At 37.9% G+C, this 121896-nt stretch overlaps 4 protein-coding genes across 5 annotated transcripts; 2 read left to right on the plus strand and 2 right to left on the minus strand.

The window, feature by feature from the left end:
* Positions 1 to 34911: 34911 nt before the first annotated feature.
* On the plus strand, positions 34912 to 112902 carry LOC128862584 (adenosine deaminase 2-A-like). 2 transcript variants are annotated; one of them, XM_054101306.1, is made up of 4 exons: positions 34912 to 35340; positions 101128 to 102107; positions 104464 to 104646; positions 104879 to 112902. In XM_054101306.1, exons 2-4 carry the CDS (start codon positions 101280 to 101282, stop codon positions 105512 to 105514), a joined length of 1647 nt encoding a protein of 548 aa, XP_053957281.1. In that variant the 5' UTR covers positions 34912 to 35340; positions 101128 to 101279; the 3' UTR covers positions 105515 to 112902. The 2 variants fall into 2 exon arrangements, with proteins under 2 accessions (XP_053957281.1, XP_053957282.1); XM_054101307.1 differs by having other exon boundaries at positions 34912 to 35041.
* LOC128862586 (uncharacterized) lies at positions 62721 to 64607 on the minus strand. Its single transcript, XM_054101309.1, has 8 exons — positions 64519 to 64607; positions 64381 to 64452; positions 64220 to 64324; positions 64045 to 64149; positions 63716 to 63950; positions 63301 to 63601; positions 63130 to 63232; positions 62721 to 62943 (listed from the first exon to the last, which is right to left on the minus strand). The coding sequence occupies exons 1-8, from the start codon at positions 64525 to 64527 to the stop codon at positions 62839 to 62841; spliced, it is 1035 nt and encodes a 344-aa protein (XP_053957284.1). The 5' UTR covers positions 64528 to 64607; the 3' UTR covers positions 62721 to 62838.
* Positions 73952 to 91875, minus strand: LOC128861849 (uncharacterized). Its single transcript, XM_054100224.1, has 17 exons — positions 91507 to 91875; positions 91349 to 91453; positions 91195 to 91278; positions 90895 to 91113; positions 89232 to 89285; positions 88641 to 88679; positions 88481 to 88573; positions 85895 to 85957; positions 85731 to 85784; positions 82123 to 82218; positions 79280 to 79375; positions 78222 to 78260; positions 78047 to 78154; positions 77933 to 77975; positions 77559 to 77868; positions 77367 to 77478; positions 73952 to 74066 (listed from the first exon to the last, which is right to left on the minus strand). The coding sequence occupies exons 1-17, from the start codon at positions 91690 to 91692 to the stop codon at positions 73962 to 73964; spliced, it is 1806 nt and encodes a 601-aa protein (XP_053956199.1). The 5' UTR covers positions 91693 to 91875; the 3' UTR covers positions 73952 to 73961.
* Positions 95336 to 97535, plus strand: LOC128862585 (adenosine deaminase 2-like). Its single transcript, XM_054101308.1, has 3 exons — positions 95336 to 96485; positions 96544 to 96726; positions 96837 to 97535. The coding sequence occupies exons 1-3, from the start codon at positions 95697 to 95699 to the stop codon at positions 97425 to 97427; spliced, it is 1563 nt and encodes a 520-aa protein (XP_053957283.1). The 5' UTR covers positions 95336 to 95696; the 3' UTR covers positions 97428 to 97535.
* Positions 112903 to 121896: the final 8994 nt, after the last annotated feature.

Below are 121896 nucleotides of genomic sequence, written 5' to 3' on the forward strand. Positions count from 1 at the left end.
CGAATCCCTCTGATACCATCGGATCTACCATTCCAATTTAAACGCTTACAATTTCCGGTAAAGACATCTTTTGCAATGACCATTAATAAATCTCAGGGTCAAACCTTCAACGTTGCAGGCTTAGATTTGAGTGTTGACTGTTTTTCACATGGCCAACTGTATGTCGCTCTTTCAAGAGTAACCTCTAGAGAAAACATGTTTGTATTGTCTAATGACAAGAAGGCTATGAACGTTGTATATAAAGACATTCTGTAATATAGTAATTGTTGTAAAAATAAAATAAACACATATGTAAAAATGCAAAAAGTTAATATGCAAAAATGTAGGGTATGAATTTAGATATCCCAAAGATAGCAGGAAATCTTCATGCTATAAAAAAAGGGGAATTGTTTTACTCCAAATTTAACGCGTGCGGGCCACGGGCAGTAATGAATAAGCCACAACTACTGGATCGATTTTAATAATTTTTTCAGTGAGTGACATAGGGTATATATTTTATACCCGTGCGAAGCTGGGCGGGTTGTTAGTATTGAATAGATAAATGAATAAAATTTAGGTGACTCATTTTTGAGGCCATAGAAAATATTTAGGAGAATTTCTTTTTCACCAAACTAATATTACTTATTATATATATATTTAATTTTATTATTTATATATAAAATTAATTTTCCGCCACCTTGTTTAAGTGATTTGGAAGGCCCTCCATATAAAAGAGGCATATTTCAACCTACTTTAAGTTTTAATTAAAAGTTTGCTCACTAAGTAAGACCTACCAGTATTAGGTTTTCCCGTATGAACCACATTTATATCCTCCTAATTAGCCTACACCGGATTACAGGCGCAGTTAATTCTGATTAAATTTGCAGTGTGACAGATGGTTGGTACGCGGACGCTGTTCACTAGCTTTTTTGTTTATTTGATACTTTTGTCAGGGAAAGATGGATGGATGCAGGCGAGCAATATGCATATTAGTTGCACTGATACTAAAAAATAACTATTTAATTAAATAAAATCTTAAATTGCAATTTTCCAAACTGCTCCAAAATATCACCACAATTAGTGTAATTTCGAACGTGTTAGTACAAATTAGCGTTGCATTTAGCCTTTGTCGTTATTCTCTTTAAATGTTCCATTATTTTTATTCGCAATAGATAATAACTGTCGTTTGTCGCCAATGTTGCCACCAAAAGCTCCCCTAATCCGCTTAAATTGTGAGAATCATGTCTATTTGTCAATCCGCAATTCCTGAAATAATTTCAAATTAAGTTGTTGTTGTTGCTGTTAACAGCATAGGTAGCCCTGTCAGTGTAGGCATATCATCGTTCGTCTTCATCTAGCTCATCTAAGGGTAGGCCCAGGAAACATGCTGTTTCGACAGGTTGGGTCCAAAGGGAGAGGGGGGTTAGATGAGTCGGTTTGAGGGGGCATGTGAAGAGGTGGTTAGTGTCGTGCGGGGTACCTTCGCATGCCGGACATGTGTTTGGTATGTCGGGGTCGATTCTGGATATGTAGGAGTTTAACCTGCTACAGTATCCAGAACGTAGTTGTGCCAGTGTTACACGGGTCTCACGGGGAAGCTGGAGCTCTTCATCTGCGATAGGTGGTGGTTGGACTCCGATTACGGCATTCACAAGACGGGAGTTCAAGAAGGTGGTAACGGTCTCCCGGTGAATGTCGTTTATAGACTGTCTAAATACTGTCCGGTCCAGTAGGTTACGGTCAGTCTTGCCCTGGATTTCGCCAGCGTAGTCAAGGAGGTGTCTCCTGACGTGCCTGGGAGGCGGCTCGGGCTCAAGCAGGTGTCTGCAGGGATGAGACCTACGGTAACATCCGAGCAGGAACTGCTTGCTGAGCAATTTGTTGTGCTCCGCAACTGGGAGCATTTGTGCCTCGTTATGAAGGTGTTGGATGGGTGACATCAGGAGGCACCCGGTCGCTGTCCGAATGGCGGTATTTTGACAGGTCTGTAGCTTTGCCCACTGCGAATCACTAGTTCCAGTCGACCAGACAGGCGCAGCATAGTTAAGAACCGGCCGGCCAATTGCCTTAAATGTCGAAAGCAACAGTTCTTTGTCTTTTCCCCAGGTGCTCCCGGCCAGCGATTTGAGGACCTTGTTGCGATTTTGGACTTTTGTGGCAATTGCGGTTGTATGCGCAGAGAAGGAGAGCTGTCAAAGGTTACACCCAAAATTTTTGGGGTTATTTACCGTCGAAATTGGTGTATCATCGACTTTTACCTTAATGGACAGCTTGACCTCCTTTGTCCAGGTGGTGAAGAGGGTCGCCGTGGACTTGGTGGAGGAAAGTTGGAGATTTCTCGCAGTGAAAAAGCGAGAAAGGTCGGTGAGGTAGTTGTTCACTTTGGAACACAGGCCATCGATGTCATTGCCCGACGCCATGATCGTGCAGTCGTCAGCGTATGAGATCAGGGGAACTCCCGCTGGTGGTTGGGGGAGCTTCGAGATGTAGAAATTGAACAGCAAGGGAGAAAGGACACCACTCTGCGGTACGCCTTGCTTAATCTTTCTCTGCTTTGAAGTTTGATCTCGAAATATCACTGACGAGTGCCGACCGCTCAGATAGTTCGCGGACCACCTCTTCAGCCCTGGCGGGAGTGTCGACTGATAAATGTCATCTAGTAGCGTGGAATGGCTGACTGTATCGAAAGCCTTTTTCAAGTCCAACGCTACTAGGACAGTCCTCTCGCAGGGGCGGTTTTGGTTAAGCCCGCGATTTATCTGGGCGTTTATGGCGGTGAGTGCAGTGGTGGTGCTGTGCACTCGTCGGAAACCGTGCTGATGTGGGGCTGGGGCCAGGTGTTTCGTGTAGAGTAGGAGTAGGAGGGATTCAAGTGTCTTCACTACTGGGGAAAGGAGAGTTATCGGCCGATAAGACTCCCCTTAGCTGGCGGGTTTCCCAGGTTTCAGTAGTGGGACCACTCTCCCTGCTTTCCACTTGTCAGGGATGATGAGAGTGGCCATGGACAGATTGAAAACCCTTGTGAGAAATCCTACTCCCAGGGGTCCCAGATGCTTCAGCATCAGCGCGTTTAAGCCGTCAGGGCCAATGGCTTTCGATGATTTCGACTTGTTGATTGCCCCCTGAACCTCTGGTAGCACGACGCTTGGTTCTGTCGCCCGGAGGATGCAATATAAAAAGTCGTTCAAATTAAGTCGTTAAATCCGATTAACGCCACCGTCGTCTAGGCTAAAAGACTTTTACTCCAACTGCATTTCCAAAGAGCTTAGTTGGTATACTTTAATTTTTTGCTATATTTGTGGTTGTGTAACCAGGTAAGGTACTCTCAAAAAAGTTGAATTCTACTATGAATATGCGTATACGGCTTTAAATCATATTCAGTAAATTCAAAGGCTTTTTAAGATTTATAAAAAGGTTGTAAATGTTAAGAAGAGTTGAGAGAAATGATCCGATATTCTTGCATAAACTCAAAAGTAGCAAAAAACTAGATTCACACCTTCAAAATATCAATTTTTTTAAGAATCAAACAAGTTTGAATAGCCTTGAAATCACCTCAGCATAAGCCTTAAACGAGAGAGTGATCTTTTTCAGCCTTCTTGTTTGAATTAAAAATTTTTTTTAACTTACAATTTCAGTAGCTTTAAATTAGAATAAAAAAGAAACAAACGCCAAACTAAACCACTAAAACACTGCATAACTACACTATTGTGACGTCACGCACTCCCTGATGGACGCAATCTTGTTTCTATCATTCCTAGATTTTCATTTTATAAGATTCGAGTCAACTGATACTTTCAGATAATTTACTTCGCTAATGTATTTTGTTGGTAATCTGTAACTGGATATCTACTGCTTTTTGTCCACAGAGGCCCAAGGCTAGCAACTAGCCTCGACTCTCAACTAAGTACTTTCTTATCTGTATGGCTATTGAATATCTGTTAATTTTGCTAAATCGAATTTTTATTAACAAAATATTCACAGCGGCTCGGTCTATCGAATTATTTGGTACTTGTTAAATATTTGCTCACATAAAGCTCTGAATAGTCAAAATAGGTATAAATAATATTTAATAAATATAAAAAGTAACTGCACTTACTAATAGTATATTTGCGGATGCTGCTTTGCTGCTTTGTATGCAGAAAATCAACAAACTGTTCGACATACATACATACGTACTTATATATTTAACACTTTCCAAAAATAATGCTGAAACAAGCAAGCATATTTGTTTTTTTTATTTGTACCAGTATACATGCATGGATTTAGTTTGTTTAGGTGCATGCGCACACAAAATGTTCTAAATAAACAAGTTTAAAAAGTTTATAAATATATCTGAACTGCTTTTTGAAAGCCACCGGAATGGGAAGTACTGCAGTTATGGGTATGCAGCAAAAGTTAACTTACGGTAATTCGTCTATAATAGAGGCTATTAATGATTTAGGCAGGAATAGTGAATATTCACAGAGTGATCAATGTGAGAGTAATCTTAAAATAAAGCGTTGTTAGCCAATGTGGCTAGAGCTTTTACGACTCTATGTATATATGTACAAGCCAATTCATTGTCCCAGGTACGAAATTATCAAAGGGCGAACTTTCTACTTCAGTTGATTCCAGCCCGTAATTATTTGAATATTTGAGACTAAAATTAAAAGTCTAACTCTGTTAGATCGGACATAAAGATATGCCAAGGGAACGGATAGATTTCGCTAAATTTAATTTACTCACTAATTTGGATTTTTTTGACTATAAAACACCCTGAAAATATCTTAAAAAGAAATCCTAACTACGCATGAGAAAGCTTGTGAATATTTAGTAGAATTACTTCAAATCATTAGTGAATGAGAGAAGCGTTCCAATAACGTAGTCAAAAAGCATTCGATTTAAATTTTAATGCCAGTGGTTTTATTCTCGTGCTAACCGCCACCAGTTGCACATACCAAGTGAAGACGAGTCCACCTCTACCTGACCCTTTTATCTTTTTCTTCGCAAAGGAGACCTTCCTCTTTCTCTGCTACTCCCAGAATATCGAATACTTTCAGAATCGGAGCATTTGCATCCACGCATACGACATTACCGCAGAGTTATCGCTTCATGTCTATACTTCGCCGTAAAGCTCATACATTTCATTGTTTCATCACTTGCGTTACTCACCGTCACCAATGTGGAAAGGCCCAAAAATCCTGAGCGGCTGAGAGACCCGATGAGCTTCCAAGCATCGTGTCATATGTGTGTAAAGCATTCGTGGCCTTCTTCACCCTTTCCCCAATATGGGATTTCCACGTCAATTTATTGTATACCGCCGTACTCGAATGGATTGGTGCGTGACTACTATTTGGAATTAAAAGAAAACGTAGGCTCGAATATCGGTGAAACACCAAAATGAAAAAGTATTTTCTAATAGCGGTCGCCCCTTGGCAGGCAATGGCAAACCTCCGAGTGTATTTTTGCCACGAAGAAGCACATAAAAAATATGTACCGCTCGGAGTCGGCTTGAAACTGTTGGTCCCTTTATTTATGGAACAACATCAAGAGGCACACCACAAATAGGAGGAGGAGGTGTATATTATTTTTAGGTATTTGGTGCAGAATTTCAGCGAAGAGAGACGCCGTTGAGCGAGGATAATGTCCATGCTGAAACTTTGAACTTCTTGGTTAAGAGTAGCAATTCCGTTTTTCAGTATTGACAATCAGACCAGCATTGCTAGTTCTGCTGTGCATTGTTTTAAGGGCGTCGCTCATTAGAGCGCTTAGCGTGGATAGGAAGGTAATAACTGCAGCATAGGCAATCAGTTTTGGAGCACTTCCTTGAAATCGAGTGAGTATTTGATTTGGTCGCTAGCCAGAGAAATGACGGTTGATAGCCCCTTGAGGAGTCCCTCTGCGCGCTTCGCCCGTTAAAATAGTCTCATCCCATTCTACCACAATTCTTCTGCAATCCAGGAGACTTGGAATCTAGATATACAAATGATCTACGAAAATATTTCTCGTGAAATTTTGCTAGTCCTTTCAAACGATTTCGCATAAACTTATTTTTTAACTATCTTTTCCACAACTGAGGCTGGAACATAAAATCTAAGCTTTTCAAATTCAATGAGTACTTTTTTACATAATAGGTATACTTTTAGAAAATATAATATTAACAAAGTTCGGACTGGTTTCAGTTATTGCACAGGGTAAACATCGCTAAAAACATACATACATATGTATGTAGATATCATATTTCACATATCGCGTACTTAGTACTCGCAACGAATCAACGAGGCGTATGAGTGATATTTCTGACTGTGAATATACCTACATTTTTCGATTTTTGTCAGCATTTGTTTCTGCTACGCACTTCTGCTCTCTATTGTTTAGACTACCGTGCACTAGTAGTGCAATTCAAATACAAACATATACATTTCTGTAGCAGAGCTCGTAAATATTGTTTTTGCCACCTATCACTACTCTATTCGACTACTGGCATCTGTTGTGCGAAACCATCGAAATGAGTTCGACTGCTGTTGTTTTGTGCAACTCGATTGGTTTAGCGTTGCGCCCGAACTGTTGTTTTTAGTATTAACAAGCGATTGTAAACAACCGATGCGTTTGAAAATGATGCGCTTCATGTTTATAATTTCATTAGTTGGTCTTTGCTTGCTGGACGTAACCTAATGAGTGTATAAACATTTGTATTTATGTAGAGATATATACACATACATACACCATTTTGGGGATACGTATTATCAGCGTTATATCCAGCAATCAGGAAAACAATAGGGCTAATTTGAAATGCTATTGAAATAACTGTACAAGTGTATTAATGTTTCATCAATTACTATCTGACTGATTGCACTGAAAAGTGAGTTCCAGACAGTTGATAGGCACATCATGCATAGCCATGTAAATCGCTAAGGATTTTCATATACTAATACTAAAATACTATCCTAATAGTGATCGCCTGCATCGTCTATTGCCGATTGTAATCTCCTCGCATTGATTAAATTAGTTTTAACATTTTTTGTTTTGTTTTTTTTATCCCCCCTGCTCACTCAGGGCATAAAGCATCTGCTACAAAAGACATTAAATTAAGGCAACTCAATAAAAAAATAACAATTTTTTTAAATAAAAAAATTTAAAAATCTACTTGAAAAAAAATGAAATAAAGGCGACTCAAGAAAAAAAATTTTAAAAATCTGTCTGAAAACACATGAAATAAAGGCAACCCAATAAAAAAATTTTTTTTTAATAAAATTAAAGAAATTAAAAACAAAAAAAAAATTAAAGCATTGGTTTCAAAAGACATGTAATAAAGGCGACTCAAACAAAATTTAAAAAATCTGCTTGAAAAGACATAAAATAAAGGCAACTCAAACAAAATTTAAAACATCTGTTTCAAAGGACTTGAAATAAAAGCGACTCAAACAAAATTAAAAAAATGAGAGATGTTCATCTCTCGTCAAAATATTAAAGTTGACTTTACTAATGTTGATAGCATAGGGCACGGTTCTGTGCTGTTGTTTTTGAACCATCCCATGAGATGTCGGCATCTGCTAGTTCGCGCAGCATCGACCTTCTCCAAGTGTGTTTTGGTCGATCGCTACCTCTGCTCCCTTGCGTGTTCCAGTTCAGTGCCATTCTCGTGATGTTATCTGGTGGTTTTCTCAATGTGTGACCTATCCATCGCCACTTTCTGCGTTTGATTTGCCCTCCAGTCCTACAGTGCGTGCCAGCGCGACTAGTTTGTCCGCCTTCACTTGCATGTCAGAGAGTTTGTGGAGAGGAGTTAGATGTTATCGGCGAAGTCCAGGTCCTCAGCCTTTTTTGTGCAGGGTCATGAGGCGTCTTCAAGGAGAATGGCGAAGAAAAGGGGCGACAGAGGACAACCTTGCCTTACGCCTGCGTTGGTAGTGAATGGATTGCTGATATCGCCTTTGTGAAGCACTGCCAGTTCAGAGTTCTCGTAGAGGACTTTGATGAGGCGGATTATCTTGTTGGGAACTCCGTTTTTACTCAGTGCCAGCCATATTGCGCCTCGTTTGATAGTGCAGTCACGCAGGCCGTCTTTCTTGGACAGCTTGACTATGATACCTTTTGTCCTCCAGACGGCGGTGATGGGGATGAAGAATTTCCGCTGTTAGTTGCAGGTTGGCAGTCATTAGTTCAGGCCGTATGCCATCTTCGCCCGCCGGCAGGATGTTGTTATTTTATTGCTGGTTGTTGTTGTGCTACTCACTTTAAAGCTAGATGTACTGCTAAGAGCAATGTTGCTAGTTGCTTCGAAGTGTTCCTTCCATCTGCGGATCTGGTCATCATTGGAAGTTAGCAAAGCACCATTCAGATCTCTGATCGGCTGGTTGCTGTTACTCCGCTGGTTGGTTAAGCGGCCAACTATGCGGTACAGCTGTCTCATGTTGCTTACTTCTGCTGCCGCTTCTGGCCAATTTCTTTACTTGCCACTTTTCTGTAGGTTGACCGAAGGGAGCCATCGCTGATAAATTGCCTTTTAAGTTCGCTTCTGCGCTGAATGAAGCCCCAAATAGTGTCAGAGATCCACGGTTTGCCGTTGGTGGTCTTTATTGTGCCAAGTTTTTCCTGAGGGATCTGCCAGAGCGTGACGTTTGTAACTTCCCAATCAGTGTTGCTGTGGTTGGTGAGCAGGTTCTCGCGAAAGGCGCTAGTTGTTTCTTTTTTGGTCCACGGATCGCGCAGCAGCTGCGCGTTGATCGCTTATGCCTGCGTGGTGTGTATTTTGTCTTACTGCATTTCAGCTTGATCTTGACATCACCGGTAATTAGGTAGTGGCCGCTGTCTATGTCGGCTCCTCGTCTGTTCCTGACATCAAGTAACAAGCCTTACGACTCACGCAAATATGGTCTATCTGGTTACGAGTCGTCCCACTGTTTGAGGTCAAAGTGTATTTATGGATTTCCTTGTGGGAGAACATTGAGCCACCAATGACAAGTTGAAACGTCTGGCACACATCAATTAGTCTGCTGCCGTTGTTGTTACGTAATCCGCAGCCATGCGCGCCCATGATTTGATTTAAGCCAGTGTTGTTGTTGCCTATTTTCGCATTGAAGTCAGTCATGAGGAAAGTTATATCGCTTCGGCGGATGAAGCTAAGTGTGGCCGTTAACTGTGAGATGAGCGTTACTGCGGAAGCGTGCCAGGATTATGGGGTCTGAGGTTGGCTTCCAAGAATGCAAGGTGTTACGCATTTTTCTGGAAATTATAAGGCCAACGCCGCTTTCACTTCTGTCATCTTTTCCGCTGTGCAGTATTGTGTTGCCATACACTGACGTGCTTTCACTTCTGCCGTTCTATCTAATTTCGTTTACGCTGAATAGCACAATGGAATGGTAGGACTGTCAGTTTTAACATAGTTTCTATTTAAGTTATATTTTTGTGGAAACTTTTCTCATTCCTCTTTGATGCACCGTTTGAAGTTGTGTTTGTTTGTAGGACATCTTTGTGCCACTTTATTTTATATTTAATTGGGTTGGTATCTAGGCTTTGAGGTAGAACTATTTAGCACTTTTGAGCAATTATACATATATTGCGTATATGCTATACATATATAATTGGCGCTTACACCCTTTTTGCGTGTTGCGCAAGCCCTCCTCCTTTTTGCAGCGTGTGTCCTGCTGGCAGAAATACACTCGTACGTTTGCCATTACCTGCCGAGGGGCGATAGCTATTAGATAAAACTTTTTCTCTAATTTTAGTGTATCATGTACGGAGTTTCGAACCTACGCACTGGCGAATGGTAATGACACACCAAGCCCTTCGCCTTCGGCCGCCATTCCAATCTACCATTACCATAGCTTCCCAAATTTCAATGTGGGAACAATGTTCTTGATTTTTAGTGCTGTTAGCGGCTTTCTCTAAACTCTGTTGGATCCATAGAGATTATATAGCATTATTTTTAACTCATCACAAAAACAAAAAAAAAAAAAACAATATCCTAGTATTCCACTGAGTGCGAAACGTGAGTTAGAGCAAACGAAAGTATAGGGTTTTCCAGTAACAGGTGTTATTGGTGAATGGATTGCGCTATCGAGAGATGTTTAACAATTTTTTTATGGCCAGAGTTGGATGGTATTGATCTTGATCTGGTCAATGTTTATTTTCAACAAGATGGCGCTACGAGCCACACAAACAACGAAACCGTTGATCTTTTACGGGAAAAGTTTCCGGACCGTGTTATCTCTTGAAGAGAGATCATATGACTTAACACCTTGGGATCTTCTTTGGGGCCACGGGAAAGAGAAGTTTTATGGCAACATTCCAGGGCCGATTCAAGACCTCAAAGACCACTTTGCAGTTCGGTTATGGAAAATTTCATAAAAGGGATATTGCCCTCTAAGCGTGGTCGTGGTGGTCATTTGCCTGATGTTATTTTCCACTATTAACGGCATACCTTCCTCTTTATAATGAAATAAACATCCGATCATATATATTAAAAAATAGCATTTTTCTTTGAATATCAAAATAACACCTCTTATTGGAAAACCCTTTAGCTTCTCTGTTAAATCTTAACAAGCTTTTTGATCGACCACTGTTCCATTTCGTCCAAGTCTGTCTACTTAGTTCGCATGTTGAGAGGTTTTGCCAACTTGTTTGATAGTTTCCCTATCTATAAGTAGTTTCTTTATATATAATTAGTTTATCTCTTAAATAAAATCATGCTTTTTGGGCATCACTCCCAATAAAACATATCGAAATATATCATTTAAAACAGATAATAATTGTGATTTAATTAGCACCATCAAATTTTACAAACTTTGCTTACATATCCACATAACTCTCATGCCATTTGAGAATTTCGCATTTACAGGCAAACTCTCATACGTACTACACAAAAATTATTTCATTGGCAGCTCATTATGGCCAGGTGGCTCATATTGCAGAAGGACACTAATTTACATATATTTTCATAAATTATAATAGCATAAATAGTAGGTGATTCACAAATAAGCAAAAGCTCTGAGCGAACAAAAGTCAAGTGAAATAACAGGAATTTGAAAATTTGATAATTGCGAGTTGTTCAAAATCCTCATGGGATAAACCCAAATAGCTTTGCTAATTTATCTAAAGTACATGATGAAATTGTGAGGTATTATATTTTCATTTCCACGAACTCATCCATATGTCATAGCTCATCCACATATAGGCCCATTTGCATATTTGCGCATATGTATGCATGTATGCACATACATATAATATATAATTTTATATACATAGTTTGTGAAGCTATTCATGTATTCATCTCCATCTCCGATTTCCACAGGCTATTAGAATATTTCTCATTTAATGTGTCTACAGAATATTGCATTTGGCTTATTAAATTTACAAATAAATAAATATACATTTAATAAATCAATTATTTTGATGCAAGGAAGTAAATCGTTGTTTTTTTATTTATATTTATGGCAAGAAAATCAAAACAACTTTTTGTAATATACAATAATTAAATTGAAAAATATTCAAACTGATGCTACAGAATAACTAAACAAATTGAGAAGGCATAAAAGCAGGCGTAAATCTAACATAATAAAAGGGAGTAAATTCAATGCTGCTACGGCCGTACAGTACTTCTGAATACATCAAATTGGTTTTACAATATATGTTATTCATTATGGAGTGAGGTTGGAGAAGTCATGTGTCTAAAAGCTCGACACACATTGATTTTAACAGTGTTTCGCAGTTCGATTAAGGGGGCAGGTACCTGCAAACAACCATATTTTCCCTGATTTTCATCAAAATTATTTAAAATGAGAAAGTCAATATATTTTTTTCAAAATTGGCATACAGTTTATCTATACATTAAAATAATATAAACAATTTTTTTTTATTTTAATCATTTAAAACGGCGGATGTACACTCAATTCTTCCAGGAAGGTCGCAGCAGGGCTTCTCAATTGGTGGGCATTGTAGCATCGGCGTCAGTGACCTGAATACAAAAAAACCAAAATTTTTTTTGTTTATTAATGTCATAATTTCCATATTAATTAAAAAACAAATGGAAAAAAAATTTGCGGAATAAAATGCTTAAAAAATGAATTTTGGGGCGAATTTTCCTACTATTTTTGCTTCGAAAGTTTGAATACATAACTATACCTCTCCCAGCGCTCGAACGCAAAAAATAGAGTCGTCACGGTTGGCGATCTATAATATAAGATTTACGTTCTAAAAATTTTTTGAGATACTATTTAAGGATTTAATTAACATTTTATGAAAAAAAAATAATTTTTCTTTTCAAAATTTTTCAGGTATCAATCAATATTTCGCTAAGTATGAACTAAGTACAGTAGATTCTGTTTTTATGCGGTATATACGTCCCGCAAGAAACACCATAAAAAAAGCTGCCAGTTCTATAGTAAAACTATAGATACGTTTTAAAAGTGCTAAGAACCGCATAAATCTGAAATAATGTAAGAAAATCGCATAAAAAAGGGCACTAGTCCCATATTATAACTATAGACACGTTCCATAGACCGCGTTAGTCTGAAATAATTAAATAAAATCGCATAAACAAAAAATTGTATTTTTGAAAATTATATCTTTATTTAAGAAACGTCAGAATCGAAAAATAAATTTACATCGTCAGAAATAGAATCAGACAATAACCGCATGCTGCGCATTCATTTAGGATTTGGCGTAAAATCACTTCCGTCACTTGAGGAAATGCACACGTCTGATCTGGATGGTGATGCAGCCGGTTCCATATTTGTAGCATTATTGATGTAATCTGTGATGAGTTTTTGCTTAGCTGGGTTAGAATCTTGTTTATACCTATGTACAATTCCCGATAGGTCGACATGCATTTTTTTATTTTTTTTTAAACCGCACTATTTCAAAACCGCATAAAAACAGAATCTACTGTATTCCGCATTAGATTAAATAATACAAAGTTAATGCTCCTCTGCACATATCTTCTTTTGTTTTCACTAACTTGCAAAAATATTCTTCCTTCAACTTTTTTCATATAGGTAAACCCTGTGTATGCGTTACTAGAATTCAGTAGTAGTAAAGTTCCATTTTTGGTTTCTCCACCAACGCGCCTGATGTGAACTTCTTTTTTTTAATATAGAAACGAGGAAAGTAGGTAAGTTTGGAGAAGTGCGAGGACTGTGCACGTATGCTGGACTACCGAGGCCGCTGATTATCACACCTACTCCCATATAAAAGAAAAAAGAGGTATGTCTGTTATAAATCAAGCAAAATGTAATTCAAATAATGAAACCGCGCAAATAAATACGACGAAAGCAAACTTTTGGAAAATGGACGTTGCCACACCCATTTTTGGATAAATTCATGTATCTCAATAACGACTTTTTATATTTTGCTAAAATGTTCGTAGGTATGTAAAGTTCGGTACGGACTAGAATTATCACTTTTTTACTTACTTAAATTTCGTATTAGTATTAAGTTACGCAAAAATTATAATGAAATTGAAAAATATGATTTGTCGGTATTCATTTTTCCCAGACAAATTTAAAAACTTCGACATATGCCATCTCATGAATAAATGAATGAAAATACGGTATGTAATTCCACTCCACTCATCACAGCACCTCATCCAAACCCAACTCCCTCAATTAACCTAAATTGTAGCTGAGTTGGGCTGAGGGGGGCTCTAGAATCTGCGGTAGCCTGTGAGAATGCCAGCGAGCATTCTTAGTTTGTCTTAGCCTTTTGTTTCTCAACTTCTCTTTAATAGTGTGTTGTGCAGCGGCAGGGAAGGGCTCGGATCCAATTAATAACAGGGCAGCATCTTCTCTAATCAATGCATCCGCTACTTTATCCCTTGGTACACCCTTATATACTGGGTTTCATAAGAGTCGCATGCGATTGTGTATTCTTAATGAATTCAAGGACTAACGAGGATTTAACCTCAAAATATGGCAATACTTTGAGTGCCGCCTGACTGCCGCTCAAAATCGCAATTCTCATTCCGGAGGTAAGTTGATCTCTGCACATAGATAGATGGCATACACTGCCGCCTGGAAAATTCTGGGAAAATTACCCATCTGTACAGGCTGCTTTATTTTGGGGTCATATAATACAGCGCCTATGCCTTCAGGTATCCTCGATATCTGCATACCAGAGTTCGGTACACATTTGAAGTTTCTTTTCGAGAGCAGGTGAGCTCTAGCTTACTATACTTTATCGTTCAGTTTGATCCTGAACTTCTTCTCAAATTTAATAACCTTAGTGATATCATCCGTGGTGAGCTGAGTAAGTGGGAACTCATGGCTCAACGAATTCATATTCGTGGATGAGATCACTTTACCGTTACCAAAACCTTCCTTAGTCATATTAAACAGGGTGCACTTAGCTGAATAACTATGCGAAACGGTATCAGCTCGAGCATCGCCTCCAATGGCAACTGTAATGCTAAGCTCTAACCTTAGTTAGTGCTGCCCGTACCGTCGACCAGCGGACCTTGATGCCCACGCACCACTCCTTATGTTATAATTGGCCTTATCGCAATCTACATCCATCTCAGAATTCTTTTGGCGCAACGCAAGGATTTTCCCGCCAATACACTTAACTTCGTCGACCTTTCCAAAAGCGATCCCATCCATACTGACTTCCCACATTAATGGTAGAACTCTTCTCCTAGTTAAGGGTTTGTGTTCGAACACACTCCAGCACACCATCTTTTCTTCAGGCTCTTTACATTATGTCTCAAAGGATATTCTCGAACTTGCCACTAGCCTTGATTAACACGTCATGCGCATATCCATGATAGCGGATGTCATTATTTGTCGACAATTGCAGCAAGTCATCAACGACTTGTCTCCACCTGAGGGGGGATAGGTGCCCCACAGGCACCCTTTACATGTTGGAAGTCGAATAGTAGTGTTCCCTGCTTTGGCTTCAGTTATCTTTGTCTGTAGCAGGGACTCTATCCATTTGCAGATAGAGTGAGAAGCAATGTCGAAAGCTCCCCCGGTGTTAAGCAAGGCGCAGCCAAAATCACTCTGGATTTCCGTAGACAGCTAACACAGGGATTTGGATGGGGAGGTACAGAGAGTTCGATCTGATTTTTGTTTTTTAGAACGTAAAAAAATTGCTTGTTCCTATTATTTTTTTCCAAAATACGGTTCTCTGCAAAAAAAATCAATTAAGCTTTGCTCTAATGCGTAACTCTCAGTATATGCAATAACAAACACCAAAATGCCATAGTTATGTAATAGATTGATTTCAATAAATTTTCATACGTATGAATGTGCTGAATTGGATCGACTATGATCTCTATGACATGCATCAGTGTACATATGTACCTATGTATGTATAATAACTACTTGTGGGCCAAATGCAGATGTGGTTGATTGATATGTACTCGCACCAGATTATTGCGATTTGGCTATTTGCATATTTGTTCTTGCCTAATTAGGTGTGTTTATGCAGAAGCGGAGTTGTTATTGTTGTTAGCAATGATATTATTAACATTGTTACGCGTAATGAGGATGCAATTTTGTTCTTGTTATTCAATATTGAAATGTAATTTGGAATGTTGTTGTCGCTGAAAATATGCAGCATCGGCTTGAATTTGATTATGAAAGCAATTAATGTGAAAATCCTTCAATTGTCAACAAATCGGAATTACCACCAAACCACGTGCTGGCACATTTAACCGTAAACCATACATACAGGGTTGTGTGGTTATTGGTAATTTTGTGGCTTGTCAAGGATATATACATACATTTCAGATGAAATTGGCAGCTATCGATAACACATACGCGTAGGCAGCAGAATGGCACGTTTGAGAAAATGTGGTCAATCGCTAATGCAGCTTATTAAGCGTGAATGAGAAAAATTGGCTAAATATATTGTAATTATTTGTTATTCCTGTAATATCTTTATAATTTTTAACTATTTTTTAAAATTTGATTAAAACGTTTTAGTTTTTAATAAATGAAGCAGTTAACCTGAAAATTTGATAGCATTATTTTGAAAAATGACTCTACAGCAATCAGAAATGCATAAATGTGGCAAACATGTAGCCAGATCCACTAGCCACTGTACATACATATTGTTACGAATTTTCTTACGTTAGAATTCAAATAAATCTCTTGCAATAACCCTCTGAGTTCGATCACTAGACTGTGAAATAAATGTCACAAATTGATGACAACACACTTGCTATGCTTTATTTCAAACACTTTACTTTAAATGTACTCGTTCATCTTAAGACTGAATCACTCTACTTTCTTTTTATTGCTTGTGCACTCCTCTCGGGAGCATAGGACTTCGACAAGACTCTTCCATCGTACACGGTTCTGTGCTGTTGTTTTTGTACCGTCCATGAGATTCAACGTCAAAATCATATTCGATAACTATGGTTTGACAGCTGAGAATGGCAAACTGTGCTGACGTTTCTCTTCACTAAGGTTTTGCAAGTCTTCATGAATCGTCTAACGCCAGAACAAAGCTTGCAAATCGTGGAAATTTACATTGAAAAAAAAAATCTATTCGGGAAGTTTATAGTGCACTGGGGACGTCATCGGCAGAATCTTCCTTACGGCGAATAATGAGCGCTATCGAGCCATGCTGACTAAAGTTTTGTTGCAAAAAATTAATCCGTTAAACATCAAGGACATTTGGTTCCAAGAAGGAGGAGCAACTTGCCGTACAGCGCGCTTGACAGTCGATTTATTGAAATATTCAAGGCACCATTGACGCCATACGGCCAGATATATTGGAAAATATAGTCGAAAATTGGACTGATTGAATGGACCATGTAACTCGTAGCCGCGGTGGACATATGTGCTGTTGTTTTTGCACCGTCCCATGAGATTTCGGCACCTACTAGTTCGCGCAGCATCGACCTTCTCCAAGTGTTTTTTGGTCACCGCGACCTCTATTACTTTAGTGTATTCGCTTACAAGTTCAACTTCCAACAGAAAACCCTATGCGAATGCACGTCCCTTTAAATGTTGTCAACAAATATGAATCAGTACAAAAAAGAAGTCAAAGAGTGCTATTTTTTCTATCTAAAACGAAAAACTTAATTTATTTTCAATGTCAAAACTCATTCTTGACATACTGGATATGGACATTTCTATCAGAAGAGCCCCGAGGAAAAATATTAAAAGTTAACAAAATTGCATAGTTTATTTATTTATTTATTCAATTAATAGTCTTTAAAATACAGTATTTCTTACAGACTACGAAAACTGATTAATGTTAAATAAATTAATCAAAGTAAAATTAAACTTATACAAGAGGTGCCTTTTATATTTCGGGATTTGGCAACTCTGGTGTTGCAATCTGGCAACTGACAGCTGTATCGCAAAGTTTGACATTTTTTGGCTTTTACGTACTCAGAACGTTCTGAAATATCAGTGCTATTTGTGTTGTTTACAGTAACTTAAAAGATTCATCTCGGTCCAAAATGGAATTAAATCGTGAACATTTTCGTGCGATTATTTTTTACAACTTTCGACGTGGATTAACTCAGCAACATTGCATGGATGAACTTAATTCATTTTTTGGCGATGAAGCTCCATCAAGGAGCAGTGTTTATCGATGGTATGGTGAATTCAATCATGGTCGTAGTTCACTCCAAGACGAATTCGGGAAGGTCGTCCAAAATCAGTTGTTGTTCCGAAAACTATTCATGCTGTGCGCGAACTGATATTGCAAGATCGTCATGTGACCTATCGTGAGATTGAGACAATCTTAGGCATTAGTGGGACCAGCATACATTCAATATTGCATAAACATTTGACTGTCAAAAAAATTTGTTCGCGTTGGATCCCACACAATTTGTCAATCACTCAAAAAAAGGCTCGTGTCGATTGGTCGAAGGAAATGCTCAAAAAATACGATCGCGGGGCTTCGAAACACGTCTATGGCATCGTGACAGGTGGTGAATCATGGATTTACGCGTATGAACCCGAAAGTAAACAGCAGTCGACTGTATGGGTGTTTCATGATGAGCCAACTCCAACAAAAGTTGTTCGCGCACGAAGCACTTCCAAGCAAATAGTCGCTTGTTTTTTCGGAAAAATGGGCCATGTCGCAACCGTACCACTAGAACAACGCAGAACAGTAAATTCTGAGTGGTAAACAACCATTTGTTTGTCAGTTGTCTTCTAAGAAATTAGGAAAACCAATCGCCAAAGACGGATCACTCTTCACCAGGACAATGCGAGCTCTCACACATCGGCTCAAACAACTGCACTTTTGAGCACCCAAAACATCGAATTAATGGGTCATCCACCGTATAGTCCTGACTTGGCACAGAATGACTTCTTTTTATTCCCGTACGTAAAAAACAAACTGAGAGGTCAACGTTTTTCGGCACCTGAAGAAGCGGTTGCGGCATTCAGAATGCATGTTTTGGAGGTACCTCATTCAGAGTGGTTAAAGTGCTTCGACAATTGGTTCAAACGCATGCAAAAGTGTATAGATCTTCATGGAGAATATTTTGAAAAACAATAAAGTGATTTTCGATGATTAAAATTTGTTTTTGTTCTCTAATCCCGACATATAAAAGGCACCCCTCGTAATTACCTAGATTCAATTGTAAGAGTGAAAGAAAAAGATACCATTTCTTATAATTTACAGAGGAAGATTATTAGACAATAAGAGTGATGTTTTTAAAGTAAGTACCGTTTTGACAGAAAAAACAACAAGTAAATGTTTTCCAAAAATAATTTATTCACTTGAAAGGCCATACTTTACTCTACTTTTTTACATAATTCCCATGACTATTGAGGTATTTATCGTATCTTGGGACCAGCTTTTGTATGCCACACAGTCGTTTTCACTTTGTCATCATTGGAAGGCGCTGCCCCGCCAGATGTTTCTTCAAGTGCATAAACAAATGGTAGTCGCTCGGCGCTAGATCGGCACTGTATGGAGGGTGATCCAATTGTTCCCAGCCAAAAGAAGTGATAAGGTCTTGTGTTCGATTTGCTGTATTGGGACGGGCATTATCGTGGAGCAAAACGACACCTGCGCTCATCTTGCCACGCCTTTTCATCTAAGTACGAAATCGAGAATCGTCTATTTTCTTTAACTTTACAGTCCACTTTTTAAATCAGTTCATCGGTAATGACTGAAGGTCTCCCACTTCGTTCCTCATCATGAATGTTTGTGCGGCCGTCTTTAAAGGTCCTAACCCATTTCCGCACCATTCCATCACTCATAATGTTTTCACCATACACTTCACTGATTTGCTGATGAATGTCAACTGATTTGAAGCCCTGAGCGCAGAAAAACCGTATTACAGCATGCACTTCACAGACGGCGGGATTCTCAATAGGTGGATACATTTTAAAATCACGCAAACAGATGTAGACTCGATCGGATAGGCCCGTAATGGCGTCTGTGGCTTCCCAACAGATGTAGCTGCACGACGCGCATTCGCTAAGCGGCGACCGCAGCGCTGCAGCGGCGTAATTTAAAAACGGTACTTACTTTAAAAACACGCTTCGTACTAGGAATTTAGTTCAGCAATTCATTTAGTACCAATTTGAAGTGGATTTTTGTGGAAAATCTCCCACATTTCTAGAAATCGCAGCATTGGAAACATAATTAGTTCTTACCATCCCAAAGCAGAAAAAATCATGATTCCGTAAACTTCGCTGAGGAATATTGAAATTGACTTTGTCGAGTAGTAATGGAGTGTCAATAACCCCATTTCTTAAATCGAAAAGGAAAGTAATGGAGAGAATAGTCCTTCTAATATCTAGTGATTTTAGATTTATGAGCAAGCACCGACTTTCATTGGATGGAATTGGATCAGTGAAATTTAGAGAAAGCAAAGCATAACGAATAAAAGCTTTCTGGACACGTTCAAGTCTACACTATGACAAGCATAATATGGTCTCCAAATAAACACGGCGTATTCCAACTTCGAACGCACCAGAGACGTATATACCATAACAACTTTAGGGTATATGGATCAACAAAGTCCGAACTAAAACGTCGAATAAACGCAAGTACGGAATAACACTTTGATGGTGTAATTTAAATGTAAAAAGATGTGAAAAGAGAATTTTGAATTAAATACCACACCAAGGTCAATAATTTCACTTGGATTGGATAAACTAGATCCACTCCCTACCAGGGTATAAGAGAACAATATTTAGAATAAGAAATATAAAAAAACACTTGCTTATATTTAAATCTAACTTATTTTTTTTTACACCAAGCAACAACGGTATCTAAATCAGATTGAAGGTTTAAAGAGTCCACTGTACTTGCTATCCCCGAGTATATCTTTAAATCATCGGAATACAAGAGAAAATTTGCGTTATTAAAAAAACTAGAAATGTCATTAAAAAAAGGATAAAATTATAAAAAGTAGTGGACCCTGTGTACTTCCCTAGGGTACACCAGAGGACGCAATAAAAGAAATAGATGAGGCTCCATCAACATTAACGACACATGTCCGAGAGGAGAGATAGGATTTAATCCATTTTAAAAGAGTGGAATGGAATCCTATAGCACTCAAACCAAGTTCTAAAATTTTTCAAATTGAGCAAATTGTAAACTCCCAAAACGACAGTGTTTATGTGACCGACCATTCGTACGAGAATTTTAGTCATCGATTAGCCACCAGGAGGCAGCACCCGCCACAGGGAATGGTTTGGACCGCTGTAACCACAGATGGGCGCACTCCAAACGTTTTCATCGAGCCTGGCGTCAAAGTAAATGCGAAATATGTACTATTGGGAAAGTATTCTGAAGGTTGCTTTGAAGCCGTGGGCAGACAAACATTTCAATGGCAGACCCTTTCAACAGGACTCGGCACCGTCCCACAAAGTTTGAGTGATCGAAGAATAGCAAAAAAATACAACGTTCCGAACTTCATAACGTCCACACAATGGCTCTCAAATTCATCAGAAGCGAGTCCGATGGAATATTCTCTTTGGGCCCTTTTCGAGAGCAAGGTCCGAACTAAACGATTTACCAGTCTCGAAGCGCTGAAACGAGTGGATCAAAATACCTGCAAGTCACATTTGGGCAGCTGATGTCAAGGCCATAGTCAAGGCAAAATGTGCTCATATCGAGCAAAAGTAAATTGCTTCTTAATTTCGCATTATTTTCACACATTTTTTACTTTGAATAGAATAAAAGTGATTTTCCAAACTAAATTTATGGTCTTTCTAATTGGTTACGCTTCGAGGGCCAGACCGTGTATAAAAATTTCGCTTACTTTATTTTCAAAAATGGTAAAGCAAACGGTAACTTTAGCTTCAGAAAATAGTGATTGCCAGTTTGTGGAAAAGACTTCAGATTGATAACAGGTCTGTGCATGATGAAAATAGTTTGTAACAACTGCTACAAATTATCACGTTTTGGTGTTCAAGTAGCCACAAAACCTGCAAAGTAGGGGAAAGTGAAGTTGCAAGTTTTCACTGGATACATTTTTACTTGTAAGAATTTGCAAGTGAGAAAACTAGCTGATCGCAAAATAAACATACAATAATTTAAATTTGCGAATTGGGTAAAAGTTGTAAGTTTAAATAAAATCGGTGATTAAAATGGATAATGTAAGTAAATACAAGCCAGATAAGGTTTAAAAAATTTAGTTGAATTCATATATCAAATAGGAATCGGCCAATGATACAGAGGCATGTACTTCTGGACCACAGCCCCCATCTCCGTTGCTGCAGCTTCCGAAATTTGCCATTTTGTAAGGACTTGCTATGTTTGCAAAAGAAGACAATTTAGAGTTTATTTCCGAGATGCCTTTAAACACATCTGTTGAACTTACAATCCATTTCGAAGTTTGCAGAGGATATGAAGTGAGAGATCCTATATGCCGTGAAATACAAACACATCACCAAAATTTATGAATGATAAAATCAGAAATTACAAAAATGAACACGAAAAATTTGTTTAAAAAAATCACTTTTGATCGTGAGTAACATACATACACATATAACTAAAAATTTTCTGAATTCAAATACAAAAACAATATTCATAAAAAAAGGAATTTAAAAAACATAGTTGCTATAATTAATAACAAAAATATATAATGAAATTCAGGATTCTCTTGATTAAAATTATAGGGCAGTGTAGTAATTAATTCTCAGTCGCTTCATTTTCATATCACTTTAAATACACATATGTACAGATACATATTTACTTTTTGAGAAAATCGATCAGCGACTTCAAAATATCGACTTCCTTCCTTTATATATGGGCTTTCCCTTCTGCTCTTTCTTAATTTTTCCTTCCAGCATTTTAAACAATAGAGCATCGGGCGTCTTTTTCTAATTCTTCTACTGCTTCCTCTCTTTCGGTGGTGAGCTCATAAAGAACTTCTGTCTCTTATGAAGTTTCACCAGCTATTTGGTGTATGACTTGCTCTCGGAAATTTGGATCTGCAAATATATTGCATGCTTACATGTCCATATGTAAAATTTATTCCCACTTTCTTACCTGATTCACACTTACGAAATGCTCCTGGGAAACAAGTGATGCCAAGCTTTTATTTGTCTCTTTTTTTTTAATTTAAATTTTCAACGAAAAAAAAATGTATTTATTGATTTTTCCGGCCAACAATTTTATCAGCAGTCCGTAAAACATGCAAATTGTTACTGGTCTTGCGTTCATGTATCTACTTTTTTTTGATATGTTTCTCTCTGAGTGAATTCTAGGAAATTAAGTTAGTGGTAAGCCTCTGGATATTCTTAAATTAACAGACCTAATATCAAAATTTTAACGTATAAAAATTTTTCGAGCAACGACTTTGAAACAAAAAACTATAAAATTGAATGCCAATAATAAGAGGGATATGGTTTATACCGCCACACAAATGCGGGCCAAGCCGTTCACTTAAATTACAATTTCTAATAATTAATAAAAACAAGATCCGGAGTTCTGGTAACTTGTAGTGAAAATAAATATCTGGAATAGATTCATATTTAAACCTTTTAACGATTTAGACAAACTGTTAACATATTTGAGAAGTAAAGTGAGATTATTGCCTATGCATACATATGAGTGCATATAATGTCTTTACTATTGTACGCGTATTCGTATTAACATGGTATTGGGGTTCAAAGTCAAAATCATATGCGAGCTTTTCGATAACTATGGTTTGACAGCTGAGAATGGCAAACTGTGCTGACGTTACTCTTCACTAAGGTTTTGCAAGTCATCATGAATCGTCTAACGCCAGAACAAAGCTTGCAAATCGTGGAAATTTATATTGAAAAAAAAAAAATCTATTCGGGAAGTTTAAAGTGCACTGTGGACATCATCGGCAGAATCTGCCTTACGGCGAATAATGAGCGCTGTCGAGCCATGCTGACTAAAGTTTTGTTGCAAAAAATGAATCCGTTAAACATCAACGACATTTGGTTCCAAAAAGGTGGCACAACTGGCCATACAGCGCGCTTGACAATCGATTTATTGAAATATTCAAGGCACCATTGACGCCATACGGCCAGATATATTGGAAAATATAGTCGAAAATTGGACTGATTGAATGGACCATGTAACTCGTAGCCGCGGAGGACATACATATGTATGCCGGATATCTTACTAAAGAAATAAATGCCAAAACATTGGCCCCTATTATGAGTTGCATTCGATCTTCGATATTCGTTCGTTGTCGAAGATCGAAAATCGAATGTCAATTTGGTATTATGAGCGGTGCATGCCTATCGAAATTTTCGTTGTTTACCGAATTTAGAGTCGAATGCAATTTTGCTTTCGATTGTGGAGCGTATTGTGGGAAAACTTGTTAAAATGTAAGTTGTTTGCGATTATTTATTGTTTTATAGTAACCAAATAATAAATATATACTAATTTTGTTAATATTATGCAGGAATATGTTAATATATGTTAATATTTTGGGAGGAATTTACAACGGAGCTGAATTGCTTGGGACCACCATTTAGAACGGCGGCAATATGGATTAAGGTTAATAATGTTTTTTTTTGTGATGTTTATAGAAATACATTTTTATTTTCCCTTGGCAGGTATGGGCTGAAATACGTAGAGGAACTGAAATACATATTTTTTTCGAATGACGAATAATTGAATAAAGAAAATTTATAACAAAAATAAAACAGAAACTGTGGCGTAAAGGTTTCTATTTAATACTTTTTAGATTTTTCTATAATATTCTAAGAATTTCATTTCTTATGTTTTCTGCTTCTCCGTTATTTGTCTCCACTTCAATATCTTCAGCATCATCGTTGAGGGTCTCATCGGATAACTCTTCATCCGGAAGTTGAACATTATAAAACAAGCAAATGTTGTGCAAAGCTGCACACACATTAATAATTTGTTTTGCTTTTTTTGGAGAATAGTGAAGAGCTCTCGGCTCGGGTGCACTGCTGCAACTGGTTTTTTGTACTGGACAGTAGGTTCATAAACGGCTCTTTAGATAATCTAAAGTTCTATAAAAAACTGTAAGGAAATTTCTGTAATATTATGTACGTCAACACAGTTTGAAAATACTAAACTTACTCAGTGGAAGCCATTTCAAGGGGGTTGGATGCGCCCCTCAGCTGTTTTCTACATCTAGCTAGTTCCACTAATCATTCATCGAGCGTTGAATCGTCGAACCACAACTCCGTTGTACTCCATTTTCACAAAAAATACTTTTTTTTAACTTTTAAAATTGTTGTTAGCAAAGAATTTCAACACAATCGGTTTTTCTTTTATTTTGATTTGCTGTATCAGCTGAGAAAAATTATCTATTGTAAATGCATCTAGCGATCGAAATTCACAATAGTCCTATTCTTCAACGAATGAGCACCATAATACCAAATGAAAATTCGTTCGATCAGCACTTTCGACTATAGTCGAAGATCGAATGTTGCTCATAATAAGGGCCATTATCTACAGCTAATAATAATAAAAAAACTTCATTCCAACAATATTTTTGTTTTGTATTATCATTTTGAAAAACCAAAATTAACATAATAACGACTCATCCGTAACAAAAATGACCGACGCCTGAGGGTTCATCAAATATATGTATGTATGTATGTACTAGACGCGTAATTAGTGTAGTCCCAGGCTGCGTTTTCTCTCGATAACAATGCATGCACGCACATATGACCACTGTATTGAAACTTATTTTAACAAGTGCATTCTAAGCGAATGCAACTCAACTCGCAATTGCTTGTTGAAATATTAAACACACAAAAGCTTTTTCCATTAACAACAATCTACGTACATACAGTGGCTCACAGTATTTCATGCAAGCGAACTACTAAAACTTCGAATGCTGTATTTTGAAAGCTAAAACTTTTTTTGATATCAATAATTTTTAAATATCAAATAATTTATACGCAATTGCAGTATAAAAAAAGTACTTCATATATTTTTTAAGCTTTAAATAAAAAATATAAAAAACAAAAACGCAGAACAGTTCATAATTTTATGTCACAGCTTATTTCATGCAGTATTCATTTTTTCTTAAAGTTAAGTTAAACTAATGATTTAAAAATGATTCAGTACTTTGTGTGGTATCCTTTGGCTTTATTAACAGCTTTTAACCTCTCTGGTATTGACTCCACTAGCTTTTACGATACTTCCGGCTCGATTTTGTTCCACTCCTCCAAAATTACGGTTTTTATCGGATCTCTACTGCTGATATGATGTGTGCGGAATTTTGTTTCCAGTAATGACCATAAATTCTCGATTACCTTCATGTCAGGTGATCGAGCCGGTGGTTGCATTAAATGTAGGTTTGGCCATTGTCCTGGTAGAAACGGAAATCCTGAGGTATTCCAAATTTCGCAACATTTTAGATTATCTCTTAGAATATTGAGGTACATTGTTTTGTGCATAATACCCTCAACAAACACTAAATTTCCTACTCCGACTGCCGACATACATGCCCATACCATTATACTGCCACCACCATGTTTCACAGTCGGTTTTATGTTGCTTTTGTGGGGCTCTATATTAGGTTTCCACCAGACGTAGGACATTCCATCTGAGCCGAATAGGTTGAATTTGGACTCGTCAGAAAAAATTACGGTTTTACAGAAATCAAAATCTTTACTTTCGAGCTCTCTGGCGAAGGAAACTCGGCTCAATTGATTTTTTTTTTTTGTATTTATGAATGGCTTCTTTCGTGCTACTCGACCATTAAAGTCCTTTTTACGTAGCTCCCGTCGCAGTGTTTCGACGCAACATGATTTGCTCACTTCCTGCCGAATTTCGTTTAGCAGTTTTGGAGCCGATAGCATTCGGGTTTCTTTTATTTTTTGAAATCATCACTTTTGGCCTTATTTTGCATCCGATTTTCATGAACGAAGCGTTCAATGATATTTTGTTCTGTAGCACTACTCAAACAAATTTGTTCCGCAATTTGTCGCTCCGATTTTCCGCTTTGAAAAGGCTTGATGACCAGTTCTCACTGTTCAATCGTAGTACGTCGGCCCATTTTTTATATATTTTTATATTGTCCACTTGGCGATCACAAACATACTAAAAATTGCATAGAACAATAACTGTGCGCTAGTTACATAAACTAGAAATTCAAAATACCGTTAACCAAGCGACTAACCGCCCCCACAACATAAACAAGTGCTAGTATAAAATAAGCTGTGAGCAAAGGTACGGCATTGTGGTTGCATTTCATCTCGTAGTGTGAGTGCTACTCATTATGATAGCAAATCATTTAATTGAATATTTACATTGAAATTTTTTTTTTTTAAATTGCGACAATTTTCCATTTTGCAATAATTTAAATTCATAAACTGAAACTGCATGAAATTAGCTGTGAGCCACTGTATGTATGCACATACGTATGCCTTGCTTGGGTGGGCAAGAGCGCCGCTCAAAGTCTCTTCATTGTTGTATCGCGCTCACTATGTGAGATCAATCACTATTCTCCGATTCATAACAGCGCTCGACATCTGACGCTCTATTGAGCACACTCTTGCCGTTGATATATGTATATACATAAATACATTTATGCAGCTACAAATGTTTGTATGCATATGTATATGGTTATGTGTACATATGTATATACATAAATATGTATGTAGATAAGCGATCAGTACTTAGAGTATCAGTGTGACGGCAGAGTGATCGAGGCGCGTGCCATCATTAGTTTGATAGCAGAATACATAAATAGGAAGCCATGATGCAAAGAATAATGAGATGGCGCCCATCGTGGTCCCGTTACTTTGCGCTCAGCGAATTTGACAACTAGTTACGTGATTTTAGCTCCAGTATGGCCAGATTACCATTTTCGTAACTCGATTTATCATTTTTTTTTTGTTATTTTTATTATTTTGTGTCTCGGAGTTTTAGTTCTTTCTTCATGACATTTTTCTAGTTGTTCTATATTAATTAAAATGTCATGTTTATAATTTTGTAAAATATACATTTTTTAATAATTATTTAAACAATTCACACAGTTTTATTTAGCTTTACTTTTTTTTAACATCTGGTGGCATTGCCCGCGAGTGCAGGTGTTGTTGGTGTTCTTCTGCTTTCGGCAGTCAAATCTCTCTCTCGCTACTGCAGAGTTGCCTAGCTTTGGATATAAAAACGCACTAAATGCCCATTTAAAGAAAATAAAACACGAAATTTTTATTGTGTTACTTAAAGAACTTTGAATGCGAGACAAATTGTCTTTAAAATGTGCGTTTTTTTAAATAAATGTGTCAAGCTTATGTACAATTTAATTTATGAGGTTTTTTTAAGCGAGTCTCTATTGTTAAGGGAACGACTTTTTTGCTATATTTGAAGTTATGTAACTAGATAAAGTACTCTCTTTGTAAAAATGTCAGTATGGTTTCTTTAGTATTTTCTGGTATTTTGTTGTTTATTTTTACAATGAATATAACTCTTAATGCCCTATGTCTCACTAAGGATTGATGACCGGAAGAAACGATTACACCTCTATGGTTTTAATTCACATTCAATAAATATTCAAAGGCTTTTTAAAATGTGTAAAAAGGCTTTCAATCTTAAGAAGAGTTGAGAGAGGGGCATTTAATATTTTTGCATAACCTTAAATGGAGCCAAAAATTAAATTTGCACTTTCAAATTATCAAATTTTATAAGAGTAAAAAAATTTTCATTAGCACTAAAGTCTTCTCAGAGATCTGGTCACATTGCCCATGATTGCGGTTATTGTTGATGTTTATGAATATTCGTTTCTTCTTTGAAATGTGCGTTAATAAGAAGAAACGGTAACAAACGTTTTAGTGAATATTTACGCAAAAATAAGATAATTCGTGAAAGTGTACTCGTATAAGTGAAAAATAAGAAAACATGAAATGTGCAGTGAAAAATTGTGCTAGTAAGAACCTCAATAAAGCATACATACATATGTTTATAATATTTCATTAAATTAAAGTTAAATGTTTTAAAATATCTATAGGAATAGTAACTGAGCACAGATCCACGGACTGAGTACACTGCCTCCGCCATCCATCCAGTGGCACCATCCGTTCAAGGCACTTCTCCTGGCGCAACTCCATCAGCACTATTAAAATCCACATTCACACATTGTTCAATCTTATCAGCGGCTGTGCAACAATATTAGACACTATAAAATGTGCAGATCCACGACTTGGTTGAACAATTTAATATGATTTGCAAAATATTTAAGATTTTCCCCACCATTTTTTCAAAATACTAAATTTTATAAGAATCAACTAATTTTCATTAGCACTAAAACCTTCTCAGAGTGACCTTTTATAACATTCTTTCTTTAATAATACAGTTTTTTTTAACTTACAGTTTCGGTAGCTTTAAATTAAACGCAAAAAGAAACAAACACGAAACTTCAAAATTTTCGCATTTTCGGTATAAAAAAGCACTAAATTTATTGCGAAGAGCAAATGGTTGGCAATACTGCACAACTCAGCAAACGTGACGTCACGTACGCTCTGATGGGCGCAATCTTGTTTCTATCATTCTTGATAGGAAGCCAGTTCTACACACCTACAAAATTTAGCGTCAGACGGAAGATGCTTACTGAAAAGAGGGAGATATCTTGCTCTCTATTATAATGCTTAACATATACATATGTACGCACACATGTACATATGTATGTATATATATTTATGTATACTATAAAATTTTATTTGATTAGCAACAATCAATTAATTTGAGAACTTTGTAGAGTGACGTAAATTTATTGTTTCTGTTTTGGTATCGTATGGTATAGCTGATAGATATACTGATATATAAATGTGTACATATGTACATACATATGTATGTTCATTAAGGTGCCCCACTCTCCATACAAATAAGAAAAGGTTCTGCCCTATGCTTTTACACTTAATAACTTTCTCAAAAATGATTGGTGCCATATAGGGTTTTCTTGAGATAGACATTGTTGAAAATAAATCAAAATTTCTCCTTACTTTTTTCAAACGGTTTGTGTTGGAAAATACGTTTTTCTTCGTCCAAATTTTATACTGCAGGATATATTTTTGTAAATGTTCGCAGATGATAGCCGAATTTAAACTTAAAGCATCTTCATATACGAGTAAGTTAAAAAACATTTATCACCAAATATAACGAATTACTTGTATTTTCAACATAATCCAGCCCACGGTCTTCAACGTATTGAATCAAAGAAATCGATTTTTTCATAAACAACCCCATGCCGCGACATTTTGGTTGAAGTATATTCGATTGGTAACAAGAAGGGAAGTACTAAATTTGGCCCGGACTAAAGTTTTTATTGGTTTTTTAGCTGCATACGGAAGCTAACCATGGCTTGACAGATGATAATGGAAAACAGGGTTGACATTTCTGTTCCGCAAGGTTTGGCAAGTTATCATTTATCGTTTAACGTCAGAGCAACGCCTTCACATTTACTTTGTTAAAAATAAGTTTATTCGCGAAGTTCTTAGAGCACTGGGGACATCATCGGCGGTCCTTATTTCTTTCGAATTGAGGAAGGAGCTGCCCTAATGGTGAGCGCTATCAGGCCATGTTAATTGAAGTTTTGTTTCCAAAAATTAATCTGCTAAACATGTATGGCAACATTGCCGCAAAACTCAAGCCACCATTGACGCTATATAGCCAGATTTATTGAAGAGTGTATTCAAAATGTGGACTGTTTGAATGGACCATATAACTCGTAGCCGTGGCGGACATATGTCGGATATCATAATCAAAAAATATATGCCTAGAATATCTATCAGTTTAGCAAAAAAAAAAAAAAACAAATTTATAGCAACAATAGTTCTATAGTTTCCTTAAAGGTCTCATGCTCTTAAAAACACCCTATATGTCTATATCCATCTCGTTTCCTCTATGCTGCTACATACAGCTGATATTTGAACAACATTATAATTCCGATGTGTACACGCGAGAATCAAAATCAACTCTGTGAGGCCTCCCTAATGCACATACATACATACATACGTGTATGAACATATATCTATTATATATGAAGGCATTCATGAATAAGTGTGTACCTACTTGGGTTTTGTTTTGATCGAGAACTGACTGGTTCGTAAGATAATTACACGGAGAAAAATTTAGCAAAATATTTATTCATTAACTACAATATAAAACTTTAACCAGGCATTAAAGTTGAAACTCTAATTTTACAAACGCCGATAAGAGTGACCAGAATGAGAGTAAACTCTTGAAATAGCCGATTTTCTTAGACGGGACTGCCGTGAAAACGGCAACTTTTTGCCTCTTCATAAGGTCTGGTCACCTTCGAGAGCAGCAGTTTCTCTCAAAATGTACAGGAGATATACAGTCGCTTTGATCACGTACCGTTATTCTGCTCCCAGGGGTGTGTGACGTCAAACTTGGGCAATTTATTTGTGTAATTTTCTCTGCTTCCTGCATTTTTCTTCGCATGCCCACAATTCTTTTACGCAACTGAGCCTGTGCGAAGCTATCTAACAATTACCTATAAATTAAATCCTTTTGTATTGAAAGTTTTAACAAATTTGGAATGTCATATTCCTGCCCTTGCCGTTGATGGATCATTATATCGCTCTTAAACTGCAAGAATGTAATTATTAAAAAAACATATGTATTATAAATATTTGGCTGGAGGCTCAAAATGACATTGACGCCCTGGAACTATGGTGTGCCAATTCTCGGCTTTTTTAACCCTTAAAACGGGCTTTAAAGTCACGTATTCGAAATCACACAATATCCAATAGTCGATGTCTTACAACATTTCTCATTCTTTGTTAGAAATTAAAGAGCTTGGCATTATTTCTTCGAGTAACTTTTCACTAATAGACATATATGTCACATTGTTTCAAAAGTTTATTCGGTATTAGGGTTTCTGAGGTAAAATATGATAATTAGAATAGTTCACTGACCTTTACACACACAAACTTTATACTAGTCTTTCGCTCGAGCCGATTCGGAATATATTACTTTCTCTCCAACTGAAAGTCACAAGTCGCAAAATCTACATAAGCAACATTCAACGGAATAACATTTTCTTCTTAAATAAGTTCTACGTTCATTGAGATTTGTTGACCCAAGTCCTACTTATCAAACCGGTTTACTTTTGATTAACCAAAAGTCTTTGTAAGTAAGAAGATCAGTCCTCTTACTTTCATTTGATTATAAGATCCCCAATGGCAGTTTTTGAGTGCTCATTTCCTTTGGAAATAATTAATTTCGAAATAATAATAATATTCCAAGTTCTTTACCTTTCCTTGGTGCTAAATGTAAAACCGAGTATTCGAGCCTTAAGTCAATTTAATTCAATTTCGGGTTCTATCCAATAAGATATTTCGTCTCCGAAAAGTGTATTTTCAATTAATTTATATTCCATTTTTTAGGTCTTTATATCATCCTCGACAGTTATTCTACTTCTCGTGTAATTAGTCTATAGGAAACTTGCGCTCATAGACTAAATAATAATAAATAAATAAATAAATCATATATAAAAAAATTGCCACCTGCTCTTCTTTTACGCAGTGTAGGAAATTCAGCAGCAGCATCTCATAAGATGAAAATGCGTCTCTACTTGTTTCTATGTACTTATGCCTCCCAGTAAACTGAAAGCTTTCAAGTCGTTTCTCTAGTATTTTTTTTTTCTAAAAAAAAGGAAAGTTTCCATATTTGAGTGACTTTTTAAGCGAATTTATTTAACTACTTTGTTCATCTTTTGCTTTTCTTGTCGCTTTTTGCTGAGTCCCCTTGACTGGTGGAAAGATTTCTTGTGCACAAAGGCACGGTTTATATGTATAAAAACATAAAGGAATTGAGACGGATATGAATATACACACATATATATTTATACTAAGAGGTTCAGAAAGAAGAGAGAAATTGATTTAGACATAACGCAAAAATGAAAATATTTCAAGACTAAGACAAGTCTAAGGTAGTTTCCTATTGAAAATGGGAGATTCCGCCCATTTACAATGCCACGTCACATATAATGATAATTTTCAAAATAAGTGATATCTTTATTTTACGAGATGTCTTTAAAAATAAGTGAGGAAATTTTACTCAAATCAGGTGCAAATGATGATATAAAAAATAATAGTACAACGAGAGTAAAAAAAATAGGTAAACGCGTGTATTTAGTGATTTAGTAAAACTTGTTGCGCGTATGAGGTGGGAGCACTCAATTAGATCAGACATAATTACTCTTGAGATCGGATAAAATTAACACTCCTATAGCCTCATAGCTTATTCCCATTGGCTACACCATATAGTGTTTTGTGAGTTTACGTCACAATCAATTACTAGGCCTTAACCATTGACTCGGCGTACAGAGGGGTGTATACATATGTAGGTATGTCGATGCCGGCAGATAGGCCGATACTACAATGACCTCAACGTGTTACCAGCCCATTAAAAAACTTCTATTGCATCGATAACTGGTGAATGCAACTCACTTGTTCACCTCTTAATTGAAGAGAACGTTGACCAAGGGAATACTCCTAAGTTCACAAATACGCTAGTTGCATAATCATGGTTCCAGAATTAGGAACATAAAAAATTTCCGAGAAAAAAAATTTTAGTTCTACTGACAAGAGATAAAACCATCAATTACAATCACATTTATCTACTTCCTTATGTTGGAGTCGGGAATGTGTCCCTGTGAAGGACTTGAAATGATACTGCGTCGAGTTGGCTTCGATAAGAATGCGCCCTCTATCTTATGCAAGAGTTATCTATATCTATATACATATACAATAGTATATCTATACATCTTTCGTGTGCCTAGTTTAGTTTTAAAAATGTCTCGTTTCAGTTTTTTGCGATAGAACTATTAAGATATTCCTATTAAATTGTTACTTTTTTTCATACTTAATTCCTAATCTTAACTGACAGTGAAGAAATGTAAAAAATACCCTTTTGTTTATTTATTTATATATATGTACATATACATACACATATACATATTTAGTATATTACAAAAAGGAGGAAACAAATACAAATAATAGAAAATACTTAACAGTTGATTAAAAATCAGTGCTCAGTACATTGAGAGACGTTTCTTCAGATAGTGAGAAATCAAGAAAAACAGAAATATCTGTTGTATATATTCAAGTCTCTCGCTTATTGATTTTAGCGTAATTTGTTATGACATGCGCCATTGCTTGGATATATCATCTACCATATGTGTGCCTTCAATAAACTCGAAAAGTAGATATTTGACTGAATGGGCGGCCGTCGTTGCCGAATGGGTTTTTATGTGCACTAATCGGTATTGGCTGGCTCTGAAACCCACTGTGTGCATGAAACACCACAATGACGAAAAAAGGGTTTTCTAATAGTGGTCTCCTTTCAGTAGGTAATGAGAAACTTCTGAGTTATATCTGCCATGAAGAAGAATTATATCTGGCAAAAAAAAAAAAAAACTGCCCGGCATCTATTCGGCAGCGGTATAAAACTGTAAGACCCTGCATTTATAGAGCAACATCGAGACTCACGTCACAACACAACACCATAAAGTATGTACTATGTACTTATACCAGTATATATAAAGGATGATGAGATGGGAGGTACTTTTTGCAATAGCGTTTATTTGACAAATCACAGGTGACTACTGTCAAACCCAAAAAACATTTCGTTTTCAGTATTCATTGACATTCCATCATGGAAAAAATTACGCCTCAACAACGTTTACAAATCGTACAATTTCAATATGAAAAGCGACACTCTTTGAAAAGTATTCATCACGCGCCCAACTTATGCTCTTCAGCGATGAGGCCTTTTTTGGTTTAATGGCTGCGTCAATAAGCAAAATTGTCGTATTTGGGCTGGTAAGCAACCCGATGCCATTACATCCATTGAAAATAACTGTTTGGTGTGGTCTATGGGCTGGATAAATCATATTTCTGCAAAGGCGAATTTGGTGTCAATGTAATAGTGAATGGCGAACCTTATCGCGCCATGATAAACGACTTTTCGATATCGGAAATTTGAGTCCGTGATCACCCCAAGATTCTATGGTCCCAACAAGATGGGGATAGCTGATATACAAACCATGAAACAATGGATTTACTGCGTCGTCTTTTCGATGAGCAACTTATCTCTCTCCTCAGGCCAATGGATTGGCCCCCAAGTGCGTGTAATATCACACCTTTGGACTTTTATGTGTGGGTTTATGTAAAGTCTAATGGCTTTGTGGATAAAGCATTGGAAGCCAACATTACCAAAGTTATTCGCGAGATACCGACCGAAGCTTTCCAGGGAGTCATTCAACATTGGTTTTTACGGGTGCCCAAATTGCGGCGCAGTTTACGGTAATCAATTGAAAGGAATTGTCTTTAAAATGTCATGAATGGCTCTACACAAAAATAATAGAGATGATCCAATCAATTTGAATTTTTGTTTTTTATTTCAATTTAAAATCCGATACCTCTAAATTGATCACCCTTTACTTATATAAATTTTTTAAACTGGAGCCATGTTAAATGCCCATTAGTAGCACTCATTTTCGCTGTATGTTCTTTGTAAAAATTCTCAGCGCTCAATTTTTCGCAGTGTATCTGCAGACCTCTGCGCCTGCAGCCAACGCTAGCTGGTCTTGTTGTGTAGTGATGCCGCTTTTCAGTCAGTCACTTTCAGTTTTACTGCTAACTTCTGAGTATGAGAGAGTGATTTTTTCAATCGCATCGCCGCTAGACTGTTCTTTTTCAAGGAAGGAAATATTATTATTGTACGTACATACCTACGATTTTGTGTTATATCGAACTAAGGCGATAAAAAAATAACAATTAAACCGTTCGGTAGTGCGCGCCACGCCAATGAAAGCACACAAATTAATGTTTAGAAAATCGTAAAAAATCTAAACTAAATTAAATACCATTAATCAACTATTTTAAGTGAATTTGTTGTGGTAAAAAATAATATGAATTATTAAAAAGCGTCAGTGTGAAATTCTACAGAAAGGCAAACACTTTGCCGCGCTGATAAATTAATGAAAATTTACTTAACACTAAATAAATGGAATTGATGGTAATTGTATTAAAATATGCATCAAAAATTTATATACTATGTACCTATACTTGAATTTAAATAATTTAAGCAAACCCATCAAATATGCTTCATAAAAATGTGAAAAAATAAACGGGCAGTGAAAGAAAATAATGCGGAAAAATATTTTAAGTATAATTTGTTTGAAAAATGTACAATATAAAATTTTATGCAAATAACTTGACCTGATTTTCCAGCAATAAATGTGCTTGTATCAATTTATGTTAATAAAAATACATTTTTTTTTGCAATTATTTGCTTCTGCGAGCAACTTTGCGCGCTTCAACGCTTGAGCGCCCAGCGCCTGTGCGATAGTGTGAGATCTGCTATCACGCGTATATGTATGTACATATATTTGTATGTGCTAGGTCTACTTCAAATTTATTTTTATTTTTTAATCGGGTTTCTATAGCAATTACAGCAAAAGGCTTGAAATCTACCAATTTTTTAAGCAAGAAATTTTATTATTTCTGTCAGACAGAAATTCGCTCAATTCAGGGGTGAACGTTTTTTCCTTTGTTTCGTTGCCAGTTATTTTAGCTTTACTAAACGCCAGGCCATGTTTTTAAATAATGAATGGTCATCACTCATTTTTATAAAATAAAAATATAAGGAAATTTCATGCTACAGAATATTGAGTTCAGTGTTTACACTTTTACCTCACATAGGGCGACTGTCGTTGGTTTTGCCTTTTCGAAACTGTGTAAAGAAGCTTTAGATCTGATGTCAGCACCTCTCAACTTGCATTTGACCCCTTTGTAATATTATATGAATGCAAAGCGCTTACTCTTCATTAAATCAATTCGTAAAGTCAATGAACTTGAGTACCGTATTATCAACCCTGGAAGAATTGCGTTCTACATACTGCAGGAAGTTAAACTCTTACCAACCCAGAATTGACCTCAACATACGCAATATGCGAGCGACCCCTACTGCAACTAGCCTCCTCCTCATGTACCCACTAATCTAACACCTCTTTGCTACATAGTTCTAAGTAGCCCAACAAAAGATGTCTGAAAACCTCTGACTCCTCTTTGCTTTAGCAGCTTCTGTGAAAGTCACAGTTATTCTGAATGCCAGACGTTAAAAATGAGGTCAGTAAACAACTCATGGTTATAGATACTCAGGGAGAGGAACCCTTCCACTGGGTTAAGAAGTGTGTCGGATACTGATGTCTTTCCTTCTCCTACCTGCTTTTTTAAGGAAGAGTACCTTAATACTGAGCTTGTGGAAAATAAGTCGAGCCGACTTAACCGTTTGCAGGTTAGAGAGAACTCTTTCTTGTGAGCTCGTCAGCCCTCTCAGCTAACTGGTATGTTATATCTACACCGATATGTGCCCACACTCATAAGCAACCGGCTTAAAAGCAACCTCTAAGGAATCTATATCATTGCGCTACTGTTTCCTACTGTTTTCTCTTCATGATGGAGTTAAATACCTTGAGGACTGTTTGGCAGCTTGTGTCAATGCCAATATCATTTGTTGTGAAAATAAAAGTCCGTGTAGCGCAGTACACATTACAGAAGTGAAACTTCTGAAAGGAAGAGGGAGATACCCGAGAGAGAATGAGAGAGAGAAAGAGAGAGAAAAAGAAAGAGAGAGAGAAGAGAGAGAGAGAGAGAGAGAGAAAGAGAGAGAGAGAGAAAGAGAAAGAGAGAGAGAACGAGAGAGAGAGAAAGAATATTTATCTAAATAAATTCACAACATTTGCAGAAAATATAAAAAAACAAAATTTACAAAAAACTGGGAAGGGTCCACCGGTGTAGGTAAACGCCGGACACAAACTGTGGCAACAACGCGCACTACTCCAAACGTTTATCACCCACAGAAACGCAGCGATTCCGAAACCGCAGCAACGGCACAAATTACCGCAAGGCAATACCAATAAATCCGACGCCGGAATGGATAGCCCTTTATAGTGCGCACAAGTTTAGCCAGGGAACGGAAATAAAAACCAAAAAGTAGGCACCAAAAAAAAGGCCAAAAAAATAGGGACCAAAAAACGCCCCAAACAGTAAGCACCAAGGAAATATAACGCCCAAAAGTAGGCACCAAAAATATATTTCCTACAAAATTAAAAATCAATTTACTTTTCCACGATATGAACACCTTATGGCCTTGATACGGTCCAGAAATGAATCGCAAGCTGCCCGAATGTGACTTGCAGATATTTTGGATCACTCGCGGACAATGGTTTTTTCAGCGCCCCGAGACTGGTGAATCTTTTAGTTCGGACCTTGCTTTCCAAAATGGCTCAAAGAGAATAATCTATCTGATTCACGTCTGGTGTTATTTTTTTTGCCATTCTTGGATCACTCGAACTTTGTGAGACAGTGCCGAGTCCTGTTGAAACGTCCATTGGTCTGCCACCAAAAGATTTGTCTGCCCACGGCTTCAAAGCAACCTCCAGAATACTTTCCCGATAGTACATAGGTATTTTGCATTTACTTTGACGCCAGGCTCGATGAAAACGTTTGGAGTGCGCCCATCTGTGATTACAGCTGCCCAAACTATTACCTGTGGCGGGTGCTGCCTCCTGGTGGTCAATCGACGACTCAAATTCTCGTATGAATGGTCGGCCAAATAATCCCTATCGTTTTGAAAGTTTACGAATTGCTCCATGTGAACAATTTTCTCGTCAGAAAACACAATGTTCGGAAATTGACCGCTTTCGGCCAAGCGAAGCAACTTCTTTGCTCTCTCAAGTCTGACTTGTTGCTGTTTTGGTGTGAGATCATGCGCCTTTTGGGTCTTACAAGGCTAGACTTTGCACTCATTTTTCAGTATGCGGCGGATGCTAGGATCAGATATTTTCAGCTCTTTAGCCATTTGATTGGCGTTTCATCGAAGATTTCGCTCAAGTTGTTTCTTCACTTTTTGAACCATTTCACGTGACGTTGCAGTCTTTTGATGACTACCTCCATGACGTTTCATTGTAACGAGTAATGTTACGATAGACAGAAGCTTTATTTACTTTAAGGTGCTCGAACTCACGTACATTCGCTGGTTGTGATTTCCGCTGGTTGTGATTTTTTTGTGTTTCCTCCAGGCAAAATACTTCCGCGCGCTTGTAATCAATACTCTGGACTGTCATTTAGCCAACTAACAGACAACTGATGCCCGTTCGTTTGATTTCATATTTTTTAGACCTGGATCACACCGATTTTCAGGGTTTACTACTAGTTTGTTTAATTTTTAATACTGGTATAGAACTGTCGGAGAAGGAATACAGCGCTGAACGATTTATAGTTCTTATGACACTCAGAAGGATAGCGGTAGTTTTGTATCAGTTGGATACCAGTGAATTTCCTGCAGGGTACTTAAAGGTGTTTTAATTTTAAATATTCATTATTAGATTACATTCATACATATAATGGAGGAGATTTTCTTTTAGGTAGAATGGCTCCCGTGTGGATATTACAATATATTTTTAAAATTTTTTGTTTGTGTCATTTGAAACTTGTTGTACATACATACATATGTAGAATGATAATGCCATACGCATATTAACCCTATATGGGTCCAGGTACCCTTCAGGTCACAAGCCAATATATATCCACTTTTTACCAAATAGTTTTAGTGTTTTTCACAAGATGATGTATGCGTCTTAATTATATAATGCTTCTGAAATAGCCAAGACCGATACTGATGACATTTGGTAGCACCACCAACCTAAAATGTGATAAGAAATGTCTTGCAAGTTGTCTGCAAATAGCAACCAAAGGGCCATTCCCAAGGCAGCCGTTTCGACGTCACCGGAATGACTCGGGTTTTCCCGACCAAGGGCTGCTGCCCCAGTAAACTAGCTCTGTCTAGTGTGCCGTACGCCACTATCTTGTGCAATTGAAATTATTTGAACTTTAGCCAGTGCTTACTAATTAAAAAAGTGTGCAGAACAGCTCTGGGTTCGTATGTCAATAACAATTTATTTATTTGAATTTCAGTAATCATTCTGTCACTATTTCGATATGATACAGTTTTGTAAGTTTCGGGTTACATTGGGATATTGCGGTAGATTTGGTCGAATCATTGGTAGCGTTGTACCGCATAAAAATTCGACAAAGGAAATGGTACCACCGTGGTTCACGGTGGTGAAAGCGTAGCTTTTATTTAAGAAAGATTGTTCAACGCATTGTATGAGCTCCCAGCGTCAATGTTCTTTATCAGAATTTAAAACTGACTTTACTTTTTCTTTACGTCACGAGCACAAAGGACGTCCTGCTTCAAGGACACAAAGGATGTTCCCACGACAGCCGGTTCTACGTAACCAGAACGACCCGGATTTATTTCCAGTACAAACCGTTAAGTAGCACATTCACCGATTTTTTCAGACAACAGAGCGCGATGCGTAAAGTGGAGGTGTTAAAGAGTTCCAAAAGTAAAATCTTTCAAATGCAACTTATGTCTATGTTTTACGCCAAATTCAAACTGTTTTAATGAATTTTGCGCTTAAGAGTTTTCTATACAAAAGTCGAAACAGTGTAAGCCGTTATTGCTTCAAGGTTACAAATTTAACTAATTCTTATGGAGTTGTCTAAACTGTTAAATATTTTTTTAATTAGCATATATAGATTTATAGTAATAGATTTTCCGTTCCATGATTTTTTATATAATTTTAAGAAAAAAATTTAGCCCATAAAGGGTTAATATTGTATATACACATACATATGTATGCGTGCATGAGTGTTCATATCTGTTGATTGGGGTTTTCTTGCGATTTTGTATTTTGAACGGTAAAGTGACCTGCGCCTTTGTTGTTGTTCTGGTTGCTTATTTACATTCTGATTGAAATTTGAACATTAAAAATACGAAACTGCAAAAAAAAAAACATGTAAAAATTGTTGCTCCAGTGCCACCACCTTGTACTAACTCGCCTTTATGGTATTGCTCCTCGCACACATAACCTCATACTTCCCTTTGCTATTGTCGTCGACTCTCTTTGTCTGGTTTCTCAGACTTTTTTAATTAAGCCTTCAGTAATAAGGTGCCCAACAATGAACTTCTTACTGCATTGTGTGTTGCTTGTGATTGTCATGTACGTACTTATGGTTTTTGTTATCAGCCACAGCTGTTGGCTCAACTGATAAAGAAGAAACAAAGCGTTCGTGAAGATGTTTATTATAGGCAACTACTATTGATGAAATCATACCGATGACCCTACTGATTATTATATTGGAATGGCTGAATAATACCCATAGTGTGGATGTGGATTGGAGATGAGTGGGGATTAAAATACTTGGCGCCCTCTGTCTTTGGAGGCAAACCCACCTATCGCGGTGCTTTGTTATTATATCAAATGCCTACTTTCTTCAGATTGCCCTGATTCATACGTGGAGAAGCTGAAATTACTTTCAAGATAATACAAGGGAGTACTGATGATTGAAATTTATGCAAATGCGTTGAAGTACTACTCAAAGGGAAGTATTTAGGTGCAGTGTTTAGGTAAACCATTTAATCAATAATGAAATTTAAATATTGGGATTCATGACAGCAGTATATCTTATTCATTATAGTTTCCATTTCTCTTACAACAATAACCCCTGAAACCACAATAGGTATTATACAGGGTGGGCCACATAAGACCTACTAATGACTAAAGACTACTGCCTAGCAGTATGCGCAGTTACTCCATCTTGTTGGAACCACAAATTAGGATATTGCTCCGCCATTGGCCGCAAAAAGTTTTCAATCAATGTTCTGTAAGAAGCACCTGAAATCGATTCTGGTGTTTCATCCTCATTTTCGAAGAAATATGGACCGATAACTCTAGTGGCCATAACACCGCACCAAAAAGTACATTTAGAAGGGTGCAACTGATGTTGGTGCGTTGCTCTTGGATTTTCAGAGCTCCACAATCTACAGTTTTGTTTGTTGAGATAACCATTTAAATGCAAATGCGCTTCATACGACATCAAAACATTATTTAAAAAATCAATTTGTGTGGCTAATTGTGTAAACCGAATAGCGTATTGTTGTTGGCCGGATATAAATCCGGGTCGTTTCGGTAACGGAGAACCGACTGTCGTGGAAACAGTTGTTGTTGTAGCAGCATAATACTGCATCGATTACTTTCAAAGCCGGAGCGTCCATTCGGACGACATGAGCCAGCCAACGTAGCCGCTGGATCTTTATTCGCTGCGCTATGTCTATGTCGTCGTAAAGCTCATACAGCTCACCGTTCCATCGCCTGCGGTATTCGCCGTTGCCAACGTGCAAAGGTCCAAAAATCTTACGCAGAATCTTTCTCTCGAACACTCCAAGCGTCGCTTCATCGGATGTTGTCATCTGCGCCATATGTTAGGACGGCTATTATGAGAGTCTTGTAGAGTGTTAGTTTTGTTCATCGAGAGAGGACTTTACTGCTCAATTGTCTACTTAATCCAAAGTAGCACTTGTTGGCAAGAGAGATTCTACGTTGGATTTCAAGGCTGACATTGTTATCGGTGTTAGTGCTGGTTCCTAAGTATACGAAGTCCTTTACAACCCCGAAATCGTAACTGTCAACAGTGACGCGAGTGCGCCGACTGTTTGTTTGATGACAGGAGGTACTTCGTTTTGTCCTCGTTCACCACCAGATCCATTGGCCTTGCCTCTATCCAGCTTGTTAAGGCCGATGATGTCGATATCATCGGCATACGCCAACAATTATACGCTCTTATAAAAAATTGTGCCTGAGCGATCAAGTTCTGCGGCTCGTACGATCCTCTCCAACATCAGATTAAAGAAGTCACAGGACAGCGAGTCACCCTGTCTGAAGCCTCGTTTGGTATCAGACATCGCGGCATACAGGAATCTCCTTTTCGTACTGTCGAATGCAGCTTTGAAGTTGACGAAAAGATGGTGTGTGTCGATTCTCCTTTCATGGGTCTTTTCCAAGATTTGACGTATTGTGAATATTTGGTCGATGGTAGACTTTCCAGGTCTAAAGCCACACTGATAATTTTCCTGTAAGAACAAAGACGGCGATCTGGGGACTGACATCCAGAGCATTCATAAATTATGGAGGGAACACTTCTCGAACCTATTAAATTGTGACAGCTGCGCATGTAACAGAGAATGTCAAGATCCCGATACCCCGATCGTTGACGACGGAATTGTCGTTTCGTTACCCGACCATGACGAGGTGAGAATAACGATTACGCGTCTAAAGAACAACAAAGCCGCGGGCGCCAACGGACTGCCGGCTAAACTTTTCAAACATGGCGGCGGGGATCTGGTAAGGTGCATGCATCAGCTCCTATGCAGAATATGGTCGAATGAAAGCATGCCTACCGATTGGAATTTAAGTGTGCTCTGCCCAATCCATAAAAAGGGCGATCCTGCAGTCTGTGCCAATTACCGCGGGATTAGTCTTCTAAATATCGCCTATAAAGTTATAGCGAGCGTATTGCGTGAAAGGCCGAAGACCACCGCCAACCAATTGATTGGGCTAACAACCTACTTGTCTGAAATTTCCATGCTAACGACTCGTCACATTCACTGCCTCGGATAACAAAATCAAACCCACCCTTGACGATCTTCGGTAACGCTGCTAGCAATATGAACAAACGAAAATCCCTATATCCCTCAAAAGATTTCAAGTGAAACCACCTTATTTTTTGTACTATAGCTGAGACTATGCTCATTAATCCCGGAAAGTTTCATAGTGGGGTCATAATTCCAATTAAATATCTTTTGATATCTTCGCTCTACCGACCCAAAAGGCTAGAAACACAACTGCAGTATATAAGGCAAATAAAATGAAAAATAAACGAAATATTATATCTTCCACATTGAACGAACTAAGCACAGTTCAGCTGCCTTTGTTAGCTATTCCGGTTTTTTTCGCTTAAGCACCCAAGAACTATTCTAGTAAAGAAAGGCCGGGCGATGCATGTAAACGAATTTCCCACATTTCTTTTTCTCTACATCTTTCCTTTACAGTGCCGCTTTTATTCGGCAAGATCTTTGATCGCCCTTATTTTATCAGAGCGCAACGCTCCCTTTATTTGGCAACTCACAAAAATTTTCATAATTGAACTTCATCCCTTTTTGACGGACTGAAATTGAACTGATCGTGTATGATTGAAAAAAGTGCTACCTCTTCTTTGTGGGGACTTTTGTGTTTGAGATTTGCATTAACGCTTCAGTAGTTAGGGTGAAGAACGCATGATTTATACGTAAACGTAATAGAAATTTCTTGTTTATTGGCGCCCAGAAATCAGCAGCGGTCTCGTTTTGTTTTTGCTGCAGCTGTTTTTTACTGTTTGCTTACTTAAGTGTAATATGGCGCTGCAATTGATAATTTTGCACAAATGTACTTTATCACTCGCTATTTTGTATCGTCCAAATGAACGAAAATCAAACAAACAAGGAAGTGACAAATTTCTAATAAAACTCTCACAAGCTTTTCTTTTTCGCTTTCTCTTTATATATTAAAAATGAATTTCCGTTCCTGCATCTGATGGCACAAGTTATGAACTCTCATCATCTATGAGTTTGTTTAATACTCCATATTTACACATTGAAGGTGGGGGATCGTCTCTATGAAAGTGTGTTAGGTGGCAGGGCGAACGCCCCTGGATTTCCGTTTTAGTTTTTGAAAAGAGTTTATTTCAACTCTTAAAATTAAATTAAAATTATGTAAATCGTATTACTACGACTCACGCCTTTAAGCTACGATCGAGATAAATCGTACTACTACGACTCCCGCCTTTAATGTGTTAAAATTTACTGAAGTGCCTGACTCGGACTGAACTTAACGCGCCTTACTTGTTCTTTTCTGAAAATTACCGTTGTATGGTAAGTGGGTGTACTTATTGACCGATTTTCCCCATTTCAACGGAAGCAAATGGTGTGGTGCTCGTTGTAGCAGACTGTTTTCGTTTGCGAAGGCCCTTACAAAAATTTTGCGGAAAATTTTTTTGTCAATTTAATATTTTTTGCAGAAATTTAAAAGTCAAAATTACACACACGGATAAGAAATATTGGCTTAAAATATGCCGAATAAAGTTTATTATTGAGGCAATTATAATGTTGAATGTAATTTTAAACGAGTTTTCTCAAATCATTTGGATCCACTTGAGACCAAATTAGGAAGACTTTAATTTACTATAAAAATTGCGACGGAGATTCCATGAAGAGCGCTAACTATCCCCAACAAGAAAATTGGCGCTTCACCACAGCAGGAGATGGAAATGTGGCGCTACTCCACATCTCGATCTGCAATGAGCAATCGCATACGAATTGTCAATTCCTTGGCATGTGGAACTATTATCACAGATTAATTTTTTACGTCGTATAACAATTTAGTCAAAGAAAAATTCCGTCCGAAACACTCCCTGCATTTTTGAGCGCAAGAAAAAAGTTTATTAAACGAAAAATTATAAAACAGTCGGAAGACCAATAAATTTCGCTAGTTTTATGCACTAAAAATATTCAATAGGCGAATGGAATTAGAAGGAACGCTTCGTTTTTAAATTGATCTTTTGATTTAATAATGTTGTCACCACAAAGATTTCGAATTAATGAAAATATAGCTGTCAAAATCTCTGGGTGGCAGTTCATTGCAACCGGTAAACCTGATGTCGTTAGCTATGCGATTTATCGCATGAGACCTGCGATGAGTAGTCTCCATTTGCTTTATATCGCATGAGATGATTTTCATGCAATCAGCGTTCGCTTGGTGAGATAGGGAGTTAAATTTATGAAACTTCTCTCGAATTGTTTCGTAAGACTGTAGAGATATATTTGTATGTCTTGTTTGTATGTCCACAACTTATATAAAAACGATTTTATTTCAGTTAGAAAGTAGCTTATAATATCGATAAGCTCCCTTACCACTAGCATTTGTTGTAAGGATGATCGATTTACAAGGTTTGGCCCATACTTATGGTGAAAAACAAAATTATGCTTGTAATTTCAGCTCCTACGTCACGGGCGATTCGGCAGTCGAAATCTGAACCGATAGCAGTTTGTCAAATTCGCTGGGAGCCGGATAACGGTCTAGTGTTGGTCTCACCTTCTCAATTCTTTTCACCATGCATTTGTGATAGTTAAGTCTTGCTGTCCCTATCATAAAGTAGATCGTAGCACCTGACACGCATGGTGAAAAGAATTTAGAGGTGTGCTATTTATTCGGCTCTGAGCGAATTTGACAGAATCAGCTGATGGCCTGATGTTACTTGGGGTGTCTTTAAAATTTAGCTCGTTTTAATGATAAACGAAATAAATGAACGAATGACTGACTGCCTTGTCGTCTGAGCAACGTGTGATGCGGAATACGCTGTGGCAAAACAGTTTGTCTATACTTTCTTCCTCTTCCACAAACAAATAACTTCCCTTCCTTTTATTCGTTTATTCATGGGCTCTAACGGCACAGCGAATTCGGAAGACGCAACCATGTATTCTATCATCCTTGTATTGGACGGATGTGTGAATACATGTGAATGATCGTGCAGAATGCGGCTGTCGAATCTGCCAAGTGGTGTCGTAGCCAAAGTTCCCCTCACAATTTTCTTTTTTCTTTTCGAAATAGCAAACCTGGTAATCTATCATACGAATACGCTAACTGCACCATTTTGTTGCTTTCGTGGAGGGTGTTTTGCGTTTGTTAAGCTAAATACACACCAGGCAACCCTTGCAGCAACTCGGCCATGTTGAAGCAACCGTTGCCTCGTGTGTAGCTGTGTTGCCAAATGATTTTCGAGTTGCTGCAACCGTTGCCTGAAATATCAAATAAATTTGATTTTTGGGATAGGTTGCTGCAACCGTTGCTTCGTGTGTATCATTGTTTACTGCTTTTACTCGTTCAGTTCGTTGAACACAAGCAAAGAAGAAGGTTCGTGCGGAGTAAAATAAAGTGAAAAAGGAAAAAATGGCAATTGAAAATAATGAAAATTATGTTAATTTTATTAACGAATATAAAAATTTGAGAGAGCTGTGGGATATAAGTAGTGAAAAATATAAAAATACAAATTTTAGAAAAAAAGCATACGAACAATTAAAAAATGAATACAATAAAATTGATAAAAATTTCAAGTCCGCAAAAGCGTTTCCTGTTGCAAGATACCGCAAAGTTATTGCCAGTCTAATTTCTGCTGATATTGCCTCTCTCATTATGGTATCTTGTTTCGTTATTTTGGCCTTTACGAAGTCCAACAATTTTCTAAACAGGGCTTCGTCCATCCTCATGTAATTTTTATAGTCCGCTGTTCAGTTCTTTCAGCAGCCTCTCGTTCGAAAATTCGATTTTTTTAAAAGCCAATTTTTGGACCAGATTTTTTTCCTCTTCTTTTGTTGCATCTCTTCTTCCTCATTTTCGTACAAAAGTTCGTCAATTATAATAAGAGAAGTAATTTTACGCATTTCGTCGATCATTTAAAAAATTTAATTTTACGTATCTTCCGCTTGTACCTTTCCTGCACCACAGTTATACACAATACTGAGATTGAAGCAACGGTCGCAACGTGTTTCTTAAACAAAGGCAACACGTTGCTGCAACCGTTGCTTCAACGGTTGCCTGGTGTGTATTTAGCTTTATGCCTAATTGTGTCAATATTTACCACTACAAATCAATTACTTTCTTTTAATGCGTGTAAACATCGCATGTGTGATATATCGTATGCATATGAAAATATATATGTATGTACCTATAAGTGCTTACTTAAGTACGGGGACGCACATACATACATACGTATTTTAGTGATGGGTCATTGCCCGCTGTTGCCTTATGGCCTTTTTTTATAATTTTTAAAAATATCATATGTCGATAATGACAATCAAAATTTTCTGTTATCTTTTGGGTAAAAGTTCTTGTTGAAAAACCCTATATGAACCACGTACTTATAAAGCTTTAGCATTGGTACAAAATTTTAAAAGAGAAAATGTGAAAGTTTTTTAATTAGCTTAGCGTTTAACAGGTACCTAAGTACCCTCTTAAGATTAAAAAAAAGTTGCTTCTCAGAAACCAATCAACTGCCAGTTAACTGTTTCACTTTGGTATCAATAAACGTCTACTGTCGCTAGGCGTTAATTTTCTTTGCACAAATATCATAGATGCCGTGTTCTTGTATACGCGCCTGTTGTATGTACAGTTGTCAGCCGATTCGATATCCACAGTGTATATAAAACAGTACAGGATAGAAAAAAATGTTTTTTATAAAAGCTACCGCACTTCGATTGGCAATGGCACACCTCCAAGTGGAATTTTGTCATGAAGCGGCTTTCATACAAAGCCATTGCCATTTGGATGCAGCATAAACCAGTTGGTCACTCCATTTTCCAAACAAAATCTGCACGCACACCACAAGTTGGAAGAAAGACTAGGCCAAGCACATAACCCTGTGCAAATCTGTATGCCAGATACGTATACGAGTATATAAGTTAAATGACATTATTTTCACCGGCTAAGATCACCTAATTTCAGACACATTTAGTATTTCGCAAAACAATTCGTGGAAGAAATGCCAAAAGGGCAATAAATGTGGAAAGGAAGGAATAAGAATTCCAAAATTAAGAAGTTTGAAAGTAAATTTCATTATACATACAATAGTTGTTAAGTCTGACATCTTAGACATTTTTACTACATGGGCTTCAACCCTTTTAGACCGAGATGTATCAATTGCGCGGCTGGTTGAAATTTGTATAAATGGGTTTATTGTTTTGTATACAATATAGGGAAGTGTGCATTTCTTTCTTCTAACTTCCTGTATACGTTGTTTTGCATGTAAAATTAAAGATAATTTGCAATTTGTGTCAGAGCGTAATTTTTTTCATTTGTGAAAGTTTGGGATTTTTCGGACGTATTTACTTTGTATCTAAACTACAGATATTTTAGGATCAAGTGCGATAACTTTTATTAGAGCCTAAAGCTGGGGTTCCACAAGGAATTTTCACATCTGACTTTCCGGTCTCGAAGACTAGCACTACAGTTGACTTTGCTGACGATACGTGCAAGCTTCAGGAAGATGTTAACAAAATTACCGAATGGACTACAAAGTGGCATATAAAACTTTACGAAGCGAAATCACTTCATGTAGATTTTACGATACAAAATTTTAATATCGTCCTATATACTAAATATCAGACATTCAAATTCCGAACTCCAATACTGCGAAGTACTTAGAATGACGCTTGATGCCAAACTCTGTTGGAAGGAGTACGTTAAAATAAAAGATGCGAAATTAAACCTCGAAATGCAAAAAATAAACTGGTTTACTGGAAGAAGGAAACAACTCCCTTTACTCGAAGGAATACAGGCCCATTAGTCTGACTTCATTTCTCCTGAAAACGTTAGAGAACATTCTAGACGCATACATCAGAACCAAATTGTGCCGGACGAATTATCGAATACTCAGCACACTTACACTAAAGACAGATCTACTCAAACTGCACTTTACTCACCTTCAAGGCCTTCGAATATAAAGAGTATGCTCTAGGAGTATTTCTAGATATATCTTTTTTTTTTTTTTTTTTTGTCGGGACAACTAGCAAGTGCAGCACTCAGACATTAATTGAGTCCATTGTACTACACTTGGATTCCCTTTTAATTTTCTTTAAATCTACCCGATCTCCGAAGAAATCTGAGTAGATCTTGTGGTGCCAAGGAGCCAAGATGGTCGCTTCTTAACACATCAGTGCCAAAGACCTCAAACCTGATTCGAGCGAAGGCGGGGCAGACATACTGGAAGTGGTCCGCCGTCTCATCCTCCTCTTCACAAGCTGGGCAGAGTACACTGTCTGAGATGCCCAACCTTTCCATGTGCTTTGCCCACAGAAAGTGGCCCGTCATCAGTCCTACCAGCCGTCTGCACTCCCCTCTGCTTAATGACAGAAGGGTTGCGACAGTCGATCGGACATGACAGGTAACATCAGTTTTGTCCATCTGCAGCCTCTCTCAGCCTGCCAAGCTCGCTTGTGGGTAGTAGTTACCCATTTGCTAACCGTGGCCGTGATGGCCGCAGAGGGGAGTGGCAAAGCGGGCTCTGGGCCAAAGAAGTTGGCCTCAGAGCCCATCTTAGCTAAGGAGTCAGAGTTCTCGTTACCCGCGATACCCACGTGTCCCGGGACCCATGTTAGCATCAGGCTATTATGTCTGCCGACATAGTTCAGCCTGGATTTACAGGACTTCACTACCCCTGATGTGGTTTGAGGGCTGTCTAAGGCCATAAGCGCTGCTTGGCTGTCGCTGCAGACACATATAGATCTGCCTCTCCATCGTTTTTCCACAACAAAGTTCATCGCTTCTTGAACTGCATACACCTCCGCTTGAAACACAGATGCATGCATTCCAAGAGCAAAGTGCAGTTTTGACCCGCTGGATTCCACGTAGACCCCAGAGCCGGAGCCATGCTCGGTCCTGGAGCCATCCGTAAAAATGCGAAAACAGTGTTTGCCGGGCTCATTTTCTGAGTCTCCCCACAACTGAGCCTCTGGTAGCACTACACTGTATCTCTTTTCAAGTACGACCCTTGATGGCATGGAGTCAAGGGGCATGGAGAGAATCCTCGGATCGATGTCCATGCCTTCCCTGTGTTCCAATGCCGGACAAGGGCCGTACCAGTTCCCACTGTGTTTCAGTCTGCAGATGGCCTTCAAGGCCTCTCCTCGGATGAAAGCATCAAGTGGTGGTAAACAAATCAGAGCATCTAGTGCCGGGCCTGAAGTAGTCGGAAAAGCTCCGGTGCAACAGATGGCCACAGTGCGTTGTAGTCTCGATAAGGTCCTCCTGACTCCCACTAGGGAGAGTCTGCTCATCCAGACCACTGATGCATAGGTGATAATGGGTCTTATCATAGCCAGAAAGCTGTCAGCGCTTTTGATGCCTTTGTTTCAACGTGTGATTTCCATAGGAGCTTGCTATCGAGGATTACTCCAAGATATTTGATTTCCTTGGATAGCTGGATTCTGACTCCTTTTAGCTTTGGCAGAACGAGTCCATCAAGCTTCCTCCTTCTGGTAAAGAGGACAATACCAGTCTTGGCGGGATTTGCCGACAGCCCGTTCGCAAAGCACCAAGTGTCAATCCGATCCAGAGTTTTCTGCACTTTCCTGCAGATGTTCATAAGCGAAGAGCCTGTTACCAAACAAGCAACATCGTCCGCATATGCTTGTGCGTAGACTCCCGAATCGTTTAAGGTGGTGAGTAGAGGATCGATTACCATGCACCAGAGCAACGGAGACAGTACACCGCCTTGGGGGCAGCCTCTGTTAACCCCAGATGACACCAGCAGATCTTCCTCAGCTCGCACCGAAATGATTCTTTGGGCCAGCATCGAACGAATCCAATTTACTAGCACCCGGTCTACGCCGTGCCTACTAGCAGAGTTACACATACTATCAAAAGTGGCATTATCAAACGCCCCCTCTATGGCTAAAAAGATACCCATAGCGTAGTCCCTCCTGTCGATGGCCAACTCTACCCTAGCAACAAGGTTTTGCAGTGCCGACTCGCAGGATTTTCCACTCTGATAGGCATGCTGAAATAGAGACAGAGGGTGAGCCTTCAGCGACTTCTGACGTATGCGCAGTTCCACCAGTCGTTCGAGACTTTTCAGCATGAAAGAGGTCATGCTGATGGGTCTAAAGCTTTTGGAGCTGGTGTAGTCGTCTTTTCCAACCTTTGGGATGAAGGCGACCCTCACCATCCTCCAAGAGCGTGGTATGTAAGCCAGTGCCAGGCATGTCGAGAAGATTTTCTTCAGGGCTGCTGTCACGAACTCTGCACCCTCCTTCAGCATGGCAGGATATATGCCATCTGGTCCGGGCGACTTGTAGTCGCCAAAAGATTTGATGGCAAATCGAATGGCGGCCTCATTCACCACAGATCTGGCAACGAACCAGTCATGCCGAGAAGGTGTAGCAGCTCTGACAACTGCCTCTATCAATAAGGGCTGTTGCCGGCTGATGCTTATCTGATTGCCAGGAAAGTGAGACTCCATCAGCAAGTTGAGTGTCTCACTTTTCCGCTCCGTGAAGGAGCCATCAGATTTCCTAGATATATCAGGGCGGTTTATCTATGGATAAAGCAGATACTAGCCACCAGGAAGATAAGAGCGGAGTGGAACGATACGAGCGTTACCCAATGGACATCTCGTGCGGACATGATACTTTCTACTAGGAAGTACAAGGTCCCGGCTTGGAACCTCCCGAAGTTAGGCAACACCGAATTACTTCCCAAAGATCATGCGAGGTACCTCAGAGTAATACTGGACAGTAGCTTGCTGTGAAGCAGGGTGAAAAAGGCCAGTAATGCATTGTACGCATGTAAAAGAATGCTGGGCGTTATTTGGGGTATATCGCCTTCACTGATGCATTGGTGCTACACGGCAGTAGTTAGACCTATATGGCCGTATGGGGCCCTAGTATGGTGGACTGCGACAAGAAAATTGACATACTTAATGCCTCTGGAAAGGATTCACCGACTCTGAGCATAACAGGAGCGATGAAAACCACTCCAACGGCGGCGCTGGAACGGATGCGCAGCATGCAACCTATTGACCTTATGGCGGAAAATCTGGCAGCGAAAACCGCGGGGAGTTTAGTGGCTGCTGTAGTATTCACTTGTGGAATCTTCGGACATAGCTCAATAGGAAAGAGGAGTTCCGGTTGCACAGACTACATGACTCCGTACTTTAATTGGGAGAGAAGGTTTCATACTACAACTGAAGAGGAGGGATGGCGCAAGGGCACGAAGCCTTGCTTTAGGACTTTTCCCATCTATCCAGACGACTCTAAAACTTTGGTCGGGGTGGGAGCGGGCGTTTACTGCTCAAAAGGAGGGATTATGCAGCCTATCAAGCTGCCAGACCACAGCAGTATTTGCCAAGCGGACAGCTAGGTGGACCAATCTAACCACATGCAAAAGATGTTTATTTGTAGAACAAAATGTGTAAAAGACCGATTCAATTCGTGCTTATGCTCTGACGAAAGGACTGCAGAGCAATTATAGGTACGCTGACAGGCCATATATGTTGGCCACACATGCTCACAAAATAGGGATTGCTAACACGGGCAAATGCAGGAAATGCAGAGAGGATGTTAAGTAAACTGTATAACACTTTCCGTGGATTGTCCGGCATTATCAAAAACGCGTTTCAAATGCCTGGGAGCCTCACAGTTTGAGGGTTTAGAGGACGTTTCAAAAGCGGATCTCTCAGCTCTGCTTAGATTCGACAAAATCGATGACATCCCATCATGTAGTCTCATCTACTTTCAGCTTTCATGTTTATTTTCAGTTTTCAAAGAGGTGGGGCTCCATTTGGTATTGCTAGGTACCAAAAGGTTTATGCGTGGCTTATTGCCAACCAGGCTAACCTAACTGGAAGAAGTTCGCCTCATTCTATACAGAACAAACTTTTAATTTATAACCAAGTATTTAAACCCGTTTGGACTTATGGAGCTGCAGCTCATACCGAAAGGCTCGAAAAACATACCAACCCCGGCAGCTTGTCAATCCAGATGAGCAATACCGGAGACTTAAACGAAAAAAGAAATGATCGTGTTCCAGAAATTCTAACGGCTGGCAAAAGATGTACATTTCTGTCAGCGGTCTTCCAGTTACATATGTATTTCATGTAAATACTGTCGCATTTAAAAGAAAAATATTACTTGATAATGTAAACTAGGTGTAATAGCATGCAATTTATTTATAACGTTTCAATAAAAAAAAACTGGTGCAAGTAGGGTCTGATATTTATTATAAATTTAATTTAGTGTTAAAATAGAAGTGAACATATCACTTTTTCAAAAATAATGCCATTTTAACTTCGTAGAGAAGTGTTTGCTTGAAGTGCGTTAATGAAGCCAGTTCCTCAAAATTTTGAAGGACAAATGGCAGGCCAAGTTGAAAAGCTGGTTTTATGCTCATAAATGCTGTTAATCACCAGCAATTTTACAAGTTTCACAAGTGCTTTAAGCATGGAATGGAAAGGATTAGGGGAGATTTTAATTTTAATAAATTTTATGACATCCTATAGAAAGAGACTAAGCTTTTTTACCTGCCAGTGTTCAAGTTTTACATGTTGATAAACATTTTATGGGGAAGGTATTTTATTTGTAGGCTAGCACATTGAGCCTGGCGAAAGATCTGCACATGTATAATTTATGATGTGATAATACTATATGAATTTATGTGCGTATCTGTGCAAGTATTTATGGTACTTTTAAATCAAAATTGCTAATTCGCATAATAAAGTAATGATAAGCCGGTTGCATACGTGCAAACATTAGCTATGCTTAAATGTATGTACGTATGCACTTCTTGACTCAAACACGAGTATGACACACCTATGTATGTATGTACGTACACATTCATTTATGTACATCCCCTTTTATTGATAATAAAAATATTTAAGCCATAAAAACTCTTCAAGGATGCATCATTTTGTTCAGTTGCTTACGCTTCATACTATGCTAGTACAGCGTGGCGTTTCAATAATGTCCAGTTTATGGTTTATTAGCCTTTTATTAGCGTTGTATTTTTGTTTAAGCATTTACATATGTACACATATTTATACCCGAGCGTACTAGTCTACACATGGGTATTGTAATTTTGTTCACATAAAAATGTTCGCAGCATAAAAAGCGAGATAGATACTCATATACATATGTATGTACAGTAGAAACTCGATTTTATTTCCTTTGCGCACCCCAGACATGTCAGAAAAAAAATTTAATGATCGCGGTTTCGCCGAATTCCCAATAAACATTATTTTTACTTTATGATTTCCAGCAGCATTTGTACAAGTAAGGAAGGTTATTCCCTCCTCAATTGATCTTATACCCTGGAACCGAGGTTTCTTTTGAGCACACAAGAGTTTTATCGGGTACGAGCTTTCAAAATAAGTCATCTCTTTTCCCAAACTTAAATCCATAATCGTTTTGTTAAATTTGTCTAAAAATGGGTCAATAGAGTCCCTTTTATTTGATCATTTTTCGTCGCAAATTTTTAGCCATCGTATTCTGTGGCTCTCTTTAAAGTTTGCAATAACGTGGCTTTCTTTTTTAGCATACCTGTATCACTTGTATTTGGTAAGCTTCTGGTTGCTCCACAAATGGAGGGACCTACAGTTTCTAGCCGTCTCCGAACGGCAGAAATACGCTCGGAAGTTTGCCATTGCCTGCGAGATGAGACAGCTATTCGAAAAACTTTTCCGGGTTTCGAGGGTACTTTTCCGGATACTTCCGAATGATAGCCACGTACCAATTCACTCGGCTACGACGGCCGCCTGTAAATATTTATTTAACCGCTAAAAACTTTACGGCATAAGGCAATACGACACTTAAGATACATTCCCAAGACTGTTGGTTCTGCGTTACCGAAACCTAACCATGCTATAATGTAATCCCTTATTTCCCTTATTCATGTAAACTAAATAGACATAGAGGTTTGGTTTGGGTTCCTATCAAAAATGTAATAAAAAATGTCTCTACGAACTCGCTAAGAAAATTTCACTATGCGAAGGATGTAATTAATAAAATAACTCTATAAGTATATTCTCAGGTTTCCATTTTTTTTTTGATTTTTGCAGATCATACTCGTATACTTGTATGTGTCTTGAAGACACGTGCTGCTTGGAATTGTAACTGTTTGTATTAGTAAGATGAGGGTTAAGGTCTTTCTAACGACATGCGCATCACATTGTGACTACCCTTGAAAAGTAAAAGAAAATCGGTCGAAGAGTTCCAAGACATAACTTTTTTTGATTTCTCAAGAACTAAATGTCGCTCCTGCAGCCCTTATTCTTACGGTTTGGAGCTTTACATATCTTCATTTTATGTTAATAAAATTACCGCAAAAAATCAATGCAATCCGTGCCGATGCATCCTCAAACCCGTGTAGACTTTCTATGCTAGACATCTCAATTATTGCCGACAAAAATGTTAATCTTGATGAGAAATAGCTTCCACTTCTGCTCTCGTTTGTTGTTTATACCTTTTGTGACCTCTAGCATTCTTTTTCGAAAACATAGCCTAATGAGTGAATAAACTTTGGAAAATGCTCTTATGATATCAACAGACTTTTGATTCGAATTTAAACGGCGGAAATTTCGCGTGCGTCTGCCCTTTGCGGTGACTATCAACGTATTAGAAGGCCAATTGTCGGAATTAATGTGAATATTCTGCGTTTCACGCGTTCATAATTTTATGTCGCGTGTTCACGTGCTTATTTGCGTGCACACCATAAGAAAAAAACTAAATTCTTTTCCAAGTAAATGAAATGGATTGAATTCATTTGAATCAGGAAGAGGTTTCATTTAAGCTCTAAAGGAACGCTTACGCTTCTATTTACTTAGCAACTACATTTTGGCTACCACTGGTCAGCTTCGGCTGTTGTCTTTGTTATACATGCGTCCTCGGTGCGGCCAATATGAATTGGGATTGGAAGGTTAATTGGGCTTCATAATCGTCTATGAAGAATTACTTTCTATCAAAATTTAGGTGGTACGAATTTCACTTGGTACTTCTAGTATTTTATAAAAAAAGTTTTTGTACAATACGCTTACTTCTATCTCCATCCGCGGGAGGCCAGATAATCTGCTATTACAATACCTATATGAATAAAAGTCCCAGTTGCTCTGCCTTACTGCGCCACATATAATTTTATTTAATTTTTTTTTTTTTTGTATGTTCCTTTTTGTTTGATATTTATGGCGTGTGCATGTGCTTAACCCGATTACTTAATATAATTACTTGGTTGATTCAATGCAATAATTCATAATGGCCTTCACAAGTATTTAATTGATTAAATGGAATTTTGTTGAATCACATCAACCGTGGCGATTCTGAATAATCATTGAATTTTTATGAGGGTGAGGAATTTATATTAAATTTATTCGGAGGCTATATACAGTTACATATTATAGTCATATACATTTTACTTTATATTCTATACTAAGTGTCGGCTTTTACGTGCCCTCACCGCTATTAGTTCGTATCCCTACGCTTTCTTCTCATACATACCATAGAAGTATATACCCTGTTGTGAAATTATAAGCACACCACAATTTTTTTACCATAGTATATGCACAATGTAGTTTATACTACAACAAATATCATATACTACAATAGGTTGTTCAATAAGTTTTGCGCACCGATAAGATAGAACCAAGTCAAGACAGTTGTTAAGTTGGTACACTCTTCATATGAACATATTTTGAGGTTTTATTTCAAAATGTCAATTCATTCTTTGTTTACAAGCCATTTCGTATCACGTGTCACAGTAATTTATACAAAGGAAAAAATTAAGTATCGTTCAGTGATTGAATTTTTATTTTGGAAGCCTTAAAAGCAAAGGAAATTTATGAACGAATGGTGCAAGTGTATAATGACTTTTAACCATCAGTTAGTACAATAGAAAGATGGGTTGCTGAATTTATACCTCGTCGTACAAGTCTAGAAGACGATCCACAACAAGGACGTCCAAAAACAGCAACAAACACCAGAAATCGCAGAAAAAATACAGCAGGATATCGTATTGGAAAGTCGTCGAGTGACTGAAAGAGAATTAGTAGAAGCCCTAGGTATCTCAGTGGGCAGTGCAAGCAATATTTTGACTGAAATATTGGGTTTCAGAAAGCTGTGTGCACAATCAGCGCCGCGCTCGCTAACAATGGAACAAAAACACATTCGAATGCGACTTTCTCGGCTACATTTAGAGGGTTTTCGAAAGTGGATTTCCTGCGTCGATTTATCACTATTGATGAGACTTAGTTCTATTACCATGATTCTAAATCCAAATAGGAGGCTAAAAAGTTGTTCGTCAGTTCCGAAACTACATAGTTCTTGTCCAGAAATTGGCCAAGAAAGTGTTAGTATCAGTTTTTGTGATGCGCAAGAAATTTTGTTTGTGCATTACTTGCGAACTGGTAAAAGAATAAATTTTGAATACTATTATAATACTTTAGACCGAGGAAAAAAATTGCGGAAAAATACCCAGTTTGCAAAAAAAAAAATGATTTTTTATCATTACAATGCGCCGTGTCACAAGAGCATTTCGACAATGGTTGAAATCCATGAATTAAAGTTTGAACGGTTGGAGCATCCACCGTATATATCTGTTTCTAGACCTAACAAAATTATTGCGTTTCTTAATCGAAACGCAGAACATATGGAATAACCTAGTAATGCAACGTTTCAAACTGTTTTAACTAGAATTTTTCAAATTTTTCTGGATATGCAGTTTCATAGCTTATTGAATTTCAGTATTACAAAGTGAAGGTTTCAAGGGACTGTAAGATAGCATTGATTCTCGGCAATTTTTTTCGCTAATGCGTCACATCTTTTCTTCCATGTCAAGCACATGCTCGGGCTTCGCAGCGGAGTGTATATGAGGAGAAAGTGTTGGCGTGCAATTTAACAGTGGTTAGGAAAATTATATACCAAAAGGATCAGAATAACGCTTTAGTATCATAGATGGGTACTTTGCAGTAGCAGTTGCATTTGCAGTCAAAATATTGATAGTATAATTTGATTTGCATTATCAGTAAAATATATCAAACTTCGTTAAGGCATTTAAATAGTTTGGAATGGGATTAAGTAAGTGCCATAAGTTCTGTTACAAGTTAAGTCCGTTATATACATATATGAAATTATAATAAATTTTTCAATGAAATTAGTTTTATTTAACAATGCAAATATTAAAAAAAAATTGATTTTCATTCAAAATGCCCATCATTTGCTTTAACAGAAGCCTTCAATCGATTAGGGCAATCAACTTTTGCAGCACGCAGGGTTTCCATGGTTATTGATGTCGCTGATCGAACCAAAGATTGTTTGAGACTTTCCAAGTTTTTGTAAGTCCTTTGACTGGCCATGTTCTCCAATTCCAATTGCAAACTGTAGTTCAAGGGACTCAGATCTGAACTGCCAGACGGCCAATCGTCTGCGGCTATGAACCCAGGAAAATTGTTTTTTAGCCTCTGCTGGGTTACGCATACTGGATGGTGGCCCCGCTGAATACTTGCAACAACATTTTTTGCGAAAAGTTTTCTCATCTGAGAAAACAAAATTTTCATTTCACTTGACCGCGAGCCACGGAAGAAGTTGCTGACATCTGTCGATTTTGTGGAAAGGCGAGTTAGTCGCTGGTTCTTCGTCGCAGTCTTTCGGGGGTGCTTAGTTTTTTCATAGTCTCTGCTATGTCATCGCATGCTGCCGTCCATTTTTCCCTGCTTTGTAGCATGGATTGCATGAATGAATCTGGGTCATATTTTGCTCCAAATATGCTACGAACCTTCAATCTGGAGCCATAAAAACGCTTACATTCGAAGAATACGTGGTGAACGTCATTTATCGCGTTTAAATAAAAAAAAAAAATAAATAATTGGCGCGTACACTTCTGTTAGGTGTTTGGCCGAGCTCCTCCTCCTATTTGTGGTGTGCGTCTTGATGTTGTTCCACAAATGGAGGGACCTACAGTTTCAAGCCGACTCCGAACGGCAGATATTTTTACGAGGAGCTTTTTCATGGCAGAAATACACTCGGAGGTTTGCCATTGCCTGCCATTTATCGCGTTTACCTCACAGTATTCTCAAGTGAGGTCCGATTCGTGTTTGAACCCGGTTAAAAATTGAGTCAGATAACAATCCACTTCTCCATGTTTCCTTTCAAGCCAGCTTCGCAAGTCTGGAACGCAGCGTTGTGCCCAGCGGCTTTTCGTTTTGTTATTCCATTTTTGCTGCCAAGTTTGGGTTCCCGTGCTACAATGCGTTGCGTTTCACTCTCAGCCAATACTGGAGCTTCGTTTGGCAATATCACAGGCATTCCAGCGATAACCAGCGCTGCTTCTTTTGAAATTGTTTTTAAGGCGGAAGAAACTCGAAGCGCACATAAACGATACGCTGCCATTATACCGCGGAAGTAGGAAGGATATTGCGTAGCCATATGCCAAACCGGCATGTATTTGTTCCTAGTCATTTGTGTAACCACGCACACGAATACCTTTGTTTGTTAAGTCTGCCCTGATATCTTATTAATCGTCACTGAAAAGCACAATCTAATTCGAAATGGAAGCCTTTTGCCACAACCAGTAAAGTATCATAGTTGCATAACTTAGGAGGTTTCAATTTCTTAAAAGTATTGCCGGAATTCGAATTTTTATTGTGAATTTGTGTGCTCGTACAACTTTTGGAGTTAATTATTAATCTGTACTTAAATTGCTCATCTGAAATTGACCCTCACTTTACCACCGACTTTAAATTGTGGTGGTATTTGAAAAAAATATCCAAACGTTGATCGTTCGTAAGCTTCGACGTGATGAAAATATAAACCTTGAATGACAATGCTCTAGATCATAAATAAATTTAAGGAGGTTTTCGAATAAACCTCTTTATACATATAATTTTGTACCTATGGAAACCCCGTTCACATACCTATACCATCTTGATCAAAAAGCTCCCAGAATAGCCGCCAAGTTACGCTCTAAGTCAACTGATTAGGGTGCTGTCTTTGTGTTGTATGCCACATTTAGGATTAACATACCTACCAAAATTGTATCGCCATTGCTTGACATTTGCGAAAGTTACCTCGTCTTGAACAAAGTTGCCTCTGCACGTCTTTAAATTTTTTAGTGTTTTAGAAATGGACATGTTGATTTTGCAATATGAGAACGCACCGTCGCCATCATTGTCCGTGAGTTTTTGATCAAGAACGAAACAAATACCATCCAACAGCCATTGAATTAATTTGAAATGCCTCCTGCGATTTCTTCTGTTCGATCGAGTCGAAAACCCCGTGTTTTAACAGCCGAAAGGAAGTATTGAAAAAATCGAAGGCAGAAGTTGGAGTTCGAGAAATGTTTCGAGAGCTGGATCAAACATTCGCATAAGTGAGTGGCAGTTGATGAGGAGTATTTTGAAGTCAATAATATAACTTTTGAGGTTAACGCATATAACGGTAAATAAGGCATGCGGACTACTACAGGGTGGCCCATATTCGACGGACCCATCTGGCAACCCTGTATCTTTTGACAGAGACGTCGCATCGCTTAATGACACACCGCGTTGGAAGCGTCAGTCCAAGCAGATTTTTACCATGGAACCGTACACGCCACGCGAGTGCTCCCAAATTGTTGAAATTTACATTCAACAAAAGAAGTCAATTGTGAAAACTTAACGTGCGTATAAAAAATTAAATAATGTGAAAAGTGCGCCTTTTAAGAACACCATTAAACGTTTGTACGGAAGGTTTTTGGCTGGTGATGCTCTTTCTAATCCAAAGAGGCCAAATCAAAACCGATCAAGGTGATCGGATGAGAATACTCCTCATGTACGGGCCAGTGTTGAGACGTCACCAAGGACATCCCAAAATCGCCGCTCTCAGCAATTGCGCATTGCTCGGACCACTTTACAACAAATTATCCTCATTGATTTGCATTTATTCCCGTATAAGATTCAATTGACGCAAAGACTGTTGCCTGCCGACAAGCCTCGTCGATTGGAATGGGCCCAAAAAACACATGGGTCCGTCGAATATGGGCAACCCAGTACTGGATTCTCTCATTAGATACGCTGCAGCGAGCTTGAAAACCCACAAAGTTTATTATAGTATTGCAAAACAATTCACTTTAAAAATAATAGAGTTCGAATTTGATTTTTATAATTTTAGTTAAAATTATTGGGTGAGCAATTTTTTTTTTCATTTAAGAGAAAATTCTGATAAATATGTTAAGTGAACATCTGCCGCAGAGTCTGTGCTCATTAATTGCATTAAGTTACACTTCAGACTAATGATATTAACATACGTATAAGACGGACGTGTGTTCCAGCAGAGTAAAAAAAAAGAGATAAAAAAATCTAAAATCACGAAATTTAAAGTCTTCTTGTATTTATGCGCATATAGCCAAACCTTGTCGGAGGCTTGAAACGTCAGTAAATCAATTGAGAAATTATTTTTGCTTATAAAATTTGCTAATCTTATTAGAATTCTTTTAATAATTATTTTTATTAAAAAGAGGAAGAAATCGCAAAAATTGTACAGTAAATTCATTTGATTTAATGCGAATTTTTCGAATGGAAATATTTATGACTTTTCATATGTAAATTTAAAATCGCAACCAATTTTTTATTGTTTATTTATATTGTAAACATTCCATTGTAGGCAGCCCTACATATTTTCAGGTGCGTATATATAGTTTATTATGGTCAAATGATTGAAAATGTTATATTATATTTTTGATGCATTTCATAGCAGCGATGCACAACAGTTCCACACGTAATTTAATTGATCCACAGCTGAGCGCGAAGTCGTTAAGTAATGAGGCGCAAGTGATGAGAAATTAAAATTCAATCCACATTCACTGGACGCTCGCCATTTACCATACATATGTACATACTAGGTTGTTCAATAAGTTTTGCGATGCGATAAGTGAGAGTGTTGCTACTTGCCTAATTCTTTTTTGTTATGTCAGACGTCCAAAAACAGCAACAACACCAGGAATTGTAGGATAAATACAGCAGAATATCGTATTGGAAAATCGTCGAGTGATTGAAAGCGAATTAGTAGAAGCCCTAGGTATCTCAGTGGGCAGTGCAAGCACTATTCGGATTGAAGTATTGGGTTTCAGAAAGCTGTGTGCACAAAAACACATTCGAATGCGACTTGCTCAGCAACATTAACAAGGTTTTAAAAGTGGATTTCCTGCGTCGATTTATCACTATTGATGAGACTTAGTACTATTGCCATGATTCTAAATCCAAATAAAAGGCTAAAGAGTTGTTCGTCAGCTTCGAAACTACATAGTTCGTGCCCGGAAATTGGCCAAGAAAGTGTTAGCATCAGTTTTTGTGATGCGCAAGAAATTTTGTTTGTGGATTACTTGCGAACTGGTAAAAGAATAAAGTTTGAATACTATTATTGTATAATATTTTAGACCGAGGAAAAAAATTGGGGAAAAATACCCAGTTTGCAAAAGAAAAAAAATGATTTTTTATCATTACAATGCGCCGTGTCACAAGAGCATTTCGACAATGGTTGAAATCCATGAATTAAAGTTTGAACTGTTGGACTTCCAACTGTTGGCGACTTCCATCTGTTTGAAGACTTAGCAAAATTTTTTCTGTGGAAAGAATTTTTCGTGAAATGATGAAATCATAACAGCTGTGGCAGTTTGTTTTGCAGCCATTCCAGATTCTCACTTCAGAAATGGAATTCATAAATTGGAATAAGTGTATTTATGCTCATGGAGACTCTACTGAATAGTAAAGAGTATTTCAACCATAAAATTGTGTTTTTCTTATCGAGCCGCAAAACTTATGGAACAACCTAGTACATGCATTTAAATTTGCGCCTATGTTTGTGTGGTCGTGTTTTGGCAAAATGTTAATGCTGTATAAATTAGTTGATATGTAGTAGACGCCTATACTTATCACTCTTCCCCACTTTGTAATATAAACATAGTATTTAATTACTTGATTTTGCAACAATACTAACAATTTTTGTAATCAACTACAGCACACTTATGCAAATGAGTATAAAAATAGAAAATACAATTATAAAATTCTACATAGTCGGTCTCGTATTGCCTGTGTAGGCAGTAATTTTGAAAGAGCTGCTTGGTAGGCAAGTGCTGGTCTTATTGATATGAGCATCCATTGTGAGTGAGTTCTGTAATTGGAGGGAAAAAATTTAATTAAAAAGTACCAGTTTGAGTTTATAAAAAAACAATGAAAACATTTTTTCTAAGTAAGCAATAAAGTGAGCTTTGCATACCGAGCCGAAAAGGCCTTTATATTTTTGGTTTATCCACTAGCAAAATAATATTATCAAATTGCTCGAAATATATATTCTTACCTCATCTGGATTTTCTGCACTATAGCATCGCTCTGCCTTCAGAAAACTAGCCAGTGCTTCATTTAGTGCCGTCTTATATTTTTTGCTGAAAAACTCGTTCACTCTGTTAATTAAAAAAAGGGGGGAAAATGCTTAATTTGCATTATTGAGTTTTGCTTTCAGTGCGCTTACTCATCCGTCACCGATGAGCTTTGTCTTGACCCCCTCCTTGACTCCGCCACATAGGCCGCCTTATTGTTTAGTAAACAACGCTCCAACTCGACGCGCATACAAAGCGCTTCCATAAGGGAAATCGGTTCGACTGTTGGTCGTGTGCACGGTACTGGAGCACAGCCGAATACCAGTCTAAATGACATTTCATTAAAGTCCTCCTCACAATCGATTGTACTTTGTATGGCACCTGGACAATATTGATCCTTTACCAAATTTTCCAGTTGCAATTTTCGCATGCGACACTTAATCTCCGTCTCGGCTGCAAAGCAATTGAAAGTTTGCATTATATGTGCGTAGGTGTTTGTAAACTAGTGGACCACTTCACACACGCACGCCCACACTAAATTGAAAAAAAACCTTCTTCCACACTTACGTGAAGGTTTCTCCTCCTTTCGTGGCTGTGGCTTCGCTCTACATGGGAGTGATTGCTTTGGCGGCGACGACCGGCACAGTGACGTCATTGGCGCCTGGGCTGGGTCTTGTGGTTTGCCGCAATGTGGGCAACAGCAACAAGATGTATTTGAAACGGTGTTGAGATTGCTACAAGAATCCTGTACTAAGGTCGCTGCCGACGGCTCACATCTACTTCGGGGCATTGTGTAGGTTGACTATGTTGGTGGTGATTTAGCCATGAAATTGTGATGCAGTGAATTTTGCTTTTGAGTTTCAATTTGCTGCGTACATTTTACGGTTGTAACTCACCTGACGCGCTGATGATATCATGCCAGCACCCGTGTGCAAATTATTTGTGTGCATTTTTGGCATTGTACTCGAGCTAAAACGTGTGCGTGATAATGATGTAGGTGGCTGTGAATAACAGAGTTACAGCGAATACGATTGGAAATTTGTTCACATTTTGCGGTTTCCTATTACTCACCCTTATCTTTTGCGGACAACAACAGCTTTCGTAATTTAGGGCTGCTGCTGCGGCTGCGGATGTGGAAGGTCCATTGCAACTATTTCGCATCGGCGATGGTTTTTTCTGAAAGTGTGAGAGAATTTGTGAAATTAAGTACATCTTCTAGGGTGTTGGCTTACCTGAGGCCTGCAATCAAAGCCACGACGTGCACCTTGAAAGCTGCGACGTGTGCTTCCATTGCTGAAATAGTTCTTACAGAATACAGAAATGCTAATTTAGTTGGCTTTAAAGAATCTTTAACAAATGCTTCCACTTACTTCAACCATTATACTAGGAATTTTGAATTTTTATATTTTCTGAATTCTTGCTCTCTCCACAACACAATTTGTAAGAACTATTATTTTTTAATTTATTTACACAAGCGAAAATGTCAAACATATTTTTTAGCTTTTGAATCAGTGCTGGATAAATTCGCAATTTTATAAAAAATCGATATGATTTAAGTAAAAAAATCCTTTTTCGGCAGCTTAAATTTTTATTTGTATTTATTCCGCTGCCCATTGAAATAATGCAGTGATCAAATCCTGCTTATAGTAGTTGGTTAAAAAAAAATAAAAATTTTATAAAAACAACTTTAAATGGGTTAGGTTTATAAAAGAGTAAACAGTATTTATATAAGGTAATTTTTCGTCTCTTGTAAAATTTCGGTAATCTCACATACGCGGCTGTTGTTGTTGTATTGTTCCGAGGCAGAATTTTTTATTTATTTATTTATTCATTAATGTCCAACAAAATTCAGAACAGACATTTAATATATAAATTCAGAACTAAAATATAATATTTAATATTAAAAAGTGTAGAAAAATAGATTACCAAATAAGAAACCATTAAATTGCTAAAAATATATACAGGGTGAAGTGTTACCAACTTCACACAGCTTGTATCTGTAAAACAGCTAATGGCATCAAGGTCAAAATTATTCTAATAACAGTTCAATATATTGTTTATAAGCCATCAAAAGCATTTGCGTCACAGTTTTGTTGATTTTTTTTTCTGTAATGGAATTCAAACGTAATAGTGTGATTGCGTTATAGTCCGTAAGCCAGCGACAGATTTTCACGACCAAGTTCCTCTCAGTCGATAATTCGTAAACTACCTCAGATAGTTGCATTATGAAGCGTTGTAAACGTCAGCTGCGGCTCCGAGGGTGGGTTGAGCAGTTATAGCCACCCTCGCACGTAAAAAAAAAATTGTTTTTAGTCATTTCCTCCCGATTAAAACATTGATCAAATTAAAGTTAGCCTAATATTTTGAAGAAATAAAATTGTCAGCTGATTATAAAGTGGTGGATTATACGTCAGCTGGTCACACAAATATGAAAAAAAAAAATATTTTTTCAGTGATTTCCTCCCAAACGAAAATTTATCAGGTGATAGTTTATGTATTGTTTTTAATAAATAAATAAGTCAGCTGGCTATATGTAGGTGGAATGTGCGTCAGCTGATGCCCTGAAGGTGTAACGTAGGAGCTAGTCGGAAACATTTATAGCCTAAGTAAATGTATCAGCTGACGAGTTTTCCCCCAACATACTGCCAGCTGATTTGTTTTATTACTTACAGGATCATTTCAACAATCCGCACAAACATTTTTTTCGGGAGGAAATGACGTACTTGAAGTTATTCAACATTACATTTGATGAGTACGTCAAAAATTGGGGATAAAAATATCCCGATTTGGCCACACTTCTCTCATGTCTTTAAGATTCATTGTTTCTCCCCAAATATTCCTCCATCGCCCCTTGCGGTGGTAACTCGTATTATATTAGTTGTAACTGTTTGCGCATATCTATTTTCACACAAGGCTAGGCATAGTTCTGGGTTTTGAAGTATTGTACGTGTTAGTGAATAGAAATGTTCGCGCCCCTCTTTATAATTCATCGTCGCCGCCCCTGTACTTCCAATTGTCGTTACAGCTATCAAATTTATATTCAAACCCTCTCATCACTGCAGTTGATGTTGTCGTCGCTATTCTCATCGCTGGAGCTCCCGTTTACTTACTTCCACTATCTTCGCACCTTCCTTTATGCATTGTTTTTGCCTAAAAACTAACAGCATTAGCATAAGTTTGTCGAACTATTTTCGCTCATTGTATTTTTTCCTGCTATTTCAGAAAATCATACGATATGTGACCTTCATATTGTAACAGGTGAAATAGCAGGACCTTTCCAATATACCATAAGCGTCTTAGCTTATGCATATATTTAATTTAGTAATAAGAATTAATCTATTGTCAGAGCTCAAAAAATAAGCGAGGTAAAATTTTTAAGCGCTTGTTTTTGTAATATTTAAAGTCGTGAAAAAGACTTCACGATTCACCAAGAAGCATTAGTACAGTGACGGTCGAACAGAAAATAAAAATGTCGAGCATAACGCCTTACGTAGTACGTAGTTACAGATGCTAAAGTGGTAAAAACGGTAGAAAAAACACTTTCGTGTCCAGCTCACGAAGAAGCCGACACAAAAATAATTTTCGACGTTTGCCAGTTAGATTTTAATGCAAATGTAACGATTCGTTGCTCGGATACTGACGTATTAATAATTATGTTAGCCAATATGGGTAATATTGCAGAAGATATCCAAATTTGTATGGAAGTCGGCGTCGGAAAAAATCAAAGATTTATCAACATAACAGAATTACATAAAGCATTAGGAGTAAATTTATGTGCAGCGCCTTTTTTAAGAAGGGCAAAAACCGCCCATTTTCAATAATGTCAAAATCTGAAGAATTCACTGAATGTTTCATCCAATTGTCACAACCATCTGAGAAGAGACTTGACTTTTTTGACAAAATACAAGAGTTTGTATGTAATGTATATGGTTGGAAACGATTAAAATTTATAAACGAGGCGAGAGTAGCATTGTTTCAAAAGACATACAAATTTCTTGATAATGACAATTCGCTTCGATTACCTAAGAAAGGTATTGATGGCTCATCTCTTCCGCCGTGCAAAACGGAATTATATAATCATTTTCTAAGGACGTATTATATTTCGGAAGTTTGGTCTCAAGCACACCTGAAAGTACCAACTGTCAATGAGCCTTCTGACTATGGCTGGGTAGAAATAAATAACAGATATGAGTTCATGTGGTTTTCTGGTACTCTGTTACCAACATCCATCGATCAAATAACTCAATCAGAAGAAGGTAAGAATTTTTTTTAAATTTTATTCGTGTACGTTAAACATGTATCCTAAATTTTTTTTTTGTATTTTTAAACAGATGACGATAATGAAGACATGGTGGAAAACAGCTCTGACAGCGACTCTGGCAGTGAGTCAGAAAGAGAAGAAAGTGAGATGAGCAGAAGCGAAAATGAAAGTGATTAAATTACCCAACATAATTAAATAACTCGGGCGGCCGCCGTAGCCGAATGGGTTGGTGCGTGATTACCATTCGGGATTCACAGAGAGGTCGTTGGTTCGAATCTCGGTGAAAGCAAAATTAATAAAAAAACATTTTTCTAATAGCGGTCGCCCCTCGGCAGGCAATGGCAAACCTCCGAGTGTATTTCTGCCATGAAAAAGCTCCTCATAAAAATATCTGCCGTTCGGAGTCGGCTTGAAACTGTAGGTCCCTTCATTTGTGGAACAACATCAAGACGCACACCACAAATAGGAGGAGGAGCTCGGCCAAACACCTAACAGAAGAGTACGCGCCAATTATTTATTTTTATTTAATTAAATAACTTTTTGTATTAAATCTTAAACATTATTAATTTAAGTACTGAAAAATTATAAATTAGTTGATTTGCTTAACAAAATATTTATTTATTTCTATTCTTAAGAATCGGAAAGTTCCCATAAAAAATTTGATTTAATCGAAACATTGCCATAAAATTATACATTTCAGTTTGCACATTAAATGTAATGTTGAATAACTTCAAGTACGTCATTTCCTCCCGAAAAAAAATGTTTGTGCGGATTGTTGAAATGATCCTGTAAGTAATAAAACAAATCAGCTGGCAGTATGTTGGGGGAAAACTCGTCAGCTGATACATTTACTTAGGCTATAAATGCTTCCGACTAGCTCCTACGTTACACCTTCAGGGCATCAGCTGACGCACATTCCACCAACATATAGCCAGCTGACTTATTTATTTATTAAAAACAATACATAAACTATCACCTGATAAATTTTCGTTTGGGAGGAAATCACTGAAAAAATATTTTTTTTTTCATATTTGTGTGACCAGCTGACGTATAATCCACCACTTTATAATCAGCTGACAATTTTATTTCTTCAAAATATTAGGCTAACTTTAATTTGATCAATGTTTTAATCGGGAGGAAATGACTAAAAACAATTTTTTTTTTTACGTGCGAGGGTGGCTATAACTGCTCAACCCACCCTCGGAGCCGCAGCTGACGTTCACAACGCTTCATAATGCAACTATCTGAGGCATTTTACGAATTATCGACTGAGAGGAAATAACTGACAAAAATTAGCACCTGGCTCACGGACTATTATATTTGGCTGGAAATCACAACCAGCCATTGTTCGTGCGCTCAGCCACCTCAAAGTGAATAAAATGGTTATGTATCGCACTATAAAATGTTACAATGATACTGGTAGCATTGCAAAACGCTATAGAGGTGGACCAAAAAAACCGCAACAACGCCAGAAATTGTTCGGAAAGTGAAGGCTCGACTTGAACGAAATCCACGTCGAAGTGGAAGAAAAATGGCAAAAGAACTGAAAATATCGCAAGACAGTATTCGACGCATAGTGAAAAAGAGCTCAAGATCAAGGCTTACTAGTTCCAAAAAGCACACGATCTTTCACCTCAGCAAAAAAAAAGTTCGGTGCGAAAGAGCAAAGGAGTTGTTGCGCTTGCACGAACGTGGCGAGCAGAGAATATCTTAAGAGTATATGGGTCAGTGAGTATATGGGTCATAGCGAGCATAGCAAGTCAATTGAAAACGGCATAATTTAGGTGCGTGATAAAATTAAGCTTTGTATCAAAGGAAACCCTTAAATCTTAAATAAAAAAATGGTCCAATTAATCCATTGCTTGACAATGCACACCACCCCGTCACATTAGGACTGTTGATGTTGTAATCGTGGGTTCTGCGTTTTGTGGTTTTAGGTGACCAATAATGAGAATTGTGCTTATTTACACTTCCATTTAAATGAAAATGAGCTTCATCGCTCCAAAAGGTAGGGTTTCCGTACGAAATCTCTACGACAGTGTATCCTAGAAATTTGTTCGCAAATTGTAATCGTAAGGCTTGAGCGCTTGCACAAATTTTGAAGCTGTGAAGTCTAAGATCCCTCCCCAATATTTCATGCACATTTAGCAGTTAATTTTTGGAAGTCGCAGTGCATTTTCTCTCTTGTGCACAGGCTGACTTACATTTTCGTACAATATTTCGAACATTTCCGTTTCTTCTCGATTTCCGGCTGGAATCTGGGCGTGGGATGTTTGCCGCCGAATTCGTTGCCCGGAACCTTCGCTCTTATGAATGAATGACATCTGCGCTTGGGACATCATGTAAAGGCCGAATATTGTAAAGGTAACAAAATCTACGACGAATACAGTCGTCAATTGCGAACACACGTTGTTTATCCCAAGATGCCTAGATGCGGAACTCTTTTACTCGCGAGAGCGCTGACAAAATGTACATTTTTTTTAACATTCCATTATTGACGACACCGAAAGAAACATTGAATGGATAATTTTTAAACAAAAATTGCGAATTTTCGGCTTACACACCAACATTGCGGTTAGCATTTGGCGCGCGGTTACCCAAAATTGAAATACAAAAGTAATAAAATAATGTTAAAGTAATGAACGTGAAAAACACAAGCATAAATAAATAAAAAGCTTTTCGAAAGAGTGTTGCAGGTCATTGACCGGAATGCCCTTCAGGTCGTCGGTACAAGCCTTTCGGAGGGCCTCTACGGACGCAAAACGTTTTCCTTTCATGTTCACATTTTCAAATGCAATTTCCCGAATAGGTAGAAGTCACAGGAAGCCATATCAGGTGAATAGGGTGAGTGATTGATGGTTAAAATGCAATAAGCGCCCGCTTCCTCCTTCGCGATATTACGGGTCAATTCGCCGAATGCGATGCAACAAACGCGTCAAAGCGCCAAGATAGATAATTCCATTGACGGTTTGGCCCATTGGTACGAACTATTTGTAGACAATTCCCTTGGAATCGTAAAAACAAATGAGCAACAACTTGATTTTGACTTCTCCAAACGCGATTTTTTGGGTGATGGCTCGTCTATTCGACTCTTTGACACTTAGTTTCAGGTTCATGTTGTTTCTAATGTTGCAAAGGAAGTTCTCGTCTTTTCTCGCCTCTTTAATGAGGTCTTTCGAATGTTGAATTCTGAGCCATTTTTTGGTCCTCAGTTAACTTGTGCGGAATGAAACATGAAACGTGCACAGACCTTTCGTAGGCACAAATTATCAGTTATAATGTGATAAATCGATGTTTTGGAGATATGCAACTCCGACTCCATGAATTTCAACGATGATTTCGGTTTATTTTTGATAAATTTGCAAACAATTTTCATGGAGTTTTCGGTGATTACTGATTTTGGGCGGCCCGTATGTTCATTGTCATTTATATCCTCAACCATCTCTGAAACGTTTAAACCGCTCATGAACTCTGGCACGAGACAGGCAATTATCGGCATAAACTTTTTTTATCAATTCAAATGTTTCGGTAAACGTTTTACCGATTTGAAAACAAAGTTTAATATTAGATCTTTGTTCGAAACTCATTTTTGTACCGATGACACACACATACTCAGACTTTAGACGCAATAACTTCGCATCCGCTGAACCGAATGTCACCAAGCTTTCGCTGGAAGTTAGCTACGGATGTAACTTCCAATGCACTAACTCATTAAAAAGATGACGTCATCAAAAGCATTTTTATGACGCCAGTCTTGTTTATTATGGACTTCACCTTGTATATGCACACAAGATGAAATAAAAGTAGTAGCCGCAAAGGATATAAACGGCTGAGAAAATTCTAAAAAAAATTGAGTTATTACATTTCAATTGCATTTCTTTTAAAGTAAATATTTATAAATATGTAAATTGCGCTATATTTCCATTAACGTATGTTTGGTGCCTTGCTTTTCTGGCAGCCCGTCATTTCGACTATCAGTTGTTCATCAGCCCAGGGGTTGGCAATACTGCCAGGTATTGAAAGAGTTCCTGGGCGCATTCTGACATAAACTGAAAGAGTTTCGCATCTTATTATGTATGGTTCACCCATCCACTGCGACATCGTGACCAAATATTATAACACGAATAACGAAGCTAACGCGGTCCCTCCCCGCTGTTCATAGGGTCAGTGGTAAGAGAGTAACTTTAAATTTAAAACCTAGTTCGGTCACCTGTATTTTTTTACTTGAAACACACAAATTTAAGTGATTTTATTTGTTTGAATTGATTAATAACTAATACATGGTAGCCCAAAATTAATCTCCCTACCTGGAATGAATTATCAAGCTATCTTCAGTTAATATGAAATTAATATGGTTATTAATGTTTGCTTAAAAACAAAGAGTGTATTTGTTTCGGAAAATTAGTTTAAATAAAAGGAAAAAAATATGATTTAAAAATGGCCAAGTGTGGATTGGAACGTGAATGGGCCATTTTTCGAAGTCCCAAATAATTTTGTTGGTCCATCACTTGTTAAATTATAACGGAAGACGCGGATATAACTAATTTTAAGCAAAGTTTTCCAGTCGTAAAAATTACTCTTATTACTCTGGTAATGTATCCCTGTATCGCACCGGATTCCTTGGCCATTTTACGAGTCACCTCTGTATGCTCCATTGGCATCTGACATTTTATCTTTGCATCCACTTGCTAATAAAAAATAAAAAAATGCGTTAGAGCAATCAAAGTGAAATCACGATCGTATCAAAGCGAATTCATCCCCCTTGGAAATTATCTGAAATAATTCATATACCTTTGTTTTTGCACTACTGCTACCTTGAATAGATTCGCCTGGCTAGAATAATCGAACATTTGAAATGACAGCCGTCGTTTTGGTTATTTTTAACCAAACTAAAAAACCAACATATGTAAATTTTTCGTTTATCTATAATTAACATTATTAAACATAGGTTTTAAATTTTTTTAATAAAAATGTTAATTTCTATATGTAAGTTTATTTTGTTAATAGCTTTAAAATGTACTGTTTGGCAACACTGTGTGGTGGGAGAGCAAACAGCTGACGAGGCTTCATTGGAAAAATCAAAACATGTCATTTTACATTCGCACATACAGGTTGATGAGTTTTCATTTACATGGCGCTATACATATATATACATAAGTTTGATTGTGTCAGCTAACACGGAACGCACGTTTACACTGGTGAGTGTGGGCACTATAAAGCTGCAATTAGTGGCGCTGTAGCCATAACGCCATAGCCGTAACCATAGTCGTAGGCGCAATGGTATAGAATGTGTCGATGAGTCATACATATATATATATTTGGCGCTTATACCCTTTTTGGGTGTTTGGCCAGCTCCACCTCCTATTTGTGGGGTGTGGCTTGATGTTGTTGAACAAATGGAGGGATCTACAGTTTTATGTCGGCACCGAACGCCAAATATGTTTTATGAGGTGCTTTTTCATGGCAAAAATACACCTCGAGTTTTGCCATTGCCTGCCGAGGGGCGATAGCTTTTAGAAAAAACTTTTTCTATGATTTTGGTGTTTTATATATGGAGATTAGAACCTACATTTTCCAAATTCCGAATGTTAGTCACGATGAGTCATGCCATAAGGATAAACAGCTGATATTCCAGTAGAACTAATGGCAACATTTTTATTTTGAAAAAAAAAAACACGAATAACTTTCCACTAAGTCAATGAATTTTTCGTCGTTAATTTCTAATATTAACATTTTTGTGGCATGCATCAAAACATATGTCAAGTATTTCAAGCTACTTACGATTACGCGGAAAATCTAAAATTGAATAGATTCATACGACTAATGCCATGGCTATGGCGCTATAACGGACCTCATAATCCTTTACGGTTATTCCCAAATAATTATATGGGTCAGAACAACTACGGTTACAGTTACGGCTATGGCTAATTCATGGCACCACTAATTGTAGCTTAAGCCTTGGCCAACAGAGTTCTTTGTCAACGTCAAATGTATATGTTTTCTCTTTCTCTTTCTCATTTATACAACATTCCATTTTCTATTAAATTTTCTCATGCCACACTATCCAGGACGCTACACAGATAATACGACACAATTTGCGTGTAATTAAATACATACTAACTGTGCATTGCTAATATCAGGTAAATACCATGTGGGCCGTGTAAGGAATTCATTTGATTCGCTGTTGCTCCTTTGGCCTGGATAGCATTCGCTAATCCATTACCTGAAGAATTTACTCAAAGCTCTACTCCTTTCAAGGGTCTGCTTAACCATGACTTACCTTTTTATACAAAAAAAAAAAAAAAAAAAAAATAGCCATATCAAACTACAAAACAGTTTTGTTTATTGCATTGATGAAAATATTTCGATTTTAATTCTAGTAGTTGAATTTATTTCTTTACAAAAATTAGCGAATTAATTTGTATAAGTGTCTATGTGACAGCTTTTATAAAATATTTAATAAAATATTATATATCTATATAAAATAATAGTTTTCTTGTGTATACAAATTAATTACTAAGTTTTTACTTTTGAAGATCGTTTCTTCCAAACTCAATCACGCGGCCTTGTGGTTCCCGTAAAGGCTTGTATGGATATGGGTATACCCGGCAAATCAGTGCTGGTTTTATCCAATGCCAAAGTCATAGATGGTACTTCCTAAAATTAAATTTATATAATTAGTATTCTAATCGAACTGTAAAAGAAACTTAAATTTACTATTTTACTTCTTTTATATGTGAAAATCATTGCCAACCTCTGTGTGGACATGAAACATCAAGTGACAATTATTTTTCTAATAACGATCGCCACTAGGTAGGCAATGGTAATCTTCCCAGTGTATTTCTGCCGTGAGAAAGTCAAAGTCATAGATGCTTAACTTGACTATGAGGATGCGTTCTCTCTATTGTAATGCAATTTTGAAGGGACTTCCATCCAAAACTGAATTTCACCTTCATATACCTCCACTCACTGGGTCACTAAATTTTTGCGCTATCTGAAAGACATTTTTCATACAGATCCTAATTTAGAGGCAATACTTATTAAAGCGACTGTCGGTCCGTTACCCGACCATGACGAAGTGAGAATAGCGATAACACGACTAAAGAACACCACAGTCGCGGGAGCCGACGGACTGGCATGCAAAATATGGTGATGAAAACATGCCTGCCGATTTGAATTTAAGTGTGCTCTGCCCAATCCACAAGAGGGTGATCCTGTAATCGTTGCCAATTGTCGCCGAATTAGTCTTCGAAATATCACCTATAAGGTTCTATCCAGCATATTGTGTGAAAGGCTGAAGCCCACTGTCAACCAACTGATTGGACCTTATCAGTGTGGCTTTAGACCTGGAAAGTCTACCATCGACCAAATATTCAATACGCCAAATCTTGTAAAAGACCCATGAAGGAGAATCGACGCACACCACCTTTTCGTCGATTTCAAAGCTGCATTCGACAGTACGAAAAGGAGTTTCCTGTATGCCGCGATGTCTGAATTTGGTAACCCCGCAAAACTAATACGGTTATGCAAGATGACGTTGCTCAACACCAGCAGCGCCGTCAGAATTGGGAAGGACCTCTCCGAGCCGAAACGATATTTCAGACAGTGTGACTTGCTGTCGTGTGACTGCTTTCACATTTTGTTGGAAAAGATCGTGCGAACCGCAAAACTTATCAATATTAATATTATCCACCTTAACAACAGCCCTGTTAGTTCTGTCATTTCCAAATTGTATAAAAAAGCAAAGCAAATGAATCTGGTGGTGAACGAGAACAAAACAAAGTATCTCCTGTCATCAAACAAACAGTCGGCGCACTCGCGTATCGGCACCCACGTCACTGTTGACAGTTAATATATGATTTCGAAGTTGTAAAAAACTTCGTTTATCCAGGTACCAGCGTCAAGACCGATAACAATGTCAGCCTTGAAATCCAACGTAGAATCTCTCTTGCCAACAAGTGCTACTTTGGACTAAGTAGGCAATTGAGCAGTAAAGACCTCTCTCGACGAACAAAACTAGCGCTCTATGAGACTCTCATCATGCCTATTCTATTGTATGGCGCAGATGCTTGGACGATGGCAGATTCCGATGAGGCGTCCCTTGGAGTATTTGAGAGAAAGATTCTGTGAAAGAATTTTGGACCTTTGCACGTTGGCGATGCAATAATGAGCTGTATGAGGTGCAACATAGACATAGCACAGCACAGGAGGAGGAAGGCCGACTAGTGCGCTTTGTTAAACTCCGCCAAAATTTCTTAAGCGGTTATCGCGCCAATCAATTAGAAGAAATTATTTAAAGTAACCTCAAATAAGCTACCAAGGTCAATATTTTAAAATATCCTTGTAGGGGGTAATAATTGACGTTCACTCTTTATTCATAGCTTCATCTAAAACCATTTAAACCTGCAAACAACAACTAGTTTTAAAAAATTAAAGGAAGCGGCAGCTTTTATGGACTCGAAAACATGTGCGTTCTCTACTGGCTCGTGAGACCCGCATTACTTTGGCACAATAAGGTTCAGGATATTTTTACTTATTCAGAATCGACCCTGACCTACTCAATACATGTCCGGCATGTGAAGATACTCCGCATGATACTAACCACCTTTGGGACCCAACCAATCAAGATAGCGTGCTACCGTTACCTAGCGTGTGATACCCATATTTAGTTGATGATAAGCCCCTAATAGGTATAAAATGTAGAATTATCGGCGGCGGCCGTAGCCGAATGGGTTGGTGCGTGACTACCATTCGGAATTCACAGAGAGAACGTAGGTTCGAAACACCAAAATTAAGAAAACGATTTTTCTAATAGCGGTCGCCCCTTGGCAGGCAATGGCAAACCTCCGAGTGTATTTCTGCCATGAAAAAGCTCCTCATAAAAATATCTGCCGTTCGGAGTCGGCTTGAAACTGTAGGTTCCTCCATTTTGTGGAACAACATCAAGACGCAAACCACAAATAGGAGGAGGAGCTCGGCCAAACACCCAAAGAAGGTGTACGCGCCAATTATATATATATATTGGTAACCACAGTACAGTGTGAGTTTCTGTTGAGTATTTTATTCTGAGTATTGGATTTAATATGATGGGTAAAGTAAATATGGAACAAAATCAAGACGCACACCCCAAATAGGAAGAAGTGTTCGGCCAAACACTTAAAACGGAAGTGTATATGCCAATTATTTATTCATTTATTTTAAAAGCAAATATCCATGAATAAAGGGTGACGCCGAGATGTCAGTTGTGAATAGTTCCTAGCCGGTACCTTTTCTGTTGCCATTTTTAACATTTGTCAAGTAGAAAGATGTACAATTTTACAAGATAAAACTTTAAGCACAACATATCACAAAATTCGTGATTTCGTTGGTGGAAATAATCGTCCGAGTGAGTCGCCAATTTTAAAGTTGGTGAAAAAATTTCAAGAAACTGGTTCTGTCGAGGATATAAAAAGGACTGGCTACTCAAAAACTGGACGTTCTGTTGAGAATATTACTGCTGCAGCGCAAAAGTGTTGCTGCACAACCTTCAACAGCTATATCTAGATGTTCTCAACAATTAATGAATAAAATCTTTTTTCATATATAATTAAGAGCCTTATTTTGATTGAAAATAGTGAAATCTGAAAGAATGTTTTATTTTAAAACAAAATCTAGTGGCTTGTTTTGAAAGACCCTTTACAATGATTGTTTTGAGTAGATTTGTGATTAGACTGAGTGTTGCTAAGAAACTTTCTTTGTAATAAAGGCCACTTCGGCCCATGTTGAACCAGCATCACTTTTGTTTGAATAATAGCTTCTGAGTTTTACAGTTATTACAACAGCAGTTTGAATTGTAAGCTCTCAGAAGAGTTGAAATATTGTAAATAATCACTCAATACTCAACCGGCATTAAATGAAATAATAAAGATTTATCATATGTATAAAAGAAAATACAAAGAAACAACATTTAGTACGAACCGGATTTGGATTATCGAAATTGAAACCTTTTTCCGCCTTCAAAAGATTCTCTATCGCCACATTGAGTTCGGTCGTATATTTGTGTTTAAAGCATTTTTCAATTATTGAATAGCTGTCGGAATGTAAGTGAGAATAATAAAATTTCAACCTTTTAGAAAATAATAAAAAACATTTCCTAATATGAAAACTTACTCATCACTCGGTGGCGGAGTTTTAAGTGGCTCATCATCTTGATTGTTTTTATTATAAACCGATTTCTCCAAATTTTTCAATTGGCAGCGATCGTAATTGATGCGCTTACAGAACGCTTCGAGCAGGGTGATCGGCTCCACTATCGGCAAGCAATCGGGTAGGCGTGTCTCGCCAAAAACAATATCCAATGCAAGAACATTGAAATTGACGATGCCATCTATTGTGGACTGTATGGCGCCCGGGCAATCTTGATCCTTGACCAGTGCCTCCCATTGTTCGCGCTGTTTAATACAAATGAAATCATCCGCCGCTACAAATGAATTTATTCAATATGAAATTGTTTTTAAAGCCAATTATTTTTTGTTCATAATTACTGCCGCGTGGTATTTTGAATGGTGGTAAATTGCAGCATAGTTTCTATAAGTGGAAATAAAAACAAAATACAAATATTTTCATATATCTAAATCTTCCAATCTTCTGCTTCTTACCTTTGCAATTTCCGGGTCAAGTGGCTTACAACGTGGCGCCGGAAATTTTTCCTCATTACTTTCGTCATCTTCACAAGGAAAACTCGCAATGTCTTTGATGCAAGTATCCTGTATATTGAAATGCAAAAAATGAGAATATATCACTAATGTATGATAAATACTTTGTGCAAAGTACCTCGTCCTTCCTGGGGCATGCTAGAGACCGCTCCATATTCTTTAATAAAAACAATAGTTGTAAGTTAGTGCCGTATACAAGGTGGGGCGAAATTTAACTTCAATTTTGCTTTTGAATAAGTTTTTTAATAAATAAAAATAAAAAAAAAAACAGTTTTGGGTGGCGGAAAGCTTTATTTGAGCCTATTACCTACTACAGCTGTCTAGTTCACAAGGGTCAAATTCCATATGATTGACGTATGACGTAATTTGCAAAAAATTATACATTTTTCGATAGAGGTTTTAGTTTTGCGCCACCTTGTATGTAAGTATGTGTATTTTTGAGTATTTTATATTTATAGATAAAATAAGAGAAATAATAAATAAGGAGGGCAAAATTCATACTGGGCCGAACTTTACACATTTCAGTAAAGTTTAATTTTGGGCTGGCTGTTAATTTTTGAAATCAAACAAATTCGTAGACAATGAGCGTTATTGCTTATAACAGACAGATGGTCAGACGGAATACAGGTATATTAATATAGTCTTTCAGTCAGTCTAATTTAGGTGGGAGCAATACGTCTATCACTTAGTAGAGGTGAGTTTTATTAAAGAAAAAGTATTTAAATGAGCGGGAAAGTGCCCATTTTTTTTAATTTTACTTGGACCGTATTTTATTTTTTTTTTGAATATTTGAATTTGAATATTTTTTCTTTCCTCATAGTAGAGATTTCACGTTTTTGTTTTTAATTTCTTAAATTGACTTTGTAAGAAGGTGACCGATTTCGCCGAGTTTGCGCGCGCACGGACGAACGGATGGATAGGCATGGCGAAATCAGCTTCTCCCATTATTCTGAGCAATTTGTCATGTACATGTGTATAGCTAGCCCAATTCCTTTATGCTGTTAAAATACAACCGTTATGTGAACAAAATTAGAACTACGAGTGCGAGCACCCTTGGGCACAAGTCCACTGGTATAAAAATTCTTGCCGCGAAAGAATTCATTAGAAAAAAAGAAAATAAATAAATGGATGATTTCACACTTCACGCCCAATTAACTGGCAATTTATTATACGTACCCTGGGCTGCCCAATGGAGGGCTGTTCTAAAAATGAGGATTGCATGTTGCCGGGTAGTGGCATCCATTGCGTGGGCATTACTTGCGGTGTTAGTCCCTAAGTGATAGAAGTTGATAAGTTAGCAAGTAAATTGTATGCGTTACGTAAAGGGCCTCTCAAAAGACGCGCCTAGATGTTGTTTTGAAGTAGAACATGCGAAAATTTAGATTCTTTCAGGTTTCACTATTTCTATTCAAAATACGATTCTTAGCAATTTTACAGGCAATATAGGTATACAGGATGCGGTACTAGGTACCGACATCCCCAACATTGTCACAGAAGCCAAGATAACTTGGGCTGTAGAAAATTTCCATCCATATAAAACACCGGGACCAGACGGGATAATCCCTGCGCAACTACAACAAACATTGGACAACATTATGCAATGGCTGATAACCATATTCAGAGCAGCATTACGACTAAACTACGTCCCCCTAAGATGGAGGGAAGTCAAAGTAGTTTTCATACCAAAGGCTGGTAGGAGCTCGCATACAAAGCCTAAAGACTTCAGACCTATTAGCCTTTCCTCATTCCTATTAAAGACGCTAGAGCGATTAATAGACGCCTTTATAAGGGAAAACTTGACCCCGTCGCTACTGGCGAGATCACAACACGCTTACTGTAAAGGTAGATCCACAGAGACAGCATTAAATTCACTAGTTTCAGAGATAGAGAAATCAATAGAGGACAAAGAGTATTCTCTGGTAGCCTTCCTAGACATAGAAGGCGCTTTCAACAACATCCTACCGGAGGCCATAACAAGCGCAATGACTGACTTGGGTGTCGCCGAGGGCCTTGTGAAATTTACTAAACAGTTGCTACTAGGCAGGTTAGTAATTTCGACGTTGGGCCCCTCGACGATACGCAGATCCGTCAGGAGGGGCACCCCTCAGGGCGGTGTACTTTCTCCTCTGCTGTGGATTCTGGCAATGAATCAATTGTTGAAGAATCTGGAGGAAAGGAGACGATGTTGCAATATTAATAAGAGGGAAATTCCCAGATACCCTCTGCAATATAATGCAAAATGCTTTGAACGATGTAAGCCGGTGGGCTGCATCGAGTGGTCTTGGGGTAAATCCCAGCAAAACAGAACTAATCATGTTCACCAGGAAATACAGGTTACCTGTCCTAAACCCCCCTACTCTTGAGGGTATCACACTATCAATTGGGGAAGAGGCGAGCTACCTAGGACTGATATTAGATAGGAAGCTCTCGTGGAAACAAACGATTAATGATAGAGTAAAAAAAAGCAGCCACAGCACTCTATACATGCAAAAGAATTGTGGGGGCAAAATGGGGCCTAACCCCAAAAATAGTACACTGGCTATATACAGCAGTGGTACGGCCTATCATGACATACGGTGCATTGGTCTGGTGGCCAATACTCGAGAAAAGAACAACAGTAAAACGCCTAGAAAGTATTCAAAGAGGTGCTAGTCTCTGCATAAGCGGGGCACTAAAGACTACACCCACGGCAGCGATGAATGTCATGCTGCATTTATTACCGATTGAGGCCTACAGCAAGCAGCTGGCGGCGAAATCGGCACTTAGGCTAAGAGAATCTTCTAACTTAGCCACTAACAGAAGGGGTCACGCTAGAATACTAGACGAATATCCCTTCCTACATCAAGCGACAGACTTTTGTAGCTCAGTAGAGTTGCACTTAAACACATCCTTTACCATAACTTTCCCAACGAGGGAAGATTGGGACAATGGGGTAATGGACAATAAAAGCGGAATCAGCATCTATACAGACGGTTCCAAGCTAAATGATCAAGTAGGCGGAGGCATTTATTCTGAAGGAATGTATGCCAACACCTCATTCCGGTTACCGGATCACTGCAGTGTATTTCAAGCTGAAATTTTGGCTATCAGGGAGGGCCTGCTAGCCCTAAATAAAAGTGTCCTCACCACAAGGGATATAAACATATTTTCAGATAGCCAATCGGCCCTGAAAGCTTTAAAATCGCCCAATATTAACTCGAAGACAGTAAAAGAATGTATCGACGTTTTGACAGAACTATCACAGTACTTTGCAATAAACCTGCTCTGGGTGCCGGGTCATAGAGACATAGAAGGCAACTGCAAAGCAGATGAATTAGCGAGATTGGGGACCACGTTACCGATCCAACCAAACAAAGCGGACATTCCTATACCCTTAGCAACTTGTAAGATGCTTATAGATAAACACACTATCAGTGCTGCCAACAGGCTGTGGTCTCAGACCTTGACCTGTAGAACTAGTAAAATGACGTGGCCGGAATGGAACATGGGCCGCACAAACCGACTGTTAAAACTAAACAGGAAAAAAATGAGAAATCTACTCGGGGTCCTAACAGGGCATTGTCTGATTGGCAGACATGCCAGTAGGCTGGGAGCGCCCTATAACGACTATTGTAGAAGCTGTAACGATATTGAAGAAGAAGAGACTATAGAACACTTTCTATGCGGGTGCATGGCTCTGGATGGAAGAAGGTTCAATATTTTAGGAAAAAGTTCCCTGAATAACTTGGCAGAAGTAGCCAATGTAAAAATAACAAGTCTTGTTAAATATATTAAAGCCACAGGTTGGTTCAATGAGGACAATGTAGAATGAGGAGAGGGGACAGCCCTGGTGGTATCACAATGGGCCTACAGCAGGCCTAGGTGTGTCAACCGACCAACTACGAGTGCGAGCACCCTTGGGCACAAGTCCACTGGTATAAAAATTCTTGCCGCGAAAGAATTCATTAGAAAAAAAGAAAATAAATAAATGGATGATTTCACACTTCACGCCCAATTAACTGGCAATTTATTATACGTACCCTGGGCTGCCCAATGGAGGGCTGTTCTAAAAATGAGGATTGCATGTTGCCGGGTAGTGGCATCCATTGCGTGGGCATTACTTGCGGTGTTAGTCCCTAAGTGATAGAAGTTGATAAGTTAGCAAGTAAATTGTATGCGTTACGTAAAGGGCCTCTCAAAAGACGCGCCTAGATGTTGTTTTGAAGTAGAACATGCGAAAATTTAGATTCTTTCAGGTTTCACTATTTCTATTCAAAATACGATTCTTAGCAATTTTACAGGCAATATAGGTATACAGGATGCGGTACTAGGTACCGACATCCCCAACATTGTCACAGAAGCCAAGATAACTTGGGCTGTAGAAAATTTCCATCCATATAAAACACCGGGACCAGACGGGATAATCCCTGCGCAACTACAACAAACATTGGACAACATTATGCAATGGCTGATAACCATATTCAGAGCAGCATTACGACTAAACTACGTCCCCCTAAGATGGAGGGAAGTCAAAGTAGTTTTCATACCAAAGGCTGGTAGGAGCTCGCATACAAAGCCTAAAGACTTCAGACCTATTAGCCTTTCCTCATTCCTATTAAAGACGCTAGAGCGATTAATAGACGCCTTTATAAGGGAAAACTTGACCCCGTCGCTACTGGCGAGATCACAACACGCTTACTGTAAAGGTAGATCCACAGAGACAGCATTAAATTCACTAGTTTCAGAGATAGAGAAATCAATAGAGGACAAAGAGTATTCTCTGGTAGCCTTCCTAGACATAGAAGGCGCTTTCAACAACATCCTACCGGAGGCCATAACAAGCGCAATGACTGACTTGGGTGTCGCCGAGGGCCTTGTGAAATTTACTAAACAGTTGCTACTAGGCAGGTTAGTAATTTCGACGTTGGGCCCCTCGACGATACGCAGATCCGTCAGGAGGGGCACCCCTCAGGGCGGTGTACTTTCTCCTCTGCTGTGGATTCTGGCAATGAATCAATTGTTGAAGAATCTGGAGGAAAGGAGACGATGTTGCAATATTAATAAGAGGGAAATTCCCAGATACCCTCTGCAATATAATGCAAAATGCTTTGAACGATGTAAGCCGGTGGGCTGCATCGAGTGGTCTTGGGGTAAATCCCAGCAAAACAGAACTAATCATGTTCACCAGGAAATACAGGTTACCTGTCCTAAACCCCCCTACTCTTGAGGGTATCACACTATCAATTGGGGAAGAGGCGAGCTACCTAGGACTGATATTAGATAGGAAGCTCTCGTGGAAACAAACGATTAATGATAGAGTAAAAAAAAGCAGCCACAGCACTCTATACATGCAAAAGAATTGTGGGGGCAAAATGGGGCCTAACCCCAAAAATAGTACACTGGCTATATACAGCAGTGGTACGGCCTATCATGACATACGGTGCATTGGTCTGGTGGCCAATACTCGAGAAAAGAACAACAGTAAAACGCCTAGAAAGTATTCAAAGAGGTGCTAGTCTCTGCATAAGCGGGGCACTAAAGACTACACCCACGGCAGCGATGAATGTCATGCTGCATTTATTACCGATTGAGGCCTACAGCAAGCAGCTGGCGGCGAAATCGGCACTTAGGCTAAGAGAATCTTCTAACTTAGCCACTAACAGAAGGGGTCACGCTAGAATACTAGACGAATATCCCTTCCTACATCAAGCGACAGACTTTTGTAGCTCAGTAGAGTTGCACTTAAACACATCCTTTACCATAACTTTCCCAACGAGGGAAGATTGGGACAATGGGGTAATGGACAATAAAAGCGGAATCAGCATCTATACAGACGGTTCCAAGCTAAATGATCAAGTAGGCGGAGGCATTTATTCTGAAGGAATGTATGCCAACACCTCATTCCGGTTACCGGATCACTGCAGTGTATTTCAAGCTGAAATTTTGGCTATCAGGGAGGGCCTGCTAGCCCTAAATAAAAGTGTCCTCACCACAAGGGATATAAACATATTTTCAGATAGCCAATCGGCCCTGAAAGCTTTAAAATCGCCCAATATTAACTCGAAGACAGTAAAAGAATGTATCGACGTTTTGACAGAACTATCACAGTACTTTGCAATAAACCTGCTCTGGGTGCCGGGTCATAGAGACATAGAAGGCAACTGCAAAGCAGATGAATTAGCGAGATTGGGGACCACGTTACCGATCCAACCAAACAAAGCGGACATTCCTATACCCTTAGCAACTTGTAAGATGCTTATAGATAAACACACTATCAGTGCTGCCAACAGGCTGTGGTCTCAGACCTTGACCTGTAGAACTAGTAAAATGACGTGGCCGGAATGGAACATGGGCCGCACAAACCGACTGTTAAAACTAAACAGGAAAAAAATGAGAAATCTACTCGGGGTCCTAATAGGGCATTGTCTGATTGGCAGACATGCCAGTAGGCTGGGAGCGCCCTATAACGACTATTGTAGAAGCTGTAACGATATTGAAGAAGAAGAGACTATAGAACACTTTCTATGCGGGTGCATGGCTCTGGATGGAAGAAGGTTCAATATTTTAGGAAAAAGTTCCCTGAATAACTTGGCAGAAGTAGCCAATGTAAAAATAACAAGTCTTGTTAAATATATTAAAGCCACAGGTTGGTTCAATGAGGACAATGTAGAATGAGGAGAGGGGACAGCCCTGGTGGTATCACAATGGGCCTACAGCAGGCCTAGGTGTGTCAACCGACAACCACTATACCTACCTACCTAGGTATACAGGAAAAATTCGCCAAGCAGTCAATTCATGCATGCCTAAATATTGAAAGCGTCGAGAGCGTCAATCTAGAAGGTCGTTTAGCAACACTTTGCGCTACAGCAATAATTTCATTCCACAATTATTCACTACTGACATCTAGGCGTCACTTTTGAAAGGCATATATACTCATACATATATACATTCAATGACACTAAAATAGTTGTGCGACATTTTGACCAGTTTGGGCTATTTCGCTTTTGTTTATTTGGTGTCTAATAATTATTTTTTTTATAAAAGTTTAGCACATCAGACAATAAAACCCAAATAAATCGTATTTTTTTAAATTTGTGTCAAAATTATGAAAATGATCGAGACTCTGCAAGTTTTGACCAAAATATTCATTTTTTTAATAAGCATTTTTAGAATAATTTTTGCTATGCAGTTTTATAGCCCATGAAGTTTTAAATAAAAAAAACGCAAGTTTCCATGGATTACAAAATACCAATTGACTTCAGACAACTTTTTTTGCTGGTAGTGTCACGCATTTTCTTGTATGCAAAGTAAACCCGACAATATTTTTTTTAATTTGATGTGTCATAAAACGGCATACCAACAATTTTTGTAGAAATTTAAATTAAAGCCGTGAAATTGTGATGAAAAGTTTCTGGAATTTTCTAATTTTTCTTGTACGTTTGAAGCTTGGTTTTAAATGGGGTTTGTTAAGCAATGATCTATACTTTTCTAAAAAAAATAGGGACATTCAAACACAAAAAAATGTTAAAACTGGTTGTTATGCCGTCGCTTGTCGGGTGCTGTGCATACTATACACATATGTATGTGTGTATGTATATATGTATGTATGCACATGTAAATATTTTGTAATGCAATTAACGAAAATTACCGGCATCCTGAAAGGCTGTCCCGGCAGACCCTTGTAGCGTGTGCTGCTCATTGACTACAAATACTCACAGTTTGTTATTTACAAATAAAAAAATATACGTTTTTATAAAGTACTAAATTTGGCTATAAAAATATTTTCTAAAAAAAATTTTTTTAAATACTTACTGCTGGTGGGCGGTGACCGCGTCTAGGTTGCTCATATGAAATATTGGAGGCATCTAGAGAATACTGAAGAGTTGTTTGAATGTAAAGTAAAATGAAATGCAATAACCGCCTAAGTGGACTCAACAAATTTTTTAGTTATAAAGGCCAACATATTCGACTAACAAAACTCAATATTCGTGTAAAATGAATGTTTTCCTAGCAATACTTAAAAAAAAAATACTGATATGGGTATTTGTATAATAACACTGGGCAACAAAATACGACGAAGAAAAAGATAAAAATGCGGTGTAGCAATAAAGAAAGGGAAAAAGCTGTAGATATACGACAAAACGTCATTTTCTTCTGAGCGAGAAACTTCTTCTTGGTCTCAATTTGATTTAAATTGAAAAAATATTTTAACTCAAAATTTACTATAAATATTGTCTTTAATACTAGAACTTCCTCTATGAATTTTATTTATTATTTTATGATAATATTATGGTTTTTTCTAATTTCATGTTTTAATAGTTTTCTGGATTATTTTGAATTCCCAGTTCCATTTTTATGATATACCTATACACTCGTGTACCTACCGGTCAAATTACCGGTCGCTATTCGTCTTAAATATGAAAACTTCTCAGCAACTATTTCAAGCCGAAATGAAAATATTTGGTATTACCATTTCCCATAATTACGAATGGACTTGCCACTTTTCTAATCTAAAAAAAGTATTAGCTGCCAGAATAAACATTATTACCTACCGTGCAAGTAAGAAATGTCATGTACACATTAATACTCTTATATTATATATAGGGTTTTCCAAACAGAGGTGTTATTTTGATATTCAAGGAAAAATGCTATTTTATGTTTATTTTATTATAAAGAAGAAGGTATGCTGTTAATAGTGGAAAATAACATCAGACAAATGACCACCACGACCACCCTTACAGAACAATATCCTTTTCAAGAAATTTTCCATAACCGAATTACAAAGTGGCTGCCCTATGTCCTCGATAGCCTCACGAATTCCGTCTTTGAGGTCTTGAATCGACCCTGGGCTGTTGGTGTAGACCTTCTCTTTCACGTGGCCCCAAAGAAAAAAGTCACAAGATGTTAAATCACAGGATCTCAGTGGCCAATTGTGATCACCTCTTCGAGAGATAACACGGTCCGAAAACTTTCTCCGTAAAAGATCAACGGTTTCGTTGCTTGTGTGGCACGTAGCGCCGTCTTGTTGAAAATAAATGTTGTTCAGATCAACCCCATCCAATTCCGGCCCTTAAAAACCGTTAATAATCTTTCGATAGCGCAATCCATTCTCCAATAACACCTGCTATTGGAAAACCCTTTATTTAACCAAAGTACTTATACTAAGCAATATCGACTACAGGATGTTCCTCTTTTGGGAACTCACCAAAACGGCTTTACACATCTTCAGGCCAGTATATCACCAAGCGGCGCGAACGAGTAGTTTGCACTTCGCACAACTTCAATAAAAAACCTTTTAGCAGAGGCTGGCCTATCAACAATTGAAGAAAACATACATCAAATTCAAGCGGGACTCATCCCTAAACATCTCTTCCGCTCCAACTCAATCATCGGCAAAGGCATCTCAAATATAAACTGATCCAAAAGCTCAACCGATTCTTCTGTTATGCATTTATGCATCGAATATTTGGAATCGCCAACAAGCTAGATTTATCCAATCTGGTGGTGAGCTACTAAGCAAAAAACCCACAATGGGGGATAACGAAAGTATCTTGTGACCTCAGCCTATCCAAATTTACAAAAAAAAAAAACAAACTACATTATCCGGAGCATTCCTTTTCATATTCCATTAGCGCAAGACATACTATGAAGCTGACAATTGGACTTTGTGGTGCACAGATCGCCCAAAATCTAATAACGTACCAGCCAGCTTTGCAGTGGTTGATATAAACGGATAAACTCTACGGGTGCATACTTTGCCGGACTGTGCATCTGTTTTTACTGCAGAAGCAGTCGCCTTTTGTCATGCTATAAACATAGCTTTGGAAAATAATTGTAAAACTCTCATATGCAGCGACAGCAAATCTATTCTAAAAGCAGTTCTAAATCCTCTATCCAATTCATCCACTATTAGTAGAATAAGGGATACGTGCATTGGCAAGGAGGCTACCTTACGCTTGCTTGCATACCAAGCCATGAAGGAATTCACGGGAACAAGATGGAAGACAGTGCGGCCAAACAAGCCTCCTCAGCACCGATAACAAAAGATCCCACATGCGAAAAGAGAGATATGCTGTCAGCTATTAGACGATAACTCAACACCAAAACGAAACTTGAATGGCTAAACTACATCCACCGCCACTGCACTACCATAAACCGTCTCTTGCCGAGCTAGATTTTTCTTTGTCTAATGTTGTTTTCATCGCCTTCTTTAAGGATATGAATATCCTCTCCAACACGCATATATGTACTACATAGATTACTTCACCTAACTGCATTGCTAGATACCAAAACAGAAGACTTTCATCTACTCGCGAAAGCTCCGATTAGAATGAGAGTTGAAAATGCTTCATTTCTTATGATTCTATGCCTTGGTATTCTAAAATAAGTAATACTTACCCGTGTGGATGTCGGTGCTCGTGAGGGTTGCCTCATGGGTGATGATTGCGCCATTGGTGTAAAAAAAGACGATAACTCTGGATCCATAGTGGACTAAAAGGCATATAAACAAATTGGGATACTTTTTTTTGGAAATTATTTATTCATTCATTCGTATTACCGGGTGCCTTGGCTGTATGCTTGAGTACTGATCGTAAGACTGAAATATATTTCAATAAGAAATAGTTAATTTTTTTGTGTTTTATTGAAAAATCAAATTAAAGGCATTCAAACATTAAGTAGCAGGAGTCTCAAATTTTCCTGGAAAACATTTCTTTGCAAAAGTTAGGAATGAGAATACTGAATACGAATCTGGGGTCAACAACTTTTGTCTTCAGCAATTGAAATCTATTCGACTGTATTAGGTGTTGCCTTATTCAAAACGTTTATGTAAGGCTGTGGTATTTTAAGACTGAGCACATATTTTTGGCTCATTCAATCTAAATGAAATTCTTGAAAAACTATTCTAAAATCCATTTCTGGCACTGCTGATGCCTTAATTTCAGCGCTAGATCCCAATAATGTGAGTACTAAAGTGCCAACAAATTTACTCAGAATTCGTTATATGCTTCGCAAGCATTAAACTTTCGTGTAATGCGCATTTTACGGTTTAGGCACTTAGATTGAATATTTTACTTGGAAACCCCGCTACTATATGTTTGTAAAAATAGTACTCTGTATTGAATTGTGCGAAATATTATCAAACATTTACCGAACGACGTGTCGGCGATGATGGATACGGACTACTTGCAGCAGCAGGGCCAGCCTATAAATGGAAAAGAAAATTAATAAAACAAGTTCACATATTTAAAATCAGTTGTATATGAGTTTTTTGGCTAGTGTATGCGTGGGTATTTCCTTGGCATTAAATGTAATGATTCTCCACTGAGCGCACGAAGCATAAACAATTTTGCTTATATAAAATACCTTTTTTAAAAGCTATTAAATATTGAGAAAGATCATAGATCAGGAAAGTCCTTTGGTTAGACATTATAATATCGTCTTAAATACTTTTCAAGGGTTTGCATATCAGTAATACAGTATCTACATCACATTGGTAAAAAAATTTTGAAAAGTTGAATGTAAGCGTCGAAAAATGTTGTTTGATTTATAAATAAGCTTTCTGAAACTGGATTCGCAACGCTCCTTTCATTCGAACTTTTACTAAACTTCAAGATTTTAACTGTCTCTTGAGAAAAACCCTGCATATCGTTGTTTGAAAATACGACTGTTATATGGAATTAGTTTATTGGGAAAATCAATAACTGTCGATACTTAGACGAGACGATTCATTTTCTGACAACACATTTGGTCGGCCGAAAACCGATTAGTCCTTATGAGTGTGACCTGTCAGCTAGCAAATCGATCAGCCACGATGTTCACTATGCATTAAAGCAGGTAAAGGAACTTGTTTAGTCAGCGTGACAATAGAAAGCCTTAGTCAGCGTGGGACTTTAACGCAACTAAAAAGATCCCAAATCCGACGATATATCTTACAGGGATTTAGCAATTACGTTTAGAAGCCGTCATGAGAAGTAAGCTCAACCGTCAGTTACATTCGTCTGCTGTTCATCTTATCAATATGGGAGTTGTTCTTCCCGCTGTGTTCGCCTAGCGTCATTTCTTTGCCTCCAATTAATGTGGCGAAGTTCCACCGTGTTGCAAAAGCTTGCACCTCTCTCCACTTTTCATTCGCATCAAACATTTGTGAGACTTGACACCAGTTTTGTTTGCTAGGTCGTTGCGTTCCTTAGCGAACCCTTTGCAATAAAAGGCCACACGTTCGGCAGTCTGCTCTTTGTCCAAGCATTCTAGGCAATAAGAACTACCAGCCAAGTCTAGACGATGCAGATGTTTTGGAAAATATGCCCGCTTAAAAGCGGCGTCAGGTAAAATCAACGTTTGCGACAGATCCACTTGTTAATCGGTGGGTCAACTTATATGTCCAATGTCCGTTTGGTGACTGGCCCCAAAGAAGAAGAGAGGATCGATACCCAATTTCGAGCATCCTCGTTAGTCGTCATAGACCGTTGTGTCTAAATTTAGTATAGATGTGAGAAAACCCATCTAAGAATGCCTAAGTATGTATGTGGAGGGAATATATAAGTACAAGTCTGCTAGCCAGATCACCTCGACTCTCTGGATAATTAAGCTTAAGACAACGAAGTTTTAATTGCGACTTCTTTGTTCTGAAACACCGGAGCGTTCAAGTATCTTTTGCTGGTGGTGTTTGAGGTGTTTTGTCTATTAATAGCAAATTGTCATGCCCAAGTACTGTTGTGTGTACTGTGTACTATCAGACTAACTGAGCGGTAGATATAGACGTTTTGATGAAATACTTTGTAATCACAAACTTTCTTTGAATTTTCTCTTACCCCACCGGTTGGACAGAATGATGAGAAATTTTGCGTGTTTTGATCGAACGACCTGTTGTAATTGTTTGGGGAACCAGCGCGCAATCGAGCTGTCTGTTGTCTAGTCGGTTGTGGTGGTTCTGGATCAAATTCATCATAATCTACGCTCGGATCAAGGGATTGATAGAATTTTTTCTCTTCCTCATCTTCACAGCTGAAGTGATCGCAACCAGCACTTAGCTAATAATTGGAAAATAGTTGTATTACTTTATAATCTCAGTAAGCATTAAAAATGTGTGCAAGAAACTCTTCCTTTCATACCCTCAATGGGTTTGGACGCGCTGTTGGTATATCGATCATGCTCCAACTGCGATGAAGCCCATGATTTACGCTTTGATCGGAACTCTGAAGAAGAGAATCACATGCTTGAATATTCAAATGATATTTAATGAAATACTAACGCAACATTTATTACCGAAATTTTTTTTCCACATGCCATTGCCGGTGACCTCGGTGATTGTATGCGTTTAAAGCCACCATAACATGAGCTAACTGGCATCCGCGCATCGGTATCTGAATACTGTTCCTTAAATGAGACATGGAATTTCTAAGCTATATTATTTAAAGCCACACCTGCTCATGTTGAGTCTGCTTCTCCACTTCAAAATTACATGCGCGTAAATCTAGGGCTGGAAAGTCCAGTGGCCGAGGCGCACGCCGCATTGAAGACACTAACGTTGGCAACACACACTTTGATTCGCTGCTGTTCCAAATAAAAAATTCAAGAAAGCTGTACAATTGAAAAATTAATTTGTGCATTCTTGTTCGTTTCAATCTCTAAACCTACTCCTATGTGGGGATCGAAGCGGACGATGATGCCGACGAGCACTTTGGTCACTTCTGAAATACTAAATATACCTATGTTCGCAATGTAAAAATATAAAATTTTCTGGCGTAGTTTCGATATTTTGTGAAAATATTTCTTTCTTATAATTTTGAGAGTTGTCAGCTCTTGTAACCTTTGTCAATATTGAAAATATTGTGTTGTGGAATTGTTTTTTCTTGGTTTTGACAGTTTTTAAAAGAAATTGGAAGTAAATTTTATAGTTCCCGTATTGTATTTCTAATGTTGCTTATTTTTACATATTAAGTGTCCGAAAAAATCAGCGCGAAAAAGAAAATTCAATGAAATGTCTAATTGTTTGTTTCGAAAGCTACAGCAGTCAGGGCTCTCTTATTTACTCTTAAGTGAAATGGTTGAAGTACTACTCTGGTACTCCCTAAGTGATGAAAACATCAACAAAGTGGAAGAAAAATTGATCAGCAACCGCAAAGTGACCATCAGAAAGCTGACAGGCGACTCGAATGGACTGCTTATAAAACCGTTGTATCATAGTTCATGATTTGGTCCCAAAGGACCTAAATTTCATGCAAAAAAGGGACCAAGTTGATATCCCCAAATACATAATTTCGAAGGCTGACTCAAACGCATTATTACTAGAGACGAAACGTGGGCTTATGAAGACGACACGCAATCCAGGCATCTGCCGAGTAGGCGAGTAAGTTGAGAGCTCCGAACGAACCAAGACTAAATTGATCACATCGTTTTCAGCCAAAAAAGAAAAGGATACTCACGGATTTTAATAATGAATGGTGTACAATACACCACGAACTTTCGCCAGAAGGTCAGACAGTTAATAAGGACTAACATTTGGGTGTTGTGAGACGTTTGCGTCAAGCGATTCGCCAAAAAAGAAAGGATTCGTGGGAAAAAAACTATTGAATTTTACATGTTGATAACGCACTTTCGCACAGTGCCATCATTATTTGTGAATTTTTGGCCAAGAACGAAACGAATTCATCCACCATTCATAGAGGTCACCAGATATAGCTCCCTGCCACTTTTTTCTGTTCGATCGAGTTGGAAAACCAATATGGAGAACGCGTTTTAATAGAACAAAGGAAGTAATGAAAAAATTGAGGGCGGCTCTGATGGCTATACTGAAAATAGAGTTACAGAAATATTTCGAGAGTTGAATCAAACGCGGGCATAAGTACGTTGCAGTTGATTCCTCATGCTTTGAGGGCACTAATATCACTTTTTCAGGACTAAACTTGTATTTTGCATTTTCTGAATATATTCCGAGAACTATTTGATCAGAGTGGTATATCCAACCGATGCCGCTCGTCAATACTCAAATACATTAACTCCATACTCTATGAACTATTCGTGCGTTTAGCCCTATAGCGATCTACAAGATGTTGTGTACGAGTAAATGATTTGAGTTTTTAGGGCTCACATCATTGATTTTCGACAAAATCATCATCACCAGTTCCTGTTTCTTTCATCGGTGTATAGGACCTCAAGTTCGTGCAAATATAGTGCGCTAAATAACTGTAGCACAAGGACTTGTTGACGAATAAATTATCAAAACTAGTCAATAAGTCGCTTTGCAATGCACTGTACTTATATATTTTTTGTTCCTTGTTCACTCCTCTCGGGAGCATAGGGCCTCGACAAGATTCAGTCTTGTGTTCGGTAGGTAGGTGATTAGCCTGCCGCTACCAGTCCTAAGTGGCGGGAATGCCCACCTGTCGTTGCTTAGGAACAACGCCTTCTTATTGATTGGAACGCCATCTGTGTGTCAAATTTTTCTGGCAGAAGGATCGCACAGATGGTTGAGGACTTCGCTAAATTTCGTGTGCCTGCGCTATTACCGCGGTCGCCCGTTTCCTCTTGCTGGCGCCACTGATGCAATATATAACTGTGTGTTTTTCTTTATTTTTTGCTTTTTTTAGCGATGCAATGCAAATAATGCGCAGACTATTGTGCGGGAGTAAGTGTATGGAAAGGATAAGTTTTTGGGGTTGAGGAATGGAATTGGAGGAATTTTTTGTTTTGGTTTTTTTTTGAAACAGGGAAAGTACATAAATTTGGAAAACCTCTGGGTTGGCAGGCTAGTGCACTTACGGTAGACTACCGAGGCCGTCACTGTACTTATAAAGGGTTTTTCAATAAGGGCGGGTAGATATTGAAATGAAATAATTGTGTGAGTTATTGACAAAATTATTTTTTTATTTGAAAGGCGCATATATGCCATTAAGTGTGGAATATGACATCATTCAAATGCCCATCTCGGCTTCTTACGGTGGAACGGATCCGAGTGGTCCAATTTTCAATGACTCTTCCGCATAGATCCGGCTGAATTTGAGCGATGGCCTGTGTTATGTTCACCTTTAGAGCATCGGTCGATTGTGGTTTATTTGCATAGACCTGAGACTTCAAGAAACCCCACAGGAAAAAGTCTAGCGGGATCAAATCGCATGACCTTGGTGGCCAATTCACATCACCCCTGCGAGAGATAACCTTACCCTCAAATCGTTCATGCAGAATGTTAATCGTGGCGTTTGCTGTGTGGCACGTAGCGCCGTCCTGCTGGAACCACATGTCGTCTAGGTCCATATGGTTCAATATGGGCCATAAGAAATTGGTTATCATCGTTGTGTAGCGCTCGCTGCTGACGGTGGCCGCCTCACCAACGTCGTTTTCAAAAAAGTACGGGCCAATGACGCCGCCGGCCCAAAATCCACACCAAACGGTAACTTTTTGAGGATGCATTATCTCCTGGTGAACCTCGTGTGGATTGGTGTCGTCCCATATACGGCAATTTTGTTTATTAACACAGCCATTTATCCAAAAATGCGCCTCGTCACTAAAGATGATTTTTCGCCCAAAACTGGGGTTCTCTTCCAAACGATTCGAAGCCCAGTCAGCGAACAAACGGCGTTGTCTATGGTCATCAACTTTGAGCTCCCGGGTCAGTTGGATCTTGTGCGGGTGTAGGCCCAAGTCCCGACGCAAACTTCGCCAAGTTGAAGTTGAAGTCTGCGAAAGGCCAAGTTCTTGTGCACGGCGAGGAATAGACTGCCTCGGGTTCTGCTGTACACTTTCACGGACCGCGGCAATGTTCTCGGCTGATCTTGCGTTCCTTGAACGTAAGGGTGTTGGCTGATTGTTTACTGACCCAGTCGTCTCAAATTTGGCCACCAAATGTTGAAGAGTCGACTTTGAAGGGCCACCACGTCTACCGAAAAATGGGCGCAATGCGCGCAACGTTTGCGTTAATGAATACTCATTTTGATAATAAAGTTTTATCATTTGAACGGGGTGTTCAATCGTGTAACTTGCCATGATGATTTGGCATAAACAACTGAATAATAAACAAAAGATTTGATTGATGTCACCAAAACAAAATAGCTGCCACAGGGCGCCAAAATCGACCCGCGCCAATTGAAAAATCCTTTATATACATATATCATATTTACCAGTATTATTTAACATGTTCAGGGAAACTCTTTTATCGATTCCCCATTTCGATATGTTCGTACGTATGTACGAGTGCCAGCTCCTTCAATATTAATAAATTTTTTCATATTGTAAACCAAAACAATTTTTCTAATATTTCTGAAAAATTAAAAAAAAAAAACAAGGACAGCCGCTCGTGCAAATTATATGTAGTTAAAATAATAAATGTTGCAAACTTTTGGCACATATCTGTGCGCTTCCTGCAGCTACCCAGATCCGTTAGACGCAAAAGATCTGCGAACCTCGTTCAGAGAGCTTAGCGACGAAAACAACCACACACAGCAACGGTCAAGTCGATACTGATTAGCGATTTGTTCTTACAGATTTAACAATTAGCGAGCACACACAGAGTATTTTTGTATAAGTCGAAAAATTTCTGAGAACGAGCTAGGCAATAACCTCAGCTCACTCACCCAAGCTCAGTCAGTTTGTAAGTGTCGGTTGAGCAATTGCGACGATGGCCAATTTCTGTTGGATTCGAAATCTGGCCATACTTTTGATATTGGCGAATTGTTTGGCACTCGCGCTGCTGTTACAGTTGCCGGCACTGAATAGTTTTACCTCACTCGCGGAACGTATGCGTATTTACGAAACGATGCGCGCCAACATATTGGAGAAGGAGGCACAGGGACAACTCGGTGGAAACGTGTGGCTTAACGCTAATGAAAGAGTGGTCAATGAGCTGATTATGTTGGAGAAGAAATATGAATTAGAGATGAGTATGAAAAATCTAAGTCACTTTCAGGTGGCGCAACACTTTTTCCACTCATATGAGAAAATTAGCAAAACGCCGCTCTTTCGGCTCTTGCAAGCTATGCCAAAGGGCGGCGTTTTGCATGCTCACGATATGGCGCTATGTAGCAGTGATTACTTGCTATCGCTGACATATCGTGAGCACTTATGGATTTGTGTATCTCAAACTGAGACAAACGAGTACGAGAAATTGCGCTTCTCTTTGTTGCAACCGCAGCGCGAACAGACTTGTGAGTGGTTGCTTTTGAGTGATCTGCGACGAAGCCAGCAGAGTGATGTTGTTGATAAAAAGTTACTGGCGCGATTGACTATGTACCCGCGGTTGCACTTTCAAAATGAGGATGCAGTATGGAGGCATTTTCGTAGCATATTCCGGCTTGTTATTGGGCTGTTGACTTATGCGCCTATATGGGAGGAGTACATATATAGAGCGTTGCAGGAATTCCATGCAGATGGCGTGCAGTATCTGGAAATACGATCTGTGTTGCCAATAGTAAGTTCGATACCATTAATCGCTTTTCTTCGACACTCTAGCTTCTCTTGCTCGACAGTTGTACGATCTGGTTGGCGGCAACTATACTATTTTGAATACGACATTCGCAATGCGCAATGCTGGGTTACGTTTTCGCGCGTCGTTTCCTGACTGGATTGGTTCGCGTCTGATCTATGCACCTACGCGAAAAGTTAGCGACGCTCGTTTTGTCGAGTATTTGGGCAATGCGCTATTGCTAAAGGTTGGTAAATTGGCATTTGCTGATTGAAGCTCGAAGCAAATCAGCAGGAATGCTACATCCAATTTCGCTAAAATTACCCGCTCTCATTTATATGCTTTGTCTCTTCGCAGTCTCACTTCCCTGACTACTTTGCTGGCTTCGATTTGGTTGGTTACGAGGATGAAGGTCGGCCGTTGCGCGATTACGCTCGTGAATTACTTGCTGTACAAGATGAAATTAACTTCTATTTTCATGCCGGCGAAACAAATTGGTACGGCACAAATACCGATGCAAATCTTCTCGACGCTGTACTACTCGGCACGAAACGCATTGGTCACGGTCTGGCGCTGCTAAAGCATCCTGAGGTGCTGCGTTTAGCGCGCTCACAAAATATTGCCATTGAAGTGAATCCGATATCCAATCAGGTGTTGCAGTATGTTAGCGATTTGCGTACACATCCCGGTGCAGTGCTTTTTGCGTCTAATTATCCGGTTGTAATTGCTTCGGATGATCCATCGTTTTGGAAAGCCACGCCGCTGTCGCATGACTTCTATGTGGCATTCATGGTGATTGCGTCGCAGAAATCAGATCTTGGCATGTTGAAGCAATTGGCTTGGAACTCCATTGCTTACGGTGCATTTCGGCCGATTGAGAGGGAGGAAGCATTTGAAAAATGGAATTATAGGTGGGAGAAATGGATTGCCGGCATTGTTGAGTCTTGATTGAATTGCACATACAAAATGTATATCTCGTAAAAATATTAAATTTCGTAGTTTGCAAGTTACGGTGATGATCACAAATAAAATTGTATTGGTGTTGTCTTGGTCAAATGGTGTTTATATATTCCTTTTAGTTAAGTAACATCTATTCCCTTACCTTTCTCAATAGGAATCGTAGAAATTTTAAAGAGAATAACATTGAAGTATAAACAGCATCGACAAGGTTGTATTTGTCGTCAGATTGGTGGTGTAGTGCCGTCAAAAAGTGCTGAGAATTGATAATTTAAAAAGTCCGTTCAGAGGAATTGTCAAAATTCTAAAACAGATGAAACGGTAAATAAAGATTATACGGGGTATGTCAGGTGCCATTATGATTTCACGCTACTAAAGTCGCTTTGGTCATATAGTCGCTTGCAAGATGAGACATGTGGTAAAGTGCATTGTGGTGGTGAGAAAATGTCGATTTACTTATTTTTATCGATTTTATTTTTATTCCAATTATTCTCCATTCATATTTTCACCCAATGAAGGTTATAGGGATTTTTTCACGATAGAACTCCCATCACACAGCCCCCAGGACGCGCCACCACTCTCATTCGTCACTAATAATCGAATATTTGCTTAAATTTAATCTAAAAAATCTTAGTTTTTCCTATTTCCCACTATTTATAGCACACTCTAGACTTCATAATCCGCATAAGCTGTTCAACTATGACCCAAATGCAAAGTTCAAAAACGGTTTGAGATAGAAAATTAATAAAAATAATTTTGCTTGATATTTTTCTGATTGGTTGTTTTGATTTTATTCAACGAGTCATAACAACGGATGCCGAGTATTGTATTGTAATATTTTGGTTATTAATAAAAAATTATTTTCTATGAAATTATTGTTTGTAATTCTTTTATATACATATCTTAAATCCCTCAAAACTACTCCTACGCGAGCGGGTTAAAGCCAGTTTATTTATAATACTAGAAAAAATTCTGGCTATTTTCCCTTTGATCCCACGAGATTCGGTTTTACGTTGCCGGAGTGGACAGAGTTTATATCCGGCCAAAGACGGGCAAAGCATTAAATAAACATATGTGCATATGAATAATCGGCGCTTAAACCCATTATATGTGTTTGACCGAGCTTCTTCTCCTATTTGCGGTGTGCGTCTTGATGTTGTTCCACAAATGGGGGGACCTACAGTTTTAAGCCGACTCCGAACGGCAGCTGTTCTTTATGGGAAGCTTTTCCATGGCAGAAATATACTCGAAGGTTTGCCATTGCATGCCGAGGGGGGACCGCTATTAGAAAAAAACTAAACTTTATAAAACTATATCGCTTCAAAAATAGCTTTTTTGACGGTTTCGAGCTTGGTGAAGCCAACCAGCGTACCAAATAGATAAATTCGATTCAATTCTCAGTGTCACTACGTCCAAGGCCAAAGAAATGTGTGTAGTTTGTGAACCCAATACAAAATCGAATGCAACAGCAAAGCGATAATCCCCATGATTCTGCTTTGGTCTGGCTCTCCAGATAGAAATCCTTCATAGCGTTATTTTTCTAACGCATCCTCAGTATTTTTTGTTTCAAGAAATATTCTACGTCGAATTTGCCAAATCTGACTTTAGCACTTATTTTTCAAATACAACATTTTGTTTTTTGTTGAGTCGAAATTTTGCTTTCGTCATTTTCGATCATGTGCGGTCTGTCTAATAGAAGCCTGACCGCCATAACTTGGAAGCTATTTGACTAATTCGATTCTAACAAACTGCATTGTATGGGCAAATAATATTTATTATACGCAATATATTCAATAAAATGTATAGTAACCTATATTAGCTTAATAGCTTCACAGCTTCGAGTCATACTTTGTATGTAGGTAATCGGCTCCAAATCAGCCGAATTTGCCTTGATAACTTTTTGACATTTTCAATAGGTTTGGTATTGGCCGACTGTTAATGCCAATCTAACATTTCAACCCCATTTTGCTGTTTCCACTCAACATATACACCTTTGGCCTCGATGTTTGGGATTATTGGTTGGGCTTGGGTTGTCTTCTTGTAAAATACAAGTTTAGCTAGTTCTTCCAAACATCTTCACAGCTGACAAAAATAATGCTTTTGGTAAATTTTATTTAACAAAACTGCATTAAAATTGGCGGTCAATACAAATAAACGGCCAAATCTTTTTTCGGAGTAGCAACCCAAAACATGACCCCTAAGGGGTTAGGTGTAGTCAGAAGCCCGAAAAAATGATGATTTTCAATTATTTTTTGTTGCTAGTTTATTGCTGTATTTTACAAAAATAAAAACAGAGCGTTAATTCATCAATACATCATCGACTTGACTTTAGCAAAATTTCAAAAAAAAATATTAATAATTGTAAAAATTATCACAAGTCCTTGGAGATTCATCTAAAATCAATCGGACAAGAGAAATTAGTTTTATTAATAGCTTTATTTTTTTTTGTTTCAAAATCAACAATATGGAATCAGGAAATATTTTTCAGATTTTCGAGAAGAAAACCGAAAATTAATTGTAAAAAAAAAACGAAATTAAAAAAAAAATCCTTCGATCAGGCAGAAGTATTTTATGTTTTTCAAAAGCAGTATACATTTTATTAAAATCAACCAAGCGGTTTTTAAGTTACAGTGATCACCAGTTCAAAAAACATAGTTTTGAGAAAAACGCATTAAAATTTTGCATTCGAGCTCCGGAGCGCCCTTTGTTAATTGTTGAATAACTCGAAATGTACAATATTTGTCGGATTCACATAAAATTTCCACACAATATTTTTTAGATATTATACTTTACGAAAATGCAAAAAAAAAAAACAGTTTTTTGAAAATTTTGACTACCCCTTAACTGGATGCTCAACAGTTCTTTGACGTTTTCAATGTGCTCCGGAGTTTGAGGTCTTCTGCTTGTAAACGTCCTCGAATCGTGTCTTTGGATATATTAACACTACTTTTCAATAAAACTGCTTTAGCTTCACCCCACCATAAGTTCGGTTTTGTCGCAAATAAATCAATGATCTTCAGCTTGCTTGATCTTGCTTTGGAGAGGATTGTTTTGGGCCACGTCCGCGGAAGTCGGCGACGTTTTTAACTTCGGTCTATCATTGCCGCCATTCACTTATGAACGTCTGCGATTTCTTCAAATATTTTGCTGCAGGTACACGTGACATTTTTGGACCAAATCGTTCTTCATACGCGGAACTCATTTTGTAAAAACAACGTACGCTTTCTAAATTTCTCGCGAAGCTAACACCTGGCCCAACGCGTATTGCGAGAATGATTGGTAGCCCCTAATTTTTTGTATAACTGAATTTTGCCGGTCGCGCTTCCAGTACACAGACTGTAGGTATGTACATAAAATTCACCTTATCAGAAGTCAATTTTAAATTTCTGAGATCTTTTCGCTCAAGCACATGGTCGCAGTGCTATCTAATTCACCCTAAGTATTAATGGAAACCACTTTAAGATTAAAAAAAGGAACTTATAATGGACTATTAAATAAGTATACTTGCCCGAGTATAACTAATTTTTATCTTATCTACAACTAAAAGCCTCTGCTTAGCCCCCAATATCTTTCATTAATACTTGAAATATTGATGCGAAAAATACCTTTATGCGATTTCGCTGATAAGCTGTCAAATAAAGTCAAAAGATGATTAATTTTGGAAATGTTAACAAAATTTATTTCCTTGCAGATTATCGTAGCACCTGAGCAGCACTAACTACATTCTCAGTTTGCATTCGATTGGCATTCAAACCGGGCGCTAAAGTTATAAATAGCGGCAAGTTTCTCAACAAAGCCAAATTTTTCGAGTTTGAAGCGTTTCGTTCAACATTGACTGACAAGATGTCTCGCTGTGCGCGCCTTGCTTATGTCGCGTGCTTATTTAGTGTTCTTTTCACGCGCACATACTCACGCAGCCAGTTGGCCGCTTCACATTTGGCTGCATATGTCCCCTATCGTCAAGATGGCAGTAGTATACGTAACAATCGTCCCACACCAGAAGCTTACGATACCGAACGTTCACAGTTTTTCCGCTATGAGGAGTCCAAGGGAGTGGGAGCTGAAATTGAGTTGAACGATCGTGAGTTGCTTGCTAATCAAATCATTATGGCAGCAAAAACATACGAGTATGAAGAGGGTCTGGTTACGCCGCATCTGTTCAAACCCTCGAAACATTTCTTTAGCGTCTTGGAAGAAATCAGTAAGACACCGCTATTCACCTACCTGCAAGCGATGCCGAAAGGTGGTGTGTTGCACGCTCACGACACTGCTTTGTGCAGTACGGATTTTTTGATTGAATTGACTTATCGTGAGAATTTGTGGATCTGTGAACGTAGTGGGGCCTTGGAAGCGGTGTCAATGATTTTCGCCAAAGAAAAGCCAACGCTTACCCTTGAAAACGCGAATTGCACATGGACGCTGTTGGAAGAAATGCGGGACAGAAAAGGTGCGTCAGCGGTGGATGATTATTTGCGGGAACGTTTCACTTTGTATCCGAAAGAGAAGTTTTTAGATAATAACGAGGCTTGGGAGAATTTTATGGAGATATTTTCGCTGTTGGAAGGTTTGGTGACCTACGCACCTGTGTGGGCGGACTACTACTACAATGCGTTGAAGGAATTTCGTGCTGATGGCGTGCAGTATTTGGAGTTCCGCAGCACACTGCCGAAGGTAAGTTGGGTAAACAATAATTTAGATTGATAGAAAAGTGTGTTTTTTTTAATGGGTGTTGAGCCTTAGTTCATGTCATAAATTAAACGAGGAGCTCAGCTATTATAATTAACTTAACTTAAGAACCAGCTAATTTTTGATGTGTGGGACTGCTCAATATTAGGTATACTTCTGTAAAGACTTTCATGAGGAACTTTTTCGGTGTGGAAATACACTCGACGGTTTGCTATTGCCTGCCGAGGGGGCGATCGTTGTTAGAAAAAACTCTTTTTATCTTTTGGTGTTATGTTCGGGGTCTCAAACCCGAAAATTTTGATGAAAATTTCATGAATTTTTCTGAATTTCTTAAAAAATGTGGAGCTTTGATTCATGGCGTTCATTAAATAATTAACTGTATTTTTATTGAAATTGAAATTTAATTTAAAAAATTAAATGGCAAAATTTATAATCACAAGGTGGGCTTGGGTTCCACGGGTGTATACAGCGACTGATAGCCAAAATTATGCGGCCTTAAAAAAAGTTGCTTATAACTATTGGGTTGGCAACTAAGTAATGCAGATTTTTTTTTAGCAAATCAAAGGTAATTTTTTCATGGAACTAAATAACTTTATTTTGTAATGTATTGCCAATTTTGATCAAGGACCTTTTGCCATCTTTTAGGCAGCATCATAATCCCACGTTCATAAAACTTCTGGTTTTTATTAGCAAAAAACTGAATCAGGTACGATTTGACATCATCATCATTATTGAAATGTTTACCATTCAAGGAGTTTTGTTAAGATCGAAACAAGAAGTAATCAGATGGTGCAAGGTCAGGACTATATGATGGATATGGCAAAACATCCCAATCAAGCTCCAATAATTTTTGTCTAGTGACCAAAGATGTGTGTGGCCTTGCATTGTCATGATGGAATACAATAGCTTTTCGATTTGTCAATTCGGGGCGCTTTTCTTCAACTGCATTGTTTAACTTCGTTAGTTGTTCAATGTAGTCATCAGACATGATCGTTCGGTTGAGTGGTAAAAGTTCAAAATAGACAATTCCTTTGTAATCCCACCAAAGCAATAACAAAACCTTCTTTTGAAGAATATCAGCTTTTGATGTCGTTTGAGTTGGTTCACCTGGCCTGCTCCACGATCTTTTCCGCTTGATATTGTTGTAAACAATTATCAGTCGTTTTAAAAATGGATCATTTTCATTATGTTCCTTTAGCAAATCGAAATTTCACAAACCAGTTTTGACACAGCCGTTCTTTTAAGGCTTCGTCACCATAAACAGCACTTTTTATGAGCTTACGATGCGGTTTTCCCTTTGCGGAAATAAAAAAGCAAAATATGGCGAAAATGTTCCTTGTGATTTTCCATTTTTCAACGAACGCCAAACGAAAACTACGCAACCGATCAAAAAACCTTTTTTACTGATTAGTTGTCAACTATCAAATAACAAAATCTGTTTTACATTTGTACTAAGTCTGCAAACCTAAAAATTCAACTGAAGCCATCTGTGAGTGAAATCCGCCATTACTTAGTTGCTAACACAAAAAGTTTAAGGCAGTAATAATTTAGTACTTTGTAGGATATGCGCTTTTGTCAATAATAGCCTGGACTACCTTAAAACCGATTCTAAAAACTTCTTAGCATATTCAGAAGGTATTTTTTGTCATTATACTTTTAACGCGATTTTGACGATCGACCAATAATATTCAAATCTGGCGATTGCGCTGGTGTTTTGAACAATGTGAGGGTAAATTCCAAATTAGCCAGTTCGCTACAATCCCCGATTTACACTTCGGGTTGTTATCCCGTTGGAAGCGAAAATGTTTCCGTTTTTAATTAATTTTGTGACCTATCCATATCACTTGCAACGAAAGTCAAATCTCCGGTTCCTTCAGACACTCTGCAGGTTCGACTAAGGTGCTCGGATTTTCTAGTTATAGCTCTGAATTTATCAAACAAAACTTGTGCCTTCTGGTATGATCCTTCTGGTGTTCCAGAAGTTCCCATCCTTAGTTATATGGTCTCTACTTCAATTTGGCAGTAGAATTTTTGGTACTGATTAATGACTTGTAGTAGGATGTGCGTCCATGGATGACAAGCTTCAGCATGGAAAATATATCAAATTAAATAAAAATAGCAAAAAAAAAAAAATTGTTGGGTCAATTACAAGATTCTAGGGCAAAGTTGCTATGAGTGATTGCTGCATCATTTTGGCTGTGAGCCGATATACATATTGTAGTTATATATATCTTACATACCCGCTGACAAATGACTTTATTAAGAAATGATACTTATTCAATCTTGCCTAGGAGCTAAGAATTTACCACATTATTATTCATTGTTCAATTTTTCGTTACAGTTATATGACTTGGAGGGCAAACATTATACCGAGTTGGACACTGTGCGCATTTATAAGGAGACCTTGGACAAGTTTATGCAAGATTATCCAGACTTCATTGGCTCAAAAATTATATATGCGCCTTTACGCATAGCAAGTCCAACAACAGTTGAAGAATATATACGTATTTGCATTGAAATAAAGGTTAGAATTAATGCTTTGAGAGATAAGAATATTGAGCGTTAGGGCCCTCGCCACTTTGTCAAATTGTTTTTTGTTTAAATGTCAAAGCTCATAAAAGAGAAAGAAACACCAAAAAAACATCATTTCAAATGAGACGAGGTTCTTAATTGCTTTATTTCTTAATTTTCATGACTTACCATACATATTTACTTACACATTCAGATGGAACTAATAAACATTTCCCCACTTGCAGGCCAAGTATCCGGACTTCCTTGCTGGCTTCGATTTGGTTGGACAAGAAGAACTCGGACGGCCGTTAAAAGATTTCATTCCACAATTACTAAGTATGCCTGATGATATCGATTTTTATTTTCATGCCGGTGAGACGAATTGGTACGGTTCTGACGTTGATGAAAATTTAATTGACGCTGTGTTGCTCGGCACGAAGCGTATTGGTCATGGCTTTGCGCTCACCAAACATCCACTCGTTCTGCAGGCGCTGAAGGAACGCAACATTCCCGTCGAGATCAATCCCATTTCGAATCAAGTCTTACAACTTGTCTCAGACTATCGTAATCATCCATGCTCTCATTTGTTCGCCAGCAACTACACGGTGGTTATCTCATCAGACGATCCATCATTTTGGCGTGCCACACCACTCTCACACGATTTCTATATTGCCTTTTTGGGTATCGCTTCGGCGCATGCCGATCTGCGTTTGCTAAAGAAATTGGCGATCAATTCGCTGGCTTACAGTGCATTGAGTGAACAACAAATACAACTGGCGTTACAAAAGTGGCAAGCAAAATGGGATGCATTTATTGAGCACATAATTGACGGTGATACAGACGGCGCTGGAAGTCGTCTGCAGACGAATCGGATCGATTGACTAGCACGGGTGGTGGCGGCGTTTATATTGTTGCGTGTGGTATGTAGATAGGCGGTGCGCCTTGATATCGCATGATTAAAGCAACAATAGCGTCAGTCGGTTCAAAGAAACATAAAAGTTTCATTTTTACAATAGCAGAAGTGGATATACAACAGTTAAGACAAAACTGAGACCCAGATAAACATAACAGTGCAGATATTAGCTAAAGTTATTGACGGAGTTAGTTAAATCATTGACGAAAATCAAATAGATTAATTTATGTACTAAGATGATAGGTATTCTAGTGATAATTATAAGGGTGACATTCCTATTTACCATAAATCTGTATGATACTCTGCTCTATAATAGAATGAATAGAACGGTTCTTAGGTTCTTGTATGGTTGGTATTTGCTAACGACAGATACAGCATAGTTGACAGCTAGTTTATGTAGCGCTGACTACAGTTTGTGGAGAGCAAGGAAAGAAAAGGAACTGTGCCCATGAATGTTGATATTTTTATTCTTATGCTAGTTCAGAAAATAATGTATTTTAGAGTATGTATTACAGGGTGGGCACGATTGAATTGTATATTTCTAAAACTAGTGAATTTTTTTTCAGTTACTTTTATTTTTAAAATTTGTATTTGCTGGTTTCATATAGCAAAAGGTAATCCAAGTAAAAAATTACTTTTAAAATTAATATCAAATTAATACAAATCGAAATTTTCTTATAAGACAATTTACTATTAACTGGAAATGGTCTGCTATCATTACATTAGCAAATTATGGGTATTTGCATGTACAAGGTGGCGCAAAATTAATCATCATTAAACAGTTTGGTTGTTGAATATGTTTTACTAAATAAGCAAAAAATCAGTGATGAAAATCTTTATTTTGACTTTTAAGCGCTCCATTGATTGTCTGTTTGTATACTGCAACTGTATAGTTCACAAGTATCAAATAAGATTGTCAAATGACGCCATTTGCAAAAATTATAAATCCAACCATATGGTGATTAATTCTGCGCCACTTTGTTTTTGTATTGCTGTAGTAGTTTGCGCGCGTCATGACGTTGGGTTATTTTCCCTTAATGTTAGACTTTGAGCTAAGAAATTTTTTTTAATATGATTTTATTAGAACTAGCAAAAGCTTCCGATATTTATGGAATACCACTAAATTAGATAAGTAAATCATTTGGTTGCTTGGGCTTGTTTCGGTGTGGCGTATACGCTCAACAAATTTTTCCATGACGTTTTAGTAGGTTTGCAAATTTGATGAATGGACTCGTATTGACAGACGGCGGCGTTAATCCAATTCGGATCTAATCGGAACAGTTAATCCGATTAAAATTGTAGTATGACATTCGATTGTAACACGGATTATTGAACCGCTGATTTGTTTTTTCGATAGTTTTGTCAGTAAGAAGTAGACCGCAGGCAACAAATATGCTGCACTGATACTAAAAAATAATTATTTATTAAAAAAAATCTTAAATCACAATTTTTCAAACTGCTCCGAAATATCAAAACAATTAATATAATTTCGAACGTGTTAGTGCAAATAAGATTACCGGATGAAATTTATCTATTCCGACACTTAAAAAGGAAATTTGAATAACGCGCAGTTTCGATGCTTCCAAGTGTTATCACTACGGCGGGCGGTGAATATCATGATTACCGAGCTTACCGTTCCCCGGAGTGGTCTCATGAGTTTTGGGAACAGCCAGAAGTCACACGGAGCCAAATCAGGAGCATACGGTGGTTGCGGAACGATATGCGTGGAATTTTTGGCGAAATGGTCACGAAGAACGAGTGTAGTGTGAGACGGTGCATTATAGTGATGTAAAAACCAAGATTTGTTGGCCCATAATTCTGGCCTTTTTAGACGAATTGCTTCACGTAAACGATGCATAACGCTCAAATAATACTCCTTATTAACAGTTTGGCCAGGTGGAAGGAATTCATAGTGCACCACACCACGAAAATCGAAAAAAACTGTCATCATGACCTTTATTTTTGAACGACTTTGACTTGCTGTTTTCGGTCTGGCCTCGCCTTTAGCACGATATTCGCTTGATTGGTCGCTTGTTTCAGGGTCGTAAGCATAAATCCAAGTCTCATCTCCCGTAATGATGCATTTGAGCTTGTCCTGATAGTCTGAAAGCATTGTTTCACAAACGAGATTTGACTTTTCGTAGGCCCAAATGGTTTTCACAGATCCTTCTGATATTCCGATCATATCAGTAAGGTCTTTAACAGTCAACCAACGATTTTTGAGCACTAACTCCTTCACTTTATTGACGTGTTGGGCATCTGTTGACGTCGATGGTCGTCCGGAGCGCTCCAAGTCATCAACACGTTCTCGACCCTCTTTGAAGTCTTTATACCACTTATAAACATTTTTCTGCGACATGGTCGAATCACCAAATGCCTTCTGCAACATGCTAAACGTTTCCGCAGCCGAAATTTCATTCCGCAAACAAAATTTGATGGCACTTCTCTGCTCAATGAAATCAGACATTGTAAAAATCGAAAAATGCACTCTTGGTCGTTTGGTAAACACAAGCGTAAACATATTACTGATAATGACATTCACATGAAAGTTGGCCCAGATGTTATTAACAGTGCTGCCAACTCATGAAAAAAATAACTAGAGCAAAATTTTAATCCCGCGAAGTTTGACAAATAAATTCACTTTACTTTTTGCCCACAGTAGTATATGTATAATTGGCCCTAACACCCTTTGTTGGATGTTTAGCCCAGCTCTTCCTCTAATTTAAGGCGGGCGTCTTGATATTGTTCCGCAAATGGAGGATCTTTCACTTTTATACCACCTCCAAGCGGTAGACGGTTATTTTATATGAGGAGCTTTTTCATGGCAGATCTTTAATTAGGAAGAACTTTTCTATCATTTTGGCGTTTCATGCCCACAGCGAGTTTCGAATAGTCACCCACAATCTATGGTATTGTTATAACAGCATAAAATATACTACATAAATTATAAGTAATGCAGCTGAAGTGACAGCCTTTGGTCTTTCTGGTAGCCTCGGCCCGACTGTCGTCGCAACGGTAAAGAGTGAGCAATTTTGGCTGATTTTATAGTTTTTTCCCAAAAAAAAAAATCCAAAATTCACTTTGTTTGAATTTTACATACTTTTTTGGCTAAATTCAAATCCCAGTTTGAGGTTTTCTTGGGTTAAATTGTGAATCGATAGCAACATAAGTGGATGGTTGTTTGCCTTTAACTGCTCTTTAATTGACTTAGCCGGAATTTTTGTAAAAATGCCATCAAATTTTGAGTTGCTGAGATGATTTCTGTTGGACATTCTCGGATGTAGACCTTCATGAAAATTATCACTTTCTCTACCCAAAACACTCAGTAGTTCAAACTCTGATTATGAAACATTTGAGCTGGTATTAACTGCTATTGGATCCGAGGCCGATTGAAAAAGTATGAGCTAAAATAAGATTAAAGAATGACGTGGCATGATTTTATGGTGCTTAAATTACAATAATAAAGCTAATTTTTTAATAAAATTAGTAGAGAATTTGAAAGTGACGTAGTAGGGATGAATAATATTATATAAAAATTATCCCTAAGCACTCAATCAGTCATAAATAGATGTAAGTTGACACAAATTCAAATATAGTTCTGCTCTATAACTTTTGAAATTTAAATGGGGTGATGTTATCGTCTTAGAATTCCACGTGGAAATCAGGTTTTTAGAATTCTAGATCTAATTTTCATTAATGACAATTTGTGTTTGACTTAATTTATTTTATATATTTATTATTTAACGTTTCAAACGCAAAAACCACGAGTTTTAATTTAAGTTTATGACAATAAAAGATATTAACATAGCAAATGCATCGATCTCTTGTCGGTTTCAGATATGAATCAAGTACCTCTTCTTATATTAGTAAACTTGAATTTTATGATTTTAAAAGGCTTTTTGTTGAAAATTAACGGCATAGCTTTTGCTTAAAACACTGTAACTTAGAAATTGTTAACAATGAAATTTTTGCTGTGGAGACTAGTAGTCTTTGTTTGCTGTTGTCCAATGTTTTGAAATTTTAGAATGAGATTTGTTGTTAGAATATACCAATTACGCGTAAGAAATGCCTAAAATTATTTCACATAAAAACAAATTAAAGAAGCTAAAGAATTAGAGGAATAAATTTATTAAAAGATTCTGATGGTCAGTGCCCTTATTAATAGTGGAAACTACTTGCACTATTTAAAGAAGTTTAAATCGTTGGATGAACTCCTTCAATGTAACCTTATTCGTAACTTTGCGTATGATATCTATTGTAACCCTAAATCATTCTAGCTCTACGTCAAATCCAAAAAGTCTAATTCAGGCATTTATAATTGAGACTCCTGCCTCCCATGTGGCGGCTAATCTATTTGCGTATTAACAGGGAATCCAGGTGATGATTTTCAACCAAAAGCTAATGCCTCTATCAATTTTGGTTACTTATTTTGTTCCTGGACCATAAAATAGATATCATCGAGCACATCAGAAATTAAACCGTTTTTCACCTTATCTTATCTAGAATTGCTCCGCTTTTGCTTATCCATTTTGGTGAGCTTATCAACGTTTCAAAACACGGTGGAGAGGACAAAGAAGGTGGCGACAACCGCGAAACGCTATCCTATTTTTGTTTTTCTTGTTCACTCCTCTCGGGAGCGTAGGGCCTCGACAAGACTTCCATCGTACACGGTTCTTTGCTGTTGTTTTTGCATCGTCCTATGATATGTCGCCATCTGCTAGTTCGCGCAGCATCGACCTTCTCCAAGTGTTTTTTGTTCGACCGCGACCTCTGATCCCTTGCGGGTTCCAGTCCAGGCTATCCTATTTTAGCGTATTTGAAAGAATCAGCTCATTTGGTGACGTAATAATTAAATATTTGTGTTCGCTTTATTGTTTGTCGAGCAGCCAGTGTGCTTTTATGGCTGCTAGATGGGAATTTACTAATCTCACAGTTTTCTTAGAAATTTGTATGCCTGCTTTTAATGATCGTGTTCAGATTGATACTGTGTGCCCTGATTTCTTGAAAGCAATCGACACAGTCGGTCATTCAATTTTCATTTCCAAACAATTTAGCTTGAATTTCATTCCATTTTCTTAAAATGGTGTAAATACGTGCATATATACCACTCTCTGTTGTTGTTGTTGTCGACATCACTTGTTTATTTGCCACCCTTTTATTGCCTCGTCCGGCGTTCCTCAAGATAGTATCTTAGGTTTTTTGCTCTCATTATTTTTATTATCAATAACTCGGACACTTCTATAAGTAAATTTCTTTTGTATGCAGACAATTTAAAATTTTTTAATACCATCTCGAGTTATTCTGGTGCAATAAAGTTACAGTCGAATCTCAAAAACCCTTAACTGCTTGCAGTTGTAAAATTTATCTTCATTTAAGTACTAAAAACGTTTGCTGTGCCTTTCTCTAAACCTCGTTCTTTAGTTCTAACAAATTTTTTTAAAGGTAGGTTAGGTCAGGTTTAGGTTGGCGGCTGTTTACTATGGGTCACACTCAGAACCACAGCCCATTGTGATACCGGATGGGGAACTAATCCTGATCTCCCTAAAACCCATGCGAACTTTTAAAAGATATTAGAAGATTCCTGATTTTCATAGCGCTGAGATCTTCCATCTCATTAAAAAATTGTGTACCTAAAGTGCTGAACATTCGTCCGGATAGTTTTTTTAATAGTAACTCATGCCTATCTATTCTTAATGAAATCACTGATCTTGGAATTGTTTTTCACTAAAAATTTCTGTTTCTCAGCCATTTCAATTATATTATTGTTGAGTTTATATATACTTAGTAGTGTCATATTTAGTATACTAAGTAATATAGAGTTATCCCTCATTCGAAAGTTCGATTCTGCTTACAGTGCTCTTTCCTTTGCGCTGGAATGCGCAGCCTTCATATGGATACCATATAGCGATTGTCATATTAAAAGGCTTGAATGCGTTCAAAATGCCTTCGTTCGTTTTGCTGTTAAATCTTTGAAGTTTGCGGATTCAATCCCTTCCTAGAACGCTAGATGCTTACTAATTAATTGAAAATCTTTACATAGTAGAATTGAAGTTTTTGACATTCCTTCCTTTGTTGAGCGCATTTATTCTCAGATTTATCAAATAAGCCTTCGCAGTACTAATATTTTCTTCACAGAGCGTATTTGAACTCGCACTTCTGTATCTCCTGCTCTTATAACACAAGCCTGCAAAATCTCGCTTTTTTACAGCTTCTAAAACCGCTATGGGTGTTTCTTGAAGGTTTTTTTATGCTGAAAACGAATATGACCTTGAAAATGCTCCAGCACGTCAGGATTTTTGGCAATTTGAGGTTAAATAGTCAAAAAATGCAGATTTTGGCCATTTTTTTAATTTTTTTTTGAGCAAGGTAAAGTTTTTTTTTAATTTTCCACAACGGCATCGCAAAGTACTAGTCTTCGGCTTTAAAATCCTTTTTTAGAAATATTTTTACGATTAATATAAAAAAAGTTATTCTGTTTTGAATTGGAGACTTTTAGATATGCAAATTCAACCTTTCTAACTCTCTAACGCCTCTGTAAAGGGACTGTGAAATATATCCTCTACATTTTGGTACATAAACTTTATTTTTATTTAATTGTAAAATGTGAAAAATTGATGGGTGATATAACTTTTTAATAATTTTTTTCGTAATCAGGACACCAAATTACAAAGTAATTAGTTAAAATTATCGAACAAGTTTTTTGGTTGTTGGCCTGTGTAATCAGAGGCATAAGGGAAATTAATTGATTCTCAAATTCTTTGGCTTTCGATTTTTAATCTTTTAAATTATTAGTAAATGAAAGCTTGTGCAATTTTTATTTTAATATAAGATATTCTGTAGTTCTAAGAGCAAAATTTGTTTGAAATGTTGTGTATTTTTCGATTATTATTTGAATAGCTCCTGGTGACCTGGTTATGTGATTTTGTTTAACACTCCGGTCCAACTTAGTCTAATTCTTGGGCTAAAAAGGCTTATTTGGCGTGGTTTTTTGTTTAAAATATTTTAGTATGAGCAACAAAGAGCTATTGATTTAGCGAAAATTACAGCTCTCTGAATTTGGTTCTAGTACAATCGGGTCACGCCTATATATTTATATATGTATGTGTTTAGGTTTTATACCGAAAAAAAACTTACAAATATTTCTAAAAGTTATTACTTTATGTTTTAGACTTATGCAAAAAGCAATGTAATTTAACAATTTATATAACCTTTATTTACCTACTATCAAAAAAGTACCAGGAATCAGCCAATAGAACACAAAATATTTATTATCCTCCAAAATTTATTGTATGACTTAAGAAGTAGCCCATTTCAAATTCATACGCGCCAACGAATATTCTAATCATCAAAACATTTTTCAAACGCACTTTCCGATATCGACTTCAGTTCTCGTCGGGAATTTACTTTTAAGTTTTCTATCGGCTGAAGAAGGTTGCCGCGGAAGTAGAAGGACAGAGAAAAAAACCAGCCAAAGTTATGCGAGGTAAAAACGTTGTTGATCGCGCTGGTAGCTGCTGAGTTCTGGGTCAGATATTCGTTCCCTTGTGAGAGGTGGTGTGTTCTGGTGCGAAAACCAGATTGCCGCATCACTCTCAGATATTTTATAAGTAATATTCTTTATTTATTGTTTCATTTTCTGGCAAGAATTTTGGTCACTCCTTTGAACGCACTTTCTGATTAATTAATTCTCGGTGCTTTTTTGACGGGATGTATGTACGTATGTATGTGTGTGTAATAGTAAAGCAACAAATAGTATGTATGTAAAGTATTAACACTGAAGTGCTACAATCTAAATATTCCTAAACACTTATGGTTTTAACATTAATATAATTGTACGCATTGTTAGTAAAATATTTGTTATTTTATACAAAACAAATTAACACAGAGTATATTAAAATTTTTGTATTCAAATAAAAATAAAAAAATAAATATGTACTAGATTTTAGGTTAACATTGGCTTTTTATTATTTTTGGTGTGGTATCGCTCGAATTGCTTAAATCTGCCAATCACTCTGCTCGAATGTGCGCACTCCTTGCGGCATTGACAAGTCGTGGTAAAAGTCGGTGCCACCAGTCTGACGCATAGATATCATTAAGAGGAAAGGAAAGATTTCCGGGATCAGTAGAGTTGAGATCTCTATTAAACACAATACACCAGTTTCAATGAATTCTGTGTTTTCTAACACCCACATATTTGGTTTAAGTCACTAAGGGACAAATAACTCTGGATAAATTTGCTCCGACTAGCTAATACTCCCATCAGAGCAATTTGCCTATCGCAAAGGGTTAAAGGTTTCCTACCAGTTTGTTGCAATCCTAAGTTTATCACGGCATTATTTAAAGCTATCAAACAATATTTCTATTAAATATAATACGAAAGTTCTCCACTTTCAATTAAATCTTTCGACGGTTGTAAATGATTCCTTGCACCATATCCCTCTTAGCAAACATAAGTTTTGTGGCCATATGCAAATATCAAAAATGAGGGCTTGGTAGAATTTTTTTGCATAAGTATTAATGATTTTCCAGAACATATTTGTTAAAGTTCTTGAACGCCAACTGCTAGTAGATTAATTATGCAAATTTTTCAATGTTTTACGTTGACCTACTATTTTGGATATCTTTCGCATAAGCGAACAAAACTAATGACACCTAGAAACATTTGAAAACCAATTTCTACTTATTGGGGTGGGGAATAAGTTCATAGCGTTTTTATATTTTTTTTTATTTTACAACGATTTCTTTGCTGCTTGCCGAAGGTAGGTATTCAATCTATAGAATGCTTTTTGCTCTACAAAACGATGCCAATTGTATTTTTGAGTTATTTAATGTAATATTGAGGTGAGTTTTGAGGCTTAGAAATAGAATACCCAGAGGGGAAAAAATCAACGTTTTCGTCACCTGCTCTTCTTTGTTTTTCATCGAGGTCAAAAAGCTGTCGAAGCAGCCTGAGACATTTGCGACGTGCGAGTCTATAGCACGGAAATGGTTTGCAAAGTTCAAAAATGATGACTTTGACGTCAATGACCCATCTCGCAGCGGAGAACGGGCGCCAAACTAATCGTGAATTGGCGGCAAAAATGAATATCCTGGGTGGCTAATGAACTAAACGAAAAAAGACGAAGTAAATCGCCTTAAAATTGTTTCTCAGCATCTCGCCGCCATCGAGCAACACGCGGTCATAAACAGCGCTTTTTTACCGAATCGTCCCGTGAGGTGGGAAATACATCAATATGAAGCAAATAAAAGAGTGGGTGACTCCAGGAGTTACGTCAAAGCCGAGAGTCAATCCGGATCTTCAACCAAAAAAGAGCATGATTTGTGTTTGGTGGGACTGGGAGGGCATGGTGCACTCGGAAATGCTCGAAAAGAGTGCCATGGTTAACAAGGAGCTTTACATTGCCCAGCTACACCACGTGAATGAGGTTATGCGACTGAAAAGGCCTCAGCCACATGGTCACTCCTTTTACGACAACGCCACGCCCCATGTTGCAGACATCGTCAAAGCAGCACTCCAAGAGCTTGAACCAACCTAATTGCTGAAAATGTTGATGACAGTTTTTTGAAATTTGCTAAGTGTTTTCGTGGGTTTTGTGCAAAGTTGAATCTTGATTTGTAACGGTTTTGTTATACAATGAACTTTGAAAATTATTAAAAAACCTTTAGCATGAAAATATTATAAAAAGAAGAATTGACTTAAATATCTGAGCTTAAGTGTATGTGCTACACTTTTGCCATGAACGCGATTTTTATTTCCCGATAAGTTTATGGTTTTCTGGCAACTGAAAGTTTGAATGACATATAGTGTATCCAACATAAAAAAATACACTTTTATTTTCTGTCTACTTTCCAACTGTGATCAAAAGTTATGTGCCAATGTGATTTAAATTTTATATTCTGATGCGCATACGTTAGCGAATGGTGAATGGCGAATAGATGAAACAACTGGTATAAATGACATATGTTGGTAGCACTGGAAAAGAATCGCAAAAAATAACATTTGCACTTCAGCACTTCATGAATATTAGTAAGATCGCGTTCACACAGCGAAACATTAGTGGCTTCAATTCGCTAATTGTGATGCTTGTGCTTTAGGGTTCTCGTTCTTTTTAATGCCTGACTGTAGACCAAAAATTAAATAGCAAGCAACTTCGCAAGCAAAAGAGTATTCCCAAAGTTCAAGCAATACAAATTTGATTTGTATGAATGCGGCCTAATGAAACTTGCCTAATATCAGAATAGAGATTTGCCAGCAAAATCGTGAGTTAATTTACTGTGTACTTTCACACGAACTATTCTTAATTTACAGTATAATTCTTCACTCATTGCGAAACTCATCAACAAAGGATTAATATACATTTTCTATGAGAGTCACAATGGAATTGTCTTCAATATGGATTTGTTGTTGTCGCATAAAATGATAAATATTTGATATAAACCAGAGCATTCTAGCTATACTAAATAATGCCATCATTGTACTGCTTAAATATTGGAGTTCCTTTCACTACATTTTTTGCATGAAATCTGAGATATTGCAAAAAAGAAAAAAGCTAATTTTTCCAGGTTTACACCAATTTAATTGAATGCAATCAACAGCAGGACTTAATGAATTCCAATTTCTTTGCAGCAGTATGAAGTCCATTCAAAGAATTGGCAGCATTTGCGCTACTACTAAATCTGAAATATTGACCCCTGGACAAGCTCAGCCTTTTATTGGAAAACTTCAATATCTATAAATATTGGCTGGGCAACTGGCATATATTCAGCACATACAGTCTGGCAAAAAAGGTTTGGCACAGTGATTTTTTTAACGATATTCGCAGCCTTTTCATGCCAAATTTTTTTTTATTAATTTTGTATAATAACATGATTTTTATTATACTAAATCGTACATAAAACGAGACTTTGAATTAGCTTTTTTCAAAATTCAAAAAAATGCATGCAATTTGCGTCAGAATTTGGAACTTTTTACAATAATTTTTTTTTCTGGTATGCAATTGTACCTATAGCAATGAAAGAGAGTGCAGAAAAAAATTTAAATTCTGAGTAAATTGTTTGAACTTTTTAGGGTGCTCGTCGTAGTCGAATGGGTCCATGACTACTATTTGTTTCTCTCCAGTTCGAAACCCGTAGTTGGCATGAAACATAAAACGATAGAAAAAAGTAGGTCTTTAGTAGAAAAGGGCAGACATCAGCGAGTATATATCTTCCATAAGAAATCTGACATTCGGAAACGGCATAATATTTTAGGTCCCTCTATGTGTGGAACAACATCAAGATACATACCATACATTAAAGATGAGCTCAGCCAAATATATTATATAACACAACAAGTCCGAAACTTTAAAATATGTGGCTTTTGTTGCAGTATAGTATAAACTATGTGTTTATACAGAATTAACGAACGAAAAAATTGCAATGGAAAACATTCCAAATATAAAAAAACTCTGTATCAAAGCTTTTCTGACTCACTGTATGCGTTTAACTTATTTAAGCTTTGCATTCAACTGCACTTACTTTTCTCTTATATATATATTATATATGCCCAGAAAAGTGTATATACAGCGGTAGGCACAATAATAGCAGAGCGACAAAGTTGCAAAGTTTTGAAAAATGTGTACTAAAACAAAAACTATCAAAATTAAAGTTTCAAGCCTTGTAAGAATTTTAATATATATATACTCCAAATTTTCGTCGAAATTTTAAATTTTTAACAGAATTTTTTGGAAACTTTCAGGTATATAGTTTAGTAGCGCATTACATTTTGGTTTGCAGCTTTAAAAGGAGTTGGCTATATGCCGCGATGTGGGAATTTGGTATCCCCGCAAAACTAATATGGCTATGCAAAATGACGTTGCTCAATACCTCCGTCAGAATTGGGAAGGACCTCTCCGAGCCGTTTGACACCAAACGAGGTTTCAGACAGTGTGACTCGCTGTCGTGTGACTTCTTTCACCTTTTGTTGAAGAGGATCGTGCGAACCGCAAAACTTATCGATATTAATATCATCGTCCTTAACAACAGCCCTGTTAGTTCTGTCATTTCCAAACTGTATTCAGAAGCAAAGCGAATGGATCCGGTGGTGAGCGAGGACAAAACAAAATATCTCCTGTCATCATATAAACAGCGCCGCTTTCCCAGTTGACAGTTAGATTTCAGGGTTGTAAAAGACGTCGTTTATGCAGATACCAGCATTAAGACCGATAATAATGTCAGCCTTGAAACTCAACAAAGGACGTCTCTTGGCAACAAGTGCTACTTTGGACTAAGTAGGCAATTCAGTAGTAAATTCTGCTTTCGACGAACAAAACTAACACTCTATAAGACTCTCATAAAGCCCGTTCTAACGTATGGCGCAGAAGCTTAAACGATGACAATATCCGATAAGGAGTCCTTGGAGGGTTTGAGAGAAAGATCCTTCGGACGATTTTTGGACCTTTGTACGATGGAGACGGCGAGATATAGACATAGACATAGCGCAGCTAATAAAAATCCAGCGGCTTCGTCGGCTGGGTCATGTCGTCCGAACGGAAACAAACGCTCCGGCTCTGAAAGTACTGGATGCGATACCACCTATAGTAGCAGAGGAAAAGGCAGGCCTTCTCTACTTCACAAAGTTTAGGTGGAGAAGAACTTGGTTTCACTTGGTGTGATACTGATACAATGTGAAATTATTTTTTTAAATTTATACGAGCTTGAAAGTTTGAGTAATATGGTTTGTTTTTTAATTATCTGTGCTAATTTTTAAAATATTTATCTATGCTTATTTTTAAAAGAAAAATATCGCCCTGCTATTATTGTGAACACAAGTGTACATACATATATGTACATATGTACGCACTAATTCGCACGAAGAGGTTTATTGAATATTCTGCTAAATTAGAATTGATAAAGCCGAACTGAAACTACGTTGGTTTGAAATAATAGGGCCGCCACAATGGGTCCGTTGCGGAACCGAATTTGACTGACAGGAAAATAACTTATGCGTATTTGAGTCGAAGGAGAATACGTACCGTACGCCACAAAAACTGGCAACTTACTGCTTTTGCCGTGTGGCAAGTGTGGCGAAAATGACAATTGTTTAAAGAGGAACAATTATACAGGGTGCGCCATCTTTTATGTCGGTATGAAATCATTGAATAACTTTGAAAAAAAAAACAACTGATTTGTATAAGAGAAGTATTTTTATTTGGATTGGTTATTTACAATTTATTAAAACTATGTTTTGAATACAATATCAACCAAGTGGCCACTATTTTTATTTGGCAATATTTTTTCTGCGATTGTCATCACCTTGTCAAGAATTTCGGGTTTTATAGCGTCAATTTCGGAACGAATGTTTGCCTTAAGCTGGTCAACAGTCTGCGGCTTGTTGGTGTGAACCTTAATTTTCAGATAACCCCACTAAAAGAAGTTCGGGGGTTTAAGTCATGTGATCTGACGATGTCGTCTCTTTTTGACACTAGACGTCCCGGGAATTTTTGTTGCAAAAATTCAATTGTTGCATTCGCAGTGTGGCATGGCGCACCATCTTGTTGAAACTAGTAACCGTCTACACCTTTCTCAAGCATTTGCGGGCTGACATAATGAGCCAACATCCATCGATATCGGTTTCCATCGACCGTTTCGTTTTCTCGGTAAAAATATGGCCCAATGATGGTTTTGGCGCGAATGCCGGCCCAAACAGTGACTTTCCAGCGATGCAATGGCGCTTCATGGATCTCGTGTGGACTCAGTTCCCCAAATGCAGTAATTTTGTTTATTCAATCTGCCAGAGGGGTTAAAATGTGCTTCGTCAGTCATTAATATTTAATTCCATTCGAGCGACTGTTTGGCTGTATTCCAAGCGACGTGAATGGTCTGTCGGCAATATTCTTTGTGTTAATTGCACTTTATACGGAAACAAATTTAATACATCCCTTAAAATGCGCCCCATTGTGGTTTCACTGACGCCAAAATGCTGAGCGCGACGACGGTACGGCACTGTTGGTTCCTGGGCAACGCTCTCCCTCACTGCTTCAACCAGTTCATTGGAACGTATTGGTCGTTGACGAACGGCATGCTGACGATCTCCTACTCTCCCATGATCAAAAAAATTTGACACCAAACGACGAATAGTATTGTCAGACGGTGCCTGTTTGCCGCGATACTTTTTGCGACATGCGCGTTGAGTTAGAACAATAGAACGACTATTTTCGATGTATAGCGTCACTATTTCAGCGCGTTGTTTGGGTGTAAAACGATGAATGGTTGAAATTGTACTGAATTGACGTATCGAAAACATGTATGTTGAAGTCTGTATATATCAAATTAAATATAGAAAATAAATGGGATTTAAATTAATTGAATCTATTTATGTGCGTCCCGATCTCGAAGTTATGGACGCACCCCTGTCTAAGGCAACCTCAATTCTATTAAAACAATTTTGAACATAATTCATTTTATAATATAATTCAACAAAAACCTGTTTACAAAAAATAAATAATTTTCGCCTACACTTCTGTTAGGTGTTTGGCCAAGCTCCTCCTTCTACATATATGTGGTGCGTGATGTTGTTACACAAATTGAGCCGATTCCGAAAGGCAAATGGTGTTATGTTAGGAGCTTTTATACTGGCAGAAATACACTTGGAGGTTTGCCATTGCCTGTCGAGAGGCGACCGCTATTAGAATGTTTCTATCACCCACCTACTACCCTACGCACTCGCGAATGGTAGTCTCGTACGAAAACATTTGGCGACGGCGGCCGGTTATTTATATGCGGTAATACTTTAATTGTAGCACTACGGCACGTTTTACACGTCACATCAGTCGAATGCGTTGAAGTAACGAATGCAACGGAGCCATTGTGACAGTCGTATAAGTTCGTTTCATTTAAGAATGCATAGAAGCGGTAGGGTGTTGGCGGGTAAGCAGAACCTTGCCCAGCATTGTTTGCAAATATTGCATTGCAGTTTGCATACAAATAAACACACTTGGGTCTATGTGTACATATTTGCATAAGTTTTAAAGTGTCAGTAGGCATTTACAAACGATCAAATTTTCTCATGCTACTGCAGTAAAACGAAAGAGTATCGAATAAGCGCTGAAGACCTGAGATCTCGCAATTTCGCTACATATAGTATTATCTTGAATTAAATATTTACTTTTATATCCACAGCACAGTTATCGAATGCATTCTAAATTGATTCCGCTACGTACAACAACAACAATTCTGTAGAGCGAAAACAATGAAACCTTTGACTCAACACCCATAGAGTATATCTAGATCTGATCTAGAACCCATTTCGTAAACACAAAATTTCAGCGATGTGCCTGCTTACTAAATGGGATCGATATCACTGTTGGGTGCAGTAACTTATAGCTTGCTTCGTGTGATCCTTTATTCCAAAGAATGCACTACGTTTTTTGCACAAGTTGGCGTCATCATTTGGCGTTACAAGCCGAGGTGGGAATTTTAGCCTCGCTTACGATATTCTTCAAGGCTTCTCTGTCTCTTGCCAAATATTTCCAGTTGGTTACTTCGTGCGTTCGTAGGTCTTCTTCTATGTAGTTCATTAGTCGCCTTCGCGGGTGACTTTTATTTCTCTTTGTCGTAAGTTCGTGTTGCATTATTAGTTTTATTCCATTCTCAGAAAATGTTCATTTACACCTTAGCCTTTGCGCTTAGCTGATGAATTTGACAATGTCCATCCACGCCATGCATGAATTAGTCAACTGCTTGTCATAGAGCATAATAATGAAAGGGCTGTAAAAATCTATACAAATTCCATTGCCGTGAAGTATGCATGAAATTTCATGTGTATCTCAGGGCAGAGGAGTACTCAGCTCTCACCATGAAAACACCGGGCAGTATGCCAGCAACAGTTTTTCACACCTATTTAAAATGCACGCCATTAAAACTTGAGCAAGAACAGTCAATCCGCTTGCGAGTGGGGTGCCTGAGGCTGAATACTCCGAAGACCTGGCATTTTAAAATGAAACTTCTTCACAAAGAGTGTAAGTAAATTTTTATATTACATTTTCTTGTAAGGCGACTAAAATCTGGGGAGAGTAAACTCTAGACAAATCCCAAATCAATCAGAGAAGGATGAGTAGCCCTCAAATAGAGCGAGCCAAAGGGCTGCCACTCAAGACTCCAAGGACGGGGCCTCAGGGCCAGAAATGCTAAACAGCTCAGATGTGACCTCAACAGCTGAAACTGCACAGCATCGGCACAGATACAGCCGAACAACCTAAACCACTGAGCGGGGCAGGCAAAAAGAGGCTCAGTTACCTCCATTAAAAAGGCGCAGCAGAGAGGAGGCATATACCAAATCTCTGCTCTCCATGCCCGCAAGGAAGACAGATG

The sequence above is a fragment of the Anastrepha ludens genome, chromosome 4, assembly GCF_028408465.1.
Source record: "Anastrepha ludens isolate Willacy chromosome 4, idAnaLude1.1, whole genome shotgun sequence".
In the NCBI taxonomy this organism is placed as follows: domain Eukaryota; kingdom Metazoa; phylum Arthropoda; class Insecta; order Diptera; family Tephritidae; genus Anastrepha; species Anastrepha ludens.

What these genes read in the sequence shown, in the direction of transcription:
- LOC128862586 (XM_054101309.1), bottom strand. An exon ending in GTTGTCCGCAAAAGATAAGG is followed by an intron (nt 64,150 to 64,219) that starts GTGAGTAATAGG and finishes TGTTATTCACAG; the next exon opens with CCACCTACATCATTATCACG. An exon ending in GTGCAGAAAATCCAGATGAG is followed by an intron (nt 62,944 to 63,129) that starts GTAAGAATATAT and finishes CTCCAATTACAG; the next exon opens with AACTCACTCACAATGGATGC.
- LOC128861849 (XM_054100224.1), bottom strand. Translation starts at nt 91,692, where the DNA reads ATGCACAAATTAATTTTTCAATTGTACAGCTTTCTTGAATTTTTTATT. An exon ending in CGCGTCCAAACCCATTGAGG is followed by an intron (nt 91,114 to 91,194) that starts GTATGAAAGGAA and finishes TCCAATTATTAG; the next exon opens with CTAAGTGCTGGTTGCGATCA. An exon ending in GCATACAGCCAAGGCACCCG is followed by an intron (nt 88,574 to 88,640) that starts GTAATACGAATG and finishes TATGCCTTTTAG; the next exon opens with TCCACTATGGATCCAGAGTT.
- LOC128862585 (XM_054101308.1), top strand. Translation starts at nt 95,697, where the DNA reads ATGGCCAATTTCTGTTGGATTCGAAATCTGGCCATACTTTTGATATTG. An exon ending in TACGATCTGTGTTGCCAATA is followed by an intron (nt 96,486 to 96,543) that starts GTAAGTTCGATA and finishes CTTGCTCGACAG; the next exon opens with TTGTACGATCTGGTTGGCGG. An exon ending in GCAATGCGCTATTGCTAAAG is followed by an intron (nt 96,727 to 96,836) that starts GTTGGTAAATTG and finishes GTCTCTTCGCAG; the next exon opens with TCTCACTTCCCTGACTACTT.
- LOC128862584 (XM_054101306.1), top strand. Translation starts at nt 101,280, where the DNA reads ATGTCTCGCTGTGCGCGCCTTGCTTATGTCGCGTGCTTATTTAGTGTT. An exon ending in TCCGCAGCACACTGCCGAAG is followed by an intron (nt 102,108 to 104,463) that starts GTAAGTTGGGTA and finishes TTTTCGTTACAG; the next exon opens with TTATATGACTTGGAGGGCAA. An exon ending in GTATTTGCATTGAAATAAAG is followed by an intron (nt 104,647 to 104,878) that starts GTTAGAATTAAT and finishes CCCCACTTGCAG; the next exon opens with GCCAAGTATCCGGACTTCCT.